The sequence below is a fragment of the Bidens hawaiensis genome, unplaced genomic scaffold, assembly GCF_021521415.1.
Source record: "Bidens hawaiensis isolate Kalapana, Puna unplaced genomic scaffold, B.hawaiensis_p1.1 tig00020148_1, whole genome shotgun sequence".
NCBI classification, from domain to species: domain Eukaryota; kingdom Viridiplantae; phylum Streptophyta; class Magnoliopsida; order Asterales; family Asteraceae; genus Bidens; species Bidens hawaiensis.
Genome location: NW_027493070.1, coordinates 89,880 through 207,133, shown reverse-complemented (window position 1 = coordinate 207,133; position 117,254 = coordinate 89,880). Strand labels below are relative to the sequence as shown.

The 117,254-nt window shown below is 37.1% G+C and overlaps 9 protein-coding genes and 4 pseudogenes across 13 annotated transcripts; 2 read left to right on the top strand and 11 right to left on the bottom strand.

Annotated features, from left to right (window-relative positions):
• Positions 1-4,710: 4,710 nt before the first annotated feature.
• LOC143560002 (F-box protein At5g07610-like) lies at positions 4,711-5,934 on the bottom strand. The gene has a single exon (XM_077048412.1). The coding sequence runs from the start codon at positions 5,932-5,934 to the stop codon at positions 4,711-4,713; it is 1,224 nt and encodes a 407-aa protein (XP_076904527.1).
• A 6,567-nt stretch (positions 5,935-12,501) lies between these two features.
• Positions 12,502-14,659, bottom strand: LOC143559986 (cell division cycle 20.2, cofactor of APC complex-like; annotated as a pseudogene). The gene is made up of 5 exons (XR_013140032.1): positions 14,525-14,659; positions 14,175-14,450; positions 13,446-13,715; positions 12,875-13,353; positions 12,502-12,839 (listed from the first exon to the last, which is right to left on the bottom strand). The product of XR_013140032.1 is annotated as a cell division cycle 20.2, cofactor of APC complex-like (transcript).
• A 6,004-nt stretch (positions 14,660-20,663) lies between these two features.
• LOC143560013 (pentatricopeptide repeat-containing protein At3g18110, chloroplastic-like) lies at positions 20,664-26,774 on the bottom strand (annotated as a pseudogene). Its single transcript, XR_013140035.1, has 3 exons — positions 22,867-26,774; positions 22,164-22,361; positions 20,664-21,382 (listed from the first exon to the last, which is right to left on the bottom strand). The product of XR_013140035.1 is annotated as a pentatricopeptide repeat-containing protein At3g18110, chloroplastic-like (transcript).
• Positions 26,775-28,307: 1,533 nt separating this feature from the next.
• Positions 28,308-31,749, bottom strand: LOC143559985 (uncharacterized). Its single transcript, XM_077048397.1, has 6 exons — positions 31,693-31,749; positions 30,328-30,418; positions 30,120-30,235; positions 29,954-30,013; positions 29,787-29,852; positions 28,308-28,692 (listed from the first exon to the last, which is right to left on the bottom strand). Exons 1-6 carry the CDS (start codon positions 31,747-31,749, stop codon positions 28,516-28,518), a joined length of 567 nt encoding a protein of 188 aa, XP_076904512.1. The 3' UTR covers positions 28,308-28,515.
• A 2,795-nt stretch (positions 31,750-34,544) lies between these two features.
• LOC143560012 (protein EXPORTIN 1A) lies at positions 34,545-43,406 on the bottom strand. The gene is made up of 31 exons (XM_077048420.1): positions 43,259-43,406; positions 41,910-42,026; positions 41,555-41,647; positions 41,397-41,468; positions 41,195-41,302; positions 41,010-41,092; positions 40,794-40,932; positions 40,643-40,711; positions 40,480-40,557; positions 40,333-40,395; positions 40,205-40,249; positions 40,007-40,114; positions 39,839-39,937; positions 39,511-39,714; positions 39,336-39,395; positions 39,130-39,240; positions 38,545-38,751; positions 38,236-38,301; positions 38,050-38,148; positions 37,871-37,951; positions 37,702-37,791; positions 37,521-37,606; positions 37,357-37,437; positions 37,097-37,279; positions 36,820-36,886; positions 36,608-36,718; positions 36,411-36,518; positions 36,194-36,331; positions 35,335-35,472; positions 35,155-35,259; positions 34,545-34,680 (listed from the first exon to the last, which is right to left on the bottom strand). Exons 1-31 carry the CDS (start codon positions 43,355-43,357, stop codon positions 34,558-34,560), a joined length of 3,231 nt encoding a protein of 1,076 aa, XP_076904535.1. The 5' UTR covers positions 43,358-43,406; the 3' UTR covers positions 34,545-34,557.
• A 6,131-nt stretch (positions 43,407-49,537) lies between these two features.
• On the top strand, positions 49,538-52,382 carry LOC143559984 (NADH dehydrogenase [ubiquinone] iron-sulfur protein 6, mitochondrial-like). Its single transcript, XM_077048396.1, has 3 exons — positions 49,538-49,741; positions 51,614-51,698; positions 52,109-52,382. The coding sequence occupies exons 1-3, from the start codon at positions 49,595-49,597 to the stop codon at positions 52,216-52,218; spliced, it is 342 nt and encodes a 113-aa protein (XP_076904511.1). The 5' UTR covers positions 49,538-49,594; the 3' UTR covers positions 52,219-52,382.
• Positions 52,383-53,560: 1,178 nt separating this feature from the next.
• Positions 53,561-58,196, bottom strand: LOC143559983 (uncharacterized). The gene is made up of 8 exons (XM_077048395.1): positions 57,957-58,196; positions 56,931-57,026; positions 56,578-56,692; positions 56,178-56,483; positions 55,449-55,539; positions 55,025-55,349; positions 54,788-54,936; positions 53,561-54,080 (listed from the first exon to the last, which is right to left on the bottom strand). The coding sequence occupies exons 1-8, from the start codon at positions 58,194-58,196 to the stop codon at positions 53,564-53,566; spliced, it is 1,839 nt and encodes a 612-aa protein (XP_076904510.1). The 3' UTR covers positions 53,561-53,563.
• Positions 58,197-59,530: 1,334 nt separating this feature from the next.
• LOC143560011 (cellulose synthase-like protein D3) lies at positions 59,531-65,029 on the bottom strand (annotated as a pseudogene). Its single transcript, XR_013140034.1, has 4 exons — positions 64,949-65,029; positions 63,389-64,293; positions 61,913-62,720; positions 59,531-61,361 (listed from the first exon to the last, which is right to left on the bottom strand). The product of XR_013140034.1 is annotated as a cellulose synthase-like protein D3 (transcript).
• A 1,579-nt stretch (positions 65,030-66,608) lies between these two features.
• Positions 66,609-70,226, bottom strand: LOC143560010 (putative arabinosyltransferase ARAD1; annotated as a pseudogene). Its single transcript, XR_013140033.1, has 9 exons — positions 69,752-70,226; positions 69,240-69,413; positions 68,971-69,128; positions 68,734-68,881; positions 68,221-68,336; positions 67,873-68,011; positions 67,638-67,748; positions 67,471-67,539; positions 66,609-66,893 (listed from the first exon to the last, which is right to left on the bottom strand). The product of XR_013140033.1 is annotated as a putative arabinosyltransferase ARAD1 (transcript).
• A 2,658-nt stretch (positions 70,227-72,884) lies between these two features.
• On the bottom strand, positions 72,885-76,571 carry LOC143560009 (65-kDa microtubule-associated protein 3-like). The gene is made up of 12 exons (XM_077048419.1): positions 76,485-76,571; positions 76,185-76,391; positions 75,766-76,005; positions 75,467-75,676; positions 75,223-75,378; positions 74,984-75,143; positions 74,746-74,897; positions 74,561-74,648; positions 74,373-74,446; positions 74,100-74,174; positions 73,727-74,009; positions 72,885-73,360 (listed from the first exon to the last, which is right to left on the bottom strand). Exons 1-12 carry the CDS (start codon positions 76,554-76,556, stop codon positions 72,978-72,980), a joined length of 2,100 nt encoding a protein of 699 aa, XP_076904534.1. The 5' UTR covers positions 76,557-76,571; the 3' UTR covers positions 72,885-72,977.
• A 4,535-nt stretch (positions 76,572-81,106) lies between these two features.
• LOC143560001 (uncharacterized) lies at positions 81,107-81,883 on the top strand. The gene has a single exon (XM_077048411.1). The coding sequence runs from the start codon at positions 81,107-81,109 to the stop codon at positions 81,881-81,883; it is 777 nt and encodes a 258-aa protein (XP_076904526.1).
• Positions 81,884-85,466: 3,583 nt separating this feature from the next.
• On the bottom strand, positions 85,467-87,199 carry LOC143560000 (U-box domain-containing protein 33-like). The gene is made up of 2 exons (XM_077048410.1): positions 86,768-87,199; positions 85,467-86,243 (listed from the first exon to the last, which is right to left on the bottom strand). The coding sequence occupies exons 1-2, from the start codon at positions 87,197-87,199 to the stop codon at positions 85,467-85,469; spliced, it is 1,209 nt and encodes a 402-aa protein (XP_076904525.1).
• Positions 87,200-108,181: 20,982 nt separating this feature from the next.
• LOC143559998 (U-box domain-containing protein 36-like) lies at positions 108,182-110,403 on the bottom strand. The gene is made up of 5 exons (XM_077048409.1): positions 110,256-110,403; positions 109,450-109,475; positions 109,205-109,326; positions 109,026-109,130; positions 108,182-108,259 (listed from the first exon to the last, which is right to left on the bottom strand). Exons 1-5 carry the CDS (start codon positions 110,401-110,403, stop codon positions 108,205-108,207), a joined length of 456 nt encoding a protein of 151 aa, XP_076904524.1. The 3' UTR covers positions 108,182-108,204.
• Positions 110,404-117,254: the final 6,851 nt, after the last annotated feature.

Genomic DNA, 117,254 nt, shown 5'->3' with positions numbered 1-117,254 from the left:
AATCGTTACACCTCGACATGTTCCGCCGCCTTTGGTCGGGGTGTGACACAAACCCTAATGTTGGTTTATCTTTTGATTCTTCCTAAAAAATTGTAGCAGTTAATGCCTCATACAATTATGCTTTTGAGATGGCAAGTTATGGTTGTTATTACGAATTAAAGTTATAAACTTATATTATCTTTATACGGTATATGAAATAATGCTAACAGGTGACAATACTAGTGAGAAACTAGAGACAACAATACACCAAGTAGAGATATGCCTTGATGAGCATGCTAGGTCATTCTTATCCACTCCGAGCTAAGAATAAGGTTGTATACATTAAAAAAGCTCATTAGAAGTTGATACTAACTCCTCGAGGACATTCCAACGATTAAGTCACTATATCTAACATTACGAGTATAAAAAATAACATGTGTACATAAACTATGAAGTAAATGAGATATGTGTTTAGAGGGGAAGGAGCATTCATGGGTATTACTCATGCACTGACCAATCATACACGGTTATTTCATTTTTACCCTTAAGTACCCACAAACCAGAAAATAACTGGAAACATCTATCCATAAGTACCCTACAACTTTTTTTTGTTTTTTGTTAAAATTTAAAAATAAATAAAACAATTAAATGTAAATAAAATTAAAATTAAAAATATTACATAATTGAAAACCGGAAAAATAAAATATGACGATCAAAACTAAAAAAAAAAAATTAAAACACGAGCATCTAAACAAGATGATTCTTCGATTAATTATATTTTTCCGCAATTTCTCGTTTGCGGTTTATTGCGATTTTCTTCACCTCGTCCTCTAGATAATCGTGTGGCAAAATATATGTCTTAAAGTCTATGTCATGCATCCCTTTGGCTACACTCTCGCGTTGTTCCGCAATCAACGCTCTAGAATCCTTCACTTGCTGCTTTTTAGCATCCACCAAATCTTGAAGCGTTACTTCCTTTCTTAGCGTGTACACATCTTGTTTGTCACCTGAGATCATCGTTTGAGAAATTTGCCATTGGAGGTTTGAGTGAATAGAAACGGTGAAGGTTGAGTAAATAAAATGATGAAATGTTTGAGTGAATAAAAATGATGAAAAGTTAGTGGTATTTATATGTAATAAATTGAGTATTAATGGGTGTTTTAATTTCTTCAAAAAATCTTTAACGTTCATATAAACACATGGTAAATCTTTGCCACAAATTGTAATTTGGCAAACTACCCACATAGTTAGGGGTGGGTTTGCCATGTGGTAAACAACCCCTAAACCTTACTCACACTAGTGCCCCTTCTCCTCTTTCTCCTCTTATATAGAGGGAGAGTTGAGGATCGGATCGATTAAACATATGTACGATTCTTGGTTATTATGGGGTGAATAAGTGTTCAGTTCGGCCCGGATATAAATCGAACAATCAAAACAATTTAGTCTAAGAAAATCATATTCGATCCTAGACCGACCGAGACCATATATAGTTTTCCCGCTCGTTTTTAAACGTAACCCGAATGAACTTGTCACCAGCCCAATATTATCCTTGATTAAACCTTATTATTATTATTATTATTATTATTATTATTACCCTCAGGTCCATTGTATCGAGTGTAAAGAACCCTTATTTGCTCATTTCACAAGTTTTATGGAATTGTATGATTTTTATGTATTATATCAAACTGTGGGATTCTCACCAGCTATGTTCATAGCTGACTTTATTTTATACATATGCTACAGGTATAGAGATACGAAGATAAATGTTAGAAGACACATAGCATGCTTATAGGATATTCAAAGAACAACTTATTGTTTCATTCATTTATTTGTTTACAACTTGTATTATTTGATAAACTTGTGTTACATATGATTTAAATGAAATAATGTTGTTATGGGCACCTAATAGTGTCACGTGTGTTTGAGTAATATGTACGTCACATTCAGGCGTTTCTGCTTTAGTCGGGATGTTACAGGGTGGGGGGGAGGGGGTACTAGGCTACTAGCCCAACCTAGGTGGGTTTGGAGGCTCCTGGTTAGGCGTCACGCCTACCCTAAGTTATTCACCTTTTTTGTCAATAACTGATCTAACAGTGAAAGATTACATGTCAATTTAAAGTTAACTAGTGATTTCGCCCCGCACAACGCAAAGGCAAGCCAACACGAATTCAACCGGTATCGGCTATGTTCGTTGCATGCTCAGAATCAAACCTATAAATTAATTCGTCAAATTAACATATTTAAAACAAAAAAGTAATTAAAAAAAATAGCAGCACCCATATGGCTTATTAAAATGATGTTATTCGATCGGTATCGGTTACGGTACAACAATTAAACCCAAAAAAATAAACAGCGATATTCGGTTGGTAAAACCCGAGCATTGAAACCCGAACATTGGTAAAACCCCAGCGTTACAGCGACGAGTCGAATACTATCCCATGAACCTATTAGTCTTACAAATTTTCATTGCGTATATTAGACTCGATTGATTGGTAATCGAAGAATACCAATTCGAGTGTGTTTCGATAACTCTCTTCGTTCCATGATCAAATCGTTTAAAGTGTAGTCATACAAAATTTAGCCCCTCTTTTCACATTCATGAATGCATCTGCTAACTCATCACTTTCTGTAGTCATACAAAATTTTACAAAATTGTTTTCTCCCACATAACCGTATCATACGCGTGTCAAGAATGGTTTGTACAAGGTTAAACCGATTGCCAATTCGTTTGACGATGGGTTTTGAATCGTCAAATCACTGATAAAGTATATGTGCAGCATTGTGATGAGTTTTGTGTTGTTTTATCACCTGATAAAGCTTAGCATATAAAGTGGCATGCGAATCTTGAAACTAATCGCCAAATGAACTGGCGATGAGTTTTGCAGTGTCAAAACAATCTGTACCGTACCGACCATTTTTGACACACGTATGACAGGGATCCTAGATGTAAAATAACTTCGAGAATATACCGCTTTATGATTAACTCTAGTTTCTGTGTACCCTCCCTAAGATCACAAATGTCATTTCCATCAAACCGACACGACAAACACTGTGGTGTCAACTGTTTCACATATTTAAACATCACCTGCAGTCTTCCTAAGCTAAAAATTCACCTCCAAATCACACACATATGGAAGACGGAAAAAAAAAGAAAGAAAAATCAACTGGCAGCAGGATGCAATTTCACTCGCATAGAGAGAGAAGAATGACCAAAATATTAAACGAGCGATACAGAATGAAAACCAATCATATTTCCAGGTGGAGAAACTGAAACAAAGCCGGGTTATAGGCCTGTAAACGAATCGAACGTTCGGTGAACTGTTTCCGTTCGGCGGGAAGTTCGTTTATGTTCGTTTTTTAATAAATGAACAAACATGAACAAAAAAATTGTGTTCGTTTAATTAAACGAACGACCATGAACTGGCAGCAGGATGCAATTTCACTCGCATAGAGAGAGAAGACGGAAAAAAAAAGAAAGAAAAATCAACTGGCAGCAGGATGCAATTTCACTCGCATAGAGAGAGAAGAATGACCAAAATATTAAACGAGCGATACAGAATGAAAACCAATCATATTTCCAGGTGGAGAAACTGAAACAAAGCCGGGTTATAGGCCTGTAAACGAATCGAACGTTCGGTGAACTGTTTCCGTTCGGCGGGAAGTTAGTTTATGTTCGTTTTTTAATAAATGAACAAACATGAACAAAAAAATTGTGTTCGTTTAATTAAACGAACGACCATGAGCACATCTTTCGTTCGTTCATTTATGTTCATGAACGTTCGTTTACTTGTGTTCGTTTATGTTCACTTACATTTGTTCATATATGTTTATTTATGTTCGTTTAGATTTAAACAAATGAACATAAACAAACACAAATGTTCGTGTTTCAAATAAACAAACATGAAAATAAATATTTGTTCGATTAAGTGTTCATTTTCGTATAAAGTTAAATGAACGAACATGAACATGCCGTCGTTCGTGTTCATTCGATTCATTTATAGGCTTTCATTATTCACATGAACACATCTTTCGTTCATTCATTTATGTTCATGAACGTTCGTTTATGTTTGTTTGTGTTCACTTACATTTGTTCGTATATGTTTATTTATGTCCGTTCATATTTAAACAAATGAACATAAGCAAACACAAATGTTCATGTTTTAAATAAACGAACATGAACATAAATATTTGTTCGATTTTCGTTTAAAGTTAAATGAACGAACATGAGCATGCCTTTGTTCGTGTTCGTTCGATTCGTTTATAGGCTTTCATTATTCACATTGATGAATGCATCGGTCTCAATCTCTAGGCTCTGCCGATTTTATTTGTGTTCGTGAACACATTCATTTCCTTAATGAACAAACACGAACATAAAATCTCGTTCGGTAAGTGTTCGTGAACCGTTCGTGAACACATTATCTCCTTAATAAATGAACACGAACAAGGCCTTGTTCGTGTTCGTTTACAGCCCTACCGGGCCATATACTATTATTCTAGCAACAATTAAAAATGTGCCCACCCAGGAAATATCAAATAAGATATTAAGTAATAATCTCCTAAAAAAACATATATAATTCCCAAAGACAAGATAAAGCAAGTTTAAACATTTAATCAAACACAAATCCTAAGTCATTGCAGCATCATATACTTCACCTGCAATCTTCTTACAGCTACAAACTCAACTCCAAAACAAATAGGGAACAAGATGCAGTTTTACCACTGGACTGTCGTTTAGAACGAAGTTAAAGATTGGATATAGCGATGAGCGTCTTTGTATATCGAACGAAGGCTCTCATCAGTCATATTGAATAGGGTCTGAAAACTGTTGTCCCGAAGATTGTACCTTACGATGCTTTGCAAAATTTTCAACACAATGAATGCATCTTCTTCTTTTTCATCTCTAACAACATCAAGTACTTCAAATGGGCAATTAGAGGATCGCCAGTATCGCCAGTAGCTATTAATCATATGAGGATGAAAGAAAGGAATATCATATTTATGAAGCTCCACTGTGTACTTGACAAACCATTCCGAATGGTCTGCCGACATCTCATACATAATCAGGTAGGTATCGGATCCATGACCAACGGTATCCATCAGATGCAGATGGCCTCGCGATTCCCCAAAGTAAATTGGGGGGAAACAATTCTCCCGCATAGACAACGGTAAAGGCAGATCTTGCAACTTTTCTATGTTAAGATCAAAGTACCATGGATTATAAACAGAAGGCCAGTAAATTGCTCCATTCCAATAAACTCCATTTCTGAAATCCGAGTAACGATGACTACAGAAATGATTGTTTGTCTTCCATTCCCTTGTTTCTGACGAATAGATTTGAATAAGCGACAAATACTCAAGGGGATCGGGTTTTGTTATATTTGAACTAACGATACAAACAACTTTGTAATGCGGACAAGTTTCTTGATGAAATGCGAGCCCAACGAAACAGATCATGTTCCGAGCGTTGTCACCTCCAGGGACTGGCGGGACGATTGCAAATTGTTTGGTGGTGGGATTGACCACATAGTACTTACGATCGCGTATACGACCACGATCGCTGCAACAAAGAAGCAAACCATTACAGGATTGCACGATTTTGACACCGTTAAGATCAGAGCAGAAATCGAGTATACGGAACAGAGGAGGGCTTCGGTCTTCAACATCAAACGGGATGTAATTATTGCGGACAAAAAGACCAGGAGAGATCTGAAGTTTGTCATGACGGAGTGTGAAATGCGGTTGACTTAAAAGCCACTCCCAGTGTTTGGATACAGATTTGAATTTCAGGATGAAGATAACAGGGAGCCGGAGAAGGATCTCGGTTAAAATGTCATCGCTGGAGCCGATCCGTGCTGCAGATGAAGTCAATTGATGATCAGAATCTGTTGTGGAGGCCTGCGGGCAGGGCTTTAAAGCATTTCGGGTTTTCCTGATTTTGGATCTGGTAATTGCCATTTTAGAGCGGCGGAGACTGGAGACAGAAGAGGTGTGGGTTTTAAAGGCGGAAGACCGACTTATAAGCTGACGAAAACAAGCTTGCAATGTAAGCTTTCGATGCAAAATCATTAGATGTGAAACCTCGTTTGTAAGTCAAAGGCGAAATCGGTCATTGAGGAAAGAAATCTCGTGATCATGGTATGTTACAAAATTATGTAATATTGTATAATCAGATTCAGATATTGTGAATGAACCAAAACAGACATTAATATTTATTGCTAGTAGTCCTGGGGCTGGGTCCCAGTGGCAGAAACAAAAGTCTCTTAAACGCCAGGTTCATGTCCCGGGAAGTAGAAAAAATTTGTCAATATATATATATGTTTGTTTATTTGGTAGCATACAAATTCATAATATAACTTCTAGCAAAAAGAAATGTATATCAATAGAGTTGAAGAATACCGAATAGGCTTTTTGAGGAATTCACCAATAAGTCCTTTGACTACATGTTTGACTGATTAAGTCCTTAATGCAATCAGTCGCCTCATCCCACAACTCATTGCTGACTTGTGCATCGTCTGGCATTATGATCTAAACAGTAAAATGGAAAATGGTTAGTTTGGGACGAAAATTAGAAGAAAAGCATTTGAAAATGTACCAATAGAGGAATAAATCATTTTAGGTATGAGAGTAGTTTCTATATTAAGCACAACATTCCAGGTAAGAACTAATTATGTTATAAGATAATTTAGATACACCACAGAAGTATGTTGACAATACACTTTAGTTGCAGGTTTGATATTTTTAAATGAAACAAAATTAGACATATAGGCTCCCTATCAAACAATGATATTACAACCAGCCAGTAATCACTAACTTAAGCTATAACTTAAAGTTTCCCTAAATTTATCCTAAGCATCAAACTGTTTAAATTGAAGGAATGTGGGATGATAACAATCTCAAAGCATATGATAATGATATGACAACAAAAATTTTTAATAATTAAAAAAATATAGGCAGAACATAAACAAATACCTCCGAAATACCTGGACAAGCAGCGGTTCTGTTAGCTGCAGCGACAAGAAACCGAAGAAACTGTTGTAAAAAAGCATCGCAGTCCTCGGAAATGTTATGATCATGTATGCAGGCGAAAATAGCAACAAACTGAGCGGTGAGTTCGACATAAGCGATACCGTCACTCGATAATGAAGAAGGGTTACTGTTGAAATAACCATCATAAACACTTGTAGCTGATGCTTTATGAAATGTTGTTGCTGATATGGTACAAAGTTTTACTTCTAGTTTTACTTCCTAAAAGAACCTGGCTCGTTTTGTCCAGTACTAAATAACCTGTTTGAAGCATAACCTCAGAAAATACTGATAAAAGTATCAATTTGGGAAGCATAAAGCATTGCTAAACAGCTTGAGCTGCCATGTTTTTCCGACAATGCATATCAATGTTTAACCCATTTTACAAAGCATGTCGTGTTTGAGTTGACCTATTTAAGCGTTTAATAAAATGGGCCGTTTAAAGTTAGAACAAAACAATAAAAAAATATATTTTGTAAGGTCAGCCCGCCAACCTGTTTATGACCCATTTACAACTTGCTTACAACCCCCACCCCCTAGCTAAAACTCCTTCTATAAGTTTTAACATAATGGGAAAGTGGTTTTATTTAGGGCATAGTTTGATATAAAAACTCAAGACATGATCCCAATGTGCTCAGATTAAAATTCTATTAATATAAACAATGAACAACTAATCATAACAAGTACGAGCATAATCAACATGACGAGAAACCGGTTCCTCCAATACCCGATTCCATAACCAGTTCCAATACCCGAATTCATAACCGTTTATGACCACTGGGACGAGTTTTGACCTTTTTTACGACTTTATAGCCATTTTAAGAAGAAAAAAAATAGGCTACAACTTACAGCTTAATGAACCTAAATCCCAAACTTATGGTTTAAAACAAAAATTGAAAGTAGCAGTTCTGATGGGAAATGTTGGTAAATCATATAACAAGAAGTTGGAAGAACTAAGATTTACAAGTAATGTTCTCAACAAGCTTATTAAATTCTCAAAAGACTATAAAACAGATTAAAAACATTTTTATCAAGCACCTTACTTGCATGGTCATTTATAAGCCTCCGCCAGTGTTTGGATACAGATTTGAACCCAAGGATGGAGGTTGACGGGATCCAGACAAGGATTTCGGTTAAAAGGTCTTCGTTTGAACTGATCACATCTACAGATAAAGTCATACAGCTTTTTCTCACTGGATTGTGTTCTAAAGGTAATGTTTCAAGAATGTCACTATTCTCTGCATCATTTGCAAAACGAGATAAGGGCCTGAATGGAACCCGCACCTTAACACAATCAATCACCTCATCCCACAACTCACTGCTGGCTTGTGCATCGTCTGGCAATCGCATTATGATCTAACAGTAAAATGGAAATTGGTAAAAAATTAGAACAGAAGCATTTACAAAGGTATCAATCAATCAATCAATCAATCATGCTCAGTAAAATCCCACCGACAGCAAAGCTATAAGTAGGGTCTGGGGAGGGTGGGATGTAGGCACACCGTACCTCTATCCAAAGGAATAAAGAGGTGGCTTCCAGAGAGACCCTCGGCTCTAAGTACATGTGTATGAAGCAAAATAAAGGAAATCAAAGTTTAACAGTTATATAAAAACTACTACTAATTATAATAATATTAATAATAAGATCACAGTTTAACAGCTATATAAAAGCTAATAATAATTATAATAATAATAATAATATATGTAAGGGAAATACCATTATGGTATGTGACCTAAATAAGTTAAGTCTAAGCCCTAAGGTATTCAATTCTCTCTAAAAATCCTTAACTTTAATTCTACTTCTCCACGAATTCCTATCCTCAACCATGTCCTCAGAGAGGTTTAGGTCTATCAAATCATGCCTAATCCTCTCATCCCAAGTCAATTTCGGTCGTCCTCTACCCCTCCTCCCCTCTATAGTAATGTTTTCTACGGATCTAACAGGATTCGTTGTCTGTCTTCTCTTTACATGTCCAAACCATCTCAATCTCCCCTCTCTTATCTTGTCTGCTATGTTCGCCACCCCTAATCTCTCGCGAGACACAACGTTTCTTATTCGGTCTAGCCTTGTGTGCCCACACATCCAACGTAGCATTCTCATTTCTGCTACCTCCATCTTCCGCACTTGTGCCTTCTTGATGGCCCAACAATCTGTTCCATATAGCATTGCAGGTCTAACTGCCACCCTATAGAATTTTCCCTTTAGTTTAGTCGGGAAACTCTTGTCGCACAATATACTTGTGGCTGCTTTCCATCTACACCATCCTACCTGAACTCGGTGGGTCACATCACTGTCTAATTCCCCATCGCTCTGTACAAATACTGATAGAGAAACAAATTGCCTTTTATGAACAGAATTATTATAAGCACTGCATTATAAGATTTGTTTCTCTATCGCCTTTGATTACCGTATTTTAATGATTATTAGTTATTAACCTTGAATCTCATGTAAATATGTAATCAAACGAATCAACAGTTTCTCATGTCATGTGTGTGTTCAATTGATGTGCCTTTTTGGTGCCCTAATTAATCTGTTCTTGTTGTACAGATAACGGTTATTAGGCCTGTAAACAAACACGAACAGATTTTCTATAACAAGCACTACATTCCAGGTGATAATTAAGTTTCTAATATAAAGTTTTAAGATATTATAGATTTATAGTACAAATAACTCTAATCAGTTAAGATACACCACTGCAGAATGTTGTTGCAATACAGTTCAGTTGCAGGTATGATATTGTTAAATGAAATTATATAAGGCATATAGCTTCCCTATCAAAGAATTTAATCTGAGACTAAAAGTTTCCCTAAATATTGCAAGCCTTTTTTTCCCCACCTTTCAAACCCATAACCATTTGGTTGTAAAGCAATAAGGTGCAAACAAGCGCTCGCGAGCTACTCGAGATTGGCTCGTTAAAAAGATCGATCGAGCCCGAGCTTGAGCCTAAAAGTTAGCTCATTTAATAAACGAGCCCGAGCTTCACTTATCGGGCCGAGCATGTCATTTATATAATTTTTTAAAATATATATTTAATAATTATTAATGAATATATATAATGTTATAAAAAATAACTAAATAATATATATTATTTTATACAGAAAATTATAATAGAATAAAATATATATAAATATATAATTATATTTTTTTAAAAATAATTTATAAATGATAAACGAGCCGAGCTCGAGCTTTGAAATATTTAGGGAAACTTTTGGTCGAGCTCGGGCTCGTCTCGGCTCATTACACCCCTGCATACGCATCTCTAACTGTATAAATTAAACGATCGTATAATAATAAAAATTAAAAAAAAACAAAGCATCGGAAACAAAAACAATACATAATTAAAAAAAATAATAAGAGCAGAAAATAAACAACTACCTCCGAGATAATCTGCCACGTGGCGGTAGTGTAGTCACCGGCGATGAGAAACCGAAGAAGCTGTTGAAGAAATACGTCGTGGGAAAAGTATTTCTTCGTGTCCAAAATATCTTCTGCAACAAAAGCTCCTCTTCGTGTCCAAGCATTAACGCGGTTAGTCCACAAGAGTTTGGTCGGTTTGAATTCCAAGCATTATGATAGTGGAACTAAAACCATAAATAAAACAAAAAAAATAGTAAAATTATTGGTCAATAAAACTTGAACGTTGTAAAACCGAGTGTTGTCAATCCCGATCATTAAGGCGGTAAATCTACGCAACAGTTTCCGACACTTTCGTTACGGTACTGAAATTAAAAAGAAAAAAGACCAAAACAATATATAATTACATATTTCACCAAATTAAAAAGGCGATTACATAGATCTGGTTCTAAAACATATATATTACATATTTATCCATTTTATAAAAATTAAGTTATTGAATGACTATTTTATTCTTATTTTTTATGAAAGATTTATACCGACCTTGAACGTGTTTAACCAGCGTCGGGCGCATTACTAACGCCGGACTCGTTATTGGCTTCGAATGCGTTAACCAGCGTTATAGACATAGCCGACGTCTGACCATTTTTATGGTGGACATTACGGGAATTTGTTGGCCAAACAGACCTCAATTAATAGTATCTTTATATAAAAAAAATACTTGTAACGAGTTGAAGCTATGATTTTTACGAAAGCATAAAACCAAAGACTCGATTTTTGCTTCGGTTCACTTTTTTCAGTCGTTTCAGTTTTGGATCCGTTTTTTCAATTTCATGCACACCTTTTGACGTGGTTGCAAAAAGGCTAAACCATTGCTGGACATTATGCATATCATGACTTATGAGAAAACAACCAATCTAGCCAACCAATCAATCCATTTTACAAAGGTTCACATGTGACATAAACAGTTAATATTTGATTCTGTTTATTTGCTTATGAGCTGCATAATAATAACTAACAAAATTTGATGCGATAGATAATAACTAAAGCATTTAACGAATGCGGTTGAAGTTTGCAAATGGCTCGGTGGCTTGTCGAGTCGCCTTAGAGCTCCCAAAAATATTCCACAACATCAAACTCCCGTCCACGCCTCCTGTAGTTGCAACCGTGCCTCAACATATTCATAAAGTTATTACAGTTACAAACCGCTTTCAACTCAATATACAAAAAATTATTAAGAAATAGATATGCCTAGCTATTTTAGTATATGGGTAAAGTATCTAATTGATAGAGTAAGCACCGTAAAGATCAATTAGCGAGGTTTTGGCCGATACAATAAGAACTGCTTACTTATGTCATGATGTGAGACAAACGTTAGTAATCAACTTATGTAATAGAGTTGATCCACTAAGATATTGAGCAGCGGTGTAGGATCAGATCCCAAAGATAGTAAGTCTTTCCTTTCAAAAGTCTTTTTCAAAAATTCTAATGATAGTCGAAATGTCTATGTTTTATTCTTCTGAAGGTGGGAGAAAAGATAAAACTTAAAATAAACCGGATTTTTAATCCAAACTTAAGATACGTGTGTCATGAATAGACTCAACTGGTTTTGACCATCAACTTCCATAGATTCAACTAGTTTTGAGTTGACCCGTGCGAACTCAGTAGCTCAGGCTCATTTCTATTTATAAATTTGAGATTTTAGACTTCTTATATTTCATCTATAACCTTTAAATAAATTGCGGACCTGATTTATATATTTTTTTATCATTTGACAAATCAAAAGCTGGTAGAAAATAAATCTACATCTAACCACGAGTAGGCGTGTATGGTTCGTTTTGGGTTGGTTTTTGGCTTAAACCAAACCGAAAACCAAAACTCCAGTTTTTGAATTAAGGAGTATTATTATACATTTAGGCTAAAATATTATTATAAAGTTGGTTTTTGGTTTTTATGACACGTCGGTTTTTCATAAACACAAAACACATCCTTTCGGTATGACTTTTTCGGTTTCCTAATAACGAGTTGATTTAATCGGTTATCTGAGGAATGTATCTGCAATTACTAGTATCTTGATTAACAAAATAAAATATACTTGTAATAACTTGTAATCTATTTAACAAAATAAAATACACATTCTTTGTACATCAAACCATCAAAAAATATAATGGATCAACAAGCAATTTCTCCTAACAGCAAAACAAGTCAAAAGACATTTTTGTACACTCAAACAACGAATCAACGAATCCGGTTCACCAAATGGCATCGCAGCAGCTTTCGGGGCAGCCTTAGCCGCCACTGCAGGGCTCCCGAAAACATTCCAAAACCTCAATGTCTCATCTCCAGCAGCAGACACGACCGTACACCCATCTGGGCTCTGGGCCATAAACAAAACCCTCGATGTATGGCCCGTAAAAGCTCGGCCATTTTGACCATCGACGGGTACTTCCATAAAGTCAATTGGTTTTGACTAAACCCGTGTTCCATAAAGTCAATTGGTTTTGACTAAACCCGTGTGAGCTCAACAGCTCGCGCTCATTATTGTTCCATAAAAGCGCGCACACCTGGGAACCGGTGTCCACCGAGTTCAGACACGCACCTGTGTGCGTGTTCCAAAACTTTATACACTTGTCCCCACCACCGCCTCCCGAGGCAAGAAGATTCCCCTGGAACGGACACCAAGCGAGTGCTTTGACCGCAGCCGTGTGGTCCTCGAGTCTATGAAGCCATTGAGTCGGAGAATTAACCGAAGCCATTGACCTGTCCCATATGTGAAGAAGATTGTCGTTGCCCCCGCTCGCTAACTGTTGACCCGAAGCTGACCATTTCAACCCGCAAACCTCTTGGCTGTGGCCCGCGTATGTCTCAACTATATGTGACCTTATTCTAACATCACTGTTAACAACCCGTCCATCCATTCCGCCACTTGTCAAGATGTGATTGTTCCAACCCAACGACCCGACCCGAGACTGATGGCATCCTTTCATTGTTCTCAACTGTGAAATAACATTCATCAAGTAACATTATTTACATTATTTACAAAAACATTCATTAAACATATAAATATATAAATATAACAAATTAGTACCAATTTGTTAGCAGTGGAGTCCCAAAGCTGGACATCAGAATTGTTTAACCCGACCGAGATGTGGCGCCCGTCCGGGGCCCACTTCACACTTGTGACCGGGCCCGTTTCATCATTGACTGTAACGAGCTCGGAGGTGTTACCGTCAGCCGCGTCCCATAAATACACCGTGCTTCCTAGCGCGATTGCGAGCACATTTCCGCTTCCCCAATCCAATAGATTCAAATAATAATCGTCTACGAGATCCGGTGCATCCAGTGTCCTCTCAGATGTCTGTAAAGCGTGTCGGAAAAACAATGGTTTAAACTTTAATTGATTCCGTGGTTTTGGGCCAAAACCAAACCGAAAACCAGAACTTTGGTTTTTGGATTTTTGAAACCGTTCGGTTTCGTTTTTTTTTTTTTTTGGTTTTTGGATTTTTGAAACCGTTCGGTTTTTTTTTTTTTTTTTTTTGGGTTTTTGCCATTTGAGCTTGAAAAATTTTAGGCTAAAAAGAAAGTTGCCTGAAAATAATGAATTTAGGCATAAATAATTTTGTTAATTATAAATTATTTGAGTTACATATTTATTAAATTCTTATGAATTATTAAAAATAAAAAACTAGAATTCAGTTCGGTTAGGTTTTATCGGTTTATATTACATGTAAAAACAAAACCGAACCATTAGTCGGTTTTGTAGGTTCGGTTTCTTGAACGCGAACAAGATTAAAATATTAAAACTAAAATGGCTTACCTGAAGAATGTATCTACGGGCCTTTACGGGTATGGCTTGCTGGACCGAAGCAAGATCGTTTAAAACCGATTCAGCTGGCATCGGTGGCTTGTTCTTGAAAGCTAGAATCCGGGTCCGGTTCATGGTAAACGTCTCCGCCAACCGCTTCTGGTACGCTTCCCTAGACGGTGAGCTCACACTCGGGTGCTCCTTACCTTTTCTCGGGTCTGCGGTTGTTAACATGTAATGTGCGTAATCGAAATCCATTGCTGACCTATTCGGTATAAACCTATCCAGCTGCACATAATCAGTTAAACCGAGAATTAGATACTAATTCGGTAACCGATTTACGAAGGGGGTTTAGGGTTTACGTTTTCTCCTGAGGTTTTTCGGTGGAGGATCGGGTTTTGAAATGGGTGTCGGGATTGCGAATCGGTGATTGAAGAGGTTACTGATCCTGCATCCATAATGTTAATAATAATAATAATAATAATAATAACAGCAATAATAATAATAATAATAATAATAATATGATTGTATAATGTTAAAATGAATAATGTTGAATAATAAGCCTGCAAAACCGAGGTTAGTCGACAAGTAATGAACGTAAATCGGGTTAAAAACGATGAAATTGAAGAGCGCGGTGAGATCGTTGATGATTAGTGTTGGGTTCGTAGGCCTTGTTGGCCCGGTTTATTATATGAAGTCAAAAGAGGAGACGGGTGTGGGCGGTCGGGCCCAAGCCCGGCCCGGTTTAGATTTCTTGCATAATAATTTACTAACCCTAGTTCGGTCTCTATATAAACAACATTATGTACTTGTAATATTCGGTCACTCAATAAAGATATACCTAGTTGCCACCCGTGGACGTATGTCAGTTTAGACCGAACCACGTTAAATCCTCGTGTTCGTTTACTGCTTTCGTGTGTGTGTTCAGTTTCGTGTGTGCGTTTAATCCTAACAAGTGGTATCAGAGCTTAGGTTCAGATCACACGAGAACACGTTGAACCAGTTCCGCTCATCACTGCCGCACCAGAAGTCGAAACTAGGGTTCTGTCAGTTTCTGTTTGCCGCCGTTACAGTTGGTTAGGGATTGTTCCCCGTCACCGACGTTCGTTGTGGAGGTTCTGTTCCGAAAGTCAATCACGCATCACCATCGTACCTGTGCCGCTTTCCGCCACCGATTGCTTGGTCAACGTGTATTTGTTTCCAGTTTGTTTGGCTGTATATGATTGACCATAAAGGAGAAAGTTATTATTTATTTTTTCCTTGGAGTTTGGTGTTCTTGTGACAGAACGTTTGACGGCCGGAAGGAGCAAGAAATCAAGAATTGTTATTTCAACTTTTTGGAGTTCATGCCACTATAAGACAAAAGAGTTTTTTTTGGCAGGGAAGAATACGTGAACAAGGGTTTCTTAATTTTTATTTGTGGGCTGTTTCTTTTGGGCCGAAATACAAAGGGCTGTAGGCCCAGTTTCTTATATTGTGTGGGCTTGGGTTGAAGATCAGTATTTTTGATCAGCTTTCGGTTAAGCAAAGAACGAGTAAAACAGCGAATCAAGATCCTATTTTCGTTGAAGAACAGTTTCAAGTCAGAAGAAATTTAAAGAAACTTAGAACCAGTACCAACCGCGTTTGTCAGGTTTTATCGTTTCAATTTAAAGTTTCAGTTTTCTGATTTTTAGTTCGTTATTCCGCTGCACGTTTAAAATAGGTTGATTTTTTAACAGAGTTCAGTAGAACAGTCGTTAAGTTCAGGTTCGTGTTGCTGTGTCTGTCTCTGTTTTTTATCCAGTTTTTCGTTTTAGTCATTGTTATGGCAGAAGAAGGAAAGTTTTCGATACAGAAGTTTGACGGACAGAAGTTCGGTTGGTGGAAGATGCAGATTGAGGCACTACTTTGTCAGAAAGACTTGGATGTAGTGCTTGAGGATGAAAAACCAGAAAAGATGTCAGAAGCAGATTGGAAGAAGTTAGACAAGAAAGCTAGGGCTTGTATTACTTTGTCGTTGTCGGAAGATGTGGCGTTTAACATCATGAAAGAAACCACAGCACGTGGTATGATGGAGGCGCTATCCAACATGTATGAAAAGCCTTCGGCAGCGAATAAAGTCTATCTTATCCGAGAGCTAGTGACAACAAGAATGAAAGAGGGTGGGTCAGTTACAACTCATATCAATAATCTTAATTCGATCTTATCCCGCTTAGTGTAAGTTGACATTAAGTTTGATGATGAAGTTCAAGGCCTCTTGTTATTATCCTCTTTGCCCGACAGTTGGTCGCAAACAGTGACTGCAGTTTGTAGTTCGTCTACAAATATTACTTTCGATGGGATTCGAGATCTGATTCTGGGAGAAGATTCAAGACGCAGAAGTTCAGGTGAATCATCAGGCAATATGCTAGTCACAGAAGGTAGAGGTAGGGGAAAACAGCGAGGCAGTGGGAGTAGGAAGAGGAGTCAGTCTAAGACTCGTAAGGATATTGAATGTTGGGGTTGTAAAGAGAAATGACACTTCAGGAATCAGTGTCCGAATGGTAAGAAAGAGGTGAACGTTACAGAAGACGACACAGATGACGGGGTCAGTAGTGATGAGGCTTTGGTTTGTAGTGTTGAGAGTAGCGTTGATGCTTGGGTGATGGATTCTGGTGCATCGTTTCATGCCACTCACTGTAGTGAAACGATGAAGAATCTTAAATTTGGGGATTTTGGAAAGGTTCGACTAGCGAATGATGATATATTAGAGGTTACGGGTATGGGAGACGTTGATTTGATAACTTCAGCCGGTACTTCTTGGACTTTGAAAGACGTGAGGGTTATTCCAAGTTTGAAGAAACGTTTGATTTCAGTTGGGCAGTTGGATGACCAAGGGCACGATGTTAAGTTCGGGAATGGGCAGTGGAAAGTAGTCAAAGGGAATCTTGTGGTTGCTCGTGGCACGAAAATGGGTTCATTGTATATGGTCGGCACGTCATCGAAAGGAGTGGATCCAGTTTTGGTGAAAGACAAAATCCGGTTCACAGAATCTCGTGGGCAGAAGAAGGTTCGTTTTGCAAGTAACAAACCCAGAGCCAAAGTGAAGATTCAAGATGAACGAGCTATGAAGGTTAAATCAGTTGGGGGACATCGTGACAGTGGGAGCACAGGTCGTGTTTCAGTTACAGTTCCAGGTCGACAGTGGATTAAGAAAACCAGTATTCCAGCTGTAAAAGTCTCTCCAATGAATTACTTGCTGAATATGGAGAGTGTTTGTTCTCAGGTTATCTCAGGATCCGGTAGTTCGTTACAGTGGGAGCCGGTAGGGATAGAGAACGGGTCAGGGGCAGTTTCAGCCATGACTGACGTGTTGGAGCTCCGGGGAGCTTCAACGGGCCTTCAGGTTAATTGATGAGAAGGCGGTGGCAACTAGAAGAAGTTTAATGTTCAGATTACAGAAGTACAATCAGGAGTGCAGACGAGAGTACTCAAGGCCTCCGAGTGGGAGATTGTTGGGTTCGTAGGCCTTGTTGGCCCGGTTTATTATATGAAGTCAAAAGAGGAGACGGGTGTGGGCGGTCGGGCCCAAGCCCGGCCCTGTTTAGATTTCTTGCATAATAATTTACTAACCCTAGTTCAGTCTCTATATAAACAACATTATGTACTTGTAATATTCGGTCACTCAATAAAGATATACCTAGTTGCCACCCGTGGACGTAGGTCAGTTTAGACCGAACCACGTTAAATCCTCGTGTTCGTTTACTGCTTTCGTGTGTGTGTTCAGTTTCGTGTGTGCGTTTAATCCTAACAATTAGAAGGTGATTAAGAGAGAATGTGTGATTATTAGAGGATGATTTGTGGGGTTTATATATGATGAAAGCTAGGGTTTTGATGGGGTTTTGTAATGGCTATTAAGATTTGGAATGTAGCCGTTGTAATATTTGTTGACGAATATACCCTTCGTGGGTTTTGGCAGGGATGGAATGGGGCCAAGCCCATATTTACAACTTTAGTTTGGTGGGTAACTTGGTTAGAGGTGCACAAATCAGGTTTCTCAAATGCCCGGTTTTAGAGGTGCATAAATCGGGTTTTTCAAAACCCCGGGTTCGGGTATGGAACCGGGTTCGGGTATGACCGGGTATCGAAAAATCGGGTATTGGCAATACTCGGGTCAGGTTCGGGTCCGGGTATTGTCTCTAAAAACCATACCCTATGCATCGGGTTCGGGTCGGGTATAGAACGGGTATTCAAAAACCAAGTATTTAAACACCCTATTTTCGGGTATTGAAAAAACCCTATTTTCAGGTTTTTTTCGAGTTTTTTTGTGCTTTTTCCCGGGTATTTTTCGGGTATAGATTGGATTCTTTAAGAGGTTGCACTTTTTACGGGTATTTTTCGGGTAATTTCGGATATAAATCGGGTATTTGAAAAACCGGGTTTCGGGTATTGGAGAAACCTGGTTTCGGGTATAAATCAGGTCCGGTTCCGAGTACGGGTTTTGGTACTGAAATGAATACCTTATCCGTACCCTACCGGTAGGGTCGGGTACGGGTTTGGGTATCAAAAACCCGGGTATTAAAAAAACCGGTGCCAGGTATTTTTTTCGGGTCAGGTTCCGGGTTCGGGTTTTTTGTGCACCTCAACCCGGTTTTGGGTATGGAACTGAGTTCGGGTATGACTAGGTATTGGAAAGCGGGTATTGTCAATACCCGGTTCGAGTTCGGGTTTGGGTCTGAGTATTGTCTCTAAAAACTATACCCTATGCATCAGGTTCGAGTCGGGTATAGAACCGGGTATTTTAAAACCGAGTATTTGAATACCCTATTTACGGGTATTGAAAAAACCTATTTTCGGGTTTTTGGGGCTTTTTCCAGAGATTTTTCGGGTATAGATTGTATATTTTAAGGGGTTGCACTTTTTAGGGGTATTTTTCGGGTATAGATCGGGTATTTAAAAACCTGATTTCGGGTACTGGAAAAACCTGGTTCCGAGTATGGAACCGATTCCGGTTTTCGGGTATTACCGGGGATTAATCGGTTCCAGTTCCGGGTACGGATTTTGGTACTGTAATGCATACCATATCTGTACCCTACGGTTTGGGTCGGGTATTTAAAACCCAGGTATAAAAAACCGATTTCGGATTTTTTTTTCGGGTCGGTTCCAAATCAGGCTTTTTCTTTTGCACCTTTAAACTTGGTGGGCTTTTGGTGTCACGGCCCATTTAGTTAAACATCGAAAAATAAAGAGTTAAAAGTATGGGTTTGAGGAGTGGTTTAAGGTGTTGTGAACAAAAAATAGAGAAAATGTAGTGATTTTTATGTATATTTGAAAAGTTCTCTTGTAGCATCCTATAATTTTTTTAATATTTTTTTTAAAGTAGTTGTGAGTAGATGTGAGGGAAAGGTTAATGATAAAAGGTAAGAAAAAAGATTGTTTAATTGAACAGTAGAGAGAGAAAATAATATTTTTTGGTGTAATTGTGGATTTAAAGATAAAGAAAAGGATGTGAATGCTATTAGTCCAAAAGATTGTTTTTGTGTTTTAGTTTTTGCTTAGTTAAATAGTTTCATTTTCATATCACGTTTAGTCCAGCTCACTAACTAAATTTGTTTAAATAAAATGGCAGTTTAGTCTTTTATTATGATATATTTTTTTTCTCTTTATTTTTAGCTTAATGATAAATTATGTGATATAAATAATTTTTCTTCTGAACCGTACACTATAAAAAAGATACAAAAACAAACAGGTATTACATCTATTTTCTATTTTTTCACCTCTCTGACTCTCAATATACTGACACTTCAAGTCACAAACACTTTTGAAGATGACAACTTTCTTTATCATCATCTTGGTGTCGATGATGACAACTCATCTTCTCTTAACAAATATGAGTTAGTTTTTAACTTCTTTTGCTCATATCGTTTTTTATTATATTTTCATATCATAAAATTCTTTTTAACCGTGTCTATCATGATAGCTGACAGATAACAAAAATCGTTATATTATTTATGTTTGTACATGAGTTTCTTTGTTTTCGTAAGTAGCAAAAATCTTATATATTTTGTATATCTTCGAATTGTAGCACGTCAAGCTCATCGACGTTTTAACGAACGCTAAGGCTTAATAGTTGCATACCGCGTTGATGGAGACAAACTGCTATGCACCTACATAATGTTGTCTGCACTTTTGTATGCATTAGACACAGGCGCATCACTGTATACGATAACACGTCCCAAGCGTTTTACACGCTCACCCTTTTTTAGCTCGGTGTTTTATTCGATAAATTTAAACCAAATCGATTCGTGAAGCTAAAGCAGATTAATATTCATTTTAAAAGACAACATGAGTAGTCGAGTTTCCAGTTCGGTCCTGTACAGTAAATTTTTATGATACAAATTCTACTATCTAATTCTTTAGCTTAATCCAACTTAAAGATTCATCAGTCATCACCAATCCGAATTCTTGAACACGCGAAGTCAAAGTCTAAGTCAAACCTAACAAAATCTTGACCAGGTCAAACTTCCTTCCTATGATCAATATATGCACCACTTTCAAACTAACAAGTTGAAATCAATCATTTTGACCATAAAAGTCAAACTATGCCTCCTGTTTGACTCCTGTCTTCAAAAGTCAAACTACCGAGTTGACCGCTTTAACGTTTGACCGCCTCCCGCCTCACAAACTTTCTCATCTTTGACTGCATTTTTATACCTCCAAATCTTTTCATTTTCTCCAACTTCTCTTTCCTTCCATCGATATCCGCCTGAATAGCCTTATCTCGTTTCTCATCCGACATCAAAGCCAACCGAGCAAACTTCTTGGGCCTGACAACCCCAAGCCTCTCGGTTATCTCTTGAAAAGCGGGAACAACCCCACATCTTATATAACACCCTTCAACCACCTCCATCGAGTTTGCTTCCGGAAGCTTAACACTATTCTTTAGTTCGAGATCCAAACAAAAAGGCGAGTCTTTTAACCACATTCTTAACGAATGAGCTTTAGCAATAAGTAGCCTGCTTCTCATTTTACATGGTAAAAATGGCGAACCCATTTCCCATAAGTAAGCTTTTATCGTACTGTTTAATGAAACGTTGTTGTATTCTGAAACACCGGTTATTAAAACAACCGATTTTGGAGATAATGGTGAACCTTCTAAAGATGCATCTTGCATGTGGTCAAGCCCTAATGTAAGACCGACTAGAGCCGCACCGGCCGATAGTTTTCTAAAGTCGGCTCCCCAATCTTTCTCAGCTACCCTGCGTTAATAAAACAGTGTTTTTTTAGGTTGTGGTTAACTTTTATAACATTTGATTAATATGTATTTTATGTATGTGTTTTTATAAACAAGAATAATGCAAGGTTTGTGCTTTGGAACAAATCATATGATCATTATTTATTACTAGGCCTGTAAACGAACTGAACGTTCAGTGAACCATACGGTAGGAAGTTCGTTTATTAAATAAACGAACAAACATTAAAAAAAATGTTCATTTAGTGAAACGAACAAACATGAACACATCTCATTTGTTCATTTATGTTCATGAACATACATTTACATTCATCATTAAAATTCATTTATTTTTTTACGTTCATTTGTGCTTGTTAGTTTACCCTCTTAAATATATCCATTTAACTTTTTTAGGTCCATTACAATTTAGTCTAGTTTTAATAACTTTTTAGGCCTGACAGTCTGACACACTGTTCAAAGTTACTTTTAATTGGTTTTTAGCTCAGCCATGTTCGTTCATCTATGTATAGTTACGTTAGTGAAGCGTTCGTTTATGCCGTTAACAAACGAACACACTCATTTTCTTAGCGAACGAACACGAAAACCTTGTTCGTTTTATTGTTTGTGCTTGATTGTTTGTTCAGTTAAAGTTAAACGAACAGACACGGACACGAACATCGTTCAGTACATTTGCAGGCCTAATTATTACAATTTGAAATCACAGCAATTGGTTTTTAATGAACGGATAAGTAGATTCTGATTCTGATTATTTAATATCATATGATAAGTTTTAATATCAATATGATTACCTGAAAACATCATGTCGATATATATCTTTTTTAACTGCCAATTGAAACACCCATGAAGCAGTGGACCGAAGCTCAAAGGCCCATAAAAGATCTTCAACAGCATTAACAAAGTTAAGTGCTGCGTTATCTTCCAAGGGTTTCAGTTCTTCCAAAACACGGGCCATTTCCAAAATCAGTGATCCTGAGTTTGTTAAAAGCCTGCAAAACACAGTTTGTAGATATAAAGTTCAAAACTTTATGAACTTAAAAGAAAAATTTAACATGCATTGGACAAAAGTTAATGTTTTTGACCCGTTTGCTTCTGACGGGTCAAATTGGTTAAACTAAAAGATTTAACTAGAAAGAAAACGGATCAAATGGGTTGAAAGTCATCTGAATATTTCAAATGCATAAAACATCTTTACTAAAAAAAAAAAAAAAAAAAAAAAAGAAGATGAGGTCTTATCACAAAATGACCAAATCCGCTCATTTTAAAATAGTATAATTCAACTAGCCCATTTTATGATGAGGTGGCTTGCAATGTCATATTTCTTGCTGCCAACCCGTTCACTAAATTCACACCCCTAAGTGTAATTACCAAAATAGACCTTTGACAATTGACATAGAATAAACTATAAAGCTCATAAAACCAAGTATAAAAGTTTATGTGGGTCAGCCCAACCCGCCGGCCCATTTAGCCAACAAAAATAGTAAAGATTATTACTTGATCGGAAGATCAAAGCCTGCGTCTTTAACAGCATTCAAGATCATCATTGCATCATTTAAAGTCTTGCACAAACTAGCAGCCCTAATAAAGATGGTCCATATTCTATGATCCGGTTCCAACCCTTCATTTCTCATCTCAACAAACTTTTGAATCCCAATATCATAATCCCGGTTCTTTAAATACGAATCCAAAACCGAGCCATACGTTAATGTACTCAACTCCTCGCCTTTCGACTTCAAATTATTAAGCACCTTTTCAGCTTCCAACGGATTCCCTAAACTCCCATAAGAAATCATAAGCAAATGCATTGTAGCAACATTCGGCTCGATTCCATCTTCTTTAATTAATTTAAGCAAATCTTCACATTTAGAATGATGACCCGTGGTTCTATACATCTTCAGCATCAAATGATAAAATGAACGGTCAAGATTATACCCTTCACGTCTCATCTTCTCAAAAATCTCCTCACATTTTTCCACCATTTGTTGCTTACCGTACGCAGCAATTAAACTTTTGTAAGTGGTCAACTTTGCATCTAAACCTTCTTTGACCATTTCTTGAAGTAATAACATCCCATCTTCCGGTTTATGGTCTCTACAATACATAACTATTAAAATGTTATACATATCTTCATCCGGTTTAAATCCATTTTCTTTAATCTTGTGGTATACTTCAACCGTTTTCCTATAATCTTCGATCTTTGAATATAATTTAAGCAAAGAATTATATATAAAAAGATCCGGTTTGAATCCAACTTCAATCATTTCATCGACCATTGCTTCAACATCGCGCACGTGTTTCACTTTACAAAGTAAACTGATTATCGTTCTATAAAGATGCATGGTGGGAAAATAACCCGAAGCCTTCATTCCATTGTAAATCTTTTTAACCTCAAACACATCACCGTTTTGTGCGAATGCATCAAGCATTAAAACAATGGAAATTTTACTGATTTTAAAGCCCATATCTTGAAGTTCTTGAACCACAACGTATAGCTCGTTTAATCTCCCATCGTTAATCAATGCTTGCATAAGCCCGTTAACGGATTCTACAGTAGGAGTGGGCCCGTCTCGCATCATGGTATTAAATGCGGCCCGTGCTCTCTCGTATTGACCTTTTGAAGCATACGTTTGTATTAACGCGTTCCATGCCTTTCGGTCAACGACCGGGAGCTTTGACCGAAGACTCCCCACTACACTTTCTGCCTTTTCTAGTAAATTTGACTTTCCGTATGACTCGATAAGGTCCACATAAACTGAAACCTCGTCGATTGGTAGCCCGTTTAACTCAGCCTGGTTGATTAACTTATGACCCGTTTCTGGAAAGCCTGTTTTACAGTACATGGAAGCAACATTTATATAAATTGATTTAGAAATTTGTATTCCGTTAAACATCATATCAGAGACCACTTGAAAGGCTTCATGAAAAAGTCCAACGTCTTCACATTTCTTAATGAGAGATTCATACATCGAAGAACTTCCATTAAACAAATTTAAATCCCTAACCTTTGCATATTCATCTAAAGCAGCATCTAACTTGTTTGACTCGCAGAGAATCATAATTAGAGCTTCGGTTACAAACTGCCGGGACCCGCGTGAATGTTCTTTTAAGAAATCAAGTAAATCCAATGCTACCGAATGCCTTCCAGATGAACTATATGAACTCAAAATAGATAATAAATTGTGATGATCCAAATCATAACCCTCTAAAATGCTAAGTTTGACCATTTTGACTGCATGATCATAGCACTTGCATTTAACTAAACTACAAGAAATCACTTGTGGGTCCAAATCACATAACTTTTGCATATCACTAACTACTTTTTCAACATCATCATCCTTGTTTTCATTATTAAGAGCTTGGATTAGCATCTCATAAAGAGATAAATCCGGTTTGAACCCGTCACGAACCATATTATTATACAAAAGCATAGCTTTACGCACATCAAACCGCAAATATATATCTAACATGACCGAATATGCAAGAAAATCAGGTTTAATACCAGATTTCACCATGCAATTGAACGTTTCTTCGGCCTCGAGTCTCTTCCCGGCTTTCCCATATCCACAAATCAAAGCACTATAAGTTCTTAAACTCGGCTTAATCCCAGCATCCATCATTTCCGACATCACATTTGCAGCTTCGGAAATCTTGTTAGCTTTACCTAACGAATCAACAAGAACCGTGTATGTAACAACGTCAGGATCACAACCGTGCGATTTCATTTCTTTATAAAGTTTTAACGCCAAATCATGTTGACCTAACTTCCCATACATATGAATAACAGTATTGTAAGTCATTTCATCCTCACCAAACCCTAACTTCACCATCTCATCACAAAGTTTCCCAACTTTATCTGCATAACCTTCTTTAGCATACGCGTATAACAAAGAGTTATACGTTACCGCAACCGGGTCAAACCCTTTTGACTTTATGTCAAAAAACAGTGATTCAGCTTCATTAACCATCCCACATCGACCATAAACCGATAACATCGCGTTATAAGTCCATAAATCAGGTTGACATTTATTATCCTCCATGTCTTTGTAAATCTTAACCGCCTCTTGTAAATTTGAATCACGCGAACACGCACCCAAAAGTGTGTTGTATGTGATAATATCGGGCTGAAGCCCGGCCCGTTTCACTTCATTTAGCAGATCAAATGCCACATTTGGTTCCATTTTAGTGGACCTAAAACGGGCGTTTATCAATGTATTGAAACTAACAAGATCGGGTTCATATCCTCTTTCTCGCATTAAATCAAGAACTTCTTGAACTTTAACAAACCGACCCGTTCTAGCATACACTCCCATCATTGCATTGTAGACTTGTACAGTACTATCAATCCCTTCTTCTGACCTTTCAAATATCTCTACAGCTAAAGATTCTTGATTCGCTTTACCAAGAACCGATAATATAGTTGCAAGCATTCGTGCATTCGGCGAGTACCAATTTCTAAGATTCAACCACTCATAAACCTCTAACGCCCTTTGCCAATTTGACTTTCCAACCTCTTTGACCAAGAAACAGAAATCAGTAGGTGTCATTTGAACCTTTCGATCATCCAACACATCAGCCACAAATTCATTAGCCTTCAACACTAGAATCCTATCAGTTAAAAACTGAACCCTTTCCCTCCAATCTTTAGCTCTTTTCAAGGCTAATTTAGTCATTTTCTTGGCCACTCAACGACCGGGCCGACCCAAAGATTCTAGGGTTTCATCAATTTCCTTATCTTTTAACTCAAAGTTCACAACTTTATCTTCTAAAACATCATTCTTAGCCACTCGACGACCGGGCCGATGAAAAGATTCTAGGGTTTCATCAATCTCCTTATCTTTTAACTCAAAGCTCAAAACTTTATCTTCTAAAACATCATTCTTAGTCACTTTCTTAGCCACTCGGCCACCGGACCGGCCCAAAGATCCTAGGGTTACATCAATTTCCTTACTTTTTGACTCAAAGTTCAAAAATTTATCCTCTAAAACATCAATTTCCTTATCTTTTGACTCAAAGTTCAAAACTTTATCATCTAAAACATCAATTTTAGGGTTTGGGGGTGAATTTGGGAACTGGGTCTGTGCTGGTTTATTATTATTGGTGGGTTCTTTAAGATTAGGGTATCTGATTAATGGGTTTGCTCTGCTGTAAGTAAATTTCTTGGAAACTGTTTCTTGTTGTTCAGTGGTGGTAATGTTATTGGTGGAAGCTGAGCAGGATATATGACAAGATTTGGTGAGTTTGCATACCTTTGATGAGTCTTTAATGGCTGTTATTGGTGTTGATGGTGCTGTGAAGGTTAAGATATTAGCCATCATCTGGTCTTGGGGTTTTTACAAGATTTTAGAGCAGTGAAGGGTTATTATGAGTGGGTGTGAAAGAAACTATAATCATGGTTTTGGCGGGTTGTGACAAGGTTTTGTAGATGATATAAAGATCCCAAATATTTTACTCAATCCAAATTCAATGCATTCTTCGAGAATAGTGAATTTTTTTTAAGTCAAAGAAAAAAAAAATTGGGTCTTAAATAAAATTAGTCGAGTAATTTGTTTTAAACATTAAAAATACATATATTTTCTTTATATATATATATATAATTTTTTTTAAATACAAAATTCGGGCTTTATTGGGGGGTGTCGGACCGTGGTTCGTCGACCACTCGGCTGTGCCTTATAGTTGGCTATGCTTACGTACTAAGCATGCAGGTTGTATGAAAGGTGAAAAGAGGCCACACGGGGTCGTGTGACTTGTTGTATGGACACGTCATAAGGGTTATAATGTTTATATGGGTCTTATGAAGTGGTTTTCGTTTAAATCATACGTGTTGTAAAATGTGTTAAGAGTAATATATAATTGAGTAATGTGACGGTGTAAAACATTTACAAAGTCATACGACCCATATGACCATTGTTCGTCTATCATACAACTTATATGATGACGTCATATGATGTATGCATATAAGGTGAGACTGTTTTTTGGGTTATTTATTCAGGTTTTGGTTAAAATAACACTTCTAGTACAAACCCTAATCATTATTATTTTTAACAAAAATTATAAATTTTGATTCATTAACGCGCTAATTATCATGGAAAATTTATAAATATATTTTCTTACTTTTTATATGTGAAAGGGTATTCGGTTGTGTAAAATCTTTATCTTATTACACCGACTATTGTATTTCATTCACTCCACCAATTTCTCTTTTGTGATCGTGAGAACCCGTTAGTGAAAACTTACATCCCAAGAACCCCAATACTCTTAATCAGTGGAATTAGGCAAAACCACCTTCAAGTATGAATCTTTACATGATTTTCATGCATATCAATACCCACTTTTCTTCTTTTTTATAAAAGATCTCTATACATACTAAGCTAATGTTGAATCTTGAAAACACAAAAACCAGACTCAAAACATCAGGCCACATTCTAAACAGGGGTGCAAACGAACCGAGCTACTCGAGATCGGCTCGTTAAAAAGCTCGATCGAGTCGAGCTTAATCGAGCTCGAGCCTAAAAGCAAGCTCGTTTAATAAACAAGCCCAAGCCCGAGCTTCGCTTATCGAGCTCAAGCCGGCTTACGAGCCTGTTATTTATATAATTTTTTAAAATATATATTTAATAATTATTAATTAATATATATTTAATGTTATGAAAAAATAAATAAAAATAACTAAATAATATATATTATTTTATACATAAAATTATAATAGAAAAAAATATATAAAAATTGTTGATACATATAGTAAACGAGTCGAGCTCGAGCTTGAAAATCTACTCACGAGCCGATCTCGAGGTTTGAAAATAGAGCTCGAAACAAGCCAAGCTCAGGCTCGAGTTGTGTAAGTTAAACGAGCCGAGCTCGAGCCTAGTCAAGCTCGAGCTCGGCTCGTTGCACCCCTCCAAAGACTGAAAACAAACCGAATTCGTTCAAGGCACTCCGCTTTTCCACAATACATAGATATAGAAGTATGAATTCAACACCCAAACAGCAGTGATTCTTTTTTACATTATGCCAAAAGTAGTAGTAGTACTACTACTACTACTACACAGGGTGCCATGCACAACACAGCTATCCAAGGCTCATGTGTTCACTTCTCATTCATATACATTTAAAAAAGAAACTCGGGTTATTGATCAACACGTTTAATCAGAAAGATGAGGTACTAGCCGCCTTCATGTCCTTCAGGGTGCTGGCTAGCCAGTCTAACCCCTCGTACAGCCCATCTCCCCTGAGTGCACAGGTCCCTTGTATGTGCCATTTTCGGTTCTTCAGTTCAAACAGTCCGAGACCTTCGCATACCTCCATTGGTGTCATTGCTCCTTTCTGCGTATATTAATTATAAATCAAAAGGCCTATAAAGATATTGGCTTCAGAACATTTATAGATGTAATATCAAAATCATATGTATTTTCGACAAAAATAATAGATAACCGAACAAGAAGAAGCAGGCACTTATTGTAATAATATTCTTAGCAATCCTAGTTCCTAAACACCCTTCAAAGAGTCTTTGCTTTATGTTAACATTATTAAGCAGGCAGCAACATATACATGTTGTATACTTGTATTAGACCAAAAGTTTCTGTAAGGAAAAATATGAAATCTTGAGTTTCTTGGTTATATATGAAGATATCTTCTAATATTTTAAAACAGGGTGACTTTGATTTTCCATCAAAGAAAGAGATATACTCGATAGATCTTTCGAAAAAAAGGGGTGAAATGCAGTTTTCGTCCCTGTGGTTTGTCCAAATCTGCAGTTTTAGTCCAATAGTTTCAAATCTGCGATTTTTGTCCCTATGGTTTCATTTCACTTGCAATTAAACCCGACCCCACCAACCCATTAAGTCTGATTGTTAAACCCATCAGCGTGTCTGTCACGTGAGAGGCAATTTTGTCCTTTTTTGTTCCCAAATACACCTCAGCCCTCACGTGAGGGGGCTAGTGAATTAGGGTTGGGGTTTATTTGGGGAGAAAAAGGACAAAACTGCCCCTCACGTGAGGGGCACGCGATGGGTTTAACAACCTGACTTAACGGGGTTAGTGGGGTTGGGTTTAATTGCAAGTGAAATGAAACAACAAGAACGCAAATCGCAGATTTGAAACTACTGGACTAAAACCGCGGAATTGGACAAATCATAGGGACGAAAACCGCAGTTTACTCAAAAAGGAGTCAAAAAAAAAGTAAGGGGGTGTTTGGCATTGCTTATTTTCACCAACTTATTATCTTTTTGAAAAGTAATAAGGTGTTTGGGATTGCTTATATTGTGAGAGGAAAAGTTTATGTATGCAAACTTCACCTAAACACATTATAATATGCAACTATAACTGTTAGTAACAAAATGTATACAGACCTTATCCTATTGAAATGATGTTACAACAATTTGATGCACACAAAAATGTTATCAAGTGTGTAAACATACCATGTCCTGTTTGTTTGCAAACACCAAGATGGCACAGTTAAGCATGAAAGGATCGTTGATAATAGCCTGCAAATAAAATGAAAATAAGTGAAGTCGAGATTAAAATATCCAAGCAAGAATCTTTCACTATTTACCATACAAAATGGTGAAATACAATAATAAAATACCTGAAACTCTGCCTTTGCTTTGCTTATTCTCTCTCGGTCCAAAGAGTCAACAACGTAAATCTGGACATAATAACGTCAACATAGCATATAACTTATAGATCAAAGGAATACATCCGAAACAACATATGTTAAAACAAAACAAAAATGGTGTCTATAGTATACTTACCAGCCCATTTGTGTCATTGAAGTAATGCCTCCACAAGGGCCTCAACTTCTCTTGACCGCCAACATCCCAAACCGTGAATATCACATTCTTATACTGAACCTTTTCCACATTAAAGCCTGCCTCAAAAGAAATAATAATCTCAAATCATGGCTATTTCTTTACTCTGAAAAGAGCCCATAATATACAAAAAATTAATAAATATAAATACCAATAGTAGGAACAGTTGATAGAACTTCGCCAATGTGCAGCTTGTAAAGTATGGTTGTTTTCCCTGCTGCATCTAACCCCAGCATGACAACCTAAATATGTAAAAGAACAAACTAAATAACTTAAATATCATACACGGGTGTTATAATTAGATCTCATTGGTAGAGCTGTAAACGAACTGAACGTTCGACGGACTGTTCGGCGGGAAGTTTGTTTATGTTCGGTCGTTAAATAAATGAACAAACATGAACAAGGAATTTCTTTCGATTAACTAAACGAACGAACACGAAAAGAGGGTATGTTCATGAACGTTCGACAATATAGCTGTTTATGCTCGCTTGTTCAATAAATTTTTTAGTTATTTTCAAATTACCTTCCTAATCTTATCATATAGATTTAAGCAAAATTAATAACTATAAAACAAAAAATACATATATATTAGTATTTTGTTATAATTATATGTAAAATTAACATATGAATATAAATGCTAAAAACAAACACCAACACAAACTTGGACCGCTAACGCCAATCATTCTCGGTTAGCCAAACCAAACCAAATAAAACATAGTTTGTGTTCATTCATTTACGTTCGTGAACCGCTCACGAACAAGTTCACTTCCTCAATGAACGAACACCACGAACAAGAAATTTCATTCCGTTAGCTGTTTGTGAACTGTTTGTTTGTCCAATAAAAACCTATCGCCCGAACATGAACAAGGCATTGTTCAGTTCGATTCGTTCACAACCCTAGACCTCATAGATGTAAAATACCTTTTTAATTACTATTATCAAAACTAAAAACCAAAAAAATCAAAATAACCAATGGGAGAAAGAGTTGCATACAAGCAAAAACACAACAGAACACAACAGATTGAAGCTAATAAAGTCAAAATTGTTGGCAAATTAAGTCTAAGAAGTGGATCAATTAGGGTTTGTGCTCAAACTTCACAGCTGAATCAAAGATAGCAAGAATCATACTTAAAGTAACCAAGTTCAAATTTTTATCAAGAATTCAAACAAAACACAAACACAAGATCTAACCCTAGCCCGGTGACCGAGACATTAACCATACTAATCCTATTACAATTATAAAAGTAACCAACTTGACAGATTTTCAACTTAGGTCCTTCCATATTCACCGACTTGTGAATACGGTCCGGCATTACCAACCTAAAATCATAAGGTAAGTTGAAGCTTAAAAAGTCAAATTATTGACAAAACTTGACAGCTGAATCAAAGATAGCAAGAAGCATAACTAAACTAACCAAGTTCAAACTTTTATCAAGAATTCAAACAAAACACACAATAAAGCTCAAAACCCTAATTTGAAAATATGAATAAAAGGTAAAATTAATGACAAAAATACCCTCATCTCGCTGTTGCCAAAGAATGTATCAAAGAGCTTGCGGAAAACTTGACCCATGCGTGCTATCAAGATTCAATTTCAATTTGAGCTTCTGATTAAAACCCTAATCTTGAATTGAAGAAAAGAGGTGTGCTGGTAAGTGGATCGAAACAGAAATCAAGAATTAGGAAAGAAAGAAAGATGGGTTTTGTGTTTTGGGATGTAATAATAATAATGAATGAATAGAATGAATATTATTAATATTATTACTGTAGCGTTGCTTCAGAGAAGATGCTTATACTGAATTTCATCATAATTACCATTTTTTTTTCTTTTTCTTTGGGTTTGATAAAAAGAATAATTGGATTATTATTCTTTTGATGATAAAATTGAGTTTTTTTTGGCTCCTCCAAACCTAATATAATATAATAATTTCAGTTATATCCTATCGACAAATAACAGTTTTAACTTTATTTACAACGGTCCAAGACTGACATAACCCTAACATTGTAAGTTACAAGTCGTCAGAAAACTCACATTTTTCAATGGAAAAACCATCACCAGCTAACTCACCACCAACCAATTGCCACCACCACTTTAGCACCACTGATCGACCCTGAATGTGCGTTTAGGATTCCGACAACCTCAATAACTTGGCTTTTACTAGAAAAATGTTCATAAAGGTTTGTTCTAAGATTACAAAGAGGTTTCGATTGAAAAGATTGAGTTTTCCGGCAAAAAACGTTTTCCCAATGACCTGCAACTAACGGCATTAGGGTTCCGTTAGTTGCAGCCTCGCAGGCCGTTTTAAACAAATACACCTTTAGTTGGGTTCACCACCAGCCAAACTTGCCAACAGGTCATAACTGATATTATTTAAAACCATTTTACTTTTTATACTAATTAACTATCTAAACATACCATAACTCAAATTCCTATTTTCTAGAAATTGGCTTGTAATATTTATATACTAAGGAAATATATTTAATACGTATCTTTTTCCTAGTTATAATGTGTTTCATACGGTTTTAGAAATGGATATATTGAACTACTTATGAGAAATTGAGAACTATTTGTTTGTTTTAATTTAGTTAAGAAAATAATTTGTGCTTGTTTGACTATTTCAGGATGAAATAAACATTCTTATTGAATAAGTAATTATTCTAGAATTATATATTCAACTAGTTATTTAGTTGATTATTCTATCTTAAAGCTTTAAAACTAATAGCTAAATATGAAAATCCCAAGCATAACAATTAGGCAACCTAATTTTACTTCTCTATTTTATAACTTAATAACTTACTTTTGATAATTATGATGGTTTTCTTGTACATTATGTCATCATCTTCTGTCTTGCTCTTTTTGAGCATTTTAAATTTACATACACTAATGCAATTGCCTAAGTAATTTAACTAACATTCAATAACCTTATTTCAAATGTTAACAAAATTATGTTTACTTAATTAAACTCGTTAAACACCTAATCTTAGAACTTAGGTAGTTATAACTAGGGATGTTCAAAATACCCGAACCCGAATAAGCTAATTATGGTCGGGTTACATAGGGTGATCAAAAAGTATTAATTGGGTTATTCGGGTTACCCGAATTGTTAATAGGGTCGGGCTTCATATTCATTTATGGAAAAAAATCGGGTTTCAGGTTAACCCGATTAGTGGTGATAGTTAACTTCAAATACAATATAGATGCGAAGGTAAAATAGACACTAAAAAATCAATGGTGGAAGTTTCATAGAGGGTTCGGTTATTCTGCTTATTTGTTACCATTTTTATGATCGTTCATTTAAGTTTTTCATGTTCGTGTACATATTAATATTATTAAATATATTTGCATTTAGAAATTATACCACCCTAGTATGTTTTATATTTGATATTTTGTGTTTATATAAATATGTTCATTTATGTATTTACGTCCCAAAGCTTCGTTTTTAGTAGGATTGGCTTTGCTATTCAAAAGGGGGTTGTGGCACAGCTTGTTGTCTGCCACTTTATTGTAATCGTAATCGTTTTTGAGTTTAATGAAATTGATTTTATTGTTTAATTATGAAAACTATTCGTTTAGATTTTAAATTAGCAAACACAACATGTTCAGGTTTTAAGCAAGCAAACATGAACACAATAAATTGTCCGATTTGCGTTTGTGTTTGTTTAAAAACGAGCACAAACATGCCCCTCTTTATATTCGTTCGGTTCATTTACGGACATACATGCAACCATAAGATAATTATTTGTAAAAGAAATTGAAAATTGCATGAAATGAGAAATATTCAAACCCACAAGCAAAAAACACAAAAATCAACTTAAAAATAGAACTTAAAAATAGAGTAACACAGTTAACCCCACAAACCTAACCCGATACACCCAAACCTTAATAGGGTCAAGTTGCAGATTATATTTTATTTTCTTAAACCCCAATTAACCCAAAACCCGATCAGATTGACCCGATTAACACCCCTAGTTATAACATAGCAAAATCAAAAAACATACCAGCCATAGAAAACAAAACCAAGAAACAATGTTCCCATCAATACTAGTCATTCACCAATGAGTTTAAAAATGATTCCCATACATTACAAGTATTTGAAAACACAACCCATAAACATGAGTCTCACTCATCAACTAAAATGTCTTCCAATACCCCCTATATGTTCCTACATAACCAACAATCGACTACCGTCAATACTATTACTGTTCCGCACCACCACGCCCCATAAAGATACCAAACACCCTTTTGTACGTACCCTCCTCCGCAAACCACTAACAAAGCTCATAATTAGAGAAAAATTGGGCTAAAGTTTTAACCAACATGGATCTCCACAAATGTATAATAAGTAACAAAAAAAGATACCAATGAAACTTATTAGCCTTTTTATGAGTCCACCATTTCATCTTGGATCTCATTGGGTGCGATAAGACCAGGAATGCTAAGCATTCTTTGTCTTTCGACCTCTTTTTGAGCTGCTGCTTCTTCTGCATATAAATCCTTGTTATCCTGCAAAAAAAACAAGTCAAAATTAGTCTTTAATTATCACTAATGCACCGACAAATATGGTCGGACAAGGATGTTTACGTTAATGATCAATGAAAGACAGATTAGTGTTGGATATGTTTACGCTGTTTGAAGTGTAATAATCATGAGCAAAATTTGACCACAATGTCCAAAATCAATCATTTTGGGAACAAGTAAAAGACGGTTTGTAAATTAAAATAAAAGTCAATTACACATTTGCACGGATGGTCCCTGTGGCTTGTTCATATTGCATGTTTTAGTCCCCACTTTTCTAAAATCACACTGGTAATTTTGAAAGTTACTTTGCTGTTACGTTTGAATGAACGTAACAATGTTGGAGACTACAAGTGTAATTTTGAAAAAGACGGGCAAACTATGCAATAAGGGCAAACTATAGGGAGCGTCCATGTAATTAAACACGGTGTCAATACCAAGAAAAGATATTATGGCACTTACCTGAGCTGAAAATTCTTTTGACTGCACAAGAAAGTCCCTAATGTGGTTCTTGAATGTTGAAAGATCTGCTCTTGATTCAAAAAGCCCGTTCACAAATTTTGTGACCTAAAAAGACGGTCTCCGTTAGACGAATGTTAAAATTGCGAAAGAAAGAAAAAATGGTTTAAGTTAATCACAAACCTCAGATGCAGGGATGTTAGGGAACGAAGCACCCAAAAGCTTAATAGTATACTCTCTAACAAACATCCCATTGTTTGGATACGGATAAGAAACAGTGGCTGCATCCCACAAAGGCTCGGTTAACGCACCTGATTCCACCTGAAATTTTCACCATAACAGTAAGTGTGACAATATCAACCGATTTACTTATGAAGGTATCAGCCTCCTAAATTGTTTTGTTCATCGATTTTGACTATATTTAAAAGAGAAACTACACAAAACAAAAACAGCCTTAACATCTTTATCCTAATTTTAGCAACCAAATTAATTTTTACGCTGATTTTAGTATGGTCCTTTTACGCTGGTTTATTAAAATTTGCTGATGTGGCGTCTCAAGTATTTACATAAATCCCACGTAACATATGATGTGGCAACTACCAACTATTTTAAAAACGATCATATATAACTTAAAAGTAGTTAATGAATGTCACATCATATGCCATACAAGATACACGTAAGCACTATAAAATGCCACATCAGCGACTTGTAATAAACCAGCATAAACAGAAACCGCTACCAGTGAAAGTAAAATCATACAAGCATATTAACATGATGTGGCGTAAGATGAGACAATGACACTAAGGCGTATTTCTGGTGAAATCAGTTAAATGGAGCTGATTGCTACAATCAAACATACATTATTAGCCCTTTTCCAGTTTGCCCATAAATTTGATTGCTAAAATTAGAGAAAAAGAACAGCGAGCGTTTCTATTTCATGTTATTGCCCTTAAAAACAAAGACTGACCGATTCAGAATATTACTATGCTAGCCCGCCTTTCAACATTTAAACAATACACTTGACTAGCAAAAAGAAAAATACCAGGCAGAATAAATGCTGTAACACTAAAACATGCAGCTTGAATCCCGGTTTATGAAACGTGTCAGTCAACACAGCAAATATTTCTTGCACAATCAGCACAAAATAAGACCGATAGAACTGGTTGCAAAACTCGGAGTTCTGCAAAGAAAACAATCAAATTTAGTTGCATACACAAAATTAAAACTAATACCAAAAAAATGGTCTAAAAAACATGTACCTGAAAGTTCTTAAGCATCTCCAACAAAAGATTAAGCCCAGTTTCAGCAATGTTTCTCTCAGTGTGCCGAAATGCCCACATCACAGAATCCATTACAAGTTTTAATTGCTAATGTAAAAAAATATATATGTATTAGACTTGTAGAATTAGCATAATTGAAATTGATAAAAAAAAGAACATAAAAAGTAAAAACAAACCTCGGGTGACAACAATATTAAAGCTTGGAAACAATATGTAGCAATAGCTCGAAGTAATGAAAAAAACTTGAGTCGGTGCTCAGGGTAATCTTCAAAATTCTTGGTTATCATCTGCCAAAAATAACAAATACAGAATGACGTCAAATTGGTTTTTAATTGACATGCATTTAAATTATTTTTTAAAATACAACACTTAACCAAAATATTATTACCTCGAGAGTGCACTGGAAAACAGCCTCAAATATACGAGGAACATCATCTATCATTGCACTCTTATACCTGTATTTTATACGCAACGTTCACAAAAGCAAATCAGGCCGTTAAAAAGGATATGTTTGCAAATGATATTAATAATGCGACTCCTTTACTTATAAGCGAGTCGTAATCAAGTCAAACAGACCGAAATTCATCTATCATGTATATAATTTTGCAGAAACCTGTCATGCTGGCTCTTTTAAAAAAACAGAACAAATGTCCCAAGTCACGTACTTATTTATAATGGTGGCAAACAAAGACAAAACTTCCGATTCTCTAGCATCAGGCAAGTTTCTAGCATAATCTCCAAGCACGGGGTCCATCATTGGGGGCACAAACTGTTTTCCAATTTGTGGTTGATCTTCAGCTTTGTCCAGAAAAGTCTCAATGAGCTTAAGTGTTTCCCTCTTCACAGATCTGTAAAAAATATGCATATAAGTAAAATAGTTTAACCTAACACTAGATACATCATAAATAATATTAAAGTTAGCCACCTTAAAAGTTTCACATAGGAAGTCCTAGAAGCATAAGGACCCCCTTCAGCAATGCTAGATGAAATAAGCTCGCTGTACATTCTGTTCAATGCAACATATTGTTTATATATTTTGAGGAAAAAAGTGAAGATACAAAAAAATGAGCCAAAAAGAAAGTAACTTACTTATAAACATTAAGCATGTCCAAAAAGATTAGAGTTATCTGTGGTAAGAAATAGGTTCCAAGTGCACTGGCAGCACTCGTATTTGTCTGACAACAATGAAGAATGCACATATAAATTCAAATAAGTGATAAATAGAATGAAAAATTCGATCAAAATATATGTTAAGTGTTAAAACACAAACCTGCAATATGTTAAGCACAGTCCTAATAGCATCTTGATCCTTCAAAAAATCCACATTACCACGTGCATGTCCAATAATCTCAGCCCATTTCTGCATATTAATGCAATCGTAAGACAAAACAATCCAGCATTTAAATATAAAAAATTAAGTTCTTATAACAGAAGCATGCCTGATTAGGAAGACTCATCAGCCTCTGCAAATACTCTTCCCGTTTTGATATCTCAGATTCTGCTTGAATCATATGACCAACCTAGTAACATGTTTGCGGTCAAATAGTCAATAATGTCCAGTAAACACTACTACTTGTAACAAAAACATGAAATTTCAAATTGAGAATCTTGGACTTACAGATTCATAGAATGAATGTATCTGGTGAGGCTCAAGGTCTGCAATGGTGGTTGGTAGAGTTGTAAGCAGCTCTGAAACAAACGCGTCGTTTTCTCCAACCTGTTACCAAAATAAGTTAAAACCATCTATAATAATTGAGAAATTAATTAATCATATAAAAAACAGTTAGAAGATAGTATGCGTTGCCTGCACAATAACAAACTTGCGCTTGCACTTTTGGACAATCTTCAAAAACGTGTCACACGCCATGTCCTAAAATCAAAAGTCAAACCTCTAATTAGTAACTGCACTAAATGTACATAAGACCCTACCATAGGGGGTCTCACCGGAAGCAGCCTCTCTATCCCTATGGGGTAGAGGTAAGGCTGCCTACATCTTACCCTCCTCAGACCCTACCATAGCTTTGCTATTGGTGGGATATACTGAGTACGATGATGATGATGATGATGATGATGACTAAATGTACATAAGATAATACCATTAATAAAATAAAACCTGAACTCCTGGATGTGTTTCATGCATGAACTCAAACAGCTTATTTATAACAGTTTTAAGAAACTTCCAGTGGGCCCGCAAAAATCTTGGATATTGTCCAACAACATACATTATGTTACTCGCGATGACAGCTTTGTTGTCTTTTCCTTTAGTTATCTCACAAAGATTCAACAGATCGCGAATAACCATGACAAGAAACCTGTTTTCCTGTTGGAACAGAAAGACAAGATTAAAAACGATAGCAAGATAGATAAATATAGATGGCAATAATGTTAGGGATGAGCTCGGTATCGTACCGGTACCGGTACCGAAAATACCGATCCCTAAAATCACAAAAGCTTGGTACCGATACCGGTACCGAAATATTCAGTTCGGTACCGGTATTGAAGGTAAAAATGCAGGAAATACCGGTACCGTACCGGTACAGGTATCATACCGATCCCAAAACTCAAAACTTTGGTACCGATTCGGTATCGACGGTTCCAAATCGGTACCAATTTCAGTACCGGTACCGGTACCGAATTTGCTCATCCCTAGATGACATTTATAAGTTGACAAAAAAAAAGGAAACAATAAAGTGGTTACCTGTTCCTCCATCATGGACCCAGAAATGGATCCTATGGCCCAACATAGTGTGTTCAGGTTATTCCAAGTCCAATCCTCACCGTTAAGTTGTTTACTCAATTTCTTCAGCATCTGTGACACCCAGAAATACAAAAAAAAAATGTCACCACATTATGGATTGAAAGCCAGATACTCAACAAAAGATAAAACAAATATCAAAACTATACCTGCTTTTCAGTATCATCATGATCAAGATGTGACAAATAGATAAGTGTTTCCCTCATAATCTGCAAACATTTAGTTTCTTAAGCAATAGACAAAAAATAACAATAATGGTAACATCAGCATCAGATTCACAGTTTGAATGATTTTCAGTTAGTTGTGAACATTTGGTCTATTTACCTTATACTGAACAAGAACATCATTATCTTTCAAGGTTTCACGAACAATATTCCCGTTTTCGTCTTCCACAATCAAAACCTCTTCGGGTTTTGCCATACGAGATATCATAAGTGTTCTTAATTTTGACATGGGTCCCGCATAAAGTTGTCGTCTTTGCATCAATTGTGAAGCAAGACCATCACCCATACCAGGAAGCAGTGGCATCTAAATCAGTAAAAAAAATGTTCAGCTTCTTCAGTGCATCAACAAAAGCAAGGTAAAATTTTTAGATAACTTAGCGTTTAATTGACTAAATGTACATCAAGTATTAAAAAACATCATGGCATACTTGCAATCCCATCATGTTTGCAGTTGCAGCAGGGTTTTCAAGATTGTGGCTTGCCTCAAAAAGCTCTAATACTAAAGAATTCCAGTAGTCTAAGCAGACCTGTTGACCATAAACAAGAGATTAAACAAATTGTATCTTACATGAATAAAAAACCAAATAACAACACACCTTGAAAACCTCGGTATCATCAACATAGGAGATGTTGATGAGATACTCAAGGCCAATCAGAAGGGAATTGATGTTTTCTTGTGAAGACTCCAGTACACGAATATGATGCTGCATGCAAAATAAAGCAGTATCAGATGCTCAACTTATTGAAAGCAATGAACCTATTACACCAAAAAGTAGCATTAAAAAAAAGCATGCCTTGTAAAATGAAGTGAAAAACAATGCCAGATTCTGGATAAACGCCTGAAATAAATATATATGATGAGTTTTATCAAGATCAGACACATCAAGTATAAACGTAATAAAAACTCTGAAATAGTGTGTACCTGTTCTTCACTAGAGCCATTTGCATACGCGTTGGGTATATTCGTATTTGTTGGAAGAACAGTCTAAAACAAAATAACACCACCATTAACAAATTCAACTCCAAAAACTAAATATTATATCAAACCATTATTTAAAATTCCATTTACCTGGAGCTGGGCCATTAATATGTTGTACATGTTAACATACTGTCCATTGTAAAAATCCCCAAAATTAAGAGCTGCAACCTGTCACCATGATTACCATTTGCAACCATTATCAGAAAAATCAGAACTTCAAAAAATGCAAAAGAAAATATATAAAAAAAATTACCTCTGTTAAGCACTGAATAGTCAGATTACGGTATGAAGGTACAGGGAAAAACTTAAGAAGTGTTTCCAGCTGTCACAGATAATAGCATCAGTTTTAATTTCATGAAAAGTTAACCAGAATAATTATATCAAAATTAAAAAAAAATACACACCAGTGGAGATTCAAATATATATCCCAAAGGAATCCATGAAAGATAAGCATGCAATGTTGCCAAAGTGGCTCTGATAAGCTCGGTTCTTTGAGATGCTGACAGTACATACAAGCATAACTCATGAATGAGTTGAAACTCACTGTTCCCGCCCAAAAAAAAGAACTTTAGTACAATTAAAGATATGATCAATAGCAAATTAAAGAAATAATGTAATGCCTGTTCAAAGATTGTTTGAGCTCTTTTATTTTCTGTTGAGTCATTTCACCCCTTGAGAAATCAAACACTTCCTCACTTAAAAGCTGAAAAAACAAAAATCAATACTTAACAGTAAACACCATTTAACTAATAATAAGTTAAATAACAATAATCTAAACAAACGGGATATGATATTTCAAACATACTTTCAGTATAACCATGCAGTTCTCACAGATTGTTTCGCTTGTTTTTGCAGCTGTAACCAGATCAGGAATAAAGCTACGCCACCTGGCAGGCCACTCGTGCTTCAAAACCTGTATATTTATGCATTCACAATTCATTAAGTCAACCATTAAAGTCAGTGAAACGTATAAAAGTACCGCATATAATTACTAAACAAAACCTGACCTGGACTAGTATAATGTTGAGTTTGTTGACATACAACCTTTCTTGTCGAAAAGAACCCTCGTTGCTTGAAAGCTAAAAACAGAAATAAATACTTAAAAAAAAAGTGATCGTAAAAAATGAAAATAGCATCAAAAGAAGTAGAACTACAGCGTGCGCACCTTCACAATAACATCAGATATATAATTTTTCATTCCATCACGTTGTTCGACAGGTAAAACATTCCACCTGTACTTGACTACACCTTCAAGAACCTGTAAATAACAACATTATCGTATTTTAACTGCCAGCATACCGTATTTTTGTTCATCCTATTTAAAACCACATTAAGCATGCCAAAGTCCATTTGAAAACCACAATAAACTTGAAAGCTAGGGAACCAATATAGGCCATTAAATTCAAAAAAAGAACAGTCCAGATCAGTTCCCTGGTCCTCAAGTTTTGTGTGGCATATTCAGCATATATAAAATAGAGCGCAATGAATAATGCATTTATAAAAAAGATAGAAGTAATGACCTGTAAAGCAAAGAATTTGGTATTCAAGTTCTGTGTGTTTGAAAGAATGTGAACCACTTGAAGCCACATATCGGGATTATTTTGCAATTCCCGCAAAATATGATCAGCAGCAGCCCTCTGCAGTGTAAATAACATGCTAAGTAACAACACTTAAAAGTTATAACAAGAAGAGCAAAATACGCTACAATTTTGAGATAATTAGGGCTGTAAACGAACCAAGCATTCGGTGAACTATTCAGCGAAAAGTTCGTTTAGGTTCGTTCGATTAATAAATGACCAAACATGAACAAAAAATTCCGTTTGATTAGCTATAAATTGAACATGAACAAAAAATTCCGTTCAATTAGCTATAAAAATGAACATGATAATGTGTTGGCAAACGCTTGATAATGTGTTCGTTTATGGCCATATTTACAAGTACCATGTTATCAATGTATATGTAAGCTAACATATAAATATAAACCTTCCAAAAAACACCAACACAGACATTGTATGTGTTCACTTGCGTAGGTTCATTTGTATCCGTAAACCCCAAACAAGTTCATTTCCTTAATAAACAAACACAAAACAAAAAATCTTGTTCCGTTAGACGCCTCCTGTGCACCGTTCGCCGTGGACAGTTCGCTTGTGCAATACAAGCTTAACGAACAAGCACGATTCGATTGCAGCCCTAGAAACAAGTACTAATCACTTAAACACTAATCAACAAAAATTAAAGCCCTAATCAGTCTAATCAGCAAAAACTAAAACCCTAATCCTAAACAAAAACAATCGGCATCAACAAATTCCTATAGATTTGATACAAACACACACAAGCACAAAATTAGGGAAAATTAGGGCACAAATGAAGAGTACAAATACAAACACAGATACAAAAATTAAAGCCCTAATCCTAAACAAAAACAATCAATATCAACTCATTCCTATAAATTCAGGACATTTGTTACAAACTCACATAAACACAAAATTATGGCAAGATAGGGCTCAAATAAAGAGTACAAATACAAAAATTAAAGCCCTAATCCTAAACAAAAACAATCAGCATCAACTAATTCCTACAGATTCACAACGTTTGTAGTAAACTCACATAAACACAAAATTAGGGCAAATTAGGGCTCAAATGAAGAGTACAAATACAAATACAAAGCCCTAATCCTAAACAAAACCAATCAACATCAACTAATTCCTATAGATTTGCTACATTAACACAAAATTAGGGCAAATTAAATACAAATACAGATACTAAAGCCCTAATCCTAAACAAAAACAATGAACGTCAACTAATTCCTACAGTTAATTATAAACACAAAATTAGGGCTAAAATGAAGAGTAGAAATAGAAATAGAAACCTCATCTTTAGATCCAGTGCCGTAAAACGCAGCAACAGTAGCGTCAAGCACACCGACGTCAATCGGCTTACTTAAGTCCCTAAGCTTCTCCGCCGCCATCGCACAGTTTTGATTGATTGTTACGAACCTGAACCAAAACCCTAGGGTTTTATATAAGCGAACGAAACCCTAGCCTAGAAGAAGAATAAGCGAAATGAAGAGAGATGGATAGCTTGAGATTGAAGCACAAGGAAGAAGTGTAGAGAGAGAGTTGGAAATTGATATATATATATATATTGATTTGTATTTCCCTCTGTGTGTGTGGTTTTATAGTGTTGTTATTATTGTTGTTGTTGGGTTTTGAGGGTTTGAATATCCAAGGAAAAGAAAGGTCTCGAATCCATTCCTCTAAATTAGGGATGTTTAAAGTTTTTACAATATCACACTACGGATTGAGCAAATTCTATGCGGGTGTACCGAATCGGTACCAAAGTTTTGAGTTTCAGAAACGGTACAGTATCGGTATTTCCTGAATTTTTACCTTTAATACCAATACCGTACCGGTATTTCGGTACCGGTACCAATAATTTATGATTTTCGGGACCTGGATTTTCGGTACCGATCTCATCCTTATATCTCACTACCTCTTTTGTTGATTTACATTTTTTCTCTACTACTAGTGGGTTTTGGTCGGTTGTAAAAATCCCGACTAGGCATCGATTAATCATTGATTAATTCTGGTTGAGGGGGGTCTACACTCTACGCTACGACTGGCTTATATCCTTGTGTTTGGGTGGGTAAGGGGAAGCACCTTACAAGGGTGTCCCTTTTGTTAGGCTGAGAGACCGTGGGTTTGTTGCGGGGCAAGTGGTGTTGAAAGCTTGCTTAGAGAATCAACACATGTTTATCATTTTTGTTTTTGATACAGTTGGTTTCTTAGCCATGGAGGCTGTGGAATTTTTGAGCTAAATTCAACGGGTGGTGTATTATTTGGCCCCTAAGACTTCAAATTTTGTTTTTAGTATGATTGGTTTCGTTATTCAAAAGGGGGTTGTGGCGCAGCTTGTTGCCTGTTTACCTGTCACTTTATTTTAATCGGCTTGTTTTTTTAATGGCGTTCGAAAAATATGAGGTGGATTTGACGGATTAATCGCTAGTTCCCAACGAACGACAAGCGATTTTTATAACGCTTGGAATCAACTCGATTTGTTACGGTGTCAATATGAGATTGACAAGATTAAAACAATGTGGATGTGGCACGTGGTAGGTGGTAGGTGGCTTTATTTGATTATAAGAGAATTAGAGAAAGGAGTTATGAAATTTGTTTATGGTTTATTTTAGATACGTGCTCGTAAACTGGATAGGTTAATTATTTTGTCATTATTTGTTTCGATTTTTGGATTAATAAGTAATACAATTACGTTTTGATTATGTTATCGGATTTAGTTTATATTATGTGTAGCGTGTGTTAAGGATGTAAATTTGCAACGTGTTTGTGTATGATTGTGTAATGATTGTATGTGTATCCATATTTATAATAGAAACAAAACCGTATAATTAAAAGTTAGATAAGGATATTGTTTAATATTTCATTGATATTGTTATAAATACCTTTGTTGTCGTGCGTTATAAAAAGGCAATACAACCTACGGTAGGATTCATGGACGACGAGAGTTATGTAGCTTGTAGGATTCGGAATATATACTGGGAATATGCTTCATACCTGACGTTACGGACTATTATTAATGGAGATAAAAATCAAGACTTCAGTTGTAAAATGACTATATAGCATATCTAGCTTGAACATCAAGCATTTAGCTCATTAAAACAATACGAAAGATAGTATTTATCTGACATGAACTGTTTAAATATAAATACATGAGATAATATTATACGATGTAATAAAGTAGTAGTCTTCTAAGTTCTAACTATCACCATGATGTGTATTTAGACAAAATGTTTATTAAACCACGTAACAGTACAATAATACAATGCCATTTAACTTTATGTACAAACATGAAACAACATGGTGTGTTTAACATTGTGTTTATTTGGTAGTTTTATGTCACGTAAGGAGAGTTCAAATTCAAAATTTTGAAAGGATATGGGTATCGACATTTGCACACCTACGCAAAAATTTGTATGTTTTTCACATAGCAGTCCAGCTAATATATGTGAAATTAAAAAGATAGTAATGCTTCCTGACTTTATCAAGTAATTATATGGTGTTAGGAAGGGATGTCTCTTCCTTTCGGTAAAGGATTTCATAACTTATGCTCACTTCGAAGTTTTCAAGAGTTTTAAGGGGAGTTTTGTGTGGCATGTGATATAATTTTGTTCTTAGAGTTAGGAGTGGCATCTCAGTTTAATGAAATACAAATGTAAGGCATGAACATGTCATTCAAGAAACAATTTATGAACGAGGATGAGTTAGCTAACATAAATTCTAGCTTTATGTATTTCTTGTGCTTATTTCTCTTTTACTTCAAAATTAATTTACATAACCCACATGTCATTCAAGAAATATTTTACGTACAGTCAAGTATTTTAAACGTTGTCGTTAAATTTAAATATAACTCATTCACCATATGCTTTTTCTTCTTGCATATACATCTATAAGCTTTACAGTAATATGTTTTCTTCTTTAGGTAATCAAAAACTCATGTTAACACTTATAGTTTAGCCTTGAATATGATATACCACTATGTATAGTAATGAGTATGGTCAATGTAGATTTGAGAATCAAGGTCTAACTCGTTCAAGTGACCATACTTTGTACGATCAATACACAATTTGATTATGCATTGATCGTCCAAGATAGTCCATGTTTTTTTATACTCATAGACGTTTCTCTTTTTTCATTAATTTCATGGAATGCGTGCTATCAAAGTTTGACTCGTTTAGTTCTCTGAAGCATAAGCTGGTAGAGTCCATATATGATTTAATTGTTCTTTAACCGTCATATCTTTTATCTTTCTTTGTTTACTGTGGCATCCCACATCGGTTGGGGAGGAGAACTAAGCCTTCTTTATAAGGAGGTGGATACCTTCCCCATCATAACGCGTTTTGGGCGCTTAACGGTAGTGGATAAGAGGAAAACTCCACAGTTAAGCGTGTTCCAAAGCAGACAATATTATGGTGCGGCGGTAGCTGGGCTGTTACAGATTGTTTGTAACACCCTAGGCAAATCCTACATCGGCCGTGGACATGAGAGATTCTTGGTTCATAAGTAAATGTTCTGCCTCTTAAATCACCAACGCGTTTTGGGCTTAACGGTAGTGGACGAGAGGAGAGTTCCACAGTTAAGCGTGCTCAGGTGGGAGTAGTAGCAGGATGGGTGACCTCCTGGGACGTCTCCACCTGGGCAACCAAAAACAAATCTGTGAGCTCTACGTGAGCAAAGCAGACAATATTGGTGGTGCGAGGGGCCGGATGTTACATCTACATCTTTCATTTGTCTAGGCACGTACTATTATTAGAATAAAGAAAATGCATTTTACAATTAGTGTGCTGAATTGATGCATTTTCATTTGTCTGTGTATGTGTTGTTAGAATAAAGAAAATACATTTTACAGTTAGTCTGTATAAGCTGATATATTTTTATAGTACCGGCCTAATTATCATGATCATCCTTAGCATTGGGTTCGATCATACTTGTAATGGTGTACTCAAAATTTTATAGATGGTCGTATCTTAAAAGTTATAGGAATAAAACTAATAAAACATGCACAAAGTTAATTGTAATATTAGAATAATAATAATAATATTACTATTTTTATGTTCATCGCTTGTCGAACAGGTATTATACGCACAACTCTTTTTCAAATGAAATCGACACCGAAACATGTATAAAAAGGAACACATCGCAATGGTACATTTGGAATTCTATAAACATCATATTTCATATTTCAAAAGTTATACAAGAAAAATAGAAAAAAAAATTTGTTAATGGGTCATGTGTCAAAAGGTTGTTGGAAAGAAAATACAATAGTAAACTTATATAATCTTACGGAGTTATTGAAAATTGTTTAGGGACTGTATAGTAAATTATAGAATCTGTGTATTGATACGCACAACTCCATTTCAAATGAAATTGACACCGAAATATTTATAAAAAGGGACACATCGCAATTGTGTATGTGGAATTTTATAAAACATCATATTTCAAATCTTATAAAAGAAAAATAGAAAAAAAATTGTTAATTTCTATATCTAAACTAGTATTTACGTCACCCGCGTTGCGGTGGAGGTGTAAAACCGTGCATTTACATCCACTCCACTCGAAAGCATGAAGTTACCACCACCACCGCCTTCGTTTGACATCCTCTCTCCTGCAGCCAGTGACTAACGTTAACCATTAAGAAAACTGAACAAAAAGTAGACGTAAAAACGTTGAACCACACACGCTCAGTGCATCGTGTTAACACACAAAAATTAGACCAACACATAAAATATAGAAAAAAAAATAACCAAGTCAACTTAACATCTATGCGTTGTGGTGGGGCTATTAAACGGGAAAATGGACATAAAAACGCTTAACTACACACATGCATTGCAACGCGTTAACTTGTTAAATTCAAACGTAAACATTAAACAAAAAAACTATAAAAGATGAAAAGTATAAGACACCAAAGTTGAAAGTGGAAAAATGTTGATGACTAAAACTAAAATATATTTTATGACATATTTGTAAACTACGAAAAAGTGTAGGAACCAAAAGTAAAAAAATGAAAGTTATATAAAAAAATATTACATGGTACAAACTTTGATGCACAATGTACAAACAACTAATGCACATTTCTCTCGCTTTTATTATTATATAAATTTCTATATATAAATGTTAGAACGACACATTAATTAATCTTTAAGTCCTTTCCTAAATTTCATTAAATACTAGTTGAATATAAAATGATATTCTTTTCTTAATTTTCATTAGTGTCAAACTTGCTTCTTCATCACTAGCCACACCTAACCAACACCACCCTTGTTAGGTATGCTCTTATGGAGTCTTGAAAACTTAACTATAGTTGCATGGGGAGGCTAAGGACACATTGGCTACTGTTCAAAAAGTGATCGGGGCGTGGTGTATGTGCAATTAACAACTTCATAATAATTGATACGGGTTAAGGCGAGCAACACCAAAGATACAACAGGGATGGAGGTTTGGAAGGAAGATGAAACGTGACGATGGGAAGAACCCAGAGTGATTTAACATTCAATAATGGCTACTCGTGGTTGATAATGATATGTTTAATTACATAAAAACTAGTTAGAATAACAAAACTTTAAAAGAGCAAAACTACTCATACAACCTTAATTACAAAACTTGCTTTAAATGTAGTAACAAAAGTTTCAAATATAAAATATGAGAAATTTCAATTTAGATTATACAAACTCGTATCTTATACAAGACATAAAAAAAGAGTTTGAGATTGACTTCCTACATGCTTCAAGCTCATCTTTTACTTGAGACTGATCTCGATAAAAGCTAAACTTGAGAATCGTATTTGAATTGCTTGCTTGACTCATTCGAAGGCATACCTAAAGGTCTAACGAGCCAATCTGCTCGTGAACTACTCAAGACCGGCTCGTTAAAAACTCAACTTAAGCCAAGCTTAAACGAGCTCGAGTTTGAGAAGCTCGGGCTCGCTCGATAAAAACTCGATTAAAACTAGCTAAAAAAACCTGACTTGAAACCTAAGTAGTTGATGCGGAAATACGTCGGATATCGGTAATTTTAATATCATGCAATATGTATATATATAGCACTTTAACACTAACAATTCAGTATACTCTTCTACTATTAACAAATTATCTTTTTATAACTTGCAAAGCACTAATAATTGTAGCAATTAGAAACTGATTAAGACTCAAAACACCAATGTTAAATACTAAAAGTTGAAAATCAAGACTAGAAAACACTGATATGGGGAATATCAGTGAAATATCGGTTAATATCGCCGATATTATTGGTGCTGATATTCCGACCGATATTTCACATGAGGATCGATACCACGGAAATTGACCGCATAGCTTGAAACAAGTCGACCCAAGCTCGGATCGGGTCATGGCTCGACTCATTGCCTCGATCATAGGTCCATTATACTTCAAGCTCGAGCTCGAGCCTAGTTGATTTGCTTTGTTTAATTTCGAGATCAAGCTCGAGCTCTAATTCACTTTGACTCGACTCGTAAACAACCCAACCCTAATTACAGTACACGCGTAAATATTTAAAAAGTGAAAGGGCACTCAATTGAAACAACTTTAAACTCGAGGGGCACTCAATCACAATCACATTTACAATTACAATTACAAACCCTAACCCTCGATCTTCATTTCATTTCTGAATCGAATTCAATGGCAACATTTGGGGCAAATCGGTTGGCTACAAATCTTGTAAAAGCCCTAAAACCATCATCACCTTCAACGTCAACGGCGATCAGAGCCTTCAGCGGCCTCGTTAACAGCGAAATCACCAGCTCACACACTGCCAAATGGATGCAGGTTTGCTTCAATAATGCTTGTTTTTGTTATGTTAGGGTTTATTTGTGATTAATGTCTGTTTGTTTGTTTAAAGTTTAAAACTTTTTGATTAATTTGGGGGTTTTATTTATTTATTGATTGATTTATTTTATGTATGTGAGATCACGTGGTTACGGTGGTGTAGAACTCAATAGGCGGTAGTCGGGTGGTTGGGTATTGACTAGCGAATGAATCGGATTGGAATTTTATATGTAATTTTTTGTAATTATGTGTGTTGTGAGTATTATATAGATATATTTGAAAATTTTGAAAAATGAGTATATTTTTTCAAATGCATAAAAGATTTTGATGGGTACGATTTTAGGGGCCGATTAGGTGAATTCGAATCAATATTTTGACAGTGAATTGGTGTAAGTGTGACTATGTGTGGATACTGTTTGTTTGTTTGGTTTTCGGTTTTTCCCTAATTTAATAGTGGTTTGAGGTTTTGTTAATTTGGGGGTTTTTATTTATTGATTTATTTGATGTGAGATCACGCGGTTAGGGTGGTGTAGAACTTGCTAGACGCTAGTCGGACGGTTGGGTAAACGGATTGGAATTTATATGTAATTTTTAATGATTATGTGTGTGCGTATTTGAAAATAAGTAAAAATTTTCAAATACTTTAAAGATGTTGACGGGTAAGATTTTAGGGGTCAACTAGGTGAACTTCAATCGGTAGCCCTCCGACGACATCTGATTAATCGGTGCCTAATCGCGACTTTTCAAAATTATACACACACGCACGCAAAAGTTTGTATATAATTTTCAAAATAAGTATAATATTTCAAATACTCCAAAGATTTTGACTGGTAATATTTTAGGGTCATGAGTGGTAAATTTTCCCATCGATTGATTAGGTAAAATAATTTTTTAAAGTTATAAACACACACACACAAATTTTATATGTAATTTTCAAAACAAGTAGAATTTTTTAAAAACTTAATTTTGACCGATTCTGACCTTTTAGGGCTCGATTAGGGACATCGAATCGGTAGCCTAGTTGCGGTTTTTACAACACTGCATAAATACCGTAGTGTTTTCCATCTTTTGAATGCTTTTGGAAGTTGCAACATTTTTTCTTTTGAAGAATTTTACTTCTTGATTACCATTCTGATGTTGGGAATCAAAAGCGTGTGTTGCATATGTATTTTGAACACTCTATACTTTGTTCTTTAACTCTTTATTAATATGTTACAAGATGAATCGATATGGCTGATTTTCAAAATTTAAGAAGAAAAAAGAGAACGTTTGGATCGGTTTTTTAATATTCCGTTCGTAATTTTACAAAACAAAGGCATATGAATGCTTTCTGCAATCTATGACTTAGTACTCAAAATATTTTACCCATTCCTTGAGAACTACTCAGTATTGGACAACGACTACTAAATGCAAAACCAATTGAAATGGAAGCATGCACCGTGTTTTTCCTCTCATTATGTCCTGCACATGCATGAGGCCTACATGAGAGGCATAACATGCATAACATGAAGCAGACTCACATCGCATGTCTTTGTTTTATAGAAATAGTGAGAAATATCGTAAAATTGATTCACAGATTGTTTCTTTTCTCTTCTCTAATTTTTGGTAGATTAGCCATCTCGAGTCGGCTTGTAACAAATGGTACTTTTATTCCCGAACCAAATGCCTCCAAAGTAAGTTGTCATAATTAAGTAGTTGAATTTGCTTATTCTGAATCTATAAGCAGGTGAGCTGTTTAAACTTTTAGTATATAATTCTTTCAACAGTGGAGTAACCTGGCGTTTACGATTTTAAGTTTGCTTTCAGGAATCATGCATGAACAACTTTTTTGTATGAGATTTTTTCTAGTTATAAATATTTAATTTATGGCAGGACACAACTAAGAAATCTCCAATGGAATTAATCAATGAAGTCCCGCCCATTAAAGTTGACGGAAGGATTGCTGCTTGTGAAGGAGGTCTCTCTCTCTCTCTCACACACACAGAGCTGTTATAATTTTATGCAGCAATAAAGGTGACTTAATGGGTGGGCCCGATAATGGGTTAAGGTTGGAAGTTGGAACATATCGTTTATTGTACAAGTTGAAACGGGTCGTGTCAGGTCGGCTGGACCAGTCAACATTGTTTCCTCATTTTATTAATAAATTTTACAAATAGTTGATCAAGAGTTTTTCTGCACCAAAATGTAACAAATTTTCGCCTAATTTTTATTGCATGTAATGGACTATGATTTACCTGTAGTCGGTTATATTCAGTTCCGACGTCTTTAGCTGACGTGTCAGCTTATATGGCTGCCAAGTTTAAGTTGGTTATTAAAATGGATTAATGGCATGTTTGTTTGTTAATTTGATGTTTTGAATGATTGCAGACACCAATCCTGCGCTTGGCCATCCTATCGAATTCATATGCCTTGACAAAAGCGAGCCAGCTGTTTGCAAGTACTGCGGTTTACGATACGTTCAAGACCATCATCACTAAATTCATCTTAAAACTCCAGTGCTAACATGGCATGTATTCAGCTTATTACTTTGCAAAACCAGCCTTTTGTGTTTCAATTTCAATGCTGCAAAAACATGTTATTCTAAACCTTTGTAATGTTTCTTGACATGCTTGCAAATAAGAATACAGTTGGTGTAATATTTGATATCAATCTGTTGCCTAAACTGGATGATTGATGTATTGCATGATTGCCTAAACTATTGATTTTCTTTTAAGGTATGATACCAACCAACATACACCATAAGATTTTCTTTTAAGGTGTAATATTTGATACCAACCAACATACACCATAAGTGTCAAGTTTTGCATAAGTGGTGTAGATTATAACAAGTTTTGCATCGATTATTAAACGTGAGAATTTTTTGTCGGTTTTAAGTGTAACTGGTGTAAAAGTTAGCATACAAGTGACCATATTGTGGTTCAAATGGCCTACTAATCTATTAAGTAAAAAGATTTTATAACTGTCATGGTTCATTTCAAACATTTGAATTGTTATAGCACCTCCATCAGGCTATGTTGCGCGGGGTCCTTGGCGAGCGAGATACCATTGCGGAGCAGGCTTGTGGAGTTCGTCTAGATGCGAAGTTTGGATTTGCGGACTTGGAGCGGACCTAGGGTGACTATGTGGAGCCCTCTCACATAGAGGTGCACAAACCGGATATTTTTAGGAACCGGAACCGGATAGGAACCGGTTCTGGGTTTGGTCAACAAAAGTCAAGACCGGTCGGGTAGGAACTAGTTCCGGGTACAGTCGGGTATTTTTCCTGGTTTTTTTGCGGTTTTCGCGTAGGGTTGGGTTTGACCGGGTATTTCCGGTTCCGGCTACGGCTTCGGGGTATCAGGTCATGCTTGCGGGCCGGGTACGGATATGAACTGGTTCTAGGTCGGGTCCGGAACCAGGTATTTTGTGCACCTCTACTCTCACATGCACGCAAACATATAATAATAATAATAATAATAATATTTCAGTGAGGTTTATAGAGTTTTGGTGCAGTTCATAATAATCCTTTAGCATTCATTTATCTGAATATAGGTAACCAGATGATTTATTTCATATTTTTTAAAAATTAAAATCTATTTTGTAATCAAATTTTTGCCATGCTGCATAAGCTAAAAACAGAAAGAAAAAAAACCCATCTCATCTTATTGCAACAAATTATTTCTTTCCTCAATAACATCAGTTATTCAACTAATAATAATAAAATTGCTAACCAATAAATTATACTTCCTGTTTGTATATCAAATCATTAACATCAGTAACTTCATCCTACTTTGACCAAATGGGTTGACCACCAAATGCCCCAAAACGCCACCCAAACACCAACTAATTACCATCACCGCCATCCTCACCCGCCAACATCCGCCTCTGCTGATGCTCAGCAACTTTATAATCAATCACCTCACGAAACAAAGCCGGATCAAGAACACAATCTTCACTCCCGTAAACTGCAGCCTGTACACTCGCCATAAGTTTAGCAATCTCTCTCCCCGAAAACCCATCGGTTTTCGCAGCGCCTTCTTTAATCATATCATTAGTCAAACCCTTAACCTCTATTTGCTGCTGTTGTTTCTCAAATAACTTAGAAAATAAACCCGGTTTTCTTGCACCTGCTTTGGTGATATATTTATCTAAATATAGTTTCAAAAGCTTAAACCTTTCTTCTTCACCTGGTAACGGGAATTCCAAAACTTCATCGATACGGTCTGCAACAGCCGAGTCAAGATCACCGGGCCGGTTAGTGGCTAAAGCCAGAACTATGTCTTTCGATTGGTCACCGGTTCGGAACAGGAGTGCGTTTAAAGCACTCCTTTGAGCTTCACTCATATAAGTCTTGTTTCGCCTTTAAAATAAAATAATAATTACTTTCTGTTAGTTGTAAGTTGTTATATATTAACTGCACTGAATAAGCACTCTTCATTATTTTAAAATAACATAATTAAGCTTTTATTTAACCATCAAAACAGGAATAAATTAGATGAACAAATTAATGTGTTAATCAATAACTTCCAAGTAAAAAAGAAACTTTATGTAAAAATTTGGTGTAAACATATTCCATAAAAATACTAATTTTAACACCAAAATACTGTGAAGTTTGGTGTATACAATTAGAGGTGTGCATGAAACCAAAAAAATCGACCCGTAACCGAAAATACCAGAAAACAAAACCGAAATAAGTCAATAACCGAACACAAACAAATTGCTGGTCTCGGTTTTGTATGCAATTAAAATTAAAAAAAAAAAACAAACAGAACCGAATGGAAGGTATGAATTTTAATTTTTTAATTTTGAATGCTAACTAGTTTATAAGAAGTTAATAAATAGTGGAACCCAAATATTTTAGTCCAAATGCATAATACTCATTAATCATATTAATTAACAACGGTTTAGACCCAAATTCATTATTTTGGGCCGATTTTTTTCAGCCCAAAAATTTCAAGCACAAATGGTAAAACCAAACAAACTGAATTTTCGGTTTTTAGTTCGTTTTTAGCCCATCAATAGAACAAATTAACACGTGTCAGAAAATTAATAAAAGGAATTACTTACTCGCATAAAAACGCATCTGCTTCATCAATGAAAAGCAACAGGCCTCTATTGGACTTTTTGCCCCAATCAAATAACTGATGTATTTTTGTAACGGCTTGCGAACCTAACGGTGCCACATCACCACCGGTCATTAGTGCATAATCAAGCCCCTGAAACATTTCAACCCATATAAATATTTAAAAAAATATGAAACACAGATGGGCCAGGGTGAGTTGGAAAACATGAAAAAATTCATACAGATTTTTTTGCTAATTCTCGAGCCGCCATTGTTTTCCCAGTTCCTGGCGGGCCATAAAAGAGCATATTCCTGAACGGTGCTTGATGTAGCTTTGTATTGGCAGTTGCACCAGCTAACTGATGAATTCTCTTCTGCAGAGACGGGTTAAGAATCACGTCACCGAATGCCTTCCCCTTTTGAGAGTTTGACCCCTTTTGACCAAGAGTGGTCAACCCACGTGAGAAAAAGCCTGACCATGGAAATCTTCCTCTAGAAGATTCTCTGATTAGTGATGGTTGTCCCAATATTCTGTCTACGTAGCTCCAGGCAACCCGAGCACCTTCTCTGTATCGTAAAAAGATAATATTACATATATATATATATATGATATTGATTTGAACCAAGAATATATACAAGTGTGTGTATGTATTTATGTATGTATACCTTGTTGTGTAGATACCTGCAGCAAGAGCTGTGACACCACCAACCGCTACTATCAGCTTGTTTTGATCGGTTAATATTGTGCGTATCCCCCCTAAAAAAATTATTTACTCGTGCCGTTAATCTAAAGCATATAATAATAACCGTTAATCTAAAGCATATAATAATAAATTAATATGAAGTTCTAACAAGAGGTTGTGCAGCTTATGACATGCCAAAAACATAGGCTTGTAAACGAATCGAATGAACACGATCGGACACGGAACATTCAAACGAACAAGGTTTTCTTGTTCAAGTCCGTTCGTTAAGAAAATGAGCATGCTCACAGTATAAAAGTATTGTTCACGAATGCAGAAGAACAAAGGTAACTGAACATGGTTGAACGAACATAACTGAGTTAAATTAGTTAAATCAAATAAGAAGAACAATGTGTTGAGCCTAAAAAGTTATTAAAACTAGACTAAGCTGTAATGAGCCTAAAAGGATTAAATGAATATATTAACGAGCGTAAACTACCAAACTTAAACTAACATAAATGAACGTAAACAAACAAACATAAACGAGTTTGAATGAACGAGCGTAAACGGACATAAATATACAAACGAGGCATGTGTTCATGTTCGTTCGTTTAACTAAATGCACAAAGAACTTCCCACTTTATCCTTTTTAATGCTTTTAAGGCGTCAATATTCAATACACGAAGCCATTTCTTTAAAAAAAAAACTTAATTACCTCCAATGTGTTCAAATGTAGTGTTAATTGCAGAAACCCATTTCTCTCGTTCTGCATTTGCACGTTCCACCAACATCCGTTTATTCACATCTTCTGATAATTTAGCTTCATGGACTCTTGCTTCTGCGTCAGCCATAGTCTTAATCCGATATGTTTCTTTATCAATTTCAGCCTTTTCTCTTAGGGTTTGCCTCTTCTGTGCTTGAATATGCTCTTCTGTTGCCTGTCTCGCTTGTTCTTGCCTAACCGATGATTCTTCTTGCATTTTCACTAGCTCTTGGTTCCTTACTCTGTGATGCTCGTTTTCTGTCTGCAAATTAATTGTCATTTAATTAGAGAAAAGTACCTAAAAATGTGAGAAATTTGGTTGATAAATAAACCAAAACATCACAAGCGCGACGTGCCTGCATTCTTTTCCGTGCCAGATCATCCTCATACCGAGCCATCTGTGATTTATTTTGTGCTTGTTGCTGAGCTAGCCTTTTCTGTTCTTCATATATTACCTTTTGCCTCTCCTAGTAAACATGATGGACAGAAATATTCAAAATAATGCAAAACAAAATGTTTACATGAACATTTATGTGTTATGTTATAAAGATGAAATATTGATCAAACACTTGATTTAGCATTCGAATAAACAAGAACTATATAACAATTGTATAATATTAAAATATTAGAATAAAAAAATGTACTTCACATCGTTGAACATATGTTTTATCATAAAAATATCTTGAAACCAGGGCCAAAACTTACAGTTTCTGACTGAGCTTGCATTGCTTTAAACTCAGCCATTTTCGTTGCTAACTCCGCCTGCCTAGTCTCTTCCTGCTTCCTCATCAATTCAAAAACCTAAAAACACCATCAACCACACATTATTACCAAATCACTCGTAATTGCATAGAAAATTTAAGCTTAATTATGTTAGGAGCTCAATTCTATGCAAATACCGTACAGACACAGAGGTGTGCATGAAACCAAAAAAACCGAATCGATATTTATAAATTTGTATATTTTATTCTAAGTAATCAAAAAGAGTTTAATAAATATGTCACTCAGTTACTTTAGCCCAAATGTAATATAATCAATTAGTTAGTTATTGATTGACAGAATGATTTAAGCTCAAATTCATTATTTTGGGCAAATATTAATTTTTTTGGCACAAAATTTTCAAGCTCAAAATGCAAAACCCATGAAACTGAAACTGAAACCTAACAGTTTTCAAAATTTCAAAAAAAGAAGTTTCAGCTTTGGTTGACAAAACTTGACGGTTTGGTTTCATGCTTATGTAAAAACCGATATTACTGTTATGTAATAAAAACTGAAAAAACCCAACCCAACCGAATCGAATTTATAGATTATTATTATTCATTTTTTATTTCATGTAATCTATAAGAATTAACAACGGAACCCCAACCCAACCCAACCAAAACCAAAACCAAAACCAAAACCAAAACCCAAACAGTTTTCAACATTTCACAGACCAAAGTTTCGGTTTTTGAATCTAAAGAAGTTTTTAAAAAATGTTGGGTTTTGGTTGTGCATGTAATAAAAACCGAAAAAACCCAACCGAATCGAATTTGTACATTTTCATATTTTATTTTTTATTTAAAGTCATTTATAAAAATTTAATAAATATATAACAACCCAACCCCTACCCGAACAGTTTTCAACATTTTATAAACCAAAGTTTTGATTTTTTGTTCCGAACCGAACCGAATCTTGCACACATAATAATAATAATAATAATAATAATAATAATAATAATAATAAAAACTCAACCTTTTTGGCATCTTTGGATGCAGCAATCTTCTTAACAGCAGCAGCACCTCTCTCCAACGCCTCCGGATCAAAACCCGCCGAAGTTGTTCTGGGGTTGTCGTTACGAACACGCGCCGCCGCCGGTGGCTGTTCATTCTGCGGTGGTTTAGGGTCGATCACGTCACCGACAGCCGGAGATGGTGATGGTCTGCTGGTGAATGAAGGAAAGTTGAAGAAGCCTGAAGCTGAAGCCTTGGCCATTGGTGTAGTGAATGGGTTTCAATTGAAATTGAAATTGAAATGTGGGTTTGATTTGGTTGGAATTACAAGAATTTAATTTAATGGTGAATTGAAGCTTGAAGAAGAAGAAAGAAAACAAATCAAATCAAATCGGTTGCTGAAACTGGTTTTAAGTTTTAAAGGTTTATGTAGGGTTTTTTGGGCCTGTGTAATTAATAATTTTTATTTAATAAAAAGTTGTTATTATTAAAAAATATAGAAAATTAGAAATTTTGTGTGCTTTACCAAAATAACTTTTACTTGCTATCCTTTATTTGAATTTATTTGTCTCGGTTTTAGTTCTTTACACCAACGAATGTTAAGTTTTTTAGTTAAGCCACCCTATGTAAATGGCTTAATTAAAAAACTTAACATTCGTTAGTGTAAAGGGCTAAAACTGAGACATATATATTCAAATAAAAAAATAAAGAGTGAAAGTTATTTTCGTAAAGGACTCAATAAAGGAAAAAAATATATAGTTTTCTCTAAAAAAAAATTATAGACATTGTACAGTGTGAAATAGTGATTATACGTTTCTTTTACAATAATCTATAGGAATGAAAGTGAAATCCGAATCCGATTAAAAAGCCTGAAACCCAACGCAGTTCGGACGATTTTAGGATTAGTCTTGAATTTTTTTCGTGGGTTTAAAATTTGTAGTATACCCGATTACCTGATAATATACATGATGTACCCGATATAACTTTTTTTATATATTTGTTTTAGATATTATTTTTTAGTGTTCTACTTGTTTAAATGTACTCTTGTTTGTAATTTTTTTAGTTGTAGGCAAGAGTTTTTAAGGTTGCAATGGAAATGAGTGCACTACGTAGATGCAATGGAAATTTTTTGATAGTAGCTGTCATGCTACTTGTTTTTGTTTGAACCGTTATTATTATTATTATTATTTTTTTGGAATTTTGGAGAAATACTTATTTGTCGAAACTTGTTTATGACAATTATTTGAGACATTTTATGTTAATCATTGTTTATAATCGTTTACTTATATTTTGTCAAATCCCGACGAGTTTTCAGCCGATACACCCAATGAGTATTTTGTCAAAACTTGATAAAAACCCGAAACCCGATGGGTATGTCCGAAACTGACGGGTTTGAGACAAACTTTAATAATCAGGTATGTGTTTGGGAATACCTATTTGATATGCTATTCATCCTGTTAAGTGACAGAAAACTAAACATCGTCTTACAAAGCATCATTCTTTGTCTTTGAGATTTTGCAAGTTGTATCTTACCATTAAACAATACTATAAAAAGAACCTCTTTTGAGTTGTCAAAAAGTCCAAACTACAAAACAGTATAAATTACGATGATAGTAACAATAATAATAATAATACAAGTAGACAAAAAATCATGTAATAATATGGAATCAACAAATCTTCAAGGGAACTGAAATGACCCCCCAATCTGGTTCTGCCCTTGGGGAGGATTAATAGCAACCCACAACAGCGAAATCGTGATCGCAATAAGCCCCGACCACACAAACACGATCGTTGGCGTCCTCCCTCTTCGTCCCATCAACCCTTTCGCAAACGGGTACAAATGAGCCAACACCCAAAAACTAAAAAACACCCCACCAAGTAACCGGCTCCATTGCGGTATAGTACTATATATAGTCCTACTAAACCCGACTGCTATTGCTATTAAGTTCAACATCATTATAGTTAACGGCGGGATCATTAACGATGTCCATTTCACTACGTAGAGATCCGCAAACTCGTCGTCTTCATCTTCACCAGCGGATTTTGACGTTAATGTAAACGAGATTTCAATACCGGCCACCACTTTTAGTAAACCTTGTAACACTGCTGCTAAATGTGCACTTGTTCCTCCTATTAACCAAAACTGTTCATTCCTCCACCATTCTTCTAACTCAATACCCGACCATTTTACTTCGAGAACCGCCAGCATGACAATGGTGAGAGTCATGATTAGTAAGTAAACCAAGAAAGTGACATTTAGCGTCTGCACGATGAACTGTCCGGAGAAGAGAGACAATGCAGGGAGGAAGCAGTAGACGATTAAGAAGATCGAAGTGAATGGATAGATCCCTACATTAAGATATGCGATTCGTTGCAAAAGTTTCATTCTTGAGCTTGCGATGAGCGCATTGTTCCTTGAAAAGAAGATTTCGACTGACCCGGTAGCCCACCGAAGGACTTGGTGGAGTCGGTCAGTTAAGTTGATCGGAGCGGTCCCACGGAAGGCGTCTCGTTTGGTTACACAGTAGACTGACTTCCATCCGCGGTTATGCATTCGGTAACCCGTGACCACGTCTTCGGTGACTGACCCGTAAATCCACCCGACCCGTTGGCCCCACTCGGTTTTGTCCTCATACCAGCATGAGATTACGCTTATGGCTTCTGCTACGGTTGACGCGTCTAGAAGTTCGCGAGGAATGGTTAGAGCGCCTGGGGGGCGCCCATTTTTGACAGCTGGATGGTCGGCGAGCGGGCGGCCTTGGAACTCGGCTACTGGGATGGAGTCAATCAAAAGAGTCGAGTTTCCGAATTTTTTAGGTGCTAGGGAAAGATTCATGTCTTCGTCATCGGAATCGCCCATTCTCAAAGCCCGGTTTTCTTCGGGCTGGCTAAACTTTGTTTTCCGGCTCGTAAAGCAGCACCCGCACAAGCTCGGGTGTCTTTCTTTTGATCTCGGCGGGTCAAACCCGTAAAGCGCAATTCGTCTAAACAAACAACCCGTTCCGACATAAACGGGCCCTTGAAGCCCGTCAAGGGCCCGCATGTTCCCGTCGAAGAAAACTGTGTTGTGGTTCGCATACCGGTCAGATGGGTCAATGCCCTCGAACCGTTGAGGGAACTGGACGTAACAGATTCGGTCACCACCTCGGTCCATCATGAAACACATGCCTTCTCTCATGGCTTGTGAGTTGTAGATATAATGGTCGCAGTCCAGGTTGAGAATGAACGGGCCATTTGACATGATTGCTGAGGCCCGAACCAGTGCGTTCATTGCTCCTGCTTTTTTGTTGTGGTCGTAACCAGGTCGTTTTTCACGGGATACGTATACGAGCATTGGGAGACGGATGTCGACGTCGGTGAAATCGAGCATTCCGGAATCGTCTTCGGTCCCGTGTAATGGGTCTTCACTTGGTGGTTTTAACATCACCTGTAGAAGTCATAAATATATAATCAAGGACTATTTTAAAGTTCACTGATTATTAACAAAGAAATTTTAGGATGTTATATCAAACTATCGTAACCAAAGTCCAAACGAGAGATGATTATAAACCGTTGAAACCAACTGAGCCATTTAAACCAAAGCAAGTTGGCTGGCTCATTCGGTTTAAGATGCATACTATAGTACTCGGTTTGAAAAACAAGATTTAACAGTTCAGTTCACAGTTTGACATACCTTATAAACCAAAACCATTTCCTTCATTATTTATTAATTTTCTCTTATTCAAAATATGCAGTTATACACTTATACATATATATGATATACATGACCATTTTAATATTTTATAGATTTCAAAAAATTAATACAAACTAAAGACTTTGTAACCCAAAATATTTTAGCCCAAATGTCCAATAATAACTGATCATTAATTAACAAAAAGATTTAGGCCCAAATTCATCATTTTGGTCAGTTTTTAGGACCCAAAAATTTCAAACCCAAATGACAAAACTAAAAAAATCGAAACCGAGCCAAAACTTTACCTGAATAATTCCAGAATGATCTCCTTTTGAGTGTTCAGGTGCAGGAGTTAACCAAGTTCCAGGCCAATGAGTTCCATCAGCCATCCAGGTGGCTTTTTGAACCTTAATACTTTCTAAAGGTTCATCATCTCTCTTTTGCCTCTGTTGTTTCATAGCCTTAATTTCCTCACGTGCATGATACGCATCAGACCGTCTGCGTATCGAATCCGGAAGCCCGTTAATCCTAACCTTAAACTCATCAAATTCCCGTTTTACCCTTCTCCGATCCTTCACAAAGTCAGACTTCACCTTGTTCTTATAAGGATCTCTTTTCAAATTAAAGTAAGATTCTGGATTCCTTGGTTCAATGTTATGTTTTCTACAAAACGGGACCCACATGTTGGCAAAACTTGCAGCTTCTGCCATTGCTTCAAAGGTTAAAAGTGCACCACCATCATCAGAAACATAACATGCTAATTTTTCTACAGGATAATCAGCAGCTAAAATTGATAAAATGGTGTTTGCAGTGACAAGTGGTGGTTCTTTTTCTGGATCAGCAGTTGAAACGAAAATGTCGATTCCTGGCAAGTCAGATTTACCAGTCGGGTTGTTTAGCGTTGGTAACTCAAATTTTTCTTTTAAGACGTTGAGATCGGTGGCTCGGTTGACTGGGTTGATTTTTGGTAGTTGGTCAAGGATCCATGAAAAGGCGAACCATATTTCACAGACGATGGACATTCCCCAAAGCCAGATTGCATCATTGTTTGGATGGTTTATTCTCCACGCCAAGAATAATACAAGAACCACCATTCGAATGAGAATTAGAAGCCTGCGTATCAAATAACCAAAAATGATACGATTAATTAATGTGCATGAAAACACATATCACAAACAATGTTTTTGGATATTGTAAAATAGAGGTATAAATAAGGCACGATAGAAACTAAAATGTAAGGGTGTTTTCATGCTTGTTTTGAAGGAAATATGTGACATTGTATGATTGAAATAAGATATTGAGCTATAACTGATACATGTTGTAGGACATGGTGTTTGGAACTAGTTTAACATGTTATAGAGAATGCTATATAGAATTAGTAAGTATTTTATGAATATTATGCGTCTTGTGTTGTGCATTCCTATGGACAAGATGAAAGTAAAAAAGCTCTTAAATTTTCCTTAAAGGAAGTGGTAATTATCTCCATTTTACCCTTTCATAATCAGTTTATTCGCACTTAGACATAACTAATTGTCCAAAACTAACTATTTGACCAGGTCCAATGTGTTTATCCAAACACTAAAAACTAACTATCAAACCTCCACATCGAATCATTCTCATCAAGATCTGAAGAATGCTTAGAACTTATAACAAGATGCAAGATTCTTTCAAATTACATCAAAATCTGTTAGCTAGCATATGAATTACCACCAAATGGTCATAAATCTTGAACAATGGATAATAAAGAAACATGAAAACGAAGATAAAAGAAATATATGTACCTATACGGGCTGAGAACAGCAGCCGGGATTTTTTACTTCCGAGTCAACGGTCTCCAAGGCTTATTCATCAACTCCAAAGATTCAACATGATCATTATCCTTACCATTCTCCATCACTCCCTCTTTAGGCCAAATAGCATTACCATAACCATAAGTACCACTGGTTTCAAACAACCATCTGTTATGATCAAAGTCACCTGTTTGACTTCTCATTAGCACCGACTTCGTCGACTTCATCAACGACAACCTCCTCTCCATTTTCGACATCCCCGCCGGTGGCGGCAATGGAAGCGGCCGCCCACCACCACCCCCACCATTCTCCAACTCATCAATGTCAGTCGTCTTATACGGCTCCTTACAACCCGGACATATCCCATCACCCGTCTTAATAGCATCCAAATAACAATCCCTACATATCTTAAAATCACATTCACAAGGAAGAATATCCACTCCCCTCTCATCAGTCATGACTTTAGCATCACATCCAGGAACCGAACACGACGATCCTTTCGCTCCCGCCATTTGCGGATGATTAATCTCCGAATCAATCACCTTATCCATAAGATGAGCTCGAGTAACCGCATTAAATCCACCCGTAAACAACGAGCTCGAAACATACTGTTCTTCAACCTTCTGCGAGATCGCATCCATCGGCTGATTATCCGGAGTCGGCGGCAGGATCACCGTGTAATTCATGAAATCCTGACTTCCGATTTCGCTATCCAGATCATCTCTCGAGTAATTCACGTATCGACCGGACGACGTCCGTCTGGCGAACGTCACCTGCGGCGGCAACGGCGGTTTGCTGTGCTGCACGTCTGTCGCATCCGAGCTTATTGATAGATTAGATCGAGTCGCTTTAAACGACTTATTATTCGACGCCATAATTCACAAAATTCACTAGATCTGTAATATAACTACACATCAAACAGACAGATTTTAGTACGGATTTATTGAATTAAAATTGAAATTAACAATAAACAGACGCATTTTAGTACGGATTTGATATAATTAGCAGTAAACAGACTTATTTGAGTACGAACTTGTTGAATTAAAATTGAAATTAACAATAAACAGTCGTATATGAGTACAGATTTGAGTGCGAATTTGTTCGATTAAAGTTATAACTAACAGTAAACAGATTGATATAAGTAGGATTTTGTTTAATTAAACAAACATATATGATTACGAATTTATTCAATTAAATTGAAATTAACAATAAACAGAGGCATTTGAGTAGAGATTCAAGTACGAATTTGTTAAATTATAGTTTATATTAACAGTAAACAGACGGATTTAAGTACGGATTAGAGTACGAATTTGTTTGATTATAGTTTAAATTAGCAGTAAACAGACGGATTTAAGTACGGATTTGTTCGATTATAAATGAAATTAGCAGTAAACAGACGGATTTAAGTAGGAATTTGTTCGATTATAGTTGAAATCCACCGTACACAGGCGGATTTGAGTAGGAATCAATTGAATTAAGTTGAAATTAACAGTAAACAGACGGAATTGAGTACGGATTCGTTGAATCAAAGAGAATTGATGAAGATGATACCTGTTAGAATGACATGAGGCAATGCAGATGAATGAGAATAGTGAAGAGTTAGGGTTTTGATTGAATGCAATGGAATGAAATTGAGAGTATTATATTATTATAGAAGGAAGTCGTAGTAGTAGTAGTAGTGGTGGATCTAATAGAGCTGGCATATATGGATTCCGACATGACATGTGAACGTGAAACCATGTAGTAACGCGTCATTGCATACTGTTAACATTTTTATTTATTTGTTCCTTTCATCCCACGATCACCGCCATCTTTCTATATTCAAATTGAAGAATATTATTAAATCATCATTTTCTATTTTTGTTTTAAATTAATATATGTTGTATTTATTAGATTGATATCCGGTATCTTTTGTTTTAATTGCGATACATAAGACGGTTATATAACTCTGTATATGTTGTAATGTGTTTAAAAGGAAAAATATATCTTTTCTAATTATTACTCTTTTTGGGAGGGCAACCTTCCTTGACTCAATCGGTAGCCCATAATTAAAAAAAAAAGTTACCTATTTTTAATTTTTAAACTCAATTATACAATTCATTTAAGTCTATTTAAAAAAAATTTGCGCACCTCAAATCATAATCAATAACCCCATTTAAAAATTTAATCGTTTAAGCCCAATAATAATAATAATAATAATAATAATAATAATATGTAATTATATTAAACAAATCATTTCACGTTGGATACATGTATTAATCGCGTCGTCTATTACATGTTTAACTAAATTGGCTATGATTAACATTTTTGGCAATTGGTGATGATTAGTAGATAACTTGCTGCAAAAATATTTTACTATCTAATCTAACTATGCTATTAAAGCAATTAAAGCAAGATAATTCCACATGTCACAATTATAGAGTGTCCACATTGGATTCCACATACACAATTCCCTTAAATGCATTTTCCACCTAATTAACATTCATTAAATTCATTAAAATGTATAACAATTCATTCATAAAATCCTTTATCCGTTATTTTTCTTTTAGTTACTATTCTAAAATTATATTAACTTATACATATTAATCTATAAAAACTAATCTTTAACCTTTTACAATTCAATATAAAATTCTCCATTAATTTTTTTTATAAAGACTACTTTAAGTTATAATTTGATTTAAATGAATATAAAATAAAAGTCATAAATAAAACTTATTATATGAAATAACTGAATTTACGTATTACATATAATAATTTTTATTTTTATTATAACTTCCATCTGTGTAAAACACAGGATCTAACCTAGTACTGGTAATATTTTAGATAAGTTAAATATTTGATTTGAATTCAGTTTTTAAGGGGTTACAAAACTTACAATTTGAAACCAGAATAACAAAATTCAATTCAAGAACTCAAACAAATTTTGTTTATGTTCAAATGCTAAAACCAATTGTTAATCATTAAATGGAATTACATCCAAACAATATTTATCCTATATTTTATTAACAGAAAAGATCTTTTAAATAAAATCTTAGAATAATAATAATAATAATATAATTTATTAAAAAGGAGTATGAAAGTGATGTTTTCAATCATGGAATGCATATGCCTTGCATGTCCCCATGATGCTTCATCACACCCCTCTTTGGTATTATATATTTATATCATATGATTCCCATTTCCCACACATTTACATGATTCTTGATACCTCAAACTCTTCTAATTACAATATTGAAAAGAAACAAACAAAATCTTGTACATAGTTACAGACACATCTATGGTTTTAAATAAATAATAATTTAACCAGAAAAACTAATGTTTTGATGCTTAGAAATGGAACAACATTGTGAAGGGTATTTAGACAACCTCATTAGGGATTCAATGGGAGAATGTTGTTGGGACGCCTGCAGTCGCACATGCAGATGCTTCTTGACCCGTTCACGACACGTTGTGATCTTCGTGTGTGAAGTTTGATGTTTATTAATTTGCCCGCCATCTATTAACACACCAAAACAAAACAAAAGGTTAAATTTCAAAATTACTTCATACATCAAGTGTGCCTGTCACATCGTACGGATAGTATGATTTTCCCTTCATATGACCTGCGACCAATATGGCCACTTTTCACCGACTCATGTGACAACATGGCCAATTTTCGGCTTTCGACAATCATACGACCCCGTACGACCATTTTTCCTTTTCATACGCGCGTATGACATGTCAGTGGTGTCTGCCTAGTGTGTCGGTATGTCAGTGGTGTTCCTTTAGATGAAGCTTTCCTATTTAGTTATGAACTTTGTGCTTAATCTCAAAAAGATAACCCAAACTGTACTATTTGTGGCATAAAGCTTCTCAAAACCATTTCATGTTCCACTAAACATTACTTGACGTGATCATATTTGACAAACTAGTTATTTAAAAAAAAATCTAAACTTTTTTGGAAAAAATCGGGCAAACACAAACCAACCCGGACTGTTTTAAGTTGCCACACGCCAGCTTGGCCCGCCCGTTTTGCCACCACGAATTATAAAATTCAGGTATAATCTTAGAGAGAGAGAGAGAGAGAAGCACACCATTCTCCAAACTAAGTCTTCTGGCCCCAACGGTTGAGCGGGATGGGAATACAAGAAATGTCGCACGTACTGTCACATACACATACATCATCATCAAATCAGGAACAGGGATATATAAACACTGTTAAAACATAATTGTTTCAAATAACATGTAATGACATACAAACCTTGGCTAAATTATCTTGCATTTCTCTTATCTGAGTAGACTTAATACTTCTAAGATATGCCAAAAGCCAGCCTGGCTGCACAGCATCACTTGAAGAAACAAATAAAGCAATCTGCAGCTTTGAAAAAAAATATTAACTGATGTTTGACTGAAACAACTTCAATTTAAGATCATATGATAATGAGGCATGAGCCAACATGTAAATGCTAATGTTAAAAAACACTATTGAATGTTACCTTACCATAATCAAGTATTCCTTCAAAAGGAAGCTCAAGTTCATCACTAACTATAACGGGTATGCAACCACTAACAATGGCATCAAACAGTCTAGCAGATGATGGTGTATCGCCAGCTGGACTCAGGCAAAACACAGACCTGCTTGTTAAGAAAAAAACAAACTTAAGAAAAGATATAAAGGCACTGCCCATGTAAAGTTAAGGGGTTTGGAAATCAGATTTGAAACTGATTTGTGTAATAATAGTCGAATCAGATCAAATAATAGATAATCAGTCACAATAACCAGATTATCAGTTACAAAACACAAATCCTAACAATTTGAAAATAACTCTGAAACCGAAACTTACTTGCGCATGCCAGTTTGTGCTGCTATTTTCCCAGCTTCACCAGCACTTCCCTCTTCAATGATGACATCATCAGCATTACCAAGTTCGGCGCCAAGTTTGGAACGTATTTTTCCTCCCTGAAATTGGAATATTATAGTTCAGCATTTTATGCAAATCCTTTTCAGGGAAATAAAAGGTAAATTCCATATACACCCTTCTATCCCCCTTTATGATATCAAAGTTACCCTCTCAAAACACAAAAACGATCATGTTTACGCATTCCATAATAATAAAATCATATTAATTACTTGTAACAATAACATTTTTTTATATTAATTTATCTACTGAAACAACAAACTGTTATAAGTAACTGTTTGTAAGTCGTTTAGCTGGTAATGGATAAATATAATATTTATAGTGTTTTGAAAGGGAGAATATAGATTGTAAATTCTAGATGAAAAGAGATGAGATTTTGAACTTTTAAAAGGATTCATATGAAATAATTAAAAAAACAAAACTAACTGAAAATCATACAGCATTTCTTTTAAGCCTCCCACGAAAGTAAAGGAGTGTAGTTCTACTTGAAGCACTTTCTGATAAGCACTTGGCATCACATAAATCAAGATTTGGAACATAAGGAAGTATCAAATCCTTTTCAAGTGAAACTTGACCAGGCTTGTACCTGAAATAAATAATACAATTAAACATAAAAAATGTAAGTCACAAGATGAATGGCACTTTACCCTTATAATATTAAGATAAAGAACATACCAGTTTCCTGTAGAGTCCATATCCGGTAACAACCATATTGCGTTTTTAACAAACTTGCGAACTGACTTAAAAGACCAAGGATGATGAATTGGAAATATATGATCTCTTCCTTCTGACCGCTTCCACGCGGGTTGATCGGTAACCCACTTCAATGCTTCCTTAGATCACAAAAAAAAGTAAAAGTTACATTTTTGGTGTAATAAACAGACATGTTTTGCATGCTTACAAGAAAGTTGAAAAAACAAGTAAACATTGGTATTCACTCACACCCTGTAAAGCGCCTTGCATTCTTGTTTTTCCAACAAGAAGAAACCAATAGTTGTGAAAAACGGAACATAAAATAAGTCAGCATCCTCTTGTCGGTCAACACGCACAACACTCTTTATAAGTCTTTCTGATTCTGGTGCCATTAAATCTGCCCACAGCCAGTAGTCAATTGAATGCTGCAAAGAAAATAAGAAGCTGATTTGTAAATTTTGAATATATTTAAGCATTTACATGTTATAGGAACCCTGAAAAATCAAGTCGATCAGGATCAGTTTTCTTGAGGCTACACTTAATCTGATTGTTTGAACCCTAACTAATCACATAATCATAATCACTAGGACCGCAAACAAACCGAGCCGAACCAAACAAGGTATTGTTCACGTTCGTTCGTTAAGCTTTTAGTGGACAAACCAACGGTTTACAAACACCTAACCGAACAAAATTTCATTTTTGTGTCCGCTCGTTAAGGAAATTAACTTATTCGTGAACAGTTCACGAACACAAAGAAACAAGCACGAACAACGTTTTATTTGATTTGGCTGCCATTAGAGGTGAGATTCACCGTCTGCTTATACGTATTCCGGAACAACCACAGCATATCATAAGTAAACTTATCCGGCATATTATACACATAAACCCTAACCGGCAAGCCAACTTCATAAGCCCTACCACTCTCCGTACTCCAAATCGAATCGTCTAGTTTCTTCACTTCATTTTGATCTTCAGTTGCCGGATCACGAACCGTGTCATCACGAGATCTCGGAGCTCCGTTAAGTTTGAGGAACGACTCAAGTGATTCGACGAATGAGTATTGGACGTTAGGGTTTGAGATTGTGCAGTGTTTGGGAGGAAGGAGAGAAGAGGATGAGGATGCAGGTGAATGAGATGATGAAGAGAATGAATGGAGATCTGGTTATTGATATTGGTGTTCTGGAATTAGGGTTCATTAAGGAAGATGAGTATTGTCTACCGACGCTTGTTTTGCCCATCAAATCGGAGGATCATGAAACGGATCTTCAAGTTGTTCTTGTAGTTCACAAAAGTGCTAATTAATTGTCTTTTACGAGATTCTGATTAAAATCAATGCGGTATTGCTGCAAAAACTAGCGGTTTTGAACGAGATTTCAGTCAATTTCTGACCAAAATATGTTTCTGTGTATGTATAAAACTAAAAATTACATATAAAAATATGTGTGTATATAAAACTGAAAAATATACATTAAAGTCCGACTCCGATCAGATTAATCCTGATTAATCGCTGGTCCCCACCTTACCGCCCAACTAGCGATTTTTACAACACTGCTCGTACCCACCCTGCGGATTAATTACCGGTTATTTAATCGGTCAACGATTAAATCCTGTCAAAATCAGGATTAATTAGACTTAGTTGGTTTTTTCCGATACGTTCTGGCCAAAATCGGTGATTCCAACGAGATTTCAATCAAAATCAGCGGTTTCCAGCGATATTCCAAAAAATTATGACCAAAATATGTTTGTGTATATATAAAACTGAAAATTATACATTAAAGTCCGATTCAAAATACAAATAACTCACTGGTTCTCACCCCACTGTCCGACTAACGACTTTTACAGCACTGCGTGTAGGTAAGAAAAATATGAAGCAATGATATATATACATGACAAAGTACATCTACCTCAAAATAAATAAAAGTTAATAAGAGAGAAGTTGGAATATGCTAAAAATTAATTCATACATATAACATTATAAAATGAACAAAGCATTTTATTATTGTTGTCGAAAGTGTAGGTGGGTATTCCGCGGGAAAATTAAGATTAGTTAAATCGTGGGCGGCTTTATCATAAGCTCTAGTCGCCTCATGTACCGTTGTAAATGTTGTTAGAAAAACCATGGTTGTATTCTTGTCTTCAATCTCCGCTACAAACACCCTCGGGTTGGTTTTTTGAACGCCATAGCATTCACTCTTGGCTTTCGTCCGAGAAACTTGGTGCTCGCCTTTTGTTCTCCATTCTTGGAAGCCCCGTCACCGTCCATGAAATAATTAATGGTTTTTCTGGGGTGTATAACAAATCGTTGAAGTTAAGTGTCCATGCATGCATATTCAAGATGCAATAATATTACAAAGCGTATATAAAAATATAAACCGTTACATACAAAATATTGAAACAAGCGTTTTTTAATCTTTAATTTGAGTTTGATATTGCTAAAGTTCTTTTTTTTTAATTAACATGTTACGTGATTAAAGTGTTTGTGTACCCCTCTGCATCACGCTGACATATGATTTTTTGTTATGTATATAACCATTAAACTAATTTCTTCATATGACTTATTTTGAATTTCATGCTCCCGCTTCAAAACTATTTTAAAAGGCGGAAGAGATGCACAGACTATTCTTTGTTTACACAAAAAACACTGTCTGAGTATAGTCGCACCTTGTAAGTAGGTTAGACCCGAGTACCAAATCGTATGAAGTCAAGAACTTTATACCTTAATTAGTATAGAGAATGACCTGACTATCAAGTACACAAAATACAGTCTTTCCGTTTGTTGTTGATTAATCCCCAAAACACAGAACTCTTTCCGTTTGTTGTCGATTGACCACCTAAACCCCGTTTGTTGTCGATTGACCACCTAAACCGAAGACCGAAAAGCCAATGGACAAACAAAGGGACGACTAGATTGGTCTTATATTATATATTTTATTCTAGAATTATATTAAAATTCTTAAAAGCAATATATAATTTTTGTAATCTATCAATGCATTTAATAAATTATTAAAACTCAAAATATAAAGTTGAGACATACTAAAAAAGATATCGACGTATGTTTTACATCAACAATAATACCGATAGGTCTAATACCGGCACCGGTGTTGTTCGGTTAGAATCGATTCGATTAGATAAACTATGAAGACCGTCACCATATTCCAAGATCTCGCCACGTCAACTTAATCAGGAAAACTCGTTCCCTTTGCATTTGGTAATAATTGATTTGATCATTTGGTATAGTTAGAACTAGTTCCCTTTGCAATTTTCATTTTAATAATCATGAGAACTAGTGGAATTCCTCTGCGCGTTGCGATGGGCAATCTGACCGTACTCTTTCTTTTAGTTAGGGTTCAACACTCGGTATAGCAATCAAAAGAGAAAACTCAAAAGATTTTGACACGTGTTTAGACCTATCATCTGATACCAGTACTAGTGTTCGGTCAGAATCGATTCAGTTCGTCACGACACCGGTTGTGAGCATTAATTGTTATGGTTTTAGAACATGTCACAATCATACAACAAGCTTTCTTAAAAAAGATCAGTTTCATCCAAGGCTATGTTTAATCTGACATTCCTATTTAATCTTGTAATAAACAAAACAAAAACAAAGTACGTCATCAAATCACCACATTACGACCATCGCCAACACTCTTTATCGAGTAAGGAAGAAATATCCAAATAAAACTTTCACATGTAATGATGTAAACCACTACAAGGTCTGTATAATGAATACTCATACTTTCAACTAATCGTTAACCGTCAGCGCCAACTACCACTGTCGCCGATGGTATTTGAACCTTACCGGAATACATACATTTTTCAATAAGCACAAACTTTTAACCATCAAGCATTAACATCCAACAAATGAATTCATAATAAAGAGCAAACAAAGCCACAATGCTCACTCAACAGGCGACACACATAGCCAACTAAATTGCTATTGACCTTCAAAAGCATCATCAAACAAAAACACTAAAAAAAACAACAAAAACCTAAATCATTGTTTTCAAAGGAAGCACAAAACCAGCTCTTCGTTCTTCAAACGAGTACTCGATAACCTCTTCTGCATGAACCATTGCCTTAGTCATAGGTGTCATTGCTGTTTGCATTTGAGCACAAGGAGTGAAGGGTGGTATTGGAATTATGTTTTTCTGTGGAACTTGGTTTTCTTCTTCTGCTGTAGTAGGTTTCGGTTTGGAAGGAGTTATGAACGGTGACGTGCTGGTTTGGTATGTTTTTTGTAACGTTTCGTGTTTTATGTCAACTTCTGCCACTTTAACCTTGGATGAAATTGGGGAAAATGGCTTCCGAAATGTCGGCTCCATGTCATTCAGATTGCTTTTCTTGGTACCAGGTGTATCTAAACCTCTCCTCCCTAATATCAAATAAAAAAGTGAGCATATTTTCAAACGGGCTGATTCAGGTTACAACAAAACGGTCAAAAGTAACCAAAAGCATATACAAACAATATGGAGAGTAAAAATGGGTCGATTGGGGACAAACGTAAATAAACTATTATTTTGTAAAACTTATATTGTGAAAGAATAAAAAAATTGAAGGTAAAAACTGTTTCGGGTCAACCATAAGTTTTGACATTTGCCAATATGTTTAATAAAATTCAAAAGTTTAAGACAAAAAAAGGTTTATAAAATAAAATCAACCCGCCCATTTTTGGAGCCTTAACATCAACCTTTAAACATTTATTAGATATAAAATAAAATTTACAGTTTCAAGAATTTACCTGTGAACTGAGACCCGAACCCATCATCTTTGTGACTTAACTGACGATCGATCTTTTTGACAGTACGTATATTAGGAGTAACAGCAGCAGCTTTTGTGGAATGAATATCTGGTTTTGGAGTTGCATGGGCTGCTGCACCACCCAAGGACACTCTTCTGTTGTTTGCCCCACCCATTGACAATCTTCCACCTTTCTTAGCACTTTGTAGCTTTATTGGGCTCGGTTTTGACCCGAAAAGTGCTTCTTGTTCAGCCATCAACTGTCCTTGAAGTTTCTTCTGGTCCTAAAATACCAACACAAAATAAATGAGTTTTAACCACATTTTGATCTTTAAGAAAGCCATTATATTATTTTATATTATATTGTTATATACCCTTTGTCTTTTTCTTTCTTCCTCCTTTTGTTGTCTTAATATTTTATAGTCCTCCAGCATTGAAAGAAGCCGAACCTGCAGTGACATATTAGAATTTATGAATACAAGTTGAATAAATGAGGCACTAGTTTCGACCCGGTGACTTGCAAACGAGTCAATCCATCATATTGTTATCAAAAAGTTGTGTTGTAATTTTGATCCATTTACTTATATATAAATGGGGCCAATTAATCATATTTATTTTTCATAAACCAGCTAGAAACAAGTTATTACCCCGTCGTAAGTAAATTCAACACCCCTTTCATTCTCCCATGCTATTGTTTTCACAGCTAAAGCTTCCACCATTCCTGTTCCAAAATGATGCATGAATTATCTTCAGTTTTTAAAAAATAAAAACTATACTTGGGGGCTTATTTTGAACCATCATATGCTTATTGATCAAGGATAAATGTGGGATTTACCTGGAAGTTTATTTACCAACGCGCGTGCTTTCTCTGCACGCTTCAAAGTAAGATGAGCACCTCTTCCAGCATTATATCTATTATCATCCTAAAGGGACAGGGTTGACAGAAACCAATAAGAAACAATTTATAATGTGTCCAAACTGCCATTTATATATTAAAAGTTCATAATAATAGCAACATACCCTGTTATACTCTTCTAGCCAGCATTCTTCTTCACAGGCTGTTATCCATTTCTCCACTCTTTCCAATATTTCTTTTCTACTAAACGCTTCCTCTTTCACTTTCCCAATCAAAATCTCTATTTGCTCTAGAAGACTACCAGCATCAACAGCTCCTTTAATATTAAAAAATTATCAGTCAAAATTTCATAATAAATGGCTTCAAGATATCAGAATTTAGTAACTTATAGCATATGTATACCGGATTCGATAGCTTCAATAGCAATTTCTAGTGATGTGTCATTCTGTGGAAGAATATGTGTTTTCCTGCAAATATCTTCAAGTTCTGATCTTTTCTTGAAAACAAGTTCTTTCATTTTGCTTGACTTCAAACTTTCCAGCCTGGACACTTCTGCTTCAACCTTTAATGTAACACAAACGTTTGTTTACAAATTAATAATGTTATAAACAATGACGAATAAAAAAAAAACTAAAACTTACATAATTTATGAAATCAACAGATAGCATATCAGGCTCGGTTATTTCCTCCACTGACACAGCTATTTTACATGTAACACTTTGAAACATTTGTTGCTCTTCAACTGGTGTATCCATTAAATCCCATAACTCTATCAAAGATGTTGCAAGGTCTTGAATCTAACATAAAATTTTCACACTATAATGTCAGAAGTTTGATCCGGTTGAGATTAACTTAAATGAGCCAAAAAATAAAGCTTTAACTTACTCTTTGCATTCGTTGTATTTTAACCTCCATTAATCCTTCAATAGCAGTTGCAAGTCTTGAAATTGTATCATTACTGATGCTTTTTGTTGATTCGGTTTCAGATAAACTAGGATGAACTTCTTGAACAGTTTGCTTAAAATCCATCCCCAATACCAAACAGAGTGAATTCAAGGAACTCAAATGCTCTAAAACTTGCTTCAAACGGTCACTCTAGATAATAAGAAACATCAAGAACATTATTAGCATTAAATGTTATGGCTATAAACATGTTATGATGATAAAAACAAAATAAGATTTACCTTTTCTTTTTGGAGTGATTGCAGCTTTGTATGAAGTTCTTCAAGCTTTCTTAAAGAAAGATCAGTTTCATCCAAGACAATGTTTGAAGAAGTTGAATAAATTTCTTTTTGTATCTTATTTATTTGTTCCAGTACTTCAAGAAATTGATTTCTTCTATCAGATTTCCTCTTTTTCATCTCTTCTAGTTCCGGAAGAATGGCTCTAAGTTCTGCCTTTAAGCTTCTAGGGGTCTGATCAGACTGAAAAATAATACATATTTAAGTCAATTTAAACATTCCTTTCGTCGAAAGTCCTAATCTTAACACAATAACTTGCAACTTTCACAGTAAGAAACTTGACAAATCACATAACTTTTTAAGCAAATCATATAGTTAGGATTAAAATTTAAAGAACATAATATAGACATGTAACTAAATACCTGTCTGATGTGAACAGGTCTTTCACCCATAGCAGAACAAATGGCTGCTAATTCTGCTTCTGAGTCAGCAATTGCCTGTCTTAAGTGAGCTCTACACTTATTTGCCAAATCAACCTTCCTTCTGTACACTTCAAGGCACTCGCGTTCAAGTTCAAGCAACATCTGATCTCTTTCAGCATCACCCTCACCAACTTCATCCCATATAATCTGTTTTCCACAATTTTATACAAAAACAAGCAAACCGAATGAGAAATAACATAATATTCTCAAAAGTTTTAAAATACAAGGACTGAAGGGTACCTTAAGTTCATACAGAAGGGTTCCACATGTTGTTTCCATTTGTGAAAGTGGATCCTTTGAAGGAGTAGACATTATGTGTGCAAATTTTCCTGAAAATTGAACCAAATTATTCATTACAACATTGATGAACTAATGCAGACAACAAATTTGGCCATTTAAGTTTTAACCTTTAATTATCCTGTAAATAATTACAAACTCATAATCATAGTAAGTTATTAATAAAACAAGCACTTTAAACTGATTTTCCTATTTTGCAACTCGCTTGATCAATAACAGATGCTATTCATTTCGATTATGTTTAATACTTTAATGCAGTCTCATTTATTTTAAAACTACATATGCACTTTCGCATTTTAATCAAAATATGTTTTCGATGGAACTAATTAATATGGTTCTGAAGTTTAAGTTATTTGGTTCGCATCAATCGATACTGAAATTTGGTCATTTCGACTTAACCCAAAATACGCAACCGCATAGTAACTTAAAACTAAACAAAAACTAATAAACTTCTCATCATCAAACTCTTTGATTAACCGATAACCGATATAGCTCGTTTTAACCTAACCGAAATCCAATACCGATCACGTGAGTACCAGAACTACCAAAACAAGTAATCAAATCACTAATTAATCTCAAACTGAATCCACATAATCAAAACTGAAATTAGGTCATTTCGATTTAACCTAAAACACAAAACCGCAATCGTAACGCAAGATCAAACAAAAGCATATAAACTTCTTGATTAACCGAGAACCGATATAGCTCGTTTAAACCTAACTGAAATCCAATACTGAACTACCGATCCGTGAGTACCAACATCGTCATTTCAATTAACCTAAAGTACGAAACCGCATCGCAACTTAAAATTGAACAAAACTAAGAAACTTCTCGTCAATTAACCGATAACCGATATAGTTTAAACCTAATCGAAATCCGATACTGAACTACCGATCCGTGAGTACCAAAACAAGTAATCAAATCACTAATTCAACTAAAACTGAATCCACATAATCAAACTCTGATACTGAATCTAAGAATCAAAGCCTATAATAAGTTAATAACAAACGGTAACGATAGAGGATAAATGAATCCAGATGTGAACAAAAATGAATACCTGACCGGATGCGGTTAACCGTTTAGTGAATATCGAGTGGGATTGAGATTGAATATTAGGATTTGATGCAGGGAAACTGTTTGTGAGAAGAGAATAATGAATAATAATAATAATAATAATAATAATAATAATAATAATAATAATAATAATAATAATAATAATAATATTGAAACTAATTGGGGGTTTTGAGTTTGAGTACCGTTTGAAGGATCCGACCGTTGCAAAGATATATATAATAATATATATATATTTGAATTTTGAAAAGATGGGTTGAGCCCACTGGGTTCTAAATGGACGCTGGTAGCCCAATTGTTTTTATAAAAGATAATGGGCCAGCGTTATCTGGGCTGCAGAAGTGAAAAAAAAAAAAAAAAAAACCGACCTCAGAATCAGGTTTTTTTTATACCTGTTTACTACCCGAACGCGTAGTAGAGTATGAATAGTGTATGCATTTTAGTACCAAAAAGTCATACCCGAATCGGGTTTTTCCAACACATGAAACTGGAAAAGTGCACCCACTTAAAAGAATCCATTCTATACATGAAATACCCAAATAAAAATCCGAAAATAGGGTTTTTTCAATACCCGAAAATAGAGTATTCAAATACCGGATACTATACCTGACCTGAACCCGATGCATAGAGTATGATTTTCCCGAACTGGGTATGGCCAATATCCCGTCATACCCGAACCTAATTCAATACCTGAAATCGGGTATTAGAGAAACCTGATTTGTGCATTTCTAGTTCCGGGTATGGTTAACAAAAGTCAAGAACCAAGTTGGGTAGGAACCGGTTCCGGGTTTGGTCAGGTGCTCGACCGGGTTTTTATCTGGTTTCTGGCTGGGTATGGTCGGGTTTCGACTATGTAGAGGTGGAACCGGTCCCGACGGGTCTGGTATGGTTTTTTTAGAAATTGAAACCTGGTTCGTATCCGATGGTCAGGTCTGGTAGGAACCGGTTCCAGGTTGGATTCGGATTCGGGTTTTCCCCACCTCTAATCTGATTATTATTTCAAACAACTAATATTTAATTTTTTAGAAATACTTTAATAAAGTTTATTCTCAACAAAACTGATTATATCATTTGATGAAATAGTCAATTAGTCACAAAGATTTAAACATATTTATACAATTGTTGTATACAAAGAGCCGGCTATGAGGCAGGCCGGGTGGTCGACAGAATCGGTTGATGGTGCTCAAGTGGTGATAGTTGGTTAGCAGTGAGTTAATTGGCGGTGATTGCGGTGTTCAGGTGGTGTTTTCCGGCAACAAATTTGAATTTTCCGGCAAAAACATTTTCCCGACGACCTGAAACTAACGGCGTTAGGATTCTGTTAGTCGCGGACCATTAGGAACAAATACTTTAAAAGTTGGGACCATGCCAATTCATTAGTTGAGACCATCAGTGGCCAAATGGCAATAGTTGGGACCATTAAAAACCAATATACCTTTTTAATTTCTAAACCAAATTACTCAAATAATTTAAGGGCCAAATTTTTTAGCCTTCAGCCCAAAATTTTTTACGTTTCTCGGAGACGGCACTATGTATACACCATGATCTATGTTTCTCAAGTTCAATCTTATCATGTCCATGGAGTCTAAACAATTATATATTTCAAGAATCATTCGTCCTTGTGTGATCGATCATGTATGCAAACAAGCCATGATGGCACTAGATTATGCGCCAAACAAATTTAAGAACAATCATACAATAAAGTGATGAACAAAAGATGAAGAACAAGATTGATATAAACTTTCTAATTGAAGAAACTATCGTTTTATTTACAGTAGGATTGATGGGTTTATATACCCATTCAAAGTTGAAACGTTGTTCATAATGATAAGACATACTTTTATCAAAATAGTATGCATTATCATTATGAACAGACATACTATTTTGATAAAAGTATTTTTTTTCCTCATTCATCTCACATAAATTTTAGTTAATTTTTTAGGAATCTACGGTATGTTATTATTAATGCTTTAGTGATAGGTTGTGTCTCGGTTCGTTTCCATGCAGCCCATATAAGGTATTGCTGATGATGCAGAAAATACACATCTTTTGCGTGCAGTCCTTTTACTCTACCTTACGCGATACAATATATATATTCCGTTAAAGTTGATAATAATTTCGTTGTAAATAGAATATGTTGTTTTAGTTTTCATGTTGCATGGTCCAGAAAAACAAGTGGTTTAGGACTGCTGGAGCCATTCTTGAATAGCAAAGCGAAGGGTGTGGTTGGGCACAAGGTTTGAGTTAGCTAGCTCAAGTTTGGTCATGGGTGAGGTCTTATGCCCACTGTCTAACCATCCTCTTAAAGCCTCCGCTTCATAAGTAAATCCATCAGCACCGACCACCGGATCCTGCATCATTTTCTGCAGTTGACATAACATGCATCAGTTATGTAAGTACTTATGTTTTTATCTCAATAAATGCGGAAAGTAGAGGAGGCAAATATGACCCATTGGGTTGAATGCGTTGTAATAAAATGTATATAATAGGTCAGAATGGGTCAAACTAAAAAAAAGAATAGGATTGAAACGGGTCAAAACGGGTTGACTATTCTTGAGTGTTTTTTTTAATGGAATGAGAAAAAGGGAGGAAACTTTTTAGTTTTTTTACTTTTTTAGTTTTTGATTTATATTTCGAGTTATGATTTTTTAATTTTTTTTTTGAATTTCTTAATGAGGGGTTTTTGAAATAGGTTAAAATGGGTTGAGATTTCAGAAACCTCTCATTAAAAAAAAAAAATAATTAAAAAATCATAACTCGAAATATAAATAAAAAACTAAAAAATTTTATTCGTTTTTCTCGTTTCGTTAAAAAAAAAAAACTCAAGAAATGTCAACCAGTTTTGACCCGTTTTAATCCTTTCTTTTTTAGTTTGACCCATTCTGACCCATTATATACATTTTATTACAACCCATTTAACCCAATAGGTCACATTTGCCACCCCTAGCAGAAAGGAAGGTCAAAAACTGAAGGCTAATTACCGAGTTGGGCCAAGTGGGCCGGCCCGAGATGTCTTAGCTGGATGGGCTAGGGTTATGGGTGTTATGGTTTGTTAGTCTTTCATATAAATGTATCTTAACCGAGTTAGGGTTTAAGAACAAGAAAACAAGAGATAGTTTGTAATAGGGTTTTTGAGCTATATTTCCCTAATAACAAAGTGAAATCTCTTTAACGTTTGTGTGTTTATTGATTATCGTTTAATTCCTTTGAAGACCTTGAATTGGTATCAGATCCGGTTCAAGGAATTTGAACGATAATCACCAGTCGCCGCCACTGATCACAGCTGTGCACCGTTGCTGCCGTCACGCGTTCAACCAGAACCGAGTTGCTGCTGCTAAACTCGTGATTAAACGAGTCAGGTTTGATTGAGTTATTTCAGATCTGAAACTGTTGTTTTGTTTCGATTATACGAGCTGTGTTTAATCGAGTGGTGCTGCATCTAAGTACTGGATCCCATTACACCACTTTCTACGTACAGCTGTCGTAAGAAAGATATGGGGGATTCTGTACCACAATCGAAGGGGAAAGAAGCCGGATCTACGTCCGTGCACTGTCCCATGTTAACCGCTACAAATTACACCGTATGGGCCATGAGAATGAATATTGTGTTGAAGGTTCATAAAGTGTGGGATACGATTGGGTCGGATTTAGCCGAAGACGAGAAGAAGGACTTGGCAATAGCACTTTTGTTTCGGTCAATACCCGAAAATCTGATTATGCAAGTAGGTAATCAGGAAACCGCAAAGGATCTGTGGGCTGCAATCAAAAGCTGTCATTTGGGGGCTGATCGGGTTAGAGAAGCTCGCCTCCAAACCCTAACCACGGAATTCGATAATCTGAAAATGCGTGATTCAGAATCAATTGATGACTTCGCCAGGAAGTTATCAAGTTTGGCCTCAAAATCTGTAGCCCTAGGAGAAGAGATTGAAGAGACAAAGATGGTAAAGAAGTTTCTAAAGACACTTCCTCGTTCTAAGTACATTCAAATTGTTGCTTCGTTAGAACAAGTTTTGGATTTGAACAAAACCGGGTTTGAAGATGTCGTAGGAAGGTTGAAAGCCTACGAAGAACGAATCAAGGAAGAAGTTATGGAAACACAAGGTAACCTATTATTCTCAAATGGTGAAAGCTCTTATTCAAGATGGGGAGAAAACGGGTCAAGAGGCCGTGGCCGAGGACGAGATAACCGAGGCATGGGAAGAGGTCGTGGCAATGGGCTGAACCGAACCGAGTTTTGTTCCGACTCAAAAGGGAAGGAAAAAGTTACATGAAGCAAACATGGCAGAAACGGTGGAGGCCGATGCCGCATATGTACACGAGGTAGTGTTTTTGAATGAACAGAATCTAATACCCAAGAAATTTGAAACCGGTCAGGTAGAGAATAATGTGTGGTATTTGGATAACGGGGCAAGCAACCATATGACGGGAAACCGGTCATTCTTTTCAGAATTGAATGAAAGCATAATCGGAAATGTAAGATTTGGCGATGGGTCGTGTGTGAAAATCGAGGGTCGAGGCTCGATTATTTTTCAAGGAAAATCCGGTGAGCAAAATTTGCTAACGGAAACGTACTATGTACCTGGGCTTAAAACCAATATTATGAGCCTAGGTCAAGCTACCGAGTCCGTTTGTGATGTGAGAATGAAAGATGAATTCTTGACTATGCATGATGGGGGTGGAAGGTTCCTAATGAAGGTAACGAGATTACCGAATCGGTTATACAAGATACGTTTAAACGTGGGTACGCCGGTTTGTTTACTAGCCAAGATTGGTGATGATGCTTGGCGTTGGCATGCAAGGCTTGGGCATATTAGTTTCGATACGATGAAGTCGATGTCTAAAAAGGAGATGGTTCATGGTTTACCACGGGTCGAGCACGAGAATGAGATGTCCGAGTCATGTTTGGTGGGCAAACACACACGGAAGTCTTTTCCGTTGACCACGATATTTCAGGCTAAACGAGTTGTCGAGCTTGTTCATGGGGACTTGTGTGGTCCGATTACCCCCTCCACCATATCAGGTAATAAATACATTTTTGTATTAATTGATGATTTTTCACGGTATATGTGGTCTATTTTGTTGAAAGAAAAAAGCGAGGCATTCGAGAAATTCAAGAAGTTCAAAGCCTTGGTCGAGAAAGAAACCGAAGCGACCATTAAAACACTCCGAACCGATTGGGGAGGAGAATTCACATCAAGTGAATTTAATAGGTTTTGTGAAGAAAATGGAATTTCTCAACACTTAACGGCCCCGTATACGCCTCAACAAAACGGCGTTGTAGAACGCCGAAACCGTACTCTTTTGGAGATGACAAGGAGTATCTTGAAGGCCATGAAGGTACCAAATTATTTATGGGGAAAAGCGGTTCGACACTCCACGTACTTAATTAATCGAGTGTCAACAAGATCGTTAAAGAACCGCACACCGTATGTAATGTTCAAGGGGAAGAAGCCGACTGTTGAACATTTAAGAGTGTTCGGTTGTCTTGCATATGCTAAGGTTGAAAAACATCACTTGAAGAAGCTTGATGACCGATCGAGACCTCTTGTGAATCTTGGAACAGAGCTGGGTTCTAAGGCGTACCGGCTTTATAATCCGAAAACCCGAAGAATTGTCGTTAGCCGAGACGTGGTGTTTAATGAAAAGGTTGGGTGGAATTGGGAAGAACCGAGCGGAGATGAAGATGGCGAACCGGGTATGTTTAAGTTAGTTTGGGGTAGTTCGATAGATGTTGGAACCGGGCCTGTTATGATCAGCCCCATGCTGACTGATAGCTCCAATTTTGACTCAAACGAGTCACCCGACAGCAGCCACAGTGACTCCGAATCAGGCCCGCACGACGGTACACAAACGGGCCCAAACAGCCCAAATAGTGCAGGCCCAAACAGCCCAAATAGTGCTGTTTCTGGCAGCAATGCTTCAGCATGTTCAGCAGCCCAAAACGGGCCTGTTTTACCAACCCTACAAGTCGAAACAGTCATACCAGAACCGAGAAGATCAGCGCGTGTTTCGGTTCCACCACAGTACCCTGATGACTATGTTTTACAAGCTGATATTGATTGTGAACAGTTACTTTTAGCAATCAACGAAGAACCAAATTGTTATCAAGAGGCTGAAGTTTCAAAAGAGTGGGTTAAAGCGATGAAGGCCGAGATAGATTCCATCCACAAAAATAATACTTGGACCCTAATCGAGAAACCGAATGGGATAAAACCCATAGGTTTAAAATGGGTTTTCAAGGTGAAGAAGAATGCCAATGGAACTATTAATAAATACAAAGCACGGTTAGTTGCAAAGGGGTATGTGCAACAAGCCGGGATAGAATTTAAAGAAGTTTTTGCTCCAGTCGGACGAATCGATACTATTCGATTATTAATTGCATTGGCCGCATCGAATGGGTGGGAGATTCATCATCTTGATGTAAAAACAACGTTTTTACACGGTGAGTTAAAGGAAACCGTTTATGTAGCTCAACCGGAGGGATTCGAGAAGAAGGGGGAAGAACACAAGGTATATAAATTGTCAAAAGCTTTGTACGGTTTAAGGCAAGCACCACGGGCTTGGAACTGTAAACTCGATCAGATTTTGAAAAATATGAAGTTTGTTCGGTGTGTGAAAGAACAGTCGGTGTACCGAAAGGTTGAGGGAAAACATCATCTGATTGTGGCAGTTTATGTTGAAGATCTATTTGTAACCAGGACAAGCCGTTGTATTATAACCGACTTCAAACAAGGTATGTAGACCAAGTTTGAGATGTCGGATCTCGGGAAGTTAACGTATTATCTCGGTATTGAAGTCTCACAAAGCAATAACGGGATACAAATTAATCAAGAAGGGTACGCACGTAAAATTCTAAAGGATTCGGGAATGGAAACATGTTACCCGCCTCATGTACTTATGGATCATGGCTTACGGTTATGTGAAGCCGAAAACGAGGTGGAGATTGATGCGACGGGATACCGGAAGATTGTCGGGTGTTTGAGATACCTATTGCATACGCGACCTGACTTGTCATATTCGGTCGGGGTTGTTAGTCGCTACATGCAAAGTCCGAGAGAGTCACATGGTTTGGCGATTAATCACATTTTGAGGTATTTGAAGAAAACTTTAAGTTTTGGGTTAAAGTTTGAACGAAACGGGTCAAAGAAATTGGCTGGTTATAGTGATAGTAGTCACAATGTGGATGTGGATAACGGAAGGAGTACAACCGGGCATGTTTTCTACTTCGGCTCGACTCCCGTCACGTGGTATTCACAAAAAAAGCAACCGTAGCACTTTCTTCGTGTGAAGCTGAATATATGGTAGCTTCTGCATCCGCGTGTCAAGCAGTTTGGCTCCGAGAATTATTGGGTGAAATAACCAGTGACCCGCTACAAAAGATTAAGTTGAAGATTGACAACACCTCCGCGATTGCCCTCGTGAAGAATCCCGTGTTTCATGGTCGGACAAAACACATCAAATCTCGATATCACTTCATTCGAGAATGTGTTGAAGCAGATGAAGTTGAAGTTGAGCATGTAAGTGGAAAGGAGCAAAAGGCGGACATTTTAACAAAGGCACTCGCAAGATTCAAGTTTCAAAGGATGCGCGAGTTACTACATGTTGAAGACCTCCTGAAATCCTACTCGGAAATTAGGGGGGTGAATGAAGGCTAATTACCGAGTTGGGCCAAGTGGGCCGGCCCGAGTTGTCTTAGTTGGATGGGCTAGGGTTATGGGTGTTATGGTTTGTTAATATAAATGTATCTTAACCAAGTTAGGGTTTAAGAACAAGAAAACAAGATATAGTTTGTAATAGGGTTTTTGAGCTATATTTCCATAATAACAAAGTGAAATCTCTTTAACGTTTGTGTGTTTATTGATTATCGTTTAATTCCTTTGAAGACCTTGAAAAACCAACCTGAAAGATTGGACAAATAAAGTAATGTGGAATCTGGCATTGCTCTGAACCAATGCAAGAAACCCACATGGGTTCAAGCACCCTCCATGCCTCAGACGCTAGATCGGGTCGGTTTTTTCTAACAACATCACAGCAACTCATTGCTAAAAGAGCCAACTGTTGGGCCTGCACAAATGGCCAATCTCCAGCTGCAGGATCCAATATGCTCGTTAATTTTTCTTCATTAAGTGCATGCTGCACGTCCGTTGCTAGCTTCAAAGCAGGACTACCCGTCAATAATCTTAATAATATAATACTGAAAGAATATGTATACGACTTTGAAGTAAGTTCTCCAGTGGAACAAAATTCAGGGTCCACATAGACAAATGTGCCTTTGGGATCGGTTCGACAACATAAAGACGTGTTATTGCTTGAGAACTCAGTTGGGGAGAGCACACGGCATATTCCAAAGTCACTCAGCTTGGTGACTAAGTTATCATCCAGAAGGAGGTTAGCGGGCTTCAAATCGCCATGAACAATGCCACACGAATGAAGAAAAATAAGAACATAACAAAGTTCAGTAGCTATTCGGATTCTGTTTTGCCATGATAATGGTGGACTATTGTCTTTGCAGTTTAGTCTATCTTTAAGGCTTCCACCAGTAAGGTACTCATAAACGATTATCCATGCGTCCGGGCACGCTCCTATTAAGGTTAAAAGATATGGATGCCTTAATTTGCTCAAAATGTTGATCTGAAGACATTCAACATAAACATTAGGTATATTGGTTTTTATTAATCTCAGCCATCATCTTTTGATCGCTACCGGTCATAACTAACCAGTTGGCTACTGTCGGTCCCATCTTTTAACATATTTGTTTCAAATGGTCTGCGGCCAACGGAATCCTAACGTTGTTACTTGCAGGTCGCCGAAAATACGCTTTTGGTCGGAAAAGTCAACATTTTTTCGCTGGAAAACTCAACCTAAATACCACCACCAACCAACTACCACCACTTGAGCACCGCCAACAGATTCTGAGGATGGTTCTAGGTTTCCGGCGACCTCAATAGTTAGGGGTACGAAAATGTTGCGTTTTCCGAAAAACATGAGACTTTTCCGGCCCAAAACGTTTGACGTTAGAATTCTGTTAGTCGCGGACCGCTGGGAACAAGTATGATAAAAGATGGGATCGTTATCAGCCAATTCGTTAGTTGAGACCGACAACGACCAAACGATGATAGCTGGGATTAATAAAAACCAATACACGATATTGATACCTCCAGTTGAAATTCTGTGGGGCCTTGCAGGCTATGGAGGTGTAACATCTTTATGGCCACTTGAGTATGCAGAATAAAACCTCTAAATATACTTCCATACCCTCCTTCGCCAATCTTGAGGGACGGGTCAAAGTTGCGTGTGGCGTCTTTGATTTCTGAGAATGAGAATTCAGTGTGCACACTTGATCTTGATGAGGCTTTCATATCCTCTAATAATCTAAGTGCATCATCACACTCCGCCTGCAATTCGTCACGTTCCTTTTTGGCAATTTGCAAAAGATCAACAGCAGAGAAGAGCTTTTGGTCTAGATTTCGCGCTGCATGATCAAGATCGCCAATTTGACTTTCGAGAAATGACTTTTGTTCAAGTGCCATGCAGACTTCTTCTGCAACTTCATCCAGCCCGTTTTTAATATTTTCATGTTCTTCCATGGTTTTTTCTAGAGCTTCGTCAATCTCTCACCTTCGTCTCAATTCTTCAGCGTACAAGTTTTCAGACGCTTTAACCTGTGGCCACGAATATAATATATATTATAATCTAAAATGCAAATAAATGTTCATGTTAAAACAGATATAACAATATAACAAGATTCAAAACCTATATTATGACTACATATATTGCATGTGAAGAGATTAATAGATATACACATACACACTTCATTATGATACCGGCTCATTGTGACATGAGTCCCTGCCATGTAGCTCAGTTGGTTAAGGCGTAAGACTTGTAACAATAACCTAGAGCTCGTGGGCCCAAAACCGATCCTAAGCGCCAATCGTCTTGCCGTTGAGCGAGGCTGATTTACCTCTCACGTGATGGGCCTGGGACGGTCTAGCGTGGGCCGGTTTGCGTGTCCAGAACAACACGTTTTAGAACAATGGTGACACACGAACTGAGTGTAAGAAGTTGAAGTTTACCTTGTTTTTAGCCTGAATGGCATGTTTTTCTGCTTTCCTGCACCTACTAGACTCTTCAAACGCGTCTCGTTTGGAATTGTCTGCCTCGACCATGACTTGTACAAGCTGATGATAAAGCTCATCATTCATACCTCTTTCCTGCTATTAAACAATCAAGTTCCACTAAAGAACTGATATAACATAACATAAATTAAAAAAAGTAAAAAATGATCATACTATGACACTGGAAGGCGAAGGAGTTTGTGTGATTCGTGTATATCCATTGTCTGATTCCGCTTCACTACCTTCACTTATGCCGCATGGATCACTTGAACATGTGGAAGGACTTCTTTGTGCAGTACCATTCCACTCATCAGAGGCCATTGATCCAACAATAGGAGTTGATTCAACACTGAAATGTGGCAACGGGAAGGTAGATATGCGAGTCCCACGATTATCAGACATAACTCGGTGGTAATCTCGAGCGGGACTATTAGGCACTAATATATTATTCTGCCCTTCACTTACAGATCTTGACATCAAGGAAACTGGAACAGCAGGTTCATCCAACCTGCATTTATGTCCACATAGACTTGATTAACTTCTAGCTAGCCTATAGGATGCACAAACAGTTTCATTAAACTTTGATTTACATAAGCTTAAATTGGTGTAGGTTCCCTGGATGGATCTGCACGGGATATCTCGATCTACACAGGTGCGGAATCCCTGCGTAGGTTGTTACGAGCGTAGAACACGAATCAAACAAACACACGATACGAATAAACGAACACACGTTATATTATAACCGAAACACGTGATATAATCACTGAATACAGACTCAATACTCTCTGGTTCTCACGTCTCTCGACTCACACACGTCTGTATACGATTACCTTCAACTACCTAAACAAGCCGTGACCTAGCGTATAAATACACGACAACTTCGCCTTATATGTTCAGGAGAAGTTGTTGCTAACTTCGCTTGACTAACAAGTTCGCCTGATAAGCGAACTTGTCAGTAACTTCGCTTAAACATAAACAAAACACAATTAACATTACAGACTGGATTACAGACACTAGACTATGAACTACTGACATTATGCACCAACAGACTCCCCCTTGGCAGTAGCTTCATATCTTTATCTTTAAGCACTTGTCTTGTAATCTTCATGCATGCACTCCCTCTCTTACACAGACCGTGACTACTCGCTGATATTTCCTCGCTTCGCCTTTCCAAGCAGGAATATAGAATATCTTCTTCTCGTTTAACACCTGCAGATCAGCTTTAGATAAATTAACAAGATGCATCGGATCATACACTCTTAGCACTTCTTGTTCGTCTTCGTCTTCCATCACGGCTTCAGCAGTCTGGCAATCCACATACCACCATTTCAGATCTTTCAGCACATCTTGAGGCATAGTCTTCATTGGAACCTCTTTCAAACACCGAATCGGCTTATATTTCATCACCATCCAAGGTTTGCCATCTGCTCTCATTCCTCTTTCAGTATCTTCAACTAATTTCCCTTTCTGTGGTTTTAACAACTCAAACTTTTTCTCTTTAATACTTTCTTTCCATACTATCTTCCCAATAACTCTGGCCATATTATCATCACTTCTATTAATCAACCCCAGTCTGGCCAAATCCTTTACCTCACACTCAGGTAAGGTATTTAGAGATCTCAACGTCCTCTTAAAGTATTGGATCCCATCATATCTTTTCACCACGAACACTTTTAGCTGTTCATCATATAACCAACAGATAATGCCTTTCTTTGACTCAGCGTACCCTTTAATATTATAACTTTTCTTGAACATTGTAGGTACCACTGGCTTCTTCGTTTTGATAAACCAATGAGCATAGCCTTCCTTCCATCTAGGCTGCTCCTCTTATTCTGTATCATCAACTACTGTATCTTCACATACATTCGACTTCTCAACGGTTGGAAGCTCGTGTTCAACATTCTCCTCTACAATTTCACCTTCTTCAACATCATCTTCTATCACTACCTGTGCACCAATCTTCTCAATTTCTTCAAATGGCAGCACATCATCACCACACACATCATCAACATCTAACATATCATCATCCAACTCCTTCAAGGCATCGATCACATCATCTCCCATCTCCTCGTCATCTACCATCACCACCTCATCACCACCAGAACCGCCAGCTGCACCTGCAGACTCCCCCTGAGCTGTGGTTGTCCCAAGAGCTTGAGTAGTTCTTGGCAACTCACCACCTGCACCTTTCGATGCATTGGGATCATCGTCTCTGTCATTCTTCTTCTTTGTCCTGAGCTCGTCGCCTTTACAGCTCGTCTCCCCCTGAGATGCCAAGAACTCCTTCATAGCATCTATAATTTTTCCATGTTCAACCAGGAGGGACGACTGTAGTTGATTTTCTGCTACTAGGCGCTGAATAGCCTGGGTCTGGATAAGATATATCCTAGATTGCTCTGCCACGACCCGCTCTAGTGCAGCTATTCTTTCCGAGTCTGATAGGGTTGCATCGAAATCGAACCTCATATGAGATATGTCTTGAGTATACTGAGGAGGGATTTCGAATGAAACCGGGACATCAGAAGTAGCTGTGGACGTAACCGCAGGTGGTATCGTGACCGACAACCCTGCAGTGTGAACCACTGTCGACTCAATAACCTGTGCAACAACCTCCGACGGAGTAAGCGTTGGAGGCGGCAACGATACAAAATCTGGAGTCGTCAGCTGGAGTGTGATGGATGGGAGGCCAACAGATGATGATGTAGCCACCACGGGAACGTCCGTGGCGCTTGGCCTTGTGACCTGTAATGGTGTAGGGACAATTGACATACCGGACAGTGCGGGCGGAGCGAAACGTATGACTCTAGAGCTCTCACCAGCTCCCCTACCTGCACCTGTCCTGTCCCTTCTTGAACGTCTGATCAACTTATGAATGCCTTCTTCTTCTTCTGACTCACTGTTGTAATCTGTCCTCTTTCTCTTCCCATACGTCCTCTCTTGAGTCACCATCATACGTCTTGCTTCATCCATTACATCATCAAAATCTGAGTCATCCACCGTCGTAGCTGCTCTAGTAACATTTACTCCCGTACTCTGTGGAACCGAGACCTGTATATTTTCTTGAAGATCAACTCGGTCCATGTCAAAAAATCCTTGGCCGCCAAAAGCAGCGTCAAGGTCTACCTCTTCTTCAGCTGACACAACAGGCGCAGCAGGTACAGCTTGAGGTGCTCCCGCCTGTTGTGTTTGAGGATCTCTAAACTCGTCCCCATTAGCAGGAACATACTCCGGGTTGATTAAATACCCAAACAGTGGAGTATGCCTAGGACGCAGTTCAGGCTTGCTTCTAGCATTCGAAGTTCTACATTGAGCAAAGATACGCTTGTTCACACTCTCCACGTATCTGATAGGGCGACGTTGAGGCAACGTGGGAGCAACATGATTCAAGATCATTTGGAGAAATCTTGGATACATGATGAATCTCTCACGCCCCAATGCCCTTCGCTGTCGATCAATCTCATAGAAGACCATCTGACTCAAGCTGTAACGCTTGTTATAAGTCAGAGCAGTCATCGCCGACTGCAAGGTCGCGCCCATCCCATCAGTGCCCGCCTTCCTCCCTGACATGCAGACAATCATTACGTGCATGAGGAAGCGCCACTGATCGAGCAAGAAACCTTTCCTTCTTTGTGTATCCCCCAAGGGACCAGAATATCCCATTCGTAGAAATGCTCCATCACGGAACGGAGCAACAAACTCTGTCGGGTCGTCCCTCGTCTCCTCTCCGAATTGCAAAGCCACCCGGATTTGTTCAGACGAGAACTGAACATCCTGACCATTTACCGTTGCACGCATCACCGGGGGGTCGACGCGGCAGTCATATTCCACCGTCTGCCAGAAATCCTCAATGTTGGGCAAGGAAATCGGCAGAGTTGTCGTAATGGCGTGGAATATCCTCGAGCGTAAAAGGAAGGTGATGATTTCGCGGAAATCATCAACTCCGCTCGCTTCCGGGTCTAAGGTGATATACATGTTGTGACCCGGGAAGAACTGTCTTTGTTGATCACCTCCGTCATCACCGCCTGCACCACCTGCTCCAGCAACAGCAGCCATATCTGCAACAAACAGGTTAAGTTAGATAAACATCAAAGCGAATCACAAGTTCGCCTGTTACCATGAGCGAAGTTGTGATCAATTCTGTATAGGCGAAGTTAAAGGTGAGGCGAAGTTGGGAAACAACTTCGCTTCAACTTGAACTTCGTCTGATAATAGTTAAGTAAAATGATCCAGGCGAAGTTACGGATAACTTCGCCTAATCACAACATCGCCTCATAAACTGTTTCAAAATCAATAATCAGGCGAAGTTAAACCTCAGGCGAAGTTACGGATAACTTCGCCTAAACTGTAACTTCGCCGAATTTGAATCGGCAACAGTTAGGGATTTAGAAAGACGTGTAGATGATGATTTCGGAGATCGAGGACTCCGAAATACATGATTTTATGAAGTTATAGACGTTCATGCAAATTACTATCACGTAATATCAAGTTTGAAAATCGGGTGTTTAGGTTTCAAATAATCGAGGTCACGAAACGGTTCGAATCGACCTGTGATTAACATTAACGACCATGATTATACGAATATAGAACCCTACACACCTTTAATCTGATTTGAATCGAGGTAAAAAATAACAGATGATCGATGATATAAGTTCGCCGGTTGACAGGGAGTTAAGTTCGCTGGGTTTTTGAAATTATGATCCTGTTTGACCTTAAAACTTCTTTATATAGGGTCAAAGTTAGTACAGGCGAAGTTATCGACAACTTCGCCTATTCCAGGCGAAGTTATCAACAAGTTCGCCTGTATTTACAAAACACACCCCTATACTTTTAATAATTTTCAATAAAGTTTTAAAAACATCCTTTAAAGCGTTAAATGATACGATCAAGACCAAGTAACCAGGTATAAAATCAAACAATTACAAAAGTAACAAAAATTTGAAAAATTAAAGTACACGGGATCAAATTTCAGTCTCGACAGGGACTACCATGTTTTAGAAAAGATCCGAACAGGAATCATACTAATTTCGTGACTGTCACACAGATCCGTGTTCAGCTGTATTATGACATAAAGAAACAGGTTGTAAGCAGGTAAATAACTTAAGATGGTTTTCATCGTTTCTGTGATACGAGTTAAGTTCAATTAAGCTCAAAAATTAAGTGGGCAACAACTCAGAGATTATGATGCCTCCTATCTATTCTCAAAGCGTATTTGGCTTTCCCCAAGTCACCCCGAATTGACTTCAACCCATAGTGTCTGATTAAGTTTGTAAGTACTCTTCATCTGCTTCCCGTTCTCTTTCTTACTCCATGATTGAGAAGTCTTGACATTGTCGGCTCTAGAATGTTTCAATAACTCATAAGGTTTTTTTTTTTTTTTTTTTTTTTTTTTTTTTTTTTTTTTTTACGATAAACATTTACATAGACTTCAGAGTAGTAAACAACTGCAAGTCCCGAATCTGGATCACTGCAGTTTCTTCACACACTATCTTTACGGGAATCAGAACACTTACGGGCTCGTGTATGACTGGGTAATCGCTTTTCTGCCTATCATTCGGAAAGATATATATGAAGACATGCAAAACTCTTAAGGAGTTTCCACGTAAAATCGAGTAGATTTAGTTTGTATCACACTACTTTTACGCACCATAAAAAGCTACCATGACATACAATGACTGTTCTAAAGCCTTTTAAGCCTAATAACTTCACTAGTTAAGCACACAGAATCAGTATATCTATCACTTTCCAAGGTTGGATCAATTTTCTGTTAAACATAGTAAAGTAACTTCTTACGAAGTAGTAGACTTGAAAAATAATTTCATTTCCCTAAAAAATTTTTTTGACTTCAATCGCCCCGATCAGTTCAAAGTCTTCAGGTAAACGGTTATCCTGCGAATCCAATGGATTAGCTGGACCGACCACATACAAGTATGTGTCCTTCTAACTAAGTATGATCGACTAATTTTCAGCGAAAGAATAAAAAGACATCATAATCGCCCCGGTCACTTTCAGTCATCTGGTTAATGGCAACCCTCATACTCTACAAGTAGAAAATGAGGACCAAACATATCCGAGGATATGTCATTCAAACTGAGGTAACCGACATAATTTTAAGCGATAGTGACATTTTTTTTTTAATCAAAAACACAAAGCATGGTTACTCGGGATTGATCATCCCATTCAGCTCAACAAGGTTTTGAAATCTAGTTTTGTCAAACGCTTTCGTGAATAAGTCAGCGAAATTATCTAACGTATCAACCTTTTCGAGCTCAATCAGCTTCTTCTCAGCACAATCCCGTATAAAATGATGACGTATGTCAATATGTTTAGTTTTACTGTGCTTCACGGGATTGTTAGTTACTGAGATAGCAGCTGTGTTATCAATGCAAATAGGAGTAAGTGAGAAATTCAGACCATAGTCGCGCAACTGTTGTTGAATCCAAAGAACCTGGGAGCAGCAGTTGGATGCTGCCATGTATTCTGCTTCACAGGTTGAAATTGCGACTGAAGTCTGCTTCTTGCATTGCCACGACACCAATCTGCCACCAAGAAACTGACATCCACCAGTTGTAGACTTCCGACTCTGATTGCACCCTCCATAATCAGAATCTGTGTAAGCGACTAGCTCCAAGTCTCCTCCTCTCGGGTACCACAACCCCAGCTTCGGCTTGCCCTTGAGATAATTCAGTATCCTCTTCGCACCCTTCAAATGAGATTCTTTTGGGTTTGCCTGAAAGCGTGCACAAAGACAAACATCAAACATTATATCAGGCCTAGAAGCAGTTAAGTACATTAAAGAACCTATAATAGCCCGATATTGGGTTGGGTCCACGTCTGCATCGTTATCTGAATCAGCACCCAATTTGTGATTGACGCAGACTGGAGTTTCATATGGAGTGCTGTCCTCCATCTTGAAGCGTTTGAGAACATCATGGACATACTTCGTCTGATGAATGAACATCCCGTCTTTCTTCTGATCAACCTGCAATCCTAAAAAGAAAGTTAGTTCACCCATAGCACTCATTTCAAACCTTTTCTTCATGACGGCCTCAAACTCCTGACACATGGAGACTTTTGATGCAGCAAAGATAATGTCATCCACGTAGACTTGCACCAGCAGGAAGTCGCTTCCTTCTCTCTTGAAGAACAACGTGCTATCTATCTTCCCTCTTTCAAACCCATTTTCAAGCAAGTAATCTGATAAGGTTGAGTACCAGGCACGAGGTGCCTGATGTAGTCCATACAACGCCTTGCTTAACTTGTACACGTGGTCTGGAAAGTCTGGGTCAGGAAAACCCGGAGGTTGCTCAACGTACACAACCTCATCAACTTTCCCATTTAGGAACGCACTTTTCACGTCTAACTGAAATACCTTCATCTTCTTATAAGCAGCAAATGCCAAAAACAATCTAATGGCTTCCAATCTAGCCACAGGAGCGAACACTTCATTATAATCAATCCCCTCTTGTTGATTAAAACCTTTAACGACTAGCCTCGCCTTGTTTCTTATAATAATCCCTTTCTCATCTCTCTTGCACTTAAAAACCCATTTTGTGCCTATCGCATGCACATTCTTTGGTTTTTCAACCAAAGTCCAAACTTCCATTTTCTTGAATTGAGCCAGCTCTTCTTGCATGGCTTCGACCCACGAGCTGTCCTTTAGAGCCATTTGATAATTCGTTGGTTCAATCTGGCTGATAAAGCAGGTGTACAAGCATTCGTTGATTATGCCTGTCTCCTTAATGCTTGTGTAAACACAGGTGTGCTCATTCAAGCTACGTCTTGTTTGTACACCGGAGGACACATCACCAATCACATTCTCCAAAGGGTGATCTTTATGAATTCTCGTGGTCGGAACCGAACCGACATGCAAATTGGCTTCCAAGTTAGAAGAGAGCTCGTCAATGGTTGTTCCTTGCTGAGAGTGAAACGGATTGAAAAATTCTTCTTCAGGAGAGGCAGCAGGGGTATCGATAGCATTTGATGAGGAAGGTTGACATTTATCAAACAGCTGTCTTTGCACTAGATTTTCTTCCTCATCAAGGATCATCTTCGTAGCAACTCTTTCTTCTACTTCTGCACTATCCAAATAAGGTATGTTAAAAGACTTAAAAAGTCTATCATAGTCGAAAAACTCAGCAGGTCCGTTGCTTGGTTTTGGCGGTTTGTAACTTGTGATATCGGTGTTACACACCACCTCAACCTTGCCGGTCGATGTATTAAAGACACGTCTGTTGGGAGTCCCAACAACATAACCGACTAAGATTCCTTCATCGGCTACTTCACCAAATTTAGAATTTGTCTTTAAAATCGAACAAGGGGACCCGAATGGTTCAAGACCACTCAAGTTGGGCTTCCTCCCATGCATAAGCTCATAACACGTTTTATTAAGTCTTTTAACACTCAAGACTCTATTCAGGATATAACAGGCTGTAGCAATAGCTTCAGCCCAGAACACCACAGGAAGCTTCGAATCAGCCAGCATAGTTCTGGCTCCTTCAATTAACGTTCTATTCTTCCTCTCAGCCACTCCATTCTGTTGCGGAGTATACGGAGCGCTGTACTGGTGCTCAATCCCTTTCTGAAGGCAGAAGATCTCCATTTCATAATTCTTGAACTCCGTTCCATTGTCACTCCTGATGAACTTAACCCTTTTATCCATAACGTTCTCAACTTTGGTAATCAAATTCTTCACCATCTGAGCCGTTTCATCTTTTGATTTCAGGAAATATACCCACGAATATCGTGAGTAATCATCAGTGATCACCAAGCAATAAGAAGTACCTCCTAGACTTTTTGCATTCACGGGACCGAAGAGATCCATGTGAAGCAATTCTAGAGTACTGACAATAGAATTGACCTTCTTGGTGTGATGGGATTTCTTGTGCTGCTTTCCCTTCTTGCACGCTAGACATTTGTCTTCAAAGTTGAAACTTTTCAAGGGAACGCCCAGCACAAGTCCATTCTTGACAATGTGGTTCATCTTCCGAAGATGAATGTGCCCCATTCTCCTATGCCACAATTCGGACTCCGATTCGCTCGCTTTTGTCATAAGGCATGATTCTTCCGTGGCCATTTCAGTCGACCTCATATCCATAATATACGTATTCCTCTCACGTGGAGCCTTCATCACAATCCACTCCTCTGGTATCTGAAAACCAGGATGCAACACAATCGCCTCATTCTTTGTAAAATGTACGGTGTACTCCTTATCACAGATCTGCGACACACTCAGCAGATTGTGCTTCAATTCTTCGACAAAGTTTACTTTCTCTAGAGTCATCTTTCCATTAGACACCGTTCCCATTCCTGTAATCTTGCCTCCACTTTCTCCAGCAAAGCTCACTCTCCCTCCTTGAACAGGTTTCAAATCGTGTAACAAGATTTTGTTACCCGTCATGTGCCGGGAACAGCCGCTATCCACAACCCAAAGATTATTGGCAGCCCTGTTCAACTGTTCCTGCACGATTAAAGCAAAAGATTAGAATCTAGGGACCCAAGACCAATTGGTCTTGGATCTATACATCCCGAACTTTGGCTTTCCAAAGTTAGTCTCTGTATAATTCCTGTAAGTCCTATTAGTATACCTCCTTGTAGATTGATTGTGAGGCCTTCCAAACCTTTGTGAATTGAAAGAATTATAACTTACTGTTTGGTTATCAGCAGTGTGAAACTGAGATTGGTTTCTTTGAAAACCTGAATTAGTCTGATTTCTGAATTTTGAATGGTTTTCACTTTTACCAGTATTATAATTACCATTAGGCTTAGTCTCAGTTTTGGTATGCCTCACACCTCTGAATCGCTGCTTCAGAGGGCAATCTGCAACTAGGTGCCCTAATTGATTACACCTAAAACAACACCTATGCTCAACTTTCTTTTCAACAGTTGTTTTGGATGTCGAGGCTGTACTACCGCCCGTTCGTCTCACATTTGGTGGGACATAAGGGTTTAGCGGAGAACTCTTTTTAGTTGTTTTATCTTTCTCTCCACTATTTGGTAATACAACCTCCTCCTTTGTCTTACCCGACTCGAATGACTTATCCGAATCTGATGAGACCGGACTCGGAACAGAAATTTTAACACTTGACACAGGCGGACTTGTTTCGCCTCTACTAACATCTGGTTCTTTACTAGTTACCTTAACTGGAACTGTCTGAACAACCTCAAAGTCAACAGATTTCTGATTACTATGATTAAAAGTGTAATTGTGATTATAAGGTGGTGGAACCTCATGATAACCAATTCCTCCCCTCTTAACTGAGGAACCTTGATCACTAACAAGGTGATCAAGAATAGCAGAGGAATTTCTGAACTGCTCAAGTTTTCTATTCAGTTCCACCACTTTCACCTGGTGATCAGCAATCTGTTTTTCTCTTTCAGCTATTAGTTTGGTTTTTTCTTCCAAAACTTCATAGCTTAGATCAATCACTTGAATTTTTTCAGCAAGTTTTGCTTTTAGACTTTTAATATCTTTTTCACAAGCTTTTATTTTAAATTTATAGCTATTTTCTCTTGCTTTTGTAAAATGATGATCTTCTTTTAGAGTTTTAAACTCAGCATCCAAACTAACATACTGATCAGTTATAGTTGCTAATTGCTCAGACAAGTTTTCACATTTAGAACAAGTAGGTTTAGAACATACCTCGGAGAGCTGGTCTTTAGCATCAGCCATGAAAGCTTTTTCTTCTCCAGTAGCTTTCTCACTTTCTTCATTTTCCACATTCGCCAAATTTGCCTGTTCAAAGATTTCTTCAGAATGCAGGTTCCAGTTATATTCACCATCTTCTCTGGAAATCATGGCACTATAATCTTTACTACCCCCATTATGCTATGTAGACTTGCCTTGACCACGTTCTACACGCTCATTTCTGCACTCCTTAGCAAAGTGGCCGTTTTGTTGACAGTTGTAGCATCTTACCTTCGTCTTGTCAAACCCTGGTCTTCCACCGACAAACTTTCTTCCGGTCTTTTTCATAAACCGTTTCACTCTTCTCACGATCATAGCCATCTGCCATTGCAGATCCATTTCTTCCAGATCATCAGCATCAATCTGGTCATAGTCTTCATCCAACATAGCCGGATCAACAATCTTCCCCTGAATGTAGTTCTCATAGGAAGCAATAAAAGAAGCATAGAGAGCAAACTGCTCTTCAGCAGATTTGACACTCATAGGCATCTTAGAGTAGTTGTTGCTAGGAATACTTGGAGAGCAACTACTCTTGCTTGCTTGCGGTTTAGATGCACTAGATCCACCTGCTACAAAGAAAACATCACCATTCGTGTTGACTGACACATGCCCCTCATGTGATGAGTTGGCGCCCGACTCTCCCTTCGAGTAGTAGGCAGCTGATTCAGTCTTCGAACCTGAACTAGAGTTGACTTTAGCACCATACATACCTGGATCTTGAACCTGATCCGTAGGTGTCTCCTTTCTAACCATGTTAAGCTCAAAGGTTCGGAGCTTGTTAACTGCTGTCTCAAGGTCATAGTCAGCAAAGTCTTTATCTTCTCTCATCAACACAGTATACATCTCCCATTTTGGTGGGAGAGCATCAAGAAGCTTCTCAACAATCTCATCTTCTTTGTATGCAATTGAATAGTTGCTGAGTTCAGTCATCAGATGATAATATCTAGTGATGATATCATCAAGTGATTCGTTTTTCAGATACTTGAAGACCGAGAATTGAGTTTTGAGCAATTTGATATTCGAAGCACGGATTCCCACATTTCCTTCAAACCGGTTCTCAAGAGCTTCCCAAAGCTCTCTTGCTGTCTTGTACTTTCTAAAAGTATGAAGGATCTCTTGTGGAAGAGCCATAGTGATAGCAGCATGAGCCTTGCTCTCGGCCTCATACATCTTTTTCTCTTCTTCTTCCATTTTGCTGTACTTTTTGATCTGATCACGACCTTCGTACTCCATAGTTGGTGGAATATAACCATCCTGGATGCATACCCACATTTTCGGATCCTGGTACTGGACATATTGTTCGAACCGATCCTTCCAAGCAACGAAGTCGGTTCCTTTAACCAACTTTGGGGCCTTAGTAGCTGACCCTGCTTCTACTTCCATCTTAACTAACTCTGAGATGTTAATTGACGACATCTTTCTCAAAAACTAAGAAACCCGAAAAACAAAAAAAAATTTCTTCTGAAAAGTACTGTAGGCGAAGTTACGGATAACTTCGCTTAAGTCTTAACTTCGCTGAAGAACTCCGCTGATTCTTAACTTTGCTTGAGGTAAGCGAACTTAGGAGGTAGGCGGAGTTGTAGAGAACTTCGCTTGAGTTAGGCGAACTTGAGAAGGTAGGCGAAGTTGTGGATAACTTCGCTTAACCTTATATCTTCGCCGAAACCCTACGAACAGTGACGGCAACTTTGCCTGATGAACACGAAGTTTCTACAGATCTGATTTCTGGGTTTTTCGAGGTTTTTGACGGTGTAAAGGGTTGAATACAATAGTAGGTGGTAAGAATGACACAAAAACACAGAAAACACGTCCCGCGAATAGTCGAAACGGGACGATTTCTACACCCGCGTGAATATCCCGAACCACACAATTGAGCAATAGCTCTGATACCACATGTAAGTCCCCCCGCCCCGGGGCGTCGCCGATCGATACGAGATCCGCACGAGGTCTAGGAGTGCGGAATCCTCCTAGACTCGTTTATTGGTGTAAAGATGAAGAACACAAACACGTACACGAACAAATACACGAACAAATACAAGAACGGATAAACACATCTGCAGATCTTTTATATAATAACCGAAACACTTACATACCAAACATAAACAGAAACACGGCCGACCCGAGGTGAGCTCTACCTCGGGTCGTTTCACACGACTCTCCTTGTCTCTTACTCTCTCTAAACAAACAAACTGCTCAAAACACACACTAATTTCTGGATTACTAAACCTAAACAAGACACACGTATATATATATAAAACATTCTCGGGCCTGGGCTTCAGTAGGCGAAGTTGTTATAACTTCGCCTATGGCGAAGTTATTCTAACTTCGCCTATGGCAGAAGTTGTTACAACTTCGCCTACAGCGAAGTTGTTATAACTTCGTACTTCGTTTCCGCTGATCAGAATTGCATAGCGACGGTCACAAAATGCACCAACAGTCTCCCCTTTGACCGTTGCTCTCAATTCTAACAAACACAAAAGATCATCTGTTACACGACATGCACCAACAGTTACCCTCTTAACTGATGATCTTCTGTTTGCAGTCAACCAGCCGTGTCTGAATCTGTCATGTAGCTTCACAAATCTACCAATCACCCAGCGTCTTCCATATCAGATCTTCCCTTCAGTGTAAGCTTCTCCGACTATAACGATTGAGGTCTTTGAAATGCATGCATCCTCGTGCCAATAGATCATCTCAACCAATCACGTGAGTCCATCTGACTTCACCAACACGTGAAGTTGGGCTTCCTCCACAACTTCACCAACTCGTCGGCATACGATAAGGTTTAATCTTCAACTACTCAACATCAAGTGATCAATTTCATCACAAAACCACCTTGACAGAATCTAACACATGACCATTAATTAATCCGAAGCATCTTCAATCACCAGGGATAACGATCAAGAACATAAACACTTTAGTTCCCGATTAAATCCAACTTGTTCCAGAATTTTCACTCTAAAAATAAGCATCACGTTTCAGGATCCAATTCTCGAACGCCTTGAAAATAACATAAATAATATGCTCTGACCGCAATCCAGTAATGACAAAAACCTTCAGTTCAATTTGACTTTCTTCAGTTGGTCAACCTCGAACAACAACAATTTCATTGCCCACAAACACCCAAATATGTGTCAATATCCAGTTTCAATCAATATCCCATTCACAAACTCAACTCCATATCCAGAGTTGACACGTATTTGTTCACACGTAAGACCCAGAGATAACAAGTTTCACTCGTTGACGGAACAACGTCTCCGGTCTCACAATAATCGTGTACACCTGGCCATACAGACGAAAACTCCAAAACACTCTTTTTTATTTTTTTTATTTTTTTTTCTCGTTAACTTCGCCTGTCCATAACTTCGCCTATTCCATAACATCGCCTGACTGATAAGCGAACTTGTGAGGTAGGCGAAGTTGTGGATAACTTCGCTTAACCTTATATCTTCGCCTAAACCCTAAAATTTAAGCGACAACTTCGCCTGAACCCCATAACTTCGCCTGCGGCGCTGTTCAGCCAAGAACACATCAGATTCGTGCCAGAAACACCAAAACGCAGATCTCGAACCATAGCATAAGAGCCTAAGGCTCTGATACCACATGTAGGTTCCCTGGATGGATCTGCACGGGATATCTCGATCTACACAGGTGCGGAATCCCTGCGTAGGTTGTTACGAGCATAGAACACGAATTAAACAAACACACGATACGAATAAACGAACACACGTTATATTATAACCGAAACACGTGATATAATCACTGAATACAGACTCAATACTCTCTGGTTCTCACGTCTCTCGACTCACGCGTCTGTATACGATTACCTTCAACTACCTAAACAAGCCGTGACCTAGCGTATAAATACACGACAACTTCGCCTTATATGTTCAGGCGAAGTTATTGCTAACTTCGCTTGACTAACAAGTTCGCCTGATAAGCGAACTTGTCAGTAACTTCGCTTAAACATAAACAAAACACAATTAACATTACAGACTGGATTACAGACACTAGACTATGAACTACTGACATTATGCACCAACAATTGGTACTGCTCTTTAATCTCTTATCATATCATTGCGGCTATATCATTCTATTTCTACAAATAAAAGGATCCAATTACAACAGAAAGGAGGTAAGCGGGCAACAAGCTGCGCCGCTACCTCCTTTTGAATAGCAAAACCGATCCTACTGAAAACAAAGTTATTGTTCTTCGGCATCATTGAGTTACTGTGCACGGCCCGCTGAACTCTTTTTAGAAACGTAGCAGCATTGGGGGCAAGAGAACCAAATGTATCGAAAGCAAAAGGAACGAAGGCGTGTTGATTCTCAGCACACGCCTTCTCGTGCTTAGCAATTTTTCCTGTTTTTACCTTTAACACGGCCTGCCTAGCAACAAACCCGGTGTCCCTATGCCCGATAAGAGGGGACACCCCAGTAAGGTCCACACAAGCATGCTTCCCCGCCCATCCAAACACAAGAATGTCCGCTGGTCGGAGAGTAGACCTTCCTTCACGCGGATCCGACAAGAAATTCACAGGACCCTCTTTATTTGTCGAGATTCCCGCCCGTTTTAACACATCACCCTTTTTTGCCGAAATTCACAGGAGCCTCTTTATCATATTTGTTTGAAAAAAATTCCTACTTTTCTGTGTTATTTCTGTGATATGCACGCAAGCTAGTTGCAACTATACTTCGCCTTAACATACCTGGTAGTAATTATGTTTCCTTTGCAGAAGAAATGAATATGGCAGGACGGAGGTGCTTGTAAACGCACGTAGATGGCTTTCGTGGACCTCAGATCCACCAATCTCCTATATATTTTCAAAATGTCGGTCATAATTCGTTTATAATCAAGTTGTGAAGCTAGCTAGCCTCTACTTAAGTTACCTTGAATAATGCCTATCTGCAGCTGCTCCCATCACAAGCCTTTTGATATTGTGTCGAAGTATTAGTTCAACAATACCTTTCTCAATTGAATCTTTTTCAGTATGTATCGCATCCGCACTCACCTATAAAATATATAATCATGGTGATGAGTTTATTAATCGGCTCATCACAAACGACAAGCCTAAGTTGTTACAAGTTTATATTAAAAGGTAATCTATTTTCTTGAGTTTAGGAGGTTTTGTAAATACACTTTGGTTGTCTATATTTAGCTAAATAATTTGTTAATTTAACCCCGTTTGAGTTGAAAACTCAACTCGCTTTAGTTTGAAATTTCGACCACACAAAAGAGCATGAAAGTATAGAATACCCCATATTCCCGACATGTCTGTTTATATTCGTCGAGAAGTTGAAGCATATCTTGCTTCTCGGAGTCATGGAATGCTACGACCTGGTGCGCTTCAAGTTGGTTTATTTGAAATTTTGTTCCCACTGAAAAGATCAAAAACTTGTAACACAAAACTGAAAGATGATACATAGATTATTATGTAACAGATGGTTATCCTAACCACCATTAAGCTAGTTTGATGATTAAACAAGATTTAAGAATATATAGAAAGAAATTAAGAAACCGTCTCTTTATATGATTCAAATAATTACGAAACTAAATGAATTACCTGTGAAGAATAGCGTATAACATATATGCCGTATATGTGTAGGTCCCCCCGGGGCGTCGCCGATCGATACGAGATCCGCACGAGGTCTAGGAGTGCGGAATCCTCCTAAACTCGTTTAATGGTGTAGAAGACGAAGAACACGATTACACACATTCAAACACACGAACAAACACACGAATGGGATAAACACATCTGCAGATCTTTTATATAATAACCGTAACACGTTACATACCGAACATAAACAAAACACGGCCGACCCGAGGTGAGCTCTACCTCGGGCTGTCCCACACGACTCTCCCTCTCTGTTTCTCTCTAGATACTTGAACTGACCACACAATACTCTAACTTTCTGGATTTTTCAAACCTAAACAAGACACACATATATATATATAAACAACTTCGCGGGCTTGGGCTTGGGCCTGTAGGCGAAGTTGTTATAACTTCACCTAAGGCGAAGTTGTTCTAACTTCGCCTATGGCAGAAGTTGTTACAACTTCGCCTATGGCGAAGTTGTTATAACTTCGCCTAAGGTGAAGTTGTTCTAACTTCGCCTATGGCGTCTCCGCTGGTCAGAATTGCATAGCGACGGTCACAAAATGCACCAACAGACTCCAATTTGACCGTTGCTCTCAATTCTAACAAACATAAAAGATCATCTGTTACAAAACATGCACCAACAGACTCCCTCCTAACTGATGATCTTCTGTTTGCTCTTCAACCAGCCGTGTCTGAAACTGTCTTGTAGCTTCACAAATCTACCAATCACCCAGCGTCTTCCATATCAGATCTCCCCTTCAGTGTAAGCTTCTCCGACTATATAGATTGAGGTCTTTGAAATGCATGCATCCCCGTGCCTAATTGATCATCTCAACCAATCACGTGAGTCCTTCTGACTTCACAACACGTGAAGTTCTTCTAACTTCACCAACACGTGAAGTTGGGCTCCCTCCACAACTTCACCAACACGTCGGCATACGATAAGGTTTAATCTTCAACTACTCAACATCAAGTGATCAATTTCATCACAAAACCACCTTGACAGAATCTAACACACATGACCATTAATTAATCCGAAGCATCTTCAATCACCAGGGATAACGATCAAGAACATAAACACTTTAATTCCCGATTAAATCCAACTTGTTCCAGAATTTTCACTTTAATAAATAAGCATCACGTTTCAGGATCCAATTCTCGAACGCCTTGAAAATAACATAAATAATATGCTCTGACCGCAATCCAGTAATGACAAAAACCTTCAGTTCAATTTGACTTTCTTCAGTTGGTCAACCTCGAACAACAACTATTTCATTGCCCACAAACACCCAAATATGTGTCAATATCCAGTTTCAATCAATATCCCATTCACAACCTCAACTCCATATCCAGAGTTGACACGTATTTGTTCACACGTAAGACCAAGAGATAACAAGTTTCACTCGTTGACGGAACAACGTCTTAGGTCTCACAATAATCGTGTACACCTGACCATACAGACGAAAACTCCAAACACTTTAATTTTTTTTTAACTTCGCCTAAAAGTCAACTTCGCCTAAAAGTCAACTTCGCCCCTCCTTAACTTCGCCTGTCCATAACTTCGCCTGTCTACAACTTCGCCTGACTGATAACTTCGCCTAAACCCTAAAATTTAAGCGACAACTTCGCCTGAACCCCATAACTTCGCCTGCGGCGGCTGTTCGGCCAAAAACGCATCAGAAACGAGCCAGAAACACCAAAACGCAGATCTCGAACCATAGCTTAAGAGCCTAAGGCTCTGATACCAATTGTAGGTTCCCAGCCGGATCTACACGGAATATCTCGTTCTACGTAGGTGCGGAATCCCTACGTAAGACGATACGAGCTTAGAAGACGATACACGTTAACACGATCAAACACACGTTACAATAAACAAAGACACGTTGTATTGCAACTGGAAACACGTGATTCACTGATCACCGATTACATAAAACTCGTAAACTCTAATGATAACTCCTCTTTTACTGAAAACTTAAAACTATAAACTCTAAAACTATTTCTCTTCTGCCGTAACCTAGACTATTTAACAGTCGACAACTTCGCCTAACATGTTTAGGCGAAGTTGTCCCTAACTTCGCTTATTCCACAAGTTCGCCTATATCAGCGAACTTGTGAGCTAACTTCGCTTAATACAAAATACAAATCCAACTAACTCGATTACAGACACTAGACACTGAACTACTGACATCATGTACCAACAATATGTGATACGCTGTTACATATGCGCCGCATATGTTATGCCATATATATAGTTTTCTTGCTTCGTGTTTGTGTAATTTTTCATTATGATGAAATAAGATTTTCCTTCTCTGCTTCTTTTCTTTCTGTGTCATCGTTCTTCAACGTTTAAACTATTGAGTAAAGTGAAGGAAAAGAAAGATTACTAAAGGGGATCTTGTGCACAGGCCGGTGAACATGAAGTACGGTTATCTGTCTACCTCCTGAATTGCGTATCACCCATAGCAGACTCGATCGACTCTCTTTCAATTTTTTCCCCACCGCCACATAAACCTTTTCTTCAACAAAAGTCTGATTCATCCTAGCTCACCACCTCAAACTCAAGATATGCTTCTATTACATATTCACATTGCATATATATGCATGTGAATGCGCTTCAATGTTCCAAGTAGAGTCATCAAAGGTAATTTGCATAAGAAATAAAGTTCCAAAAGAGGTAGGCGTTGAAAACTGAAAAAACGAAATCAATGTTATCGAAAAGTTTTGATAATTGAAAAGGGCTTGTTGTTTTCAGTTATTTGACAATGATACATATATAATGTTGATGAAAGCAACATTTGGAGAAATTACAGGTGCAATTTCATGGCAGGTTTATAATATTAATTAATTAATATTGCAAAATGGTTCTGCCTAATTATATAAAATTGATGAAAGCATCATCTTGTTCTCAACATTTGTATCTTGTATTATCATCTTAGGAAAACAATCCTATCCTATACAAATGGCTGTGCATTAAAGATGTATTCCGCGGTTAATTAACCTTTAATAGATAATAAAAAGAAATATGCCATTAGCAGGTGACATATGCTACTATTTATAAAAATTGGCATTGATTATATGACATATATTAACATGACTTTTAGGTATTACTCCTTTTTCTAGTATATGATATAAACTTAATCCGAACAATTGGTATAAATAATTACAAACTAATTTTGGCTATAATTCTAATGTTAAGTGTTAACTACAAATCATGCATCTAGTGACATCAAGTTGGTGTATCGACCATGATTGTGCTTATGCAAGGGAGCGAATGGTTGTTGGTTTAACCACTAGGCTAAATGTTTCGCCACGTACAATCAACTCCTACATGTTGGTTTCGACCATCACATGCCAGCCTAGCCTTATATCGCTCCAAAGTCCCATTGGACTTGAATTTGCGGCAAAATGGCCACATGCTGCGTATTACGTGCATCTCTGGTTGGCAGGGAACTAACTCCCACTACCCATTTTTTAATAAGGGCATTAAACTCGATGGTCATGGTGTTAAGCCATTCTGAGTGGACAAAGCAATTGTTGGGGTTTTGGGTATGGAAGTGGTAAATGAGAAATGAAAGTTAAAAAGTTGTTTAGGTTTCGTGATACCGTCCATAACTCGAGTACAGATGGTGCGAGTGGGAATTCGGTGGAGGCTGAGTGGTAGCAGAAGCTGGTGGCGGCAAAGAGTGTATTTGGTAAAATACCGACTAAATATGTTGCCATTTCGAGGGTGTGGTGCCAATATGTATTGGGAAGGTGAGATTGGGCAAGAATAGCTCGGATGATGTTGTTGATGGAGCGGATTTTGCGTTCCACTTTACCATTCTGTGGCAAGGTATGTGGGAAAGAAAATCTTAAAGGACATTCCAATTTTGTTGCAAAACTGTTGACACGAATTATTTGCATATTCTTTTTCATTATCACATTGAAATTACTTGATATTTCTTTCAAACTGTGTTGTGACAAAATTAGAAAATTTGCTAATAGCATATTATACTTGTGATTATTTACCATTTATTATAATTCTCCTCATGTATATGTTACAAATATTTTAAGATAAGATTATATGGCATCATAATTATAAACGAATTTATTCAATAAAATATTATTGATAAACATTGCAAGGTAGTGATTACATTGAAACAGAAGGCAAACGGGCAACAAGCTGCGCCGACGGATCTTGACATCAAGGAATTTTATCCAGAATCAGAATTTGTAGTTGGTGAAACCGAAACAGCCGGTTCATCCAACCTGCATTATGTCCACATACACGCGATTAACTTCTAGCTCGCCTATAGGATGAACAAATTCATTAAACTTTGATTTATCTTAAGCTTAATATATAATACTACTCTTAATCTCTTACGATAAAAATCCTACTTGTTTGCGCTATATATGTGGTATTCAGTACTTGCATCTATTAGTTTTTATGCACACACAAGCCGGTCGAAACTGTGCTTTTGCCTTAACATAATGTCATAAAGTTGTTATTTCTTTAACTTGCAGCTTGCTTCAGTATCATGGATTTGGAGAGTGTTTTGTTTACACGCATGGCGGCTTGGATAAGAGGGCAGGGTGGTTGACAGCCACCTAAAAAAAGTTTTATATATTTTTTTATGAAAAAATATTTATTTTTAAAGTTTAAATCCGAATACTCAACTCATTTAAGCCTATTTTTATAAACAAAATTTTTTTGCACAACCTAAATCATAACCAAGTAAGCCCGTTTACCCAACAAAAAACCCTTTTATTTAAGGCCCAAAATTAATTTCGCCTTTGGCCCAAAAACTTTTAACGATTCTCAAAGATGGCCCCGCTTACACGTATACAAACAACTAATTATGATATTTTTTAAAGTGAAATCCTTAAAATGATCCAACAACTACTTATTGCAATATCAGAAAGCAGAAACACATCCAAATACCGTATCCTGCAAGCTACAACCCATTTGGTTACAGTTGATCGATCATCTAATTATGACCATTACATACAAAGTTAGGCATGCGTACGTGCGTACCTGGTGAAAATTATGTTTCCTTTGCATAAGAAGTGAATATGGCAGGAAGAAGGCGCTTGTAAACGCACGAAGATGGCTTTCGTGGACCTTAGGTCCACCATTGTCCTATATTTTAAAAATGTCGGTCATAATTCATTTATAATCAAGTTGTGAAGCTAGCTAACTTCTACTTAACTTACCTTGAATAATGCCTATCTGCAGCTGCACCCATTACTAGCCTTTTGATATTGTGCTCAAGTATTAGTTCAATAATACCTCCTTCAATTGAATCCTTTTCGGTATATATGACATCTGCACTCACCTATAAAATACAGAATCATATACTAAATGTATAATATGTAATTATTATTATGCATTTATTTTAGGATAGATATATGATCGGCTTCTGCATTAACGTTAAAAACAGTTAGGCGCGCCAAAGAACATGACAGTTATCCAACCGTCTAATACCTGCCATACAATCGTATATTATATATGAAACTGAAAAATCATATATTATATATACCCCAGATTCCTGACATGTCTGTTTATATTTGTTGAGAAGTTGAAGCATATTTTTTTTCTCCAACTCACGGAACTCTGCAACATGGTGCGATTCAAGTTGGTTTATTCGAACTCTTGTGCCCACTGAGAAAGATACAAAACTTGTAATGTAAAACTGAAAGATGATGCATTACATGTGAATAACGCTTCTACATTTATGATATGGAATAATGACCAAAATGGTCATTTTTACCAGCAGCATTCCCTGACTAACCCGCTCAAACTAAAAACATCTTGAACCAACCACATCTAGACACGTATACACTTAAACGGTCGGCCATTGATCTATTCCGTTGGGTTGATATCTATTCTGTCGGGCCCGGAGGAATAATATTACATACGAAAATGAAGACCAACGGAATAGACATGGAAGCCCGACGGGATAGATATGAAGCCCCAAGGAATAGATCCATGGCCAACCGTTTAAGTGTATACATGTCTAGATGTGGTTGGTTCAAAAACGGAAGGGTGTCAGTTCTAATTTGATGGATCCGACAGTTTAGAAAGGGGCCATTTTGAGTTTAGAAGGGAAGGGTTGGTCAAGGAATGTTGTTGGTAAAAATGGTCATTTTGGTCATCATCCCTTATTAAATGTATGTATATTAAGTCTGATGATTGATTAAATACAGGTTTAAATAATTATATGAGGCTACTAAGTAAAGTGAAGTGAAGGAAAAAAGAGATTACTAATGGGGATCTCATGTGCAGGCTGGTGAACATGAAGTACGGTTATCTGTCTACCTCCTGAATTGGGTATCGCCCATAGTAGACTCGATAGACTCTCTTTCGATTTTTTCCCTACCGCCACATACACCTTATCTTCAACAACAGCCATGATCTCAGCAGTCTCAAACTGATCAAGATATATATTCTTCAATTACATTGCAATCGTGTATGCAAGTAGAGTCATCATATATATGTTAAGAAAGTAGATTGCAAAATTCCAAAAGAGTAGTTGCATGTCGTTGAAAACATAAATTTAGTGTTATCGAAAAGGGCTTACTGTTGTTTCAGCTATTATATGATATTTTGATGAAAACAACATGCATTTGAAGAAATTACAGGTGCAATTTCATGGCAAAAATGGTCATGTGTGCCTCTTTGTCCTTATGTTCTCATCATTTATATCTTGTATTACTATTATTTTTATAAGTTAGCTTGGAAAACAACCTCATCCTATACAAATGGCCGGCGTGTGAGGTGTGACAGAATCTTTAATCCTATACAAAGCCCACTTAAATTTTGTTTTAGCCAAAAGTATATTCATACAGATGCTTCAGATTTATTTTGAATGGAAAATGAGAACAATTTTTGTAAACTAGAGTCGGGTGTTGTGCTAGAAGTAATTACTAAGTGTATTTCTTTCTATGTATAAAATGAATTAAGGGCTTTAAATTGGCTCCCAGATTCGATCCAGAGTATACTTCTATTCACCGATTAAGTAAATAACTATCAAGAACGAAGTAATCCTTTAACTTTGTTTAAGGTCCCATGTTTTTTAGAACGAACTTTGTTTTATTAGCCCCTAAGGTCCCCTAACTATCAAGAATGGACAGTGGCGGAGCCACCCTATGATCACCGGGTTTGGCCGAACTCGGTAATTTTTTCGGTTTTATATATAACCTATAGTGTCGAGCCATTGAGCGGACTCATTCTTTTTCGGCGAGCGAACCCAATGTCATTCAAAAAAAAAAGTATCCGAACCCATTAATTATAAAAATTTTAGTTAAATTTTTTAAGTAATGAATATATTTTTATATAAAATATAAACAACTTTAAAAATTGCTAACAAACATTATAAATGAGTCAATAATAATTCATATATAGATTATAAAAAAAAGGTCCACATTATTCATAATGTGTGCATTTGTTATATTTAAAATGAGTTTGTTTTTTGAGTCGCGATTGAAGATGTTATGAATCATTTCCAAAGCATGAATATACATCAGAAACAATTATAATATGTAATATCTTTTTATTAAATATGACTTTGGGTCCCACGGGTGGGCCCCAAAAACTTTGACGCCAGAAAAAACCAAGCACCGAAAAATGCCGAACCCACAAAAAAAAATTTCTTCCTCCGCCACTGAGAATGGACGCCGTGGACTTTCTTAACAAAGTTCAACGCGTCGTGCGTAGTAATTTATCGGCCCCTAAGAACTAAAAGTTTGTTTTTAATAGGATTGGGTTTGCTATCCAAAAGGGAGGTTGCGACGCAGCTTTTTGTCCGCTTACATGCCACTTCATTATAAATCATTTGGATGCTTATTATTGAAAAATATTGTACGTACACTAAAAAGATTTTACTAAGTTAATATAGAGTTCCTTGACTTCTAAGTTAATTGTACATTTACTTGTAACTTATGGACTTAATCTTGTGCATATCCATTAGAAAAAAATTAAGATACACACTCAATATAAAGATTGAAGAAACACATTGGCATGGTGAATACAATTTGTCGGTTTGTGTTTGTAAGTTCCTGGATGGATCTAACAACTTGTTTCGGATCAATTCGTGTTAATAGTGAGCGGAAATCACTAATAACACTCGATCTCGAATCGTTTTTAGCTAAAATCGTATGAAGAACAATAAGACAATATGAAGTTGGTAAAAATGTCTAAGTAGCATGGTGAATAATGCCCCTTATATAGGGAGTATCATGCTTCTTAGGGTTTCTATTGATTTGGCCCAAACGGGGTTGCCCATTGGGCTTACATAATAAAATGGTCTCGGCTCCAATACAAAAAAGTTAAATGAGAGCTATAATAATGTTACAATAACGAGCTATCTAATACATAAGCCTATTATAATAGCGAAACAAAATGAGGCCCAACAATCTTCCTCTAAGCTTTTATATAGATGGTAGCTCCTGTCTCTTACCCATCAATCTGTCTCATAGTCATACAAGACATTTTACTCAAACAACTGATGGACAAACTTGTTGAATGCTTTGACAATATGGATGTAGCTTCTTCCTTCATCTTCTAAATCTCGCATTGGTGAGTGGTAGAGCTTCATAATATCTTGTTCACCGAAACGAAATAGTTTCTCACCACTACAACGCACTATAGCTTCAACTGTGATATGATCAAACCCCCAAAGCTTGAAATCAGTTATGGTATTTAGAGGATTAAGATGAGATATACTTAAGATCAATCTAGAACTCTTAAGGTTGAATTATAATACGATTAAGATATGGTTTGAAGGTTAAATGAGTCGAAAAGAGTTGAACCGAACCTGATTCACGAACTGGTCTGCTGCAAGTCCTAGCCCGCATCGTGTGGCCAAGCTAGGCATCCTCGCTTAGCCACGTATCACCATGAATTTAGTTATAAACGAGGAATGCAGTTACCTTTACTCAAGATAACCACTAGACTACTTAAAACTTTGAAGTATGTGGCATGTTTTCGATATAGCCTTTAAGTTCGAATACTATGTTCGGATTTAAACCCCATGAAAGGAATAACATCTTCCCTTTGATTCTCGGAATTGTTTTGCCAGGGTCCGTTCATAGTATTCTTCCCTTTCCAATTACTACAAAAACCTGTCACACCTTCCCATACTTTAAGGAAGAATGGAAAAATAAAAATCAAGGGAATTCTTAAGGAATTTCCCCAAATAAATATTATCTAAAGTTTGAAAATTATTTTGAGGATGAAGATGTAGGTTCCTATTCGGGTGGATCTAACAACGTCTTTGAATCAACCTAACTTAGTGCTAGCGGAAATCACACTAAGCAACCAAGAGGTCTCGGATCTTGAGTTTATTTTCGGTAAAGGAGAGGAGGGTGAGAGAGAGAGAGAGAGAGAGCTGAGTGAGAGAGATAGAGTTTTTGCAAAAGGTTTTCTTTTGTATATGTAACTTCAACTCTTGCTTCTCATGACGTGCTTCCTATTTATAGGGAAGCATGCATGAGAAGTAAAAAACTTCTAATGCCCAATGGGCTTCTTTACAATGGACCGTGGCCCAACAATGTACAAAATGACCTGTCGGCCCAAATACATAACTAAAACAATACAAAAGACTAAATATACAAAAACGGGGCCCAACAATCTCCCTCTAGTCTTTAGTATTGAAACCCGTCGGTGTCATATATTAGACATTCGTCCCCAGTCAGTGGAAGTTCAACAAGTCTATGCACGAACTTGTTGAAGGCTTCCACTATCCGGTTGGTATTCTGACGTCCCAAATCCTCGACGGTTCCCAGCGGCTTGTTGTAGAGTTTCTTCACATCTTCAACGTGCAGTCCCATAAGCTCATGCTCGTCAAACACTCTGATCTCCTGCATACCACGGCAGTGAATAACGGCCTCGCCGGTTGTGTTATCGAATTCCCAATCTATGAAGTCTCGGAGAGTGTTGGGAAGATAAGGCTCGCCATGATAAATCTCGTGACATTCTTTCGGCGCCTTGTATCTCCACATAGTGCGAGGCTCTTCGGTAGCAGAGTTTATCTCTCTTGGATTCTTATACCTGTAACCCTTATTTGGCTCGAAGTCCTTGTAGTTGACTCTTGATTGTCGCTGCAGATAAGTCGGGACCCAACTTTCCAGCGTACTTCCAGTAGCACCAGGACCTAGAGCTTTCTGAAGATAATTCAGATCAAGCTCAGGTAGAGTCTTCAGCTCGTGATGACTAAGATAAATGAGATCCCCGCTGTAGCGTCTGATGGCCCAGACTTTATTTCGCTGATCATACCTTGCATACACGATCAGCGAGTCGTCATGATATAGATAGTTGAGCACGCGAGCAGACGCACAGCTTGTGACAATGTGTGTCTTTCGCTTCTTCTTTGGTGGTTATACAATGACAGGATCTGTTGCAGGAGCCTCTGAAGCTTGAGCGGGAGGAGTATCCGGATTTGGCGAGTAGTTAATGTCATCGTCTTGTTCAATCACTGCCTTATCCGTTTCCGTCCCTTCGATGAACTCCTCAAAGCTCATACCTGCATTAATAAAATTAACGATCACACCTGTATTGTCAGTCAGAGAGATGATATCTTTGTACAAGCTGTCAAGTATTGAATCTGTCACACCCCGACTAGCACAATGCGGAAGCGTAAAACGGGAATGTAACAGACACCTCTGATATCAACACATTGTTTATAAAGAAACATTACAAACTAATTTACAATATATTACATTTCTTCGTTCTATCATTGTTTTACAGTCTAGGCGATACAAACAAAACTAATTCGTTAACTATACATTCTTACTACTAACACCCTTGCTTCTATTCACATAGTATCAACCACACACTTCAGGCACGTGACAGATCACCCAATCATTCCGATTTAGGTACACCTGAAAAGCAGTTTAAAACGGGTCAACTACTAGAGTTGGTGAGTTTCACGAGTTTCAAGAAAACAGTAATGAGTATTCACAAGTCAGCACTTGTAATCATGAGATAAGTATGTATGTATGTAAATGATGTATGTGATGTAATTATGCTAAGCTACAGTGAAGCCTGGACTGTTCGTGCTGCGTGCCTCAATTTCCCACGCTCAATCAACCACTGTGGCCCCTTTCCGCCCACAACATGCCCCGGTAGCTATGTCTAACACTACATAGCTGGTTCGTAAAAATTATGGTCATGTGCAAACGGTTTTGGTGTCTCGGCAAACCGTGCCGGCTCCGTTTGAGTTTGTCAAACCAATAGTACTATTCACAAGCCACCGGCTCGAAGTTAATCACTGTGATCGTGGGGACTTTCATGTGTTAGCACTTAGATAATTCACATCATCACATGTTTCAGATAAGTATATAGATATAAGCAAACATGCTTTTCACCCCAAAAGTTTGTAAAACCGTTTAAAATTGGGGTCATGAAACTCACGGTTTAGTAGATATTCGGTACTGTATCAGCTCGTGGTTTGTTCGGTCCGCTATCAGTAGTTCCTATAATCAATATTATAATAATATTAATATTTTAATATTATTATAATCTCAATACTAATCTGGGCTGTATAACTAATCTGGGTGTAGTTGGAACGCCCAGAAAGTGGCAATAGGCTTAGGTTGTGATGTTGTTCAATGCTTAATACTTAAAACTGAACTTGGCTCAGGTTCCCGTTTTCCTAGCTGGACCAAGTTGTTCGCTTACACGCTCAGAAAACAGTTATGGGAAAATAAGTTTGGGTAAATGTATTGACTAATAAAATGATTAAGTTATAAAGAAAGATCACATACTGGGGTCCCGGATTAGCCACGAGGCCCGTTTCCGTTTATTCAGTTTGATTTAAGAAAGAAACGCGCACAATCCATCCGGATTGTCCAGGTTTTTCATAGAAAAGTTCGTTTTTTTACTTAATTAGTCCAAAAATATGATTTTTGATCATTCTTGGTGTTTTGATGTTCCCGCAGGTTCGTTAGTCGCGAACTTGCCGGTTTTTATAAAATCTGAATTTGTTTAATATTCAGATTAGCATAATTAATTAACCGTTAATCATTAAATTATGAAAATTTAATCACTTATCAATTAAAATATGTAGATTTTAATAAAAATATTTCTGGAATTTATTTACTGATTTATTAATTTATAAAAATTCATTTTATCAGCTATATTTCGCCTGAAAATCGTCCGTTTACCTCAAACAATTTCCAAAAATTTCACAAAAATTCTTGAATACTCAAATCATGTCCCAAAACAACCTTTATCAATTCCAGAATGTAAAAAGCTCGTGCGATATTCTTTTCGGCCCAAATTCGGCTGTAAAAATTCACACGAACGCAAATAAACAAAACACCTTTAAACTTCTCCAAATGATCCCAAAATTCATATGTGATCAAAATACATCAAATCTGAGTTCCCAGAAAAATTTCATAATTTTTGAAGTATTTTAGCTATTTTTCCTAAATAAACGTCCCAATTCGGTAATAAATTCGCCAAATATTCTCGGATGGTCGAAAAATTACCAAATTTGAACAGGGACTTATTGACATTGTCCCTGATTTCCCTAAAAAATTTCAAGTCCTAAAAATATGCAAATCACAACCTTAACCTAAATAGCCCGTAAGCGAGTGTTTCGGCATTACCTTAGCGGGTTTGGCTCGTTTCCGACCTTTTAATCAAGTTTTCAGGTTCTTGTGCTTCTAAGAAAACTAGGTACAAGTCCTATATCACAAACCAAGCAATATTTCATCAACATAACAGCCCTTAAGTTAGGGTTTCGGCTAGTGTACAAAAACGAACTTTTAAACCGTAAAAACGCTGTTTCAACCCTTAATCCGTGTTTATGGCCAAAAAAACTATCAAAACAGGTTCCTTACCATGTGTATGATCAAAACATGTTTATGGACCATTTTTAGGATTTTTACACGGTTAGGAATGATTTTTAGTAACCAAGACATGTTTTTATGGTATTAAACAAGTTTAAACAAGTTTAAAAGCTACTTATTTAAGCCCTTTACCTTAGGGTTTGGAGGTTTTCTGGAATTTTAGGATGCAGCTGCTTGGACCTCAGATTTTATAAACCAAATTGGATAAACAAGCTTCCTAAACAAGTTATATAAAAAAAATGGGGGGTGGGGTGGGCTGGTCCGATCGGAAGGATGGTTTGGGCCCCCTTGGGCCCATTTCGGCCCAACAATCTGTTTTCTCAAGCCCAATACGAAAAGCCCGGTCCAAGTTTAGTTCGGGTTCGATTTTTTGGCGCGAAAAACTTATCGGGTGCGACAAACAGCGCGA

What these genes read in the sequence shown, in the direction of transcription:
- LOC143559983 (XM_077048395.1), bottom strand. Translation starts at nt 58,196, where the DNA reads ATGGCCAAGGCTTCAGCTTCAGGCTTCTTCAACTTTCCTTCATTCACC. An exon ending in CATCCAAAGATGCCAAAAAG is followed by an intron (nt 57,027 to 57,956) that starts GTTGAGTTTTTA and finishes TGGTGTTTTTAG; the next exon opens with GTTTTTGAATTGATGAGGAA. An exon ending in GCAGGTATCTACACAACAAG is followed by an intron (nt 55,350 to 55,448) that starts GTATACATACAT and finishes TTTACGATACAG; the next exon opens with AGAAGGTGCTCGGGTTGCCT.
- LOC143559985 (XM_077048397.1), bottom strand. Translation starts at nt 31,749, where the DNA reads ATGGGTCAAGTTTTCCGCAAGCTCTTTGATACATTCTTTGGCAACAGC. An exon ending in AAGCAAAGGCAGAGTTTCAG is followed by an intron (nt 29,853 to 29,953) that starts GTATTTTATTAT and finishes TTTTATTTGCAG; the next exon opens with GCTATTATCAACGATCCTTT. An exon ending in TTGCAAACAAACAGGACATG is followed by an intron (nt 28,693 to 29,786) that starts GTATGTTTACAC and finishes TAATATACGCAG; the next exon opens with AAAGGAGCAATGACACCAAT.
- LOC143560012 (XM_077048420.1), bottom strand. Translation starts at nt 43,357, where the DNA reads ATGGCGGCGGAGAAGCTTAGGGACTTAAGTAAGCCGATTGACGTCGGT. An exon ending in ATGATACCGAGGTTTTCAAG is followed by an intron (nt 39,938 to 40,006) that starts GTGTGTTGTTAT and finishes TATGGTCAACAG; the next exon opens with GTCTGCTTAGACTACTGGAA. An exon ending in TTTGCCACCATTATAAATAA is followed by an intron (nt 36,887 to 37,096) that starts GTACGTGACTTG and finishes TATAAAATACAG; the next exon opens with GTATAAGAGTGCAATGATAG.
- LOC143560000 (XM_077048410.1), bottom strand. Translation starts at nt 87,199, where the DNA reads ATGGAAGAACATGAAAATATTAAAAACGGGCTGGATGAAGTTGCAGAA. An exon ending in CCACAGAATTTCAACTGGAG is followed by an intron (nt 86,244 to 86,767) that starts GTATCAATATCG and finishes GAATGTCTTCAG; the next exon opens with ATCAACATTTTGAGCAAATT.
- LOC143560009 (XM_077048419.1), bottom strand. Translation starts at nt 76,556, where the DNA reads ATGTCTACTCCTTCAAAGGATCCACTTTCACAAATGGAAACAACATGT. An exon ending in CTGTTGATTTCATAAATTAT is followed by an intron (nt 75,144 to 75,222) that starts GTAAGTTTTAGT and finishes GTTACATTAAAG; the next exon opens with GTTGAAGCAGAAGTGTCCAG. An exon ending in TTGAATTTACTTACGACGGG is followed by an intron (nt 74,175 to 74,372) that starts GTAATAACTTGT and finishes ATGTCACTGCAG; the next exon opens with GTTCGGCTTCTTTCAATGCT.
- LOC143560002 (XM_077048412.1), bottom strand. Translation starts at nt 5,934, where the DNA reads ATGGCAATTACCAGATCCAAAATCAGGAAAACCCGAAATGCTTTAAAG.
- LOC143559998 (XM_077048409.1), bottom strand. Translation starts at nt 110,403, where the DNA reads ATGGCTGTTGTTGAAGATAAGGTGTATGTGGCGGTAGGGAAAAAATCG. An exon ending in TGCACATGAGATCCCCATTA is followed by an intron (nt 109,476 to 110,255) that starts GTAATCTCTTTT and finishes ATTGTATGGCAG; the next exon opens with GTATTAGACGGTTGGATAAC. An exon ending in GGAAACATAATTTTCACCAG is followed by an intron (nt 108,260 to 109,025) that starts GTACGCACGTAC and finishes GACATAATGCAG; the next exon opens with GTTGGATGAACCGGCTGTTT.
- LOC143560001 (XM_077048411.1), top strand. Translation starts at nt 81,107, where the DNA reads ATGGGGGATTCTGTACCACAATCGAAGGGGAAAGAAGCCGGATCTACG.
- LOC143559984 (XM_077048396.1), top strand. Translation starts at nt 49,595, where the DNA reads ATGGCAACATTTGGGGCAAATCGGTTGGCTACAAATCTTGTAAAAGCC. An exon ending in ACACTGCCAAATGGATGCAG is followed by an intron (nt 49,742 to 51,613) that starts GTTTGCTTCAAT and finishes AATTTATGGCAG; the next exon opens with GACACAACTAAGAAATCTCC. An exon ending in GATTGCTGCTTGTGAAGGAG is followed by an intron (nt 51,699 to 52,108) that starts GTCTCTCTCTCT and finishes GAATGATTGCAG; the next exon opens with ACACCAATCCTGCGCTTGGC.